This window comes from Bufo bufo, chromosome 4 (assembly GCF_905171765.1).
Source record: "Bufo bufo chromosome 4, aBufBuf1.1, whole genome shotgun sequence".
NCBI classification, from domain to species: domain Eukaryota; kingdom Metazoa; phylum Chordata; class Amphibia; order Anura; family Bufonidae; genus Bufo; species Bufo bufo.
This window is the reverse complement of record NC_053392.1, coordinates 361870854-362015032: the sequence shown is the minus strand read 5'-3', so window position 1 is coordinate 362015032 and position 144179 is coordinate 361870854. Positions and strand designations below refer to the sequence as shown.

General features: G+C 44.1%; 1 protein-coding gene across 4 annotated transcripts; it reads right to left on the bottom strand.

Annotated features, from left to right (window-relative positions):
* Positions 1-26775: 26775 nt before the first annotated feature.
* RNF217 (ring finger protein 217) lies at positions 26776-114471 on the bottom strand. Of its 4 annotated transcripts, XR_005778402.1 has the most exons (8): positions 113636-114471; positions 50669-50902; positions 45125-45289; positions 38484-38685; positions 37590-37661; positions 32654-32723; positions 32191-32331; positions 26776-29165 (listed from the first exon to the last, which is right to left on the bottom strand). XR_005778402.1 is itself a non-coding variant. In XM_040429093.1 (7 exons), coding segments are annotated over exons 1-7 (1272 nt in total). In that variant the 5' UTR covers positions 114164-114471; the 3' UTR covers positions 26776-32330. The 4 variants fall into 4 exon arrangements, 3 of the variants coding, with proteins under 3 accessions (XP_040285027.1, XP_040285028.1, XP_040285026.1); XM_040429093.1 differs by having other exon boundaries at positions 26776-32331; XM_040429094.1 differs by lacking the exon at positions 32191-32331.
* Between the last annotated feature and the right edge of the window lie 29708 nt (positions 114472-144179).

Genomic DNA, 144179 nt, shown 5'->3' with positions numbered 1-144179 from the left:
CACTGGCCACCAATGATATTCAAACTGGGGAGGGAGGGGGGTCTGCCCCCTGCTGCCTGGCAGCCCCTGATCTCTTACAGGGGGCTATGATATGCACAATTAACCCCTTAGGTGCAGCACCTGAGGGGTTAATTGTGCGGATCACAGCCCCCTGTAAGAGATCGGGTGCTGCCAGGCAGCAGGGGGCAGTCATGTACACAGTTCATAGTATATTCTAACTAGAAGCGTCCCCATCACCATGGGAACGCCTCTGTGTTAGAATATACTGTCGGATATGAGTTTCACGATCTAACTCATATCAGACAGTATACTCTAACATAGAGGCGTTCCCATGGTGATGGGGACGCTTCAAGTTAAAATATACCATCGGATTGGAGAAAACTCTGATCCTATGGTATATTAACTCCTGACTTTACATTGAAAGTCAATGGAGGACGGATCCGTTTGAAATTGCACCATATTGTGTCAACGTCAAACGGATCCGTCCCCATTGACTTGCATTGTAATTCAGGACGGATCAGTTTGGCTCCGCACGGCCAGGCGGACACCAAAACGACATTTTTTTCATGTCCGTGGATCCTCCAAAAATCAAAGAAGACCCACGGACGAAAAAACGGTCACGGACCAACGGAACCCCGTTTTGCGGACCGTGAAAAAATACGGTCGTGTGCATGAGGCCTAAAAGTGATGGGATGATGGATGGAGCTAAATACAGGGTAAGGGCTTGTTCACACGACCGTGCTGTGTTTTGCGGTCTGCAAATTGCGGATCCGCAAAACACAGATGCTGCCCGTGTGCCTTCCGCAATTTGCGGAACGGACAGCCCTTTATAGAAATGTCTATTATTGTCTGCAAAACGGACAAGAATAGGACATGACTTATAACTTTTGCGGAGCCACAGAATGGAGCAACGGATGCGGACAGCACACGGAGTGCTATCCGCATCTTTTGTGGCCCCATTGAAGTGAATGGGTCTGCATCCGAGCCGCAGCTACGGAACAAAACCACAGTCGTGTGAATGAGTCCTAAGGGCCCTTGCACACGACTGTATGCCCTCTGAGACATACTGTCCGTTAGCGGGCTATATGTCCCTGAGCGGCATTGATCATGTGCAGAGGAGCACACAGCATCATAGATTACAATTAGGGATGAGCGAATCGACTTCGGATGAAAGATCCGAAAGTCCATTCGCATAAAAGCAGGAGCTCCGTACAGTATTAGAATGTATTGGCTCCGATGAGCCCACGTTATTGCTTCGCGAAGTCTCACAAGACTGCAGGTAATTTTATAAAAACATTTTCCAAAGGTTCCAAGTGGTACCTTGAAACCGAACCCGAGTTCGGGAAATGTTTTTTACAGAAGAAATTAATTTATGAAGTTATAATGCTTTGTAATAACTTCGGATTATCGGAGCCAATACATTCTAATACTGTACAGGGCTCCTGCTTTGTACAGTACGGGAATTAAATTTTATGCGAATCGACTTCGGATGTTTCATCCGAAGTCGATTCGCTCATCCCTAATTACAATGATTCTGTGCACGTCGGGTCGCCTGTTGTGATATTGTCCTGCCCTTATAAGATCATATGAGTGCGGGACAATAGTCCCGAGGGTGACCCGACGTGCACAGAATCACAGTAATCTATGACGCTCCCCTGTACATGATCAATACCGCTCACGGACTGTATGTCTCAGAGGGCATACGGTCGTGTGCAAGGGCCCTAATACTGGAGGAAAACCTCGTAGAAGCTGCAAAAGACTTGAGCCTGGGATGGAAGTTCACCTTCCTGCAGGACAACGACCCTAAACATACAGCCAGAGCTACAGTGGAATAGTTTAGAGCAAAGCATATTCATGTATTAGAATGGCCCAGTCAAAGTCCAGACCTAAATCCCATTGAGAATCTGTGGCAAAACTTGAAAATTGCTGTTCACAGACGCTCTCCATCCAATCTCACTGAGCTTGAGTTATTTTGGAAAGAGGAATGGACAAAAATGTCAGCCTCTAGATGTACAAAGCTGGTAGAGACATACCCCAAAAGACTTAACGCTGTAATTGCAGCGAAAGGTGGTCCTGCAAAGTATTGTCAGGGGGGCTGAATACAAATACACACCACACTTTCCAGTTTTCTTTTATTAACCACTTCCCATCTGGGCCCTTTGCCCCCTTCCTGACCAGGCCAAATTTTGCAAAACGGACATATCTCACTTTATGTGGTAATAACTTTGGAACGCCTTTATTTATCCAAGTCATTCAGAGATTGTTTTCTCGTGACACATTGTACTTCATGATAGTCATAAATTTGAGTCAAAATATTTCACCTTTATTTATGAAAAAATACCAAATTTACCCAAAAATGTAAAAAAAATCGCAATTTTCTAAATTTCAATTTCTCTGCTTTTAAAACAGAAAGTGATACCTCATAAAATATTTATTATTTAACATTCCCCATATGTCTACTTTATGTTGGCATCATTTTGGAAATGTCATTTTATTTTTTTAGGACGTTAGAAGGCTTAGAAGTTTAGAAGCAATTCTTCAAATTTTTAAGAAAATTGCCAAAACCCACTTTATAAGGACCAGTTCAGGTCTGAAGTCACTTTGTGGGGCCTACATAGTGGATACCCCCATAAATGACCCCATTGTAGAAACTACACCCCTCAAGGTATTCAAAACCGATTTTACAAACTTTGTTAACCCTTTAGGCGTTCCACAAGAATTAAAGGAAAATGGAGATCAAATTTTTAAATTTCACTTTTTTGGCAGATTTTCCATTTTAATCAATTTTTTTCTCTAACACATCGATGGTTAACAGCCAAACAAAACTCAATATTTATTACCCAGATTCTGCGGTTTACAGAAACACCCCACATGTGGTCGTAAACTGCTGTATGGGCACACGGCAGGGCGCAGAAGGAAAGGAACTCCACATGGTTTTTAGATGCCATGTCCCATTTGAAGCCCCCTGATGCACCCTTACAGTAGAAACTCCCAAGAAGTGACCCCATTTTGGAAACTAGGGGATAAGGTGCCAGTTTTATTAGTACTATTTTTGGGTACATATGATTTTTTGATCATTCAATATAACACTTTATGGGGCAAGGTGACCAAAAAATTGGTTGTTTTAGCACAGTTTCTATTTATTTATTTTTACAGCGTTCACCTTAGGGGTTCAGTCAAGTGACATTTTTATAGAGCAGATTGTTACGGACGTAGCGATACCTAATATGTATACTTTTTCTCATTTATTAAAGTTTTACACAATAATAGCATTTTTGAAACCAAAAAATTATGTTTTAATGTGTCCATGTTCTGAGAGCTATAGTTTTTTTATTTTTTGAGAGATTTTCTTATGTAGGGGCTCATTTTTTGCGGGATGAGGTGACGGTTTTATTGGTACCATTTTGTGGGACATACGCGTTTTTGATCACTTGGTGTTGCACCTTTTGTGATGCAAGGTGACAAAAATTGCTTGTTTTGACACAGTTTTTTTTTTTTTTTTTTTTACGGTGTTCACCCGAGGGGTTAGGTCATGTGATATTTTTATAGAGCTGGTTTTTACGGACGCGGCAATACCTAATATGTATACTTTTTTTTATTTGTTTCACTTTAACACAATAATAGCATTTTTGAAACCAAAAAAATTATGTTTTAGTGTCTCCATGTTCTAAGAGCTATAGTTTTTTTATTTTTTGAGAGATTTTCTTATGTAGGGGCTCATTTTTTGCGGGATGAGGTGACGGTTTTATTGGTACCATTTTGTGGGACATACGCGTTTTTGATCACTTGGTGTTGCACCTTTTGTGATGCAAGGTGACAAAAATTGCTTGTTTTGACACAGTTTTTTTTATTTATTTTTTACGGTGTTCATCCGAGGGGTTAGGTCATGTGATATTTTTATAGAGCTGGTTTTTACGGACGCGGCAATACTAAATATGTCTATTTTACTTTATTTTTTCTATTTTAATTTTTTTTTTTTTATTCCTAACTTGGGAACTTTTTTTTTTTTTACATGTGAAACTTTATTTTATTTTATTTTTTCAACCCTTTATTTTTTTTATTTTTTTTTACACTTTTCGTCCCCCATAAGGTCATACAAGACCTCTGGGGGACATTTACTTCACTTTTTCTTTTTTTTTTCACAGTTGATTTCTCCTGTAACTGGGGCTGACATAGTAGCCCCAGTTACAGGACAAATGCACCCCTATAGAGGCTGTACAGCAGCAATCCAGCGCTGTACAGCCTCACAGCAGGGCTGATCGAGGTCTCTGAGAGACCTCACACAGCCCCTGCACTCTCCGGTCACGGCGGTCACATGACCGCCGGGCCGGAACAGGAAGCGCACAGCGCTTCCTGCTCTGCAGACACAGCGCTCGGTGAGCGCTGTGTCTGCAGCGATCGTGAAGGCAGGGACACCTGGGCACTGTCCCTGCCTTGTCTTAGGGTTGCCCTGCTGTCACTGACAGCGGGCAACCCGATCAGCAGCTGCACGATTAGCGTGCAGCTGCTATTTCTGACAGGACGTTTTAAAACGTGCTGTCAGAAATAGACGTCCACCCATAGGACGTTTATATCCTATGGGCGGACGTGAGGCGGTTAAAAATTTTGAAAACCATGTAAAATTTTCTTTTCACTTGACATACTTGCTAGTTTGTGTGGTCTATCACATACCCCCCGCCTGAAAAATACATTTAAATTTGTGGGTGTAACGTAAAAAAAATTTGGAAAAATTCAAGGGGTGTGAATACCTTTGCAAAGCACTGTATACAGATGAGACTGGCAATGCCACTTTTTGCTCTGCTCCTAGTGATCAAATGGTTGCTGGCGGCTGGGTGTCTGCACAAGCTGCTGGGTCTTAGGCCTCATGCACACGACCGTTGTTGGGTTCCGTGTCCGTTTTTCAGTTTTCCGTGATTTTCTGCGTACCCATTGACTTTCAATGGGTCCGTTGAAAACTCGGAAAATGCAACGTTTGTCATCCGCGTCCGTGATCCGTGTTTCCAGTCCGTCAAAAAAATATGACCTGTCCTATTTTTTTTCACGGACAATGGTTCGCAGACCCATTCAAGTCAAAGGGTCCGTGAAAAAACACGGAGGCACACAAGATTGTCATCCGCGTCTGTGATCCGTGTCCGTTTTGTTTCCTATCATTTTCAAGGCAAACTTGACTTAGATTTATTTTTCACTTTTCATGTCTGGTGATCCTTCAAAAATCAAGGAAGACACACGGAAACAAAAACGGAAACGGATCACGGAACAACGGAACCCCGTTTTGCGCACCGTGAAAAAATACTGTTGTGTGCATGAGGCCTTAGGCAGAGTTCACACTTCAGTTATTTGGTCAGTTATTTCCATCAGTAAGGCCTCTTGTACATGACCGTTTGCCCTCTGTGACATACGGTCCGTGAGCGGGCCATATGTCCCGGAGCGGCATTGATCGTGCGCACGGGAGCGCACAGCATCATAGATTACAATGAGGCTATGCACGTTGGGCTGCCGGCGGTGCTATTGTCCTGCACTCATATGATCTTATAGATAGGTATAATTGCACCTGTTTTTGACTCGCGTCTGGTTTTGGCTCACAATGACAGATGGAAATAAAGTGTGAACCCGGCCTTAGCAGATACACATCCACTCTGTAGTGAGGCTCAACAACCTTGTTAGGCTACTTTCACACTGGCGTTTCTGGGTCCACCTGTGAGATCCGTTCAAGGCTCTCACAAGCGGCCCAAAACGGATCAGTTTAGCCCCAATGCATTCTGAATGGATGAGGATCCGCTCAGAATGCATCAGTTTGCCTCCGTTCAGCCTCCATTCCGCTCTGGAGGCGGACACTAAAACGCAGCTTGCAGCATTTTGATGTCCGCCTGACGATGCGGAGCCAAACGGATCCGTCCTGACTTACAATGTAAGTCAATGGGGACGGATCCGTTTTTACTGACACAATATGGTGCAATTGAAAACGGATCCGCCTCCCATTGACTTTCAGTGTAAGTAAAAACGGATCCGTTTGCATTATCATGAACAAAAAAAAAATCAAAAATAAAAATACATTTTTTTTATTTTTTTTGTTCATGGTAATGCAAACGGATCCGTTCTGAACGGATACAAGAGTTTGCATTATAGGTGCGGATCCGTCTGTGCAGATACCAGACGGATCCGCACCTAACGCAGGTGTGAAAGTAGCCTAAAATGCAGAGGCTATTCCCCTTGTAGTGAATATGTCAGCTCCAGTTACAAGAGAAATCAGGAATAAAAAAAATGTAATGTTAATGGCCTCCCAAAAGTCTTGTATGACTTTATGAGGAACACAAAAACAAACAAACACCACCACTGGTGACCATAATTTATACATCCCTTATTACATCCCCCAAAATAAAAAAAAGTATAAAATTATTTTAGTTTACCCCTTTTTATTTTTATTTATTTTAACTACAGTTCTCAGCAAGGCTCGTCTACTTCTCCAAAGGATTTCATTCAAGGTCCTGTTCATACAGGATGCTGTTTTATTTCTGTGCATTTTTTATATACTATGGGGAGCGACTTTGCGTTTTTGTTTTTTACCCCCTCCCTTCCCGGAGCCATAGGTTCTTTTATTTTTCTATTCACATAGCCATGTGAGGGCTTGTTGTACTTTCTACTGGCACCTACTTATATTGCATATGATGTAGTGGGACGCTGGAAAAAAATTCTAAATGGGGTGGCATTGGAAAAAACCCCTCAAACTCTGCCATAGTTTTATGGTTTTATTTTTACGACGTTTCCTTATGCAGTAAAACTGGCCCGTTACCTCCATTCTGTGGGTCAGTACGATTATAACCATACCTCATTTACTGTATATAGTTTTTCTTGTGTTTTAATACTTAAAGGGACACTGACAGGCCCAATAAGCATATTTAGCTATATATATATGACTGCACAGGTCTTCTAATGTGCATTAAAAACATATAAGTATACCCCCTGTCCACCTTATAAATACAGTAAACTCATGTTTTCTAACCTGATAGAATCGCCTTCTTTCTGCCCAAGGGGCGGCGTTTCAGCTTCACTTGCGCCCAGCCAGCCGCCCCCAACCGCCGTTTTGAAGCGCCGCCCAGCTCATCAATATTCACTTCGCTGGGCGGCTTCTGCTGTCCCCGACGTTTCGAGATCCGGCGCATGCCCAATAGAAAGCTATGGGTGCTGGGCGCATGCGCAGAAGCTGAAAGTGAGTCTGATGCCTATAGCTTTCTATTGGGCATGCGCCGGTTCTCTACTGGGCATGCGCGGGATCTCGGAACGTCGGGGACAACAGAAGCCGCCCAGCGAAGTGAATATTGATGAGCTGGGCGGCGCTTCAAAACGGCGGTTGGGGCGCGGCTGGCTGGGCGCAAGTGAAGCTGAAACGCCGCCCCTTGGGCAGAAAGAAGACGATTCTACCAGGTTATAAAACATGAGTTTACTGTATTTATAAGGTGGACAGGGGATATACTTATATGTTTTTAATACACATTAGAAGACCTGTGCAGTCATATATATAGCTAAATATGCTTATTGGGCCTGTCAGTGTCCCTTTAAAGAAAATAAGTAAAAACTTATATATATATATTTTTTTTAAAATCTTTTCAAAAATTTTACACATTTTAAGTCCCCTTAAACAGGCGATTTAGACTACATTCACACTGGCGTTTTGGCTTTCCGTTTGTGAGATCCGTTCAGGGCTCTCACAATTGGTCCAAAATGGATCAGTTTTGCCCTAATGCATTCTGAATGGAAATGGATCCGCTCAGAATGCATCAGTTTGCCTCCATTTCGCCTCCATTCCGCTTTGGAGGCGGAAACCAAAACGCTGTCCGTCTGACAAAACGGAGCCAATTTTCACATATTTCACTGACACAATATGGCACAATAGAAAACGGATCCGTCCTGTATTGACTTTCAATCGTGTTCAAGACGGATCCGTCTTGGCTATGTTACAGATAATACACTGCTCAAAAAAATAAAGGGAACACAAAAATAACACATCCTAGATCTGAATTAATTAAATATTCTTCTGAAATACTTTGTTCTTTACATAGTTGAATGTGCTGACAACAAAATCACACAAAAATTAAAAATGGAAATCAAATTTTTCAACCCATGGAGGTCTGGATTTGGAGTCACACTCAAAATTAAAGTGGAAAAACACACTACAGGCTGATCCAACTTTGATGTAATGTCCTTAAAACAAGTCAAAATGAGGCTCAGTAGTGTGTGTGGCCTCCACTTGGCTGTATGACCTCCCTACAACGCCTGTGCATGCTCCTGATGAGGTGGCGGACGGTCTCCTGAGGGATCTCCTCCCAGACCTGGACTAAAGCATCTGCCAACTCCTGGACAGTCTGTGGTGCAACGTGACGTTGGTGGATAGAGCGAGACATGATGTCCCAGATGTGCTCAATTGGATTCAGGTCTGGGGAACGGGCGGGCCAGTCCATAGCATCAATGCCTTCGTCTTGCAGGAACTGCTGACACACTTCAGCCACATGAGGTCTAGCATTGTTTTGCATTAGGAGGAACCCAGGGCCAACCGCACCAGCATATGGTCTCACAAGGGGTCTGAGGATCTCATCTCGGTACCTAATGGCAGTCAGGCTACCTCTGGCGAGCACATGGAGGGCTGTGCGGCCCTCCAAAGAAATGCCACCCCACACCATTACTGACCCAATGCCAAACCGGTCATGCTGGAGGATGTTGCAGGCAGCAGAACGTTCTCCACGGCGTCTCCAGACTCTGTCACGTCTGTCACATGTGCTCAGTGTGAACCTGCTTTCATCTGTGAAGAGCACAGGGCGCCAGTAGCGAATTTGCCAATCTTGTTGTTCTCTGTCAAATGCCAAACGTCCTGCACGGTGTTGGGCCCTCATATCACCCTCATGGAGTCTGTTTCTGACCGTTTGAGCAGACACATGCACATTTGTGGCCTGCTGGAGGTCATTTTGCAGGGCTCTGGCAGTGCTCCTCCTGTTCCTCCTTGCACAAAGGCGGAGGTAGCGGTCCTGCTGCTGGGTTGTTGCCCTCCTACGGCCTCCTCCACGTCTCCTGATGTACTGGCCTATCTCCTGGTAGCGCCTCCATGCTCTGGACACTATGCTGACAGACACAGCAAACCTTCTTGCCACAGCTCGCATTGATGTGCCATCCTGGATAAGCTGCACTACCTGAGCCACTTGTGTGGGTTGAAGACTCCGTCTCATGCTACCACTAGAGTGAAAGCACCGCCAGCATTCAAAAGTGACCAAAACATCAGCCAGGAAGCATAGGAACTGAGAAGTGGTCTGTGATCACCACCTGCAGAACCACTCCTTTATTGGGGGTGTCTTGCTAATTGCCTATAATTTCCACCTGTTGTCTATCCCATTTGCACAACAGCATGTGAAATTAATTGTCACTCAGTGTTGCTTCCTAAGTGGACAGTTTGATTTCACAGAAGTGTGATTGACTTGGAGTTACATTGTGTTGTTTAGGTGTTCCCTTTATTTTTTTGAGCAGTGTACAAACGGATCCGTTCTGAACGGATGCATGCGGTTGTATTATCTGAACGGACCTGCACCAAACGCCAGTGTGAAAATAACCTTAGATAGATTGCTTGTTCCATATACTGCAGTGAATTACCATTGCAGCCTTAGGCCTATTTCACACAAACACTATGGATTGGCTCCAGATGCGTTCAGGGTGCGTTCAGTGAAACTCACACCATTTTGCAAGCAAGTTCATTCAGTTTGCGTTCAGTTGTTTCCGTGCGGGTGCAATGCGTTTTGATTCGTTTTTCACACGTGTGCCATAAACGGAAGGTTTACAAACAACATCTCTTAGCAACCATCAGTTTTTCACACAGCCCCATTCACTTCTATGGGGCCAGGGCTCGACAATCACAGACATTAGCCCCGTGTGTCTGCTTTATAAGGGTACTTTCACACTAGCGTTATTCTTTTCCGGCATTGAGTTCTGTCCTAGGGGCTCAATACCAGAAAATAACGGATCAGTTTTATCCTAATGCATTCTGAATGGAGAGCAATCCGCTCAGGATGCTTCAGGATGTCTTCAGTTCAGTCTTTTTGACTGATCAGGATGGAGATAAAACCGTAGCATGCTGCGGTATTATCTCCATCCAAAATTCCGGAACACTTTTCCCATTGACATGCATTAATGCCGGATCTGGCCCCGAATGTGTTCTGGCAAAACAGATCCGGCATTGCGGTTTGCGCATGCTCAGACCGCAAAAAATGTGAAAAAAGATAAATGCCGGATCCGTTTTTCCGGATGACACCGAAGAGACGGCATTTCCATGCATTTGTCATACGGATCACGATCCTGATCCGTCTGACAAATACCATTAGTTTGCATACGTTTTAACGGATCCGGCAGGCAGGATCCTCTGCCGCAAGTGTGAAATTCCCCTAAACAAGAGACACCCAGCGGCTTTGGTGCCCTGCGCTCTGGAGTCCATTTTAAAGAATAGATTTCCAATGTACAAAAAGTATGACGGATGTCCTCAAGGGCTTAAGCACTTTGAGGCCACTGCAAACTATTATGGTTTAGGTGGAAAAGCCCTTTAGGCTAGGGCTACACGGCAGCATTTTTTGCAATGATAGTCAATTGTGTGGCCATGGGAAATGCTGCGAATGCAACGCGACAGTCACATAAAATCCATCCAAGTCAGATTTCTTTTTTGCAGCATGTCACATTGCGAAACCATTGACTATCATTGCAAAAAATGTTGCGTGACTTTACAGCGACAAGAAGTTGACGTGTAGCCCAAGTCTTAAAGGGTTTGGTTGTCTGGCAAGATAAAAAGCCTTTTAGCTGTTGCCAGAATGCAAAATAATAAAACTGTATAATATACTTTAATTCTGCAGACTGCTCTGCCAGCCTGATATTGACCCCCTTCTCCCTTGCAGTCCACGGCAGTTTTATTCCCCATTATAGCCAATGGGGGTCTTTTACATCGTACTCGCCACGTGGGAGTGGGGGTGTCAGCCGGGACTTCCGCACCGACATATTAACAATCTTTTATACCTGGAAACATGCATACAAGAGGTGTGAAAACGATTCCAGTCTGGGGCTGGTGTAGTTTTCACTTCCAGATCGCAAGTTGCCTCTGGATAGGTCATCAGTGTCTAGTTGGTGAGGGTCCGACGCCCGGGACCCCTGCCGATCAGCTGTTTGAGAAGGCACGGGCGCTCCTGTGAGCGCCGTGGCCTTTTCACAGTTTACCAAGCACAGTAGATAGTACATAGTAGAGCGGCTGTGCTTGGTATCAGCCCTCAGCCATGTCTTCACTGGCCTAGCAAAAGCTGAGAGAAGACTGCAGCACTCAGAGGAGCGCCGGTGCTTTCTGAAACAGCTGATCGGTGGGGGTACCAGGTGTCGGACCCCCACCGATCAGATGCTGATGACCTATCCTGATAATAGGTCATTAGTAGGAATGAGCGAACTTCAAGTTTTGAAGTTCGGGTATATGGTGAAATGCACTATGGATTCAATTACCACGGACCATAACGCAATTCTATGAGGCATTCCGTTATTTATTCCATCATAATAGAAGTCTATGGCCAGCATAACGGATCCGTCTGGTTTCCGTTATGCCGGAGGACTCTCCTGCATAACGGAAACAGGACGGATCCGTTATGCTGGTCATAGACTTCTATTATGATGGAAAGCATAACGGATTGCCTCTAAAGGGATTGGGTTATGCTATCTGCATTGAATTACATTATGGTCAGTGTTAACGGAATCTATAACGCTATTCACCATATACCCGAACTTCAAAACTTCAAGTTCGCTCATCCATAGTCATCAGTATAAAAATTTCACAAAACAAAAAAACTAATTGTGTCTGACAGATGACCTCACACCCTTCTGGTCTATGACTGATATTCTGTAATTTTCTAACCTCATCTTCTCTTTGTGGCAACCTTCAATTTCCCTTCTCCCTAGCTAGTCACCCATAATTAAAACGTAGGGTCACCTTCCAGCTATTTTCATAAACATGTCATAAGTAGAAGTTCTCGAATATATTGTTCCTGGAATGACATCCTGTCACTGTGAGAACATTCTGATAAGATGATGCAAGGTTTTTTGCCAAATCAAGTTCTCTGCCGTTGCCCTCAGAGTAATCAGTATCAGACACATGCAGCCACTTATTGAATGCTGACAAATCTGAAGTTCTCAAAGCCCACATGTTATCAGAATACTCCAGTGATTCTGTTGACCTTGAATGAGATAATTCCACCTTATATTGCATCATCAGAGAGGTCCCTAAAGGCTATGATCTAAAACATTCTGCTTCACCAATTACATATATAACAAAGCAACTTTGCAAACAGTATGCATAAAAAAAAAATTGTACACTTTTTGAACAAGGTTGATATGTTTGTTGCTCCATGGTTCGCCTACACAATCTGTGCAAGGGGCCGATTTTTAAAGGGGCCACTTTATGGTTACTGTTGACCAATGTCTTGTAAAATGACTATATGATACTAATATAGCCTTTGGTGATATTTTGCGCTATTTACTATATTTCATAATGTAAGCCCCCTTGTTCACAAAGTCTTTAGAGCTGTCCACATAGAGGTCCTGTCCTTAAGATGGCTGTTGATGGAGGGTCCAGACAAATCACCTCCATGTGAGGTCTCCTCCATTCAAACACACTGATTCTGTACTTGTAATGTTGGGAGTTTAGAGCAGGTGTAGTGTGAGAATGAGTGATGTGTTTGGGGGAAGAAGGGGGGGGGGGGGTTGTGCTTTTAAACTGATAACCTTAACCAAACCCCCCACCTTCCTCTCCAACCTCAACAGAAAACAGCCACTACAGTGAAACCTGTTAGTGCTAGGCTCCACTTCCCTTTAGGCCTCATGCACACAAAGTATCTATTTTGCAGTCTGCAATAAACGGATCCGCAAAAATACGGATGACGTCTGTGTGCATTCCGTATTTTGTGGAACGGAACAGCTGGCCCCTAATAGAACAGTACTATCCTTGTCCGTAATGCGGACAATAATAGGACATACGAAAACGGAATGCACACGGAGTAACTTCCGTTTTTTTTTGTGTGGACCCATTGAAATTAATGGTTCCGTATACGGTCCTAAAAAAAAAAAAGGAACGGAAAGAAAATACGTTTGTGTGCATAAGGCCTTAGTCTTGGCTGTGTAATGCTACCTGCAGATGGGTGCAGGTTTACAGATTTTCCTGCTGATTTCTCTGCATTTCATTACCAAATCCAGTTACTTGCAGATTCTGATTTACAGAATTACCCCATTATCACCCTTTGCATTGCAATGGGTGAAATCCCCACCAAAAAAATAAAAAAATCCACACGGCAGATCAGTTTCCGCACCGAAAAAAATATGCAAACTGTATATATGATTCAGCAAATTTCATTCAGTCTCCTGGTACTGTTAACCCTATTCTTGCCTTCAAAATTACAGAAACTGTGACAGAATTTGACAAAACCTATTATAAATTAATGAGGTCCATTGGGCACTGGTGGTATCAGACATTTGATGGATCCAGCAGGGCATTGTGGTTTTTGTTATAAGCAGAGGCCACAAAGCCTTATCTGAATGTTGCCAATTTTAGTAATCTGATTCATGAGCATTGTACTTAGTGAAGTTTACTTATTTCCGATGAAGAATAATATAGCATCGATAATCCACAGGGATCCTTTGGTTTCAAGATAATCCTTCTGTGGAAGCGAAATGGCAAAGATAATGAAGAACCACCAACAGAATAGAATAAATAAAATGTATTATACTCACAAAGGTAGCAAAATATTAGGCATATCATAAAACCGTATCAGTCCTCGTAAATCTGCCCGACCTAGGTTTTGCTTTCGCTTCTTCAGGGGCGCATGCGGTGTTTGGCTTTACTTTATGAGGGACACCTTCTGGATATTTGGAGCAGCGCGGACCTAGATTAAGACAAATTGATTGACTGTGTGAAATGAACCCACCTCACTTTGGGACCTGCAGCGCCACTAGTAGGCAAAGTAATCGAGTAACTTTTCTTTTTTGAAGAATAATATAGCACCTTATGTATCACCGGCAAGTTTTTAGATGTGTCTTTCTGTTTACCCATATTATTAGATATATTTTTCTGTTTCCAGACCCGATTCCTCGGACATCCCTGGCGCAGTTGACACTGTTGCAGTGCTGATCTCACCTAAGCTGAATTGTTAGCTGGCTGTTGTTGAGAACACGTCTCTATTATGTTAAATGGTATCTGTCAGCAGATTTTTACCTATGAAACTGGATGACCTGCTGTATGTGCGCTTGGCAGCTGAAGGCATCTGTGTTGGTTCCATGTTTATATGTGCCTCTGAGAAAAAATATGATGGCCCTGCCAACCAGAGTGGAGAGGGTGCGGCAGCTTCAGAAAGAGAAGGTCCCCTAGGTGTAAAGTCAATGCCTCAGTTACCCCTAGAGACTCATCAGTATATATAAAAATATTTTTCTCAGCAATGCGGGCACATAGACACAAACAAAATTGTTGGTACCCTTCCATTAAAGAAAGAAAAACCCACAATGATCACCAAAATAACTTGAAACTGACGAAAGTAATATTAAATAAAGTTTACTGAAAATCAGCTAATGAAAATCAGACATTGCTTTTGAATTGGGGTTCAACAGAATAATAATAAAAAAACACTAATGAAACTGGCCTGGACAAAATTAATGGTAACCCTAGAAAAGATTGAAAATAATTTGACCATAAGGACATGTTAAACTAAGGTGTGTCCTGTAATTACCATCACACGTGTGTTCAAACTTAAAATCCATCAATTTGCCTATTTGAAGGGTGAAAAGTAATCAATGTGCTGTTTAGTATCATGGTGTGTACCACACAGAACATGGACCAAAGAAAGCTAAGGAGAGAGTTGTTTTAGGAGATTAGAAAGAAAATTATAGACAAACATGCTAAAAGGTAAAGGCTATAAGACCATCTCCAAACTTGATGTTCCTGCTACTACAGTTGCACATATTAGTAAGAAGTTTATAAGGTCTACCGGACTGTAGCCAACCTCCCTGGACATGCCGCAAGAGGAAAATTGATGACAAACTGAAAAGACAGATAATATGAATGGCAACCAGAGAGCCCAGAACAACTAACAAAAGAGATTAGAGGTGAACTCCAAAGTCAAGATACATCAGTGTCAGATTGCATCATCCGTTGCTTTCTTAGCCAAAGTGGACTGAATGAAAGATGACCAAGGAAGAAACCACTGTTGAAAGCAAGTCATAAAAAAACATGACTGGAATTTGCCAAAACGCATATCGACAAGCCACAAAGCTTCTGGGAGAATGTAATTTGGACAGATAAGACAAAACTGGAGCTTTTTAGCAAGTCACATCAGCTCTATGTTCACAGACACAAAAATAAAGCATACAAAGAAAAGAACATTTGGGGACATATATCAAATTGGTGTAAACTAGCCCATAGCAACCAATCAGATTCCACTTTTCATTTTTGACAGCTCCTTTGGAAAATGAAAGGTGGAATCTGATTGGTTGCTATGGGCAACTAAACTGGTTCTACTTTACACCAGTTTGATTAATGACCCCAATTGTGCCTACTGTGCAAAATGGAGGCTGCTCGGTTATGTTTTGGGGTTGCTTTGTGGCATCTGACACAGGATGTCTTGAATCTGTGCAGGGTACAATAAAATCTCAACTATCAAGGCATTCTGGAACAAAATGTGCTGCCCAGTGTCAGAAAGTTTGGTTTCTGTCGCTGGTCAAGGGTCCTCCAACAGGATAATGACCCAAAACACACAGCTTAAAACATCCAAGAATGGCTAAGAGTAGAGATGAGCAAATTTCCACTTGCACTCAGTTTTGCAGCCCATAGACTTCTATTATTACGGAATGAATAACAGAATACATCTAAAGCAGGCATGTTTAACTTGCGGCCCTTCATCTGTTGCAAAACTACAACTCCCATCATTCCCGGACAGCCTACAGCTATCAGCCTACAGAAGGGCATGGTGGGAGTTGTAGTTTTACAACAGCTGGAGGGCTGCAGGTTGAGCATCCCTGCTCTAAAGGCATTCCGTCATAGAATTGCATTATGGTGCGCGATAACAAATCCATAACGCAATTCACCTTTTTCCACCAAACAAAGTGTGAACGAATTTCAAAATATGAAATTCACTCATCTCTAGCTAAGAGCAAAAGTGCTGGACTATTCTGAAGTGTCCTTCTATGATCCTTGATCTAAATCCTATTAAACATTTGTGGAAAGAGCTTAAAAAGCTTCTGTCACCCCACTAAACTGTTTTTTTTTTTTTTTGGTTACTTATAATGCCTATAATGCGATTTATGCATACATACTGTAATTAATCATTTTGGTTCAGCAGATTCTGTTAAAAACGTACTTTTTAAAATATGCAAATTACCTTGCTACCAGCAAGTAGGGCGGCTACTTGCTGGTAGCAGCCGCATCCTCCTATCCTAAAGACGCCCCCTCCGCATGTTGATTGACAGGGCCAGCGGACGGGATCTTTCTCTGCTGGCCCTGTTTGCATTCAAAATCTGGCGCCTGCGCCGTACCTGTCTTCAGTCGGCGCAGGCGCAATGAGAGGAGGACTTTCGCTCGTCCGCTCCTTCCTCAATGCGCCTGCGCCGGGTGTAGATGTGACGTCATCGGCGCAGGCGCATTGAGGATGGGGCGCAGAGCGAGCGTCCGCCTCTCAGTGCGCCTGCGCCGACTGAATACCGTTACGGCGCAGGCGCGAGATCTTAATAGCAAACAGGGCCAGCAGAGAAAAATCCCGTCCGCTGGCCCTGTCAATCAACATGCGGAGGGGGCGTCTTTAGGATAGGAGGATGCGGCTGCTACCAGCAAGTAGCCGCCCTACTTGCTGGTAGCAAGGTAATTTGCATATTTTAAAAGTAAGTTTTTAACCGAATCTGCTGAACCAAAATGATTAATTACAGTATGTATGCATAAATCGCAGTATAGGGATTATAAGTAACCCAAAAAAAAAAAAATGTTTAGTGGGGTGACAGAAGCCCTTTAACTACCTCAGCCCCTAAAGCTTAAACACCCTGAAAGACCAGGCCACTTTTTACACTTCTGACCTACCCTACTTTCACAGTTTATTGCTCGGTCATGCAACTTACCACCCAAATGAATTTTACCTCCTTTTCTTCTCACTAATAGAGCTTTCATTTGGTGGTATTTCATTGCTGCTGGCATTTTTACTTTTTTTGTTATTAATCAAAATTTAACAATTTTTTTACAAAAAAATGACATTTTTCACTTTCAGTTGTAAAATTTTGCAAAAAAAAACGACATCCATATATAAATTTTGCTCTAAATTTATTGTTCTACATGTCTTTGATAAAAAAAAAATGTTTGGGTAAAAAAAAAAAATGGTTTGGGTAAAAGTTATAGCGTTTACAAACTATGGTACAAAAATGTGAATTTCCGCTTTTTGAAGCAGCTCTGACTTTCTGAGCACCTGTCATGTTTCCTGAGGTCCTACAATGCCCAAGCAGTACAAACACCCCACAAATGACCCGATTTCGGAAAGTAGACACCCTAAGGTATTCGCTGATGGGCATAGTGAGTTCATAGAACTTTTTATTTTTGTCACAAGTTTCATATTCCACTAACTTGTGACAAAAAATAAAAACTTCTATGAACTCACTATGCCCATCAGCGAATACCTTGGGGTGTCTTCTTTCCAAAATGGGGTCATTTGTGGGGTAGTTATACTGCCCTGGCATTCTAGGGGCCCAAATGTGTGGTAAGTAGTTTGAAATCAAAATGTGTAAAAAATGACCGGTGAAATCCGAAAGGTGCTCTTTGGAATGTGGGCCCCTTTGCCCACCTAGGCTGCAAAAAAGTGCCACACATGTGGTATCGCCGTACTCAGGAGAAGTTGAGGAATGTGTTTTGGGGTGTCATTTTACATATACCCATGCTGGGTGAGATAAATATCTTGGTCAAATGCCAACTTTGTATAAAAAAAATGGGAAAAGTTGTCTTTTGCCAAGATATTTCTCTCACCCAGCATGAGTATATGTAAAATGACACCCCAAAACATATTCCCCAACTTCTCCTGAGTACGGAAATACCACGTGTGACACTTTTTTGCAGCCTAGGTGGGCAAAGGGGCCCATATTCCAAAGAGCACCTTTCGGATTTCACCGGCCATTTTTTACAGATTTTGATTTCAAACCACTTCTCACGCATTCGGCCCCTAAAATGCCAGGGCAGTATAACTACCCCACAAGTGACCCCATTTTGGAAAGAAGACACCCCAAGGTATTTCGTGATGGGCATAGTGAGTTCATGGAAGTTTTTATTTTTTGTCACAAGTTAGTGGAATATGAGACTTTGTAAGGAAAAAAATAAATAAATAATAAATCATCATTTTCCGCTAACTTGTGACAAAAAATATAAAATTCTGGGAACTCGCCATGCCCCTCACGGAATACCTTGGGGTGTCTTCTTTCCAAAATGGGGTCACTTGTGGGGTAGTTATACCGCCCTGGCATTTTCCAGGGGCCCTAATGTGTGGTAAGTAGGTAAATGACCTGTGAAATCCTAAAGGTGCTCTTTGGAATGTGGGCCCCTTTGCCCACCTAGGCTGCAAAAAAGTGTCACACATGTGGTATCGCCGTATTCAGGAGAAGTTGGGCAATGTGTTTTGGGGTGTCTTTTTACATATACTCATGCTGGGTGAGAGAAATATCTCGGCAAAAGACAACTTTTCCCATTTTTTTTATACAAAGTTGGCATTTGACCAAGATATTTATCTCACCCAGCATGGGTATATGTAAAATGACACCCCAAAACACATTGCCCAACTTCTCCTGAGTACGGCGATACCAGATGTGTGACACTTTTTTGCAGCCTAGATGCGCAAAGGGGCCCACATTCCTTTTATGAGGGCATTTTTAGACATTTGGATCCCAGACTTCTCACGCTTTAGGGCCCCTAAAATGCCAGGGCAGTATAAATACCCCACATGTGACCCCATTTTGGAAAGAAGACACTCCAAGGTATTCAATGAGGGGCATGGCGAGTTCATAGAAAAAAAAAATTTTGGCACAAGTTAGCGGAAATTGATTTTATTTATTTTTTTCTCACAAAGTCTCCCTTTCCGCTAACTTGGGACAAAAATTTCAATCTTTCATGGACTCCATATGCCCCTCTTCTTTCCGAAATGGGGTCACATGTGGGGTATTTATACTGCCCTGGCATTCTAGGGGCCCTAAAGCGTGAGAAGAAGTCTGGAATATAAATGTCTAAAATTTTTTACGCATTTGGATTCCGTGAGGGGTATGGTGAGTTCATGTGAGATTTCATTTTTTGACACAAGTTAGTGGAATATGAGACTTTGTAAGAAAAAATAAATAATTTCCGCTAATTTGGGCCAAAAAAATGTCTGAATGGAGCCTTACAGAGGGGTGATCAATGACAGGGGGGTGATCAGGGAGTCTATATGGGGTGATCACCCCCCTGTCATTGATCACCCCCCTGTAAGGCTCCATTCAGACATTTTTTTGGCCCAAATTAGCGGAAATTATTTATTTTTTCTTACAAAGTCTCATATTCCACTAACTTGTGTCAAAAAATGAAATCTCACATGAACTCACCAGACGTCCGTATGCGTTTTGCGGATCCGATCCATCTATCAGTGGATCCGTAAAAATCATGCGGACGTCTGAATGGAGCTTTACAGGGGGGTGATCAATGACAGGGGGGTGATCAGGGAGTCTATATGGGGTGATCACCACAGTCATTGATCACGCCCCTGTAAGGCTCCATTCAGACGTCCGTATGCGTTTTGCGGATCCTATCCATCTATCAGTGGATCCGTAAAAATTATGCGGACGTCTGAATGGAGCTTTACAGGGGGGTGATCAATGACAGGGGGGTAATCAATGACAGGGGGGTGATCAGGGAGTCTATATGGGGTGATCAGGGGCTAATAAGGGGTTAATAAGTGACAGGGGGGGGGTGTAGTGTAGTGTAGTGTGGTGCTTGGTGCTACATATTGCTGAGCTATCTGTGTCCTCTGGTGGTCGATCCAAACAAAAGGGACCACCAGAGGACCAGGTAGCAGGTATATTAGACGCTGTTATCAAAACAGCGTCTAATATACCTGTTAGGGGTTAAAAAAAAATCACATCTCCAGCCTGCCAGCGAACGATCACCGCTGGCAGGCTGGAGATCCACTCGCTTACCTTCCGATCCTGTGAACGCGCGTTCACAGGAAATCTCGCGTCTCGCGAGAGGACGCACCGGCGCGTCCACCCAGAAGAGCAGGGCCGCCGCAAAGACGCAATCCTGCGTACGGCGGTCCTGAGGAGGTTAAACATGCAGTTTGGAGAAGGCACCCTTCAAACCTGAGACAGCTGGAGTAGTTTGCTCATGAGGAGTGGGGCCAATATACCTGTGGACGTACAGAAATCACTTGATTGCAGCGATCGCCTCAAAAGGTTGTGCAACAAAATATTAAGTTAAAGGGGTTGTCTCACTTTAGCAAGTGGCATTTATGTAGAGAAAGTTAATACAAGCCACTTACTAATGTATTATTATTATCCATATTGGCTCCTTTGCTGGCTGGATTCATTTTTCCATCACATTATACACTGCTCGTTTCCATGGTAAAAGAACACCTTGCAATCCATCAGTGGTGGTCCTGCTTGCACAATATAGGAAATAGAGTCAGCCTGTCTAGTAGCCTGGACCATGGGAGCTCACATAGGCTGGTGCTTTTTACTATAGTGTGCAAGCACGGCCACTGCTGATGGATTGCAGGGTGGTCTGTAACCATGGAAACGAGCAGTGTATAATGTGATGGAAAAATGAATCCAGCCAGTAAAGAAAGCAAAATGGATAATAATAATACATTAGTAAGTGCCTTGTATTAACTTTCTCCATAATAAATACCACTTGCTGAAATGAGACAACCTCTTTAACAGTACCATTATTTTTGTCTAGGCCAGTTTCATTAGTGTGTTTTATAATTTATTCTGTTGAACCACAATTCAAAAGTAATGTCTGATTTTCAGTAAATTTGTATTTATTACTACTTTGGTCAGTTTCAAGTTATTTCAGTGACCATTGTGGGTTTTTCTTTTAACGGAAGAGTGTATGAACATGGGACCAACACAGATGCCTTCAGCTGTCAAGTGCACATGAACCTAGCTGACCTGTTGCATGCCTGGAATAAATACAGTCAGGTCCATAAATATTGGGACATCGACACAATTCTAACATTTTTGGCTCTATACACCACCACAATGGATTTGAAATGAAACAAACAAGATGTGCTTTAACTGCAGACTGTCAGCTTTAATTTTAGGGTATTTACATCCAAATCAGGTGAACGGTGTGGGAATTACAACAGTTTGCATATGTGCCTCCCACTTGTTCAGGGACTAAAAGTAATGGGACAAAATAATAATCATAAATCAAACTTTCGCTTTTTAATACTTGGATGCAAATCCTTTGCAGTCAATTACAGCCTGAAGTCTGGAACGCATAGACATCACCAGACGCTGGGTATCATCCCTGGTGATGCTCTGTTAGGCCTCTACTGCAACTGTCTTCAGTTCCTGCTTGTTCTTGGGGCATTATCCCTTCAGTTTTGTCTTCAGCAAGTGAAATGCATGCTCAATCGGATTCAGTTCAGGTGATTGACTTGGCCATTGCATAACATTCCACTTCTTTCCCTTAAAAAACTCTTTGGTTGCTTTTGCAGTATGCTTTGGGTCATTGTCCATCTGCACTGTGAAGCGCCGTCCAATGAGTTCTGAAGCATTTGGCTGAATATGAGCAGATAATATTGCCCGAAACACTTCAGAATTCATCCTGTTGCTTTTGTCAGCAGTCACATCATCAATAAATACAAGAGAACCGGTTCCATTGGCAGCCATACATGCCCACGCCATGACACTACCACCACCATGCTTCACTGATGAGGTGGTATGCTTAGGATCATGAGCAGTTCCTTTCCTTCTCCATACTATTCTCTTCCCATCACTCTGGTACAAGTTGATCTTGGTCTCATCTGTCCATAGGATGTTGTTCCAGAACTGTGAAGGCTTTTTTAGATGTCGTTTGGCAAACTCTAATCTGGCCTTCCTGTTTTTGAGGCTCACCAATGGTTTACATCTTGTGGTGAACCCTCTGTATTCACTCTGGTGAAGCCTTCTCTTGATTGTTGACTTTGACACACATACACCTACCTCCTGTAGAGTGTTCTTGATCTGGCCAACTGTTGTGAAGGGTGTTTTCTTCGCCAGGGAAAAAAACAGTTGTTTTCCGTGGTCTTCTGGGTCTTTTGGTGTTGCTGAGATGACAGATGAGTTCCTTCTTTTTAAGAATGTTCCAAACAGTTGTTTTGGCCACGCCTAATGTTTTGCTATCTCTCTGATGGGTTTGTTTTGTTTTTTCAGCCTAATGATGGCTTGCTTCACTGATAGTGACAGCTCTTTGGATCTCATCTTGAGAGTTGACAGCAACAGATTCCAAATGCAAATGGCACACTTGAAATGAACTCTGGACCTTTTATCTGCTCATTGTAATTGGGATAATGAGGGAACAACACACACCTGGCCATGGAACAGCTGAGAAGCCAATTGTCCCATTACTTTTGGTCCCTTAACAAGTGGGAGGCACATATGCAAACTGTTGTAATTCCTACACCGTTCTCCTGATTTGGATGTAAATACCCTCAAATTAAAGCTGACAGTCTGCAATTAAAGCATATTTTGTTCGTTTGATTTCAAATCCATTGTGGTGGTGTATAGAGCCAAAAATTTTAGAATTGTGTCGATGTCCTAATATTTATGGACCTGACTGTACGTCTATTCGAAGATTAAAAAAAAAAGAAATAATATAAGGGCAGACTAGATGGACCAGGTGGTCTTTTTCTGTGGTCAATTTTCTATATTTCTAATAGGCCCAACATCATGGTATGAGAAACATGCTCATATCATGACTTTTTGCATCACCATGCTTTACTGTCTTCACAGTGTACTTTGGCTTGAATTCAGTGCTTGGGGTCATCTGACAAACTGTCTGCAGCCCAAAAAGAACAATTTTGCTTTCATCAGTGAAAATGTTGTGTAATTTTCTTTTTAGGCCAGTCAATGTATTCCTTTGCAAATTTTGACCTATTCAGGACATGTATTATTTTATTTCCCCAACAACGGGACTCTGATGAGAGTTCTTGCTGGTAACCTGGCAAGAAGCATCTTCTGATTATAGCAGTACTTCAGATCTTCTTTGATATTTCTGGAGGTAATCATTGGCTGAGCCTTTGCCATTTTGGCTATTCTTTGATCCATTCGAACAGTAGTTCCCCACTTCCTTCTGCGTCTTTCAGGTTTTGGTTGCCACTTCAAGGTGTCTGAGGTCATTTTAGCTGAGCAGCCTATTTACTGCATTTTTGTAACTTTCTCCCTCTCCAACTTTTTAATCAACGTACAGTATATTCTTCATTAGAACAATGTCTGGAACAACCTATTTTCCCCAGTATTTCAAAAGGAAATGCACTATAACCAACATGTGCAACATTTATCACCCTCCTACCTTAAAAGGGGTATTCCAGTTAGATTAAGTTTAGTTATCCCCTATCCACAGGATACAGGTTAACTATTAGATCGTTGGGTCCCTACTGCTGGGAACCCCCACAATCATGAGAACGGGTGCCCCGTATCCCCCCTGAAGTAAATGGAGCAGCAGGTCGCATACGTGTGTGGCTGCTCGATTCATTTCTATGGGAGTTCCGGAAATAGTCAAAAGAGATCCTTTATCCAGTATATTGGGCAGACTAGATGGGCCAAATGGTTCTTATCTGCCGACACATTCTATGTTTCTATGGGTTGCTTCTAGCTCATGTGGCTGCAATAGGGACACTAAAGGTGGTTGCGTTACAACTATTTGACTGTGACCTTAGTGTGTGTCTTCACCCTCTTAGGTTACCTGCACACGGGTGCAGGTATATGAACAGAAAATCCTCACGGAATTCCATGCTATTTTCTGTGCATTCATGCACCAAAATCTGCATGTGTTACTTGCAGTTTTTGGCACTGATTTTATGCATATTTTCCCCAGATCTCATTCTTGCATTAAAAGGGGAGAGATGTGCACCAAAAAAAAAAAAAAAAGAATTGACATGCTGCGTATTTCAAAATCCACAAAGCAGGTCAATTTCAGCACAGAGAAAAAAAAGTGTTCATAAGATTTGTCTAATTTAATATATTTTGCTGGTACTGTATACGCTGTGGTTTTGCTGCACGAGAATCTGCAACATGCGCAGGTAGCTTTACAAGCACATAGCTTTGAAATGCGATGCAAAAGTCTTGTGATATAATTCATGCTATTTGTGAATTCTGACCTGCAAGGACTTAAAGAGCCCCTTTCAGCATGATCAACCCTATTAAACCAGGCATACTGCCTGGTAGGCTTGACCATGTTGATTAAAATTATACATTTTTTTGTCTGTGTGCTAAACAGCTGCAGGGATATCTGCATTTTTATTTATATGCAAATGAGCAAGATGGAGCACCAGGGCCGAGGCGGAATCCTTGGAGTACTGCTTTTGTAACACTGCTATGCTCTGAACACTCCTCCCTCCACTTGATTGACAGGGCTAGACAGCTGTATCCCTAGCATGTACATATCATATACACCATTATAGCCTTACCATGTTGAGAATAGAGGTTTTATATGCTTAGAAAGCGAATACATATTACCGGTTTATTCACAGGCACGTCCACTATTCTCAAAATGATAAGGCTATAGCATGGAGGTAAGTGGTCACCTTTGCAAGTAGATGTCCCAGGTTCAAGTCCCGGGAGAACGGCTATATTTTTTTTCTCCCTCACTTAACCTATATAACATATTGCTGGTTTCTTTATAATCATATATTGTGCCTTTGAAGAAACCAGTAATATGTATTAGCTTTCTAAGCATAGAAAACCATTATTCTAATGGTAAGGCTATAGTAAGTAGCGTATATGATATGTATATGCTAGGACACAGCCCTATATGCTCCCTCCCCCTATATGCTCTGTGGGGAGTGTGTAGAGCACAAGGGTGTTATAAAAGCAGTGCTCCTAGGATTCAGCCCTGCCCCCTGGTACTCCAACTCGATCATTTACATATGAATAGAAAAACACAGCTGCAATTTTTTAACATACAGACAAAAGAAAGGTATAGTTTTAATCGGAATGATCAACCCTACCAGGCAGTATTCCTGGGTTAATAGGGTTGAGAGGTCTCTACAGTGCTTAGGAGTGGATTACCAAAAAGCAAATTAGAAATACATATTTTTATAAAAAATCTTAACTTTACATAAAAAATGAAAGTTTTATTTTAAATGTAAGTATATATGGTACAATGATTTCAGTTCTGACATAATAACAAACAGGACAGCATAGGAGTATAAAAAAATGTTTATTTCTAAAACATTACCAAGCCCATCTGTTTATTCCAATGACAAGTCACTTATCTGTACGTTTAGCATTTTATCTTGTAACAAGATGGCATGTTAATTTTCACCTACTGGAAACTTGTATCATGTCTGATCAACCTGCTATACCAGTCAGAACAACTGGGAACATTCTGGGCATAACTAACAGGAAAACAACTGATTCAGAAAATAAGGCACTAAAGTATATTTAAACTAGTATGCAACCACTGTGTATATGCATATACTTGCAGTATATACTGTGCACACATCCATATGACACAGCACCAAATGGAAGCCTATGGAACGATGTTTATCTTCACCTAGAAGCCATGTTTAAGTCATGTGCAATTAAAACGTGTTTCTTAAAGTGCAGCTTGTACATTATCATTAAATAAGTTACATTAAAATGATGGTGTGTGTAATGCCAAACATAAATATAAAATTACAGTACAAGAGACACAGTCACCCGATTACCCCGTAATGCTAAAGTACAGAAACAAGAAAAAAAAAAACCTCTAGGTTTGAGAGAAACCAAGAGAACCAAATTATATTCTTTGCAGACATCTTACTTTTCGGCCTCACAGCTAACATAACAAAGTTCTATAAAATAAAAATAATTAATGACTACAACAGTATCAGAGTATTTTACAAAAACTGTCTGTGAGAGTGAAATTACTAAGATTGTACTGAGCACAAAACAAAAGAAGAACCCAAAAGAGTAAAAAAAAAAAAAAAGATAAAATAAAAAACACACTATAATCACTTATTATTATCAACCAAATAAGACGCACATCAAAACAATTGAGGTGATCTGTACTCAACTGTATCAGACTTATAAATGGAATAAATAAAAATGCAGTGTACTTTAGAGGGGTATTAAACTAAAGGAACAATTGGCCATAAAAACTAAGCCATACTGGTTGTCAGGCTTAAAGGGCATCTGTCCGCAGATTTGTACGTATGAAACTGGCTGACCTGTTGCGTTTGGCAACTGAAGGATTCTGTGTTGGTCTCATGTTCATATGTGCCTGCATTGCTGAGAAAAATATTTTTTTTATATATGCAAATGAGCCTCTAAGAGCAACGGGGGCATTGTTGTGACTCCTAGAGGCTCAGCTCTCTCTGAAACTACCTCTCCACTTTGTTGACAGGGCCAGGCAGTAAAAATGTCATCACACCTGGCCTGGTCAGAGTGTAGAGGGTGCGGCAGTTGCAGAGAGAGCAGAGCCTCTAGGTGTAACGGCAACGCCCCCGTTGCTCCTAGAGGCTAGTTTGCATATATTAAAACATTTTTCTCAGCAATGTGAGCACATATGAAGCTGGGACCAACACAGATGCCTTCAGCTGCCAAGTGCACATGCAAGCCATAGGTACAAATCCACTGACAGATGCCCTTTAAGAATTAGCTTCTCAGAAACTGGCTAGGTTCACATCCCTGTTAGGCCTCTTTCACACGTTAGTGAATCACGGATGCGTGCTGTTCGTCTTCTCTGTGGACAGCACATGTACCTACCAATTTTAATGCATTTATTGACACGTAAATGGAAAAACAACAGAGACATACTCTGAAGTCTATGGGTGGGTGAAAACCATCCATGTTGTCTGTGTTTTTCACGAACCATTGGCTGAAGATGCTCAGGTAACTCGTTTTCAGCCTAGCAGTGTACGTGGAATACAGATGAAACACGAAAGGCAAAAAACAGACACATGGACATCTTCACAGACCATCTTGTCACTGATGTCATCGCAGACGTGTGAAAGAGGCCTTAGGGTGCCTTTACATGTGGCAGATTTTGATGCAGAAATCTCCGAAAACCAGTTCCATTCATCTAAATGGGGTTGGTTTGGCGTAAAGCGCTTGGATTTCAGATGAATGGAACCGATTCTCAGTTGCAACAAAATCTGCGGCAGGTGAAGGCACCCTTAGTGGCGTACACAAAACAAACAAAAAGCAGTGCATGCTGTGCTGTTTTGTCTGGTAAACCCAATGAGTCCTTCAGACACCCTTCATTTCTGTCATATGGCACTTTTTTCTTTAATTTTTATGTCCCTAGGATGGAACAGAAAAACTGAAAAAGTATGTGTCCTATACTTGGCCCCAAAAAGCAGTTCACTAATTCATTGAAGTCAATGGGTGCACAAAAAAAAAAATAAGAAAAAAAAAGCAACACGGTCGTCATCTGTATTTAGCAGATACTCGTTTTGAGGATTGCGAAATACATACAGTTGTGTGCATGTGGCTTTAGACACTGAAGGAAGATCTTGCATGGGAAGGAAATAGTCTAATAAAGTTAGGAGTTCTGAAAAAACAAGAAGAGGTGATGCCAGGATTTATGGCACTTGATTGCGGAGGCCAGTGATTGGCTGCAGTACGGCACATCATTGCTGGCAGCCTGTAAACAAAGACCATAGGGCGCCACCAGAGCATGTGCAATGATAGGTGGGGTATTAATGAGGCAAGTATTGTTTTATCATTTAAGGACATGTGCTTTTTTATTTTATTTTTGTCTTGGACAACTCCTTTAGAGGGAACCTGCCGTCAACATTACGCTGACCTCACTGAGGGCAGCATAAAGTGGTGGCAGACACACTGATTACACTGGTGTGTCATTCATGAGCTCAAAGTAAGTTGTTAATCATCACAGCCCCGGCCTGGAAAAGAGTAACAGTTGCCTAAGAAGAGTCATGGTTGTTCATGAGCTCCTCCTCTCCCCACCCACCCGCTGATGATTGGCAATTCTCTCCTAGGGAGAAAACTAAGACTGCCAATCATCAATAGGTGGGCGGGATCTCACAGATAAGTGTGACTCTTCTTCAGGCAGCCATGGCTCTTCACCAGGCCCGGGCTGCATTAATTACTATGCTGGTTCTCAGCAACCACTTGTAGCTCATGAGTGACACACCACTGAAATCAGAATGTCTGTCGCTACTTTATGCTGCCCTCAGAGAGGTCAGCATAAAGTTGATGACAGGTTCCCTTCAAATTATCCGCACTGCTCTAAATATATTTTTACTGTCACAATCAATACAGCTATAAGACTCAAGAGACAGCTGCAGTGAACTTACACTCCCTGCACCTACCCTAGAGGTTAGAAATTGGGGTCCCGCCTTTACAGTAGTCTAAAGTTTGACATTATGTACAAAAAAAAAAACGGCTGCTGAGAATTTGATTTTCCCACAACAGTACTGCTCCCTGTTCCAATATCTGTCTGCAGCTGTAGTAATTCATTGTGTGAATCGGGGGTACACACTGCCCAAATCAAATGTGAGCGTCATAAAAATGTATTCATCAAGTAAAATAGCAGAATGTTATTTATTTGGCGTATATCTAATGCTGGAAACAAACCGTTAATCATTGTCCCAATGGTCAAGAACATTACAATGACCTTGAGTGTGAAAAGTATCAGTGCAATACACTTCACTGTACTGAGTGAATTACTTGCTAGAACAAACATACACGTTCACCGAACACAATCTCACCGACAGCAGGGAAGGGATGTACAGAAACAATAAGGCAAGGTATTTCTAAGCGGTCTGAGACACGTATATACATTCTGGCCCCTGAATGCACAGATACTTAAGAAACGCTGAAAACATATTATCCAAGGCTCTCACTTCAGTACAATCCATACATGACGGCTTTTATGGCTTCTGACTAGGACTGAGACTCTGGACAAGGCATTATACCAGCCTGAACATCTGTAAAGGCAAAAATCAGTAAATCAAAATCACTATTTGGCAAAATGGCTTTCAAATGGCATCGTCAACATAGTAGTCTTCAAAAATGTGTGACATCTTGAGAGTCCCATGCATTCTTTTCCCATTTAGAATAATGTAAGGAGGAATAGAACACATTTTTTGATTACCGATCTGGAAGTTGGGATAAGGTTACAGAAAATGAGGACATGTAGGATTCTTGTGTGACAAGACCTCGTACAGCAACAAATAGTGTCCAGTTACATTACTAGACAGTTTAGCCACCTTAAATTTATGCGATGAATGTATCAAGTACTTAGGCTGATGGTCCAGAGAAACCCAAATATCTAATGCATTATTTTTATTTATTTTTTAAAGGGGTTAGAGTGGCATAGGAAAAAAATAATCAAACGATTATGTAACCCAGTGATTGCCGAGTGGTCATGAGACCGGAAGTAGAGACTGTCGGGGTAGCCAGAAAGCATGAAAACAGGAGTGGCTGGAGTTGGGCTTTTTTTTATATATTTTTTTAATGTTTAAGGAGCTGGTCAACCCCTTAACTGTGGAATGATTGCTAGTGCCAGATGGATTGGTTACTATATCTCAGAATTCACTGATCTATCCAGAGATTTTATTTAACAGTGGTCTCTAACAAATTATGCCCAGAACAAAAAAGCAACCCGTTCTGTTGGTGAACTGGTTAAGATTGCCAGACTGGATAAAGCTGGCAGGGAGGAGACATTACTTCAAATAACCATGTTTTAACAGTTGCTTGTGGAAGAGTTAGCCGTGTTCACATCTCCGGCAGGAAGTTCCAGCAGAGAGCAACCTGCCGAATTTCTCTGGATCCGGCATTGCCAGATATTATAGTTTACAGCCAGATTCCAATTGACTGTAATGAGGTGTGGCAGTGATCCGGGTTTCGGCCAGACAAAAACCATTGCATGCAACAGTTTTTGGTCCAGCCGGCATTTGTGCCGAATCAGCTCGCCGGAGATGTGAACGCAGCTTTACTTGAAGCACAGGACCTGCACGAGAAGAAGGTAGGTTCAACTCCTGTCAGTTAAGAAAGGGAAACTAGGAATACAGCAGACATGTGCTCACCAAAACTGGACAGATGAAGACTGAAGTAGTCACAAACAAGGTGACTCACAAGGCATCGTTCATCCCCAAACTAGTTTCATGAACATGACTGAGTTCAGAGTGGACTAGCCAGTCACCACATCTCAATCCGGTAGAGCACTTTTTACATATGGGCGGAATGGGAGATTTGTGTAGCTAATAAATCTGCAGCAACTGTGTGGTCCCACTATGACAACATTGACCAGAATTTCTAAAAAAAAAAAAAAAAAATAGTTTTGGAGGACAAATCCTATTCAATATAAAGCTTACCTAATAAAGTCACTGAGTGTACATTAGCGTGATTTTATGACAAATCCTCCTTTAAAGGGGTATTCTGGTTATAACAAATTATCCCCCCCATCTCTGGCGCTCCCATATTCAACCATGATATTTATACAGTCAATAGAAGTTCTGCGTTCTTGTATCATTATGACATCTTGTCCTGAAAATGCCCACTGGTGGAGGATCACGTGATCTGTCCATATGCAACCTTCATTGAAATGCACTCTCGATGCAAAAAGTTTCCTGGGTGTACAAAGGACCTGCACAAGTGCAGATAATAGCTTTGTGGCAAGGCAAGGGGTGTGGCGTAAATGACAAGAAATCAGAACGTCTAATGAATGGATATTAGTAGGTCAGTCATATTGCCATTTTTAAATACATAAAGCAGCCAAGCCAACCCTTTTTCAAGAAAAGATAAAGAGTAATAGTCATTCATCTTCTGTCCACCTCACATAGACAACACTTCACTGGGATTGTAGGCACTACAGCAGACCTAGTCTATAAATTTAGGGGTTTACAAATATAGGTGTACACCATGTGCAAAAGGTGTTCATTGGCAAAATGAAAACCATGCAGTTCATTTTGGCATTTCTCTTCTTGGCAAACTAGGAAGGTCTTCTATAAAATATAAAATTTGATAATCCCACAAGCAGAAACAGAACCCAGTTCCCTTCCAACTTACAAAATCTTAATCACTCCTTAGGCAGCTGTAAATAGATATTAGATATACGGTACTATAGCTATAAAACAATGCACATTACTTCTTTATAATCCTGGTTACTAAAGACAGTTTATATTTAGTTTAGTGTATGAGCAGGTTTCTGATCATTTGGAGAAAGGCTACAGAAAGGGAATCCATTGGAAGGTTTGGGAGATGCCACCTTCCCCTCAAAAGATATATTACAAACTTTAATATAGTCACAAGTACTACTCATTTATGCAAGTAAAAATATATAACAACAAGTAGCTTGGAAGGGTATAGGGAATAAGTGTCTCATTTGTGGGAGTCATCTCCAGCAGTCCCATTAGGAATGACAGCCACTCCTTTCATTTGGGGAACTCAGGACCACTGTTCTCAAAACCTCTAATAAACCAATCAAAGCTGTGTAATGGAGAGAACTCAATGTACATTTTTAGTTTTTACACTCTAGACCGTGGCTGAACAGAAGATCTTACTTGTTGCTGAAGAGGAATTGTACTTGACATCGCTTCTATAAGTGGTCTTTATACTACTCAAGAGATTGCAACCAAGGTCTAAAAGAAGCTAGAATACATGCCATTTTGTGGCAGAACATTGCTGTATAGATGAATACAAGCAGCTGACAATCCTTTATATTAGTGTTATATCAAATAGTTACTGCATCACACTGTATTCCCTTAGAAGATGTTAAAGGAAAGAAATGTTGCTTTAACAGGAGCTACGCAGCTTAACTTTGAGAAGATACACAGAGAAGAAAAAAAAAAAAGCTGATAGTTGAACCCTGGAAAAAACAAAAAACAAAAAATAAATAAAATAAAACTTAAATCTCTATGCAAGCTCATAATGCCAGAATATGAGAAATCTCAAAAACCACATCTTTTTTGTACACACTCTGTGCGTAATGTAAGAGTTCTCGTTACCCACTTTGCTCTGTACTGCACTTGGTAAAACTTTCCAACATTTATAAATCAGGGTTTCTTTAAGTAGGCCAGCTCTGTAACAAAGGCTTAGGAACAAACACAGGCTGCTCAAGCCTTCAAGTTCTGATCAGAATAATTTGATTGTCTAAAAAAAAAAAAAATATATGGAATCTGGTCTACACTTCTATGAAGGGAATGGCAATTCAAATAAGTGTTCCAAAATAAAAATAAAAATACAAATATCACAAATAAAAAAAGCAGCAATTCTGGGCATATCCAGCTGGGAGTGCACCGTTATCAGGTGGCATCATGGTCTGCCTTTGGGGGCTGTTTAGAATATTGAAGTAACGGTAGTCTACTGTCCATGTTCAAAGTTTAATTGACAAAGGTGGTAATATTCTCCGGTACACAGCAATTTTTGGCCCCCAGAGGACTTTTTCAAGCTTCAGGAAGTTCTCCACTCTTACCACGGCATACCAGTCCAAGTTCTTTTCCGTTTCTTTTTACAAAGGCAATAGATAGGCAGTCCAAATAACCCTAGGAGAAACAATAAAATAGACAGCACCGCATTATAATGTATTTCCTAAATGGAAGAGTGGCTGTCAAGTAACTTGATACTGATAGCCTGTCCTCAGGACCCTACAGAAGTTCTGCACCAGACAGCTCTGTCCATTGTGTAGTAGATGGAGGTGGTTACTGTAGAGCTGCTCCTATTCACTTCTATGTGAGCAGTTCTGCATTAACCATCTGTGTCCACTACACAATGGATGGAGCAGAGTGGTTCCAGCACTGGAGCTACTGCAGAACAGCAGAATGTTGGACCCCCACCGATCAGCATAAAAGTAATGGACAACCCCTTTGATACCATAATAAAAATAAGCCAATGCTGGCCATTACACAGTGAACCACTTTCTAAACTCCTCAATATCAGATCGGCGGGGGTCTGACTCTCGACCCCCCGCCAATCAGCTGTTTGACGAGACTGCAGCACTCCTATGAGCTCTGCATTCTCTTCACTGTTTACCTGCTCACAGCCGACACTGCAGCGGCGAGCAGCGTAATTACAGTTCCTCTGTCCCATTCACTTGAATACCACGGCAGTGGCTCCTTCTTATTCAAGTGAATGGGATGGAGGAGCTATAATTACACTGCTCGCCACTGCAATGTCCATGGCGGGCAGGTAACCAGAGAAAAGAATACAGAGCTCATACCTGCGCTGCGGTGTCTTCGAACAGCTGATCGTGCTGAGAGTCCGATCACTGCCAATTTGATATTGGCAGGATTGGTTATCAATATCGGAAACTGGAAAACGCCTTTAAGGGCTGCCTGTAAGAGACAGCGTGTTACTTGTTACTCAGTACATCCCAGAGAGATGTAGACTAATCCCAATCAGCCAATTAAAATACATTGCATACTCCCTTCACCAACCTACTATATCAGTAATGCTACCCTTCAGTGTTAAAATAAAACATATCCTTGTCTTTACATGAACTTATTTCACTAGGAGAATCACTGTCCAAAGATGCTTTTCACATACTTTCATAACACAGTGGGGCAGTTTTACTTAGGGTACTTTCACACTTGCGGCAGAGGATTCCGGCAGGCAGTTCCGTCGCCGGAACTGCCTGCCGGATCCGGCAACTCGGACGCAAATGGATGGCATTTGTCAGACGGATCCGGATCCGTCTGACAAATGCATTGAAATATCGGATCCGTCTCTCCGGATCCAGTATTAATTTTTTTCACAGATTTAAAAGGTCTGTGCATGCGCGGACCGGAAGAACGGATCCGTCACTAATACATTTCAATGGAAATTAATGCCGGATCCAGCATTCCCGTAAGTGTTCAGGATTTTTGGCCAGAGAGAAAACTGCAGCATGCTGCAGTATTTTCTCCGGCCAAAAAACATAAGAGGTACTGAACTGATGCATTCTGAGCGGAATGCTCTCCGTACATAATGCATTAGGATAAAACTGATCAGTTCTTTTCCGGCATTGAGCCCCTGTGACGGAACTCAATACCGGAAAAGAAAAACGCTAGTGTGAAAGTACCCTAATCCTACAAAAGGCATAAATTTACGACAGGTTCTCGAGACATGCATCAGATTTAGCACAGTGCCATATACTGGAAGATAAAAATCAGGTGCATGGCTAACATTTGTTAAAAAACTAATATTATGTGATACAGTATTAATTGGTACTTAATGTAAAGTGATATGCCGCCGCCCCCCCCCCCCCAAAAAAAAAAAGTCTATATAGGATTACATGAAAAGACAGAAGGATCTGAGCAAGCTTTCATCCACAGAAGATCTGTAGGTAGTTCTCCAAGTTGTCTGGAACAACCTCCTTACCACGTTCCTTCAAAAACTATGTCCAAGTGTACAGTCGTGGCCAAAAGTTTTGAGAATTACATAAATATTGGAAAAGTTGCTGCTTAAGTTTTTATAATAGCAATTTGCATATACTCCAGAATGTTATGAAGAGTGATCAGATGAATTGCATAGTCCTTCTTTGCCATGAAAATTTACTTAATCCCAAAAAAACCTTTCCACTGCATTTCATTGCTATCATTAAAGGACCTGCTGAGATCATTTCAGTAATCGTCTTGTTAACTCGGGTGAGAATGTTGACGAGCACAAGGCTGGAGATCATTATGTCAGGCTGATTGGGTTAAAATGGCAGACTTGACATGTTAAAAGGAGGGTGATGCTTGAAATCATTGTTCTTCCATTGTTAACCATGGTGACCTGCACAGAAATGAGTGCAGCCATCATTGCGTTGCATAAAAATGGCTTCACAGGCAAGGATATTGTGGCTACTAAGATTGCACCTCAATCAACAATTTATAGGATCATCAAGAACTTCCAGGAAAGAGGTTCAATTCTTGTTAAGAAGGCTTCAGGGCGTCCAAGAAAGTCCAGCAAGCGCCAGGATAGTCTCCTAAAGAGGATTCAGCTGCGGGATCGGAGTGCCACCAGTGCAGAGCTTGCTCAGGAATGGCAGCAGGCAGGTGTCAGCGCATCTGCACGCACAGAGAGGCGAAGACTTTTGGAAGATGGCCTGGTGTCAAGAAGGGCAGCAAAGAAGCCACTTCTCTCCAAAAAAAACATCAGGGACAGATTGATCTTCTGCAGAAAGTATGGTGAATGGACTGCTGAGGACTGGGGCAAAGTCATATTCTCCGATGAAGCCTCTTTCCGATTGTTTGGGGCATCTGGAAAAAGGCTTGTCCGGAGAAGAAAAAGTGAGCGCTACCATCAGTCCTGTGTCATGCCAACAGTAAAGCATCCTGAGACCATTCATGTGTGGGGTTGCTTCTCATCCAAGGGAGTGGGCTCACTCACAATTTTGCCCAAAAACACAGCCATGAATAAAGAATGGTACCAAAACACCCTCCAACAGCAACTTCTTCCAACAATCCAACAACAGTTTGGTGAAAAACAATGCATTTTCCAGCACGATGGAGCACCGTGCCATAAGGCAAAAGTGATAACTAAGTGGCTCGGGGACCAAAACGTTGACATTTTGGGTCCATGGCCTGGAAACTCCCTAGATCTTAATCCCATTGAGAACTTGTGCTCAATCCTCAAGAGGCGGGTGGACAAACAAAAACCCGCTAATTCTGACAAACTCCAAGAAGTGATTATGAAAGAATGGGTTGCTATCAGTCAGGAATTGGCCCAGAAGTTGATTGAGAGCATGCGCAGTCGAATTGCAGAGGTCCTGAAAAAGAAGGGCCAACACTGCAAATACTGACTCTTTGCATAAATGTCATGTAATTGTCTATAAAAGCCTTTGAAACTTATGAAGTGCGTGTAATTATATTTTACTACATCACAGAAACAACTGAAACAAAGATCTAAAAGCAGTTTAGCAGCAAACTTTGTGAAAACTAATATTTGTGTCATTCTCAAAACTTTTGGTCACGACTGTACCTGGAAGAACTGATGTGTTTTGAAGGCAAAGGGTGGTTACACCGAATACTGATTTGATTGATTTAGATTTCTCTTTTTCTTTATTCACTTTGCATTTTGTTAATTGATGAAAATAAACTATACCACACCTGCTTAAAATGTTTGCACTTTACTGTACATCGTGTGGATATGTTCACTTAACTTCTTTTACTAACAAAGGATTTACTGGATGTCACATAGGGTACATCCTGGATTTTCGACATTAAATACATAAAAGGCATTGGAAAGGATTTGTGTGTTAGATGTGGATTTCTGTCTATCCCCCATCTGTATGAGCTTGTATACGGTCTGCAGGAGGATGCACAGCAGGTGTCCCAGATTACGTCCGAAGAGAGCAGACGGCTACATGTGTTCAGCTGCCAGCGGGCAAAGCTGAAAATAACTGCATGCCAGTTGTAGAGAGAAAATGTTTTAATTATTCTAAGGAATAAGCCACCCATTTAAAATGAAAATGTAATGAGCAAGATTCAGCTTGGTTTATGGTCTGATATTGTCATATATTTTATTACATGTCTCATGTTTAATATTTCATGAGCATAACTGTCTTGATAGGATGGGATTGGCTGGTACTTACCGTAGAGGACTTTCTGCAGTCTGCTATGGAAGCATTGAATTGCTGCTGGCATATACTGCTATATGGTATATATGTCCCTGAACTTTTTACTGTTTTACCAGATAAGACTGTGTTTAGTGGTTGTAGGCTGGGAGAGTGTAAAGACAGTACCTACAGGAGAGGCGGCAGGGCACAGATATAAAGAGCGTCATTCGTACCACTAAGTGGTATGTCGGGGAAAACTGCTGTATGGTGTAAGCTGCACAACAACGTGGCACACGAAAAACTCCCTGTTGTAACTGGCGCTGCTGATTGCGTGTTCACAAATTGTGGTACGTACTAAAAGCCAAATGTTCTTCTACTGACACCAACGGTAAGGATATCTGGAGCCCTCCGACATATGGCATTAGAACGACAGGATTTTTCCTTTCATATCTACCATACTATATTCACGCAACCATGATGTTTAGGTCAGTGTTTGCACAAACCACATTAGAACCGACCACTGGATTACTCAGTAGTACTTGCCTTCTACAGCATGGATGCCCAAACTGTGGCCCTCCAGCCGTTGCAAAATTACAACTCCCAGCATGCCTGGACAGCCTACAGGTACTAGGGCATGCTGGGAGTTGTAGTTTTGCAACACCTGGAGGGCCGCAGGTTGAGCATCCCTGTTCTAGAGAATAGTCCCCTATTGCACAAATGGACTGATAAGTGAACGAAATACATTGCACATACTATTTAGTCCAAGGTAGAAAATCTCAGGGACCAGGTGGTACCATGCCTATGGATTTAATTTCAGCACCTAACTTGCTTTATTTCTATGTTGGCTTCTAGTGAAGTCGCTGTAAGTTCTTATTGTAGGAACGGTTCTTACCTATTACAACTGCAAGAGCCCCCAATGCCAGGCCAATGACTAGGAGGAAGGGTGCAATAAGTAGCTTCCCAGCTAAAAAAAGAAAAAAAGAAAAGAGGTCATCATTTTATAGAATAACAGCAGCCATAGAGATTTGTAAGGGGACTCTCAGTGTAACAAATGCACTGCAGATGGCAGTCCAGGATTGGTTCCACATTCACATATATGGCTGTATAAAGTCATGTTTCACACAACGATGATGCAAATCTCAGGCATTAATCAAACCCTTACATCAGGAGGCTGCAGCATATGGAATCGTGGGAGCCATACTTACGAAGGGGAAAATCTATAGCTCCATTACATAGCTATCTTCAGAGTGTGGTCTGCCTTTTTAGACGAAAATATCTGCCTTACGCCTAATTTAGGCGACAGTAATTAATGTATATGCTATCCGGACTGCACCCACATCAGTGGGTCACACAGACCCATTAAAGTAAATGATGCAATCCACATTTTATTTTTTTGGCACAGACCAACTTGAACCATATTGTTCTTTTTCTGTCCAAAACTCATTCAACTGAACGGTTCTGGGAAGAAAACCAGATGCACCCTGATGCAATACGAAAGTCCAGATACATCCGTGCTTTGTTTGCAGAAGTCAGAATGGCCGTCTAAATTTGGCCCCAACGTTGGGTCACAACACTTTAATCATAGCGTAGACACTGTAGTTGAATAATTTTAATTGCACATTATGTAGTTACTATGCTATCCTTCATGTGATCTTGTGTAACTGGTTTTGCCGCTATAGACCAGGGTGTCTTTGTCCCATCTCAAGATTTGATCTTTCAGAGGTCTTCTGATGTCTTGAAACTGTGTTGCCATGCAAATAAAATGCCTAGTGATTCATGCACTCACCACAAACAGAGCCTCGCACTAATCTCCTTACATGCGGTCTCTCGGGGAGGTAGCGGTATTTGCATCCAAATATACTGAGGTTTGATGTGTGATCACCAAAGAAGCGCAGCTGGCGGTACCTCTCCCCACAACGGTAGCAGAAATTAGTGTTACACTGGGAACAGGACATATGATCGCATCCTTCTGTTCTCTGAATGTGGACCTGTAAGGTGAAAGGGAAAAATATACTCAAAGTAAGAGGCCAGGGTCTATATCAAATTTAGAAGAATATTGTATGTGTCAAATCTCATTTTTCCAAGTGATATTGTCTTGTGGAAATACAGACGGTAGTTAAGACTACAGGTGGAGCTTAATGAGGGCGTGCGAGCTGACAAACTCTTCTGTATAAGGATTTGTATGAAGACTAAAAAAAATAAATAAGAGGGACTAATTTGGGCAACTTGCAACTGAAAGTTACAGTTCTGTCTGGGATTTTACAGCAGAGGTATGGTGATTCTATGGACCCATTTTTCTTCATTGGCGCCAATGTAAAAACACAAAAAACAAAAAGTTGCACAGTATTTGGAAAAAAAAAAAGATGCTGAACTACCCAAGGTGGCCAGCAGAGGGGGCGTCTGCCCCATTAATATTTGTGCAATATTTTGTATGCTTGTACATTACACACAGACACATAGTACAACATAAAATAGATACGATAATGTTGGTTTAAACAGAACCATGGTTAAAATAATCATGATACCTCATTTTATAGGTCCAGTATAGAAAATATTTGTCACTTTGACTGTGATTAATGATGAGGCCACAGCAGAAAAAGATTTCACAATACATTACTTTATGAAAGGGTGAGCGTCCTTCATTCTATCCATATGGACATCCCTTTAAGCTGCCCTGATTTAAAGAGCAACCAAATCCTTTCAAATAGCATCAAGATGCCTATTAACAAATGGCAAACAGAGGTCTGAACTAATATGAATGATTATGCATGGAGAAAACATTCCCCACACATGAATGAATATAAGACGAATAGCTGTAATAGAAGACTGGGGTGGCCATACCCATGACCGGTGATATCCACCTATGCTTCATGTGCAATGTGGCTAAGAGCTCACTGGTGGCAGATCTGTTTTGGGAAAAGTGAAGTAGTATTTTTATCCATGTTGGAAATCCCTGAGATATCTCAGACACTGATGGAATGATGGAAGTGTTCGTTAAAATTATAAGGGGTTGTCCCATGAAAAATATTCTACACTTTTCAAACCAGCACCAGTACTTTTATTAAAGAGAACCTGTCATCAACTTTATGCCGACCTCACTGAGGGCAACATCAAATAGTGACAGAAATGCTGATGTCAGCGATGTGTCAGTCATGAGCTAATAGTAAGTGGTTCCTGAGAACCAGCATCATTATCATTGCAGCCCAGGCCTGGAGAAGAGTCAGATCTACCTGAGAAGAGTCATGGTTATCCATAATCTCCTGCTCTCCTGCCCATCTGCTGATGATTGGCAGTTCTCTCCTAGAGAACTAGGTAGAAGGTGGTCAGTCATCAGCAGGTGGGCTGGAGAGCAGGACTTCATGAATAACCAGGACTCTTCTCAGGTGGCCGGGACTCTTTTCCTGGCCCAGTCTGCAATGATTGGGATGTTGGTTCTCGGCAACCACTTACGTTTTACTGTTAAGTGACAGATCGCAGAAATCAACTCGCCTGTCTCTACTTTATACTGATGTTAGTATGGACAGCATAAAGGTGATGACAGATTCCCTTTAATTGCATGTTATTAAAAATAACCAATGAGTTATTCAATAAAATGCGTCTGAATAGTGCCACCTGCTGTTTCTTCTTTTTTTCTCCATCCACCTCAGAAACATCACTGAGGTGGTCACACATGCTCAGTTTCAATCCTTCAACTGTCACCACTCAGATCCATTGTTAAAAGCTGTGACAGTTACATGGAGAAAGCTGCAGGAGAAAAAGACATGCGTGCCCCCTGAGTAAAAGACATGCGTGCCCCCTGAGTAAAAGGCACTCCCACGAGCTGCCAGCCTGATGAGAATCTAGCAGAGCGATTGAATCGGGTCAGGATCTATGTAAGGTACAGGGCTAATTTTAGCTGTGTTAGAGATGTCATGTACTATATGAGGTCTGATTTCCATTTTTGTATTAATCATGGCATAGCCCATTTAACTAGTAACCCATTCCAGAGTTATATAGATCAAACAAGCCTTGTGTGTAGCTCCAGTGCTATTATATCATGCCATGGGAATTTGATGTATATTATCATTTGCCACATTTAACACAAAATAAATGGACAATCATAGCGGATAAACTAAGGAGCAACTAACAAAATGGCAAACACCCGCCATTCTGAAAAAACAGAATATATACACAGACCTTCAGCCTCAGAGCAGTCATCTGAAGAGCTGTGTAATATAGACAGGATGTTTAATCACCCGTCACAGAACTTAATCTGATCGCAATCTCCAACTGTTCCACAATACAGGGTATCCCATTATCCCACTGCTTATCCCACCCACAGCTGTAATCCCTCCACTAATCCGGATTATACTGAAGGTGACAGGGAAAATTTACTGGCTTGGTTTCAAGAGTTTCTACTACACTGAATATAATAGTGGCTTGGCCCCAGGGTACAGCAAGGGAGCCCGCAGTTCCCCTTCATTAAGAAAAGGACATGATATATATAAACTAGGATGTGCAGACTATAAAATTTTGTGACGGTGCTGAAGATATAGGGCAGCTGGACTGGACTGGGCATTAGCGTCGGGGACAGCAGAAGCCGCCCAGCGAAGTGAATATTGATGAGCTGGGCGGCGCTTCAAAACGGCGGTTGGGGGCGGCTGGCTGGGTAGAAGTCAAGCTGAAACGCCGTCCCTTGGGCAGAAAGAGGAGCGATTACATCAGGTTATAAAACATGAGTTTACTGTATTTATAAAGGTGGACAGGGGTTATATTTATATGTTTTTAATACAGAAGACCTGTGCAGTCATATATATAGCTAATTATGCTTATTGGGCCTGTCAGTGTCCCTTTAAAGAGGTGAGTGCAATTGACTCTCTATATCCATATGTATGATAACTTCAGTTTTTTTTATTTTGTTTTTTTTTAACTACATGTGTGGATCCAAATATTTCAGCCCACTTGGATTCTGGATAAAAAAAATGTTTCTGGGCCAATTATGCCAGCATGGTGGTGCCAGGTTACTTATCTATACTCCTTACAGGTGTTTTTTATTTTTTTTTTATAACTATATACCTTTGTTTTTACCTTTTGTATTTGTTCGCTGCTTAATGTAAAGAGATTTGAAAAAAATAAATAAAAATTAAGTGACGGTTGTCTTCTGTTGATTCTAAAAACAAAATTCTCCTTCCCAACCCTCTCTAAACACCATGGAGAAGTGATAACAGCGTGTTTATACCTGCGTGTGTTCAGACGGCACAGGAACAGTGACTAGGGGTGCCCGGCACACGCCAATCAGATGGCCGTTGAGCATTCTTGCCTCAGGGAATGTGAAACAGTAAACTTACTTGACTTTTGTCAACTCAGAGGTGTTGCTGAAACAAAAGCTTCAACCTCACATGGCCTGGCTACTGTCAGTCTTGTCCTTCAAAGTCGAGCAGACCACATATGGAGGGCACAGAGGACACAATAGACTGGTACATCTCACAGTGGAGCCCAGTGTTCTCCAGCGACGGCCGATTATTGTAATGTGAGAGGAGATCATTGTTTGTGAAAGATTGTCCCAGTTAAATAAACTCTGGCTACAAAGCTTGCCTTTGCTGCAGTGGAGCGTCAATTATTAATGCCCGAATTACATTTGTGAGAACACAAGCTCCAAAACCACGTTGCTGACAAAGGGGAACAGAGTGAACTCTTCTACCATCACCTTGTGAGATCAGTTAGATGTGTAAGGATGTGGCGTTTCTGCATCACAGCATCTCAGCTGAAAGCAAAGGTAAATGCATCCATTATTTCTGAGCGTTCCCGTTTCACCTCACTGACCCAAAGAGGAAACCACAATTTCATTTTTCCAGAGCTTACTTAGGCCTCTGGATGGATGCAGAGCGTGATGCGTCTTGAAGAGGTCGTCTTGCAAGACCATTACTTTTGTGAAGAAACCTGCAGTTTTATTGGAAAGTGCAGTCAACTATGCTTACCAACAGGAAACTCCTACCATATGTACAGTCTATAGAGGTCTATGGACACAACAGACATATACCCTAAACGCGCAAAGTGGAAAAACAAGACAGTAAGGGCGAGTTTACATCACAGTTTAGCTTTCCGTTCTTCTGATCTGAGGAAAACTGATTTGTTATTTTGAGCGTCAGTGATAATTCCATGTCACTTCCATCAGAGATCAAGCAAAAAAGTAACAGAAACGCCGCATACTGAGGCTGCACATCCAATTATAAAAAGAAATACCATAGTTTATTAGTATACACAAAACCCCAAAAAATGGACCCCTGAGGAAGCCAGCCAGTTTGACCTGGCGATACACGTGGGGCGTATTATCCGCACACCATGATCACCTGTGCCCTTATTCGATGAGTATTTTGCACTGTCTTTGATGCTATATTTATGAATTGTATGTTTTCTTGGCAGTCTCATTTATGTTCCTATATTGAACTTGGCGTTTGTGGATATGTTACTGATCCAAACACAATGTTGTAATTGTATACAATGGTTTTTGTTTTTTGGGTTTTGTGTATACTAATAAACTATTTATTTTTAGAATTGGATGTGGAGCCTCAGTGTGCAGTGTTTGGTACTTTTTTGCTTGGTCACGTGTTGATGCCGTGGTTTGCACTCCATTGAATGTGGTGTGCCCCCTTACTTCAGTTTTTTTTTTGCTTCCATCAGAGATCAGCTATTTCTAAAGCAAACTGATCATAACTGATGCTCAAACTAACAAATCCGTTTCTTTCTTTTTCTCAGATCAGAAGAACGGAAAGCTTAAGGGTCCATTCACACGTCCGTAAGTGTTTTGCGGATCCACAAAACATGGACACCGGCTATAATAGAAAATGCCTAATCTGGTCTGCAATTGCGGACAAGAATAGGACATGTTCTATTTTTTTCGGGAACGGAATTGCGGACCCGGAATTCCGGATTCGGGCAGCACATAGTTCGGCTCCATAGAAATGAATGGGTCCACAATTCCGTTCCGGAAAATGCGGAACAGAATTGCGGACGTGTGAATGGAGCCTAACGGTGATGTGAACTCAGCCTAAAGCAGATTTATGAATACTAAAACAATGTACACAGATGTAACACAGTGGCTGACGCTGGAGGATAGGTGGTGTAAACTTAGACAAGACACTAAGGGTCCATTCACACATCAGTGTGCGTTTTGCAGATCCACAAAACACAGACAGCAGCAATGTGCGTTCCGCATTTTGTGGACCGCACATTGCCTGCACTAAGAGAATATGCCTATTCTTATCCGCTATTGCGGACAAGAATAGGACATGTTCCATTTTTTTCAGGATTGGAATTGCGGACCCGGAAGCGCGGGTCCGCAATTCCGGATCGGGGCCCATAGAAATGGACGGGTCCGCAATTCCGTTCCGCAAAATGCAGAATGGAATTTCGGATGTGTGAATGGAGCCTAAAAGGTGCACCAAAATTTCTTTAAGGTTGCCTTCACATGATGCAGATTTTGTTGTAGAATTTTCCGCAACTGAAAATTTGTTCCATTCACCTGGATGGGGCTTGCAGAAATCCATGTGCTTGCCGCCCCATTCAAATGAACAGCACTGATTTTCAGTCGCAGAAAATTCTGCAACAAAATCTGCAGCATGTGAAGGCACCCCAAGCCAGAATCGTGGGCCAAAATTCTGGACCATTTTTCTGATGCAGATTATTTCATCTTCAGCACATCTCCTTTGCCGGTAGGCCATGCCCATTTTTCTGATAAGCCAAGCCCTTTGTTGGATGAGTCATTAAAAAGTGCCTAAATGTGTCTAAACATTTCATACGGTGCACTGCAAAGCATGGATGCCCGTTTTTGGAAGCAATTTGATTAGTAAATCATCCCCAATGTTTTCCAATCCAGTCCTCAAGGAACCTCAACAGGTCACATCTCCAGGATTTCTCATACAATAACCATGTTACTACCTTAGTGAATCTAATTAAGTCATTGGTGAAGTATTAAAGAAACCCTCAGTAGATGACCTGCTGAGGTTCCTGTAGGGCTGGATTTACTGCTCTGCAGAACTAGCAGTGTCATATAAAAGGTGAAACTTGAATATCGTGCAAAAGTCCATTTATTTCAGTAATGCAACTTAAAAGGAATTGCATTAATGCATCTTAAAATTAGGTTCAATATTCTAGGCTCAAAGTGTCTCACTCTAAATTAATCCATACCCCCTAAGCAAAGGGTACCTCAAAATTGTGACTTTGGGGTTTCATAAGCTGTAAGCCATAATCATCCAAATTATAACAAATAAAGGCTTGAAATATCTCGCTTTGCATGTAATAAGCCTATCACATATGTTAGTTTCACCTTTTAAGTTGCATTACTGAAATAAATGAACTTTGCACGATATTCTAATTTTTCGAGTGTCACCCGTAGTAGTCTGACCAAGTGCTTGGCATTTGATATCCTTAAAACAGCCAGAAACTCACCTTGCACCTGGGACACTTCTGAGCATTCCTCTGCCCATACTCAATCTCATTGGCCCAGTGACGCAAAAGCTTGTCTCCTTTCTTGTACTCCCTGCAGTTAACGCCTTCATGCCAGGGAGAATGGCACTTAAAACACCATACAAATTGGCAAGATGGACACTGAATCTATAAGCAGAAAAAACAACAAAAAACTATTACTTAGGAGTAGACGTGTAGTCGTTTGTTACGGTCTCAAATCAAGTCATCCAATAAGGGGGGCCAGATAATACTTGACTATATATTCATAATTAAATACAAATTAGACTACTTTCACACTGGCGTTTTGGCTTTCCATTTCTGAGATCCGTTCAGGGCTCTCACAAGCGGTCCAAAACGGATCAGTTTTGCCCTAATGCATTCTGAATGGATGAGGATCCGCTCAGAATGCATCAGTTTGCCTCCATTCCGCTCTGGAGGCTGCTTGCAGTGTTTTGGTGTCAGTCTGACGAAACTGAGCCAAACGTTTTCCATGACACAATATGGCACAATAGAAAACGGATCCGTCCTCCATTGACTTTCAATGGTGTTCAAGACTGATCCGTCTTTGCTATGTTAAAGATAATACAAACAGATCCGTTCTGAACAGATGCACACGGTTGTATTATCCAAATGCGAGTGTGAAAGTAGCCTTACGGTACTTTCACACATGCGGCAGAGGATTCCGGCAGGCAGTTCCGGACGCGAACGGATGCATTTGTCAGATGGATCCAGATGCAGATCCGTCTGACAAATGCATTGCAATACCGGATCCGTCTCTCCAGTTGTCATCCGGAAAAACGGATCCGGTATTTATCTTTTTCACATTTTTAAAAGGCCTGCGCATGCCCAGACCGCAAAACCGGATCCGTTTTTCCAGAACACTTGGGGCCAGATCCGGCATTAATGTATTTCAATGGAAAATAATGCCGGATCCGGCATTCCGGCAAGTGTTCAGGATTTTTGGCCGGAGAGAAAACTTCAACATGCTGCGGTATTTTCTTCGGCCAAAAAACGTAAGAGGGACTGAACTTAAGCATCCTGAACGGATTGCTCTCCATTCAGAATGCATTAGGATAAAACTGATCAGTTTTTTTCCGGTATTGAGCTCCGAGGACGGAACTCAATACCAGAAAATAAAAACTCTAGTGTGAAAGTACCCTTATGAATTAAGTATATCTAATGCCACTAGATGTAAGGTAGCTATGCTACAAGTCAATACTCAACATTTTAAAGGGAACCTGTCATCACCTTTATGCTGCCCTCAGTGAGGTCGGCATAAAGTTGATGACAGGTGAGTTGATTTCTGCGATCTGTCACTTAACAGTAAAAAGTAAGTGGTTGCCGAGAACCAACATCCCAATCGTTGCAGGCTGGGCCTAGAAAAGAGTCCCGGCCACCTGAGAAGAGTCCTGGTTATTCATGAAGTCCTGCTCTCCTGCCCACCTGCTGATGACTGACCACCTTCTACCTAGTCTTCTCCCTTTCTCTCTAGGAGAGAACTGCCAATCAGATGGGCAGGAGAGCAGGAGATTATGGATAACCAGGACTCTTCTCAGGTAGATCTGACTCTTCTCCAGGCCTGGGCTGTAATGATTATGATGCCGGTTCTCAGCAACCACTTACTATTAGCTCATGACTGACACATCGCTGACATCAGCATTTCTGTCACTATTTTATGCTGCCCTCAGTGAAGTCAGCATAAGGCCTCATGCACACGACCGTTGTTTGCTTCTGCGTCCGTTCCGCCGATTTTAGCATTTCAGATGCGGACCCATTCATTTCTATGGAGCGGTTGAAAATGCGGATAGTGCACCGTTTGCCATCCACGTCCGTGATCCGTGGTTCCAGTCCGTCAAAAAAATATAACCTGTCCTATTCTTGTCCGCGGAAAACGGTTCGCGGACCCATTCAAGTCAATGGGACCACTAAAAAACACGGAGGCACACAAGATTGTCATCCATGTCCGCGCGTCCGTTTTATTTTTATCATTTGCATGGCAAACCTATCTTAGACTTTTTTTTTTTATCTTCCTTTATGTCTGGTGGTTCTCCAAAAATAAAGGAAGACACACGGAAACAAAAACGGAAACGGATCACGGAACAACGGAACCCCATTTTGCGGAATGGAACACAACAACGGTCGAGTGCATGAAGCCTAAAGATGATGACAGGGTCCCTTTACACAGGCCCAGAGAGAGATAACTTATGATTATAACTAACCCAGTATCTCATCTGCAGACAGCTGTTTTGGGATGATTGCCCCTGATCAGTGGAGAGAGATAGAGATAGAGATATAACTAGCATAAATGGGTGAAAAGCCTTTGTCCGTATTTGGAGGGTACTATTTTTTCTTATGGAAAATGCCCAATAGGCCTCTAGCCATGCTAAGCCAGTTCTCACTGCTCTGATGAGGGACAATAATCCCAAAACCGCTGTCTGCAGATGAGGTACTGGCTTAACTAGAATAGTACGTTATGTTTCAAGGCCTGTTTAAAAGGTCAAAAAAGGATAGCTACCTTATGTCTGGCGGCATTAGAGGCTTTTTTTTTTTTTTTTGAAAAGAGACCTTATTTGCATACTAACAATGAATCATGAGACAAGACATAACTAATTGATGTTTGTTATGAATGTATAAATATCGATGTCACGCGATAATACAATTATTTGATTTTAGTTTTATATGTATTGCTATCAAATGTCAATTTATTGATGTTGGCCATCTATGCATCACCATCTCTGAGGGGGATCGATATAAAAGTACCAGGAAACCCCTTTAAATATTCTCAAGACTGTAGAGGTGATGGCTAACCTGAGGCACTCCAGTTGTGGTGAAACTACGACTCCCAGCATGCTCCATTCATTTCTATGGAGTTCTGAGAACAGCCAAGCAAGTGCACATGTTGGGAGTCGTAGTTTTACCACAGCTGGAGTGCCGGAGGCTAGCCATCACAGGTACGAGGGGAGGACTGAGAACTTAAAGTGGCCCTGAAAAAAATAAACCAACAGTGGCCCCATGTTGTACGTGGGGCCAAACTGAGAGAAGGCTGGGACAACAGAAGTAGGCGGAGTCAACACATATAAGCAGGGAAAACTGAAGTAAGCAGGGACAGCAATACAACAGTGCAGAACAAAGTACCGCCCCAGAAGGACCAAATACCACAGTTCAGCACAATACACTGCCTCAGCAGAACCAAATACTACAGTGCAGCACAAATTACTACCTCAGCAGCAGAAAATACTACCTCAGCAGCACAAAATACTACCTCAGCAGCAGAAAATACTACCTCAGCAGCAGAAAATACTACCTCAGCAGCAGAAAATACTACCTCAGCAGCACAAAATACTGCCTCAGCAGAACAAAGTACTACAGTGCAGCACAAAGTACTACAGTGCAGCACAAAATACTACAGTGCAGCACAAAATACTACAGTGCAGCACAAAATACTACAGTGCAGCACAAAATACTACAGTGCAGCACAAAATACTACAGTGCAGCACAAAATACTACAGTGCAGCACAAAATACTGCCTCAGCAGAACAAAGTACTACAGTGCAGCACAAAATATTGCTACGAGTGCCACAGCATGAAAATGTAGCATCGTCCTGAGGACGCCAAAACAGCTGAATTGAGGAGAGCACCTGCGGCTGCTGGGCAAGTGGATAAGTGTCTGATGCTCCAACATTAATTAATGCTGAGAGCATCAGATCTTTATGTACCTGGCTGGCGGCCGTGAAGAGGCCTTGGGTGGTCCTCTGGGCATCGACCTACTGGGAAATTTCCCAAATCGTCCCTGACGTCTACCTTCCATCTGTTGTGTGCTTGAGTAATTTCAGCAGATCAGTGAACCTCCACATTCTGGTTATATACTGAAATCAAATTTGCATCCTAGTATACTGTGGCATCTGTAATATTGCCATGTAATACAAGTCATAGAGCTAAAAGTCTGCAATACTGTTACTAATGAATTGTGGCAATTTCTGGGTTATGTAACTGCTCTACATATTAAAACCTTTCAACAAGCTACAGTTTAGTCAACTGCAGATTGGTATGCTAATAATGATGGTGATCCGCTGGAAATCCCAAAGGGAATGTGGTAACTTAGGTTCAGCATAGATGCACATTCGAAATAAGCTTAACATGGTCAAGCGATAGAGCTCATCTATTTCTATTATACATTTTCACTGTGCGTTTCATTCATTTTTACACACGTTCCATCAACTGACGTGTGCTTGATGCTAGATCTACATAACGTGACCAAAGCTATAAGATTGCAAATTCTTATAGGCAGCGTCATCTCAGCAATACTGACAGTGTATTACCTGTAATCATTTATATGGTATCATGCAAAACCGCATGCTAACAACTGAGCTACAGTATATACTGTTCCAAATTATTATGCAAGTGAACTAATTTCAGTAAAAGGAGCATTTAGGTTTTGTTATTTTTTTTAAACAAAGTGTTTGTTTTATTTTTCATACATTTTTAGATGTCTGGTATCAATCTCAGACAGGTTAGTTAGGGTAGGTGCACACCGGACCCCATTGACTATAATGGAATCCAGCCACTTTCTGGAATATGTACCTAAAAGTTTTCACCCATACAAAAAACATTGCATGCAAGTTTGTTTTTTTTCTGGCCAAAAGCCGGCATTACTCCAGAAAGCGGTCACATCACATTGAAATCAATGGGATCTGACGGTGAACAGCAGTATCTGGCTAGCCTGCAGGATCCATTCAACAGGTGATCCTGGTTAAAGGGGAAGTTATTTTAAAGGAAATGTGTCACCAGTTTTCTGGTGTAAAAGAACAGTGAAAACTATGGCAGTTCGGAGCTGCTGCAGATTTCAGTTTACGCACGTGGGCTGCCGGAGGCTTGCGCATCGTCATAAGTCAGGTGCATATATCAGACCGGCATAAAACGCGGGTCTTTGATAAATAAGGCCACTGCCACTATCAGTCCTTCCACTTGTAATAACATCCACATCGTAAAAAAAAATTATGGCATGTGCATAATAATTTGGAAAATTGTGTATAATAAGATTTAAAAAAAGAAGGACCGGGGACTGGCAGAGCAGTGTGAGAACCAGGTTGGTATATTATGCCACGGTCACAATGACTGACAAATTATTACTGCCTTCGGGAATTAATGGAGTACAGCCCCAATACCAGAAAGTGGGCGCTGCATACAGAGCCTTGTGTGTACATAGTTCTGCCAGCTTGCCTTATCTAGGCCTCCCTCAGTGCAACAGAGATGTCACCACAATCAACCCTATTAAACCAGGCATAACGCCTGGTGTGGTGAATTTAATGAGCCCTCTACCGCTGCAATTATATGTACTGTTGCAGCATAATTATTACTTTTATTCCTATGCAAATTAGGTGATTGGAGCACTGAGGGGCTGGCCTAGCCCCTCTGAGCACCGCTTCACCCCCTCTTTTCTCTGACTGCTAATCCCCCTCATGGCCTGCCCAACCTGTTGGCCAGTCCCACCCAAATCACTTCATTTTGCGATCACCACTGGCTTACTTTGAACTTGTTCTCGGATTTGCTTGGGGTTGGAATGTGGATCTTCCTCTTGAATGTTGTGAAGTGCCTGCACTGCGGACAGGGCTTCGTGCTGGAGTCTATACGGCTAAGTTCCAGGAAGTACTTGTACTTGATGATGTCATCATGTGGCAGGTTGAACAAAATGGTGGATTCCTCCAAGTGTTTATTGCACTCTGTTATTGGGCATTTAATCTCTACTTGTCCAAGCTGCACCTGTTAAGTAAAGGTAAGAGATAAGCAAAGGTGTATCAATGTTGTTTCTTCTGTGCTTTGCATAGTAAAGTCAATTTTGTAAAAAAATATATTACACAGCAATTTATAAACACAAAGGAATATTTGACACATTGGGACATCTTCAGTTTGTATGTACTATAGCCACTAGGAATATGGTTTTCAAATGTTGGTCAGAACCCTCTGTGTGGGGAACCAATGCTTTCAGTGCAGCACTTTACCCCTCTCCCGTAAGCAGACCACAAAGAGCAATACTCCGTCTACAGAAATGAGACCCTGTGTACAAGGGCTATTCACAGGAGCAACTACTCAAATCACCTAGAACTATCCCCAAACACATGGTGCTATATAGTAACGATATTATAATCAAAAATAGTTTCATTGCTGACTGTTTTGTGCTTCTGTACTGAGAAATAAATGCAGCATGCTAATACATACAATTATTGCTGTATGTACATGTACCGTATCTTTCACACTATAAGACACGCCGGACCCTGGTTTTAGTAGGAAAAAAAGATTTATTTTTTATTTTGAACCAAATGATGCCCTAAATAATTATTCTTGCCGACAGTTAAAGAAGCACTCCCACAAACATTTTTATTCTGAGCTGTCAGAAAGGTACAGGGTGTAAACTGTAGTGAAGGTAATCTTCTTACCAGTGACTGTATTTGTGAGTTATAACCTCCCTTCTAACAACACTCTGATCTCCAAATAACACAGCATCTTATCTGTGGACAGGAAGTCAGTTTATTCTCTGTATTCCCAAGGGAGCCTCAATGTCCGTCTCATAGAAATGAATAGAGAAACTGACTTCCTGTCCTGTGTCAGTTGGAGAGGCAAAGGGTTGGTCACATGACACAGCTAAGGATCAGAAGGGAGGTTATAACTACAAATACAGTCACTGGTAAGATGATTACTTTCAATACACCTAATGGGCCAGAGAATAAAGATTTTTGTGGGAGTGTTAATGTTACTAAGTGACTTATTTTTCTCCATCATGATCTACTGCTACCCTTGACATACACTTGTTATTATGACCTCATACTACATGTGGTTTAATGTGTAGATTTAGTTTTTGAGGGTTTTTTGGCCTCTATTGATCCTCTTGTTTTAATGTTCTCTTATGTTTTCTTTTTTCTCCTAGATTCTACATTCATTTTATTGACCATGGTAACTTTCCTACTGCTTCCCAACTACTCTGCAATTTAGACACCAAGAGATGCTCTTGGGCACCTGATGTGCCATGCTTCTTTACTCTGCTGCTCCATGTGCACTATGGCGAGTTTCCATCTTAGGCTAGTTGCACACTAGCAGTAGCGATCCGTCAGGCTGTTACGGCTGGGAACAGCCTGCTGAATTTCTTCGCACTCCGGCATAGCTGGAGGTTTGTAAGGCTGCATCCTGCCCAATTCACTATGATTCGGAACGGCGGAGATCCGCCCACATTCCCACAAACATGCAGAGAATGCCAGAGATCCGGCAGGCTGTTCTGGCAAATAGCCTTAATACTCTCCTTGACCGTACCAGCGATATGTAGCGCATGCTTTATTCTATGCCGAGACCCTGCTGCATCACACTGTCAGACATACTGACATTTTAGCCCCATGTTTTGGGAGAAAAAAAAAAGTACGTCTTCTTGTTTATTTACTCCCCCTCTCTTCACAATGACCTCTGCACAGGTCACAGAGCATGTTAGAAAACAGTCCCACAGAAATCAACGAGGTCCCCTCCAGATTATTGTGTCTATGGTCCAAGTGGCTGCTGCAAGGCATCTCTAACTGCTGTTGAAAACAGCTCAGGCGAGATGACTGCCTCCATTATCTTTCACGGAAAATAGGATTAAAAATATTTTTTTTATAAAATCAGAAAATAGATTAGAAAAGAAAGTGTTTGTTACTATCTGATTTTAATTGCCGAAAAAGAGAGATAGGCGACCCATTCCCTTTCAGCATCTCAGCAGTGTATAAGCTTCCTCCAGAAAGGAGACCATGGCATGTCTCAAAGTCAAAGAGGTTATTTATTTTTTTACAGCTCCAGGGTTCACCAAGGTTTGGTTTGTTATGTGAGACATCTTAGAGAGAATGATTTATGGTATAGTGAGCAGGGTGATCACTAAAGCTAGCATGTATGGCCTTCTGATACAAAAATCTAGAACTCTCCAGATAGAGATATTACTGACTGACGTATGCAATGCAAACACACAGTAATGATTAACAGACCAGCCTTTTGAGTCCCTGCTGTTCTCATCCTATAGAGCCTTACCGTGTCCTGGTAAGCACTGGTGTCATCTAGACGGGTAACTTGTGACCCACTGATCTCCACGCTCAATCGGTTTAGCTGTTCTGTTGACACAAATGAAATCCCGTCCTCTGCACAACCTGACACGGAGCAGCAGGTTCAGATGCTTAGTCATTCCTAATTACATCAGACGCAAACGTAGCACGAGGGATCAGCTCTAGCCTCGACTTCTACGATGCCAGGAATGTGCTGCTTAGTCTACAGCAAAAATCGGACATATGGATATGGGCAATATTTAGTCGCAGGGACGGTTTAATGTCGTGTTTAGCAGGCGAGTGGGAGGGTCGTGTCAGGGCCAAATTTACTAACATTTATGCAGGCAAACCGATGCATGGACTGCCTTAGACTCGCCTAATATATGATGAGGCGCAGCAGCGTAAGGGGGAATCTAAGACCATCTATTGTTTTGCCGGTCTTTGATAGTCCCTGTGCTGCTGAAGGAAGCACCTAATTTATGACAAAGTGCAGTCCTTGTCATAAATTTGGCGTCCCTCCGGCAGTCCAGAGTAAAAACCATTCCAACCTCTGACGGATATAGTTTTCGCTCCTCTTTTACGCCTGTTTCCAGGTGTAAATGTTTGTAAATTTGCCGGGGCTGATGTCCTGGCCCCCACCATTCCCAAGTGGTGATGATGGCTCAAAACCCCCGTGAGGCAGAATATTGCTGCATGGGCGTTTCAAAAGTTGCAAAAGGGGATTTTGCATCTTTTTACTCCAAAAACTGGCGTAGCGATGTTAGTAAATGACCCCCCTAAGGGTGAAATCATACTTTGGCCGCTTTCATACTATATTTTGCAGTATCCATTTTCCACATACGCAAGTCTATGGATGACAGGTGACTACACAGTGGTGACCATCAGAAACACCCATCAGAGGTATATGTCAAGAGGTCCTCCCATTCTATACCTCCAGCAGACACCAGAGAACACAGTGTGAAAGTAGCCTACTACAGCCATGTGCATATGAGCCACATATATACATACCCACTAAAAGAGTTAGGTGGAGATTTATCAAAACTGGTGTAAACTAGAACTGGCTTAGTTGCCCGTAGCAACCAATCAGATTCCACCTTTCATTTTTCACAGCTCCGCTGGAGTTAATTTCACACCTGCGGCTGTGCTCTCTGGCAGGCCGTTCCAGCATACAATGCTGGGAACCGGCCAGACAAAAAAAAGTTTCGTGCAGTGGACCCCATTATAGTCAATGGGGTCCGGCGGGCACATGGCAGTAGCCGGCAATGCTGGATCCGGACCTTCAGCAGGTCCTTCACAATCGTCTGCAAGTGGATGAGGTGAGTTTTTTTTTTTAACCCCCTAAAAGGCCATATTGAACTAGTGTACCCGTTTTTTACAGCCATTAGACATACCAAAGTGTCCTTTAAAAATGGTCTCAATTATTTCAATGGGGTCCGTCTGGCCGTAAAAACAGCCAAAAATAGGACATATCCTATTTTTTGACGGCCGCTATTCACTTAAATAAAAAATTTAAAAAACGGCCATGTAAATAGCCCCATAAAATGCAACGGTTCTGAAAATGGCCGTGTGACGGCTGTTAAAAAACACAGCCGTTTTTCCCTGTCATGTGACTGTAGCCTAAGGTCAACAAATACTGCACTGACAAACTGCTAAAATACATACAATATATAGCCATAGTATAAAAATATTTTCAAGATGGCAGTATTCCACGTCATCTATGCCTACTCAACGTGTCGCACCGACTTCAAAGTAGTCTCATGAAAAAATAATTCAGGGAGCTTTTATTACTAGTTGGCCATTTTAGATGTACGCTCGGAAACCAGAGCCGTGGTTGAAAACAATCTATTACAAGCGTTTACTCTGTCTGAACATGGTGGTAACAGCCAAAACCCGTGCTGACAGGTGGGTTCACTGATAGCCAGCATTAATTACTGGTATCAACTCAAGTGATATCTTCCAAGTACATCGCTACAACTGGAGTAAAAACCAGCTTTTAGAGTTCCCCTTCTTCATCTACGTAGTTTCTTTCAACTTTAATCGAAAATTCAGCAGATTACCGTTGAACACAGAGGCTTTGTGATCCTGTAGCACGCATACATGCGAAATAAAAAGTTGCAGATTTTTGCACAGTGTGGACATGATTGCTTAAAATCTCATGCACGTTGCTGGAAATGTAAAACGATACGGATTTGCTGCATGCGACTCCACAGCGTATGCTTCCCGCACCCTAAAGCCCCCTGGCTGTCCGTTCCGTAGCCCCACAAAAATAATAGTGCATGCCCTATTTTTTTTATCGTTTGCGGACAAGTATAGGCATTATTTCAATGGATCCGCAAAAAATAAAATAAAACATCCGCAAATAAAACTAAAACGGACGTCATCCGTTTTTTTGGGCGGACCGCAAAACACATACGGTCGTGTGCATGTAGCCTTAACATCAGACAGTACAAAAAAAAATGTACAAGATAAAAAAATTCAAGGAATTCTAATTTTACTTAACTTTTTATACAGGGTTCTGCTGTGAATTACTGCAAAGGGTCTTTCAAAAGTCGCATTTTCCTGTAATAGACTACATTTGTCACATAGTCATTGATCCAGAGTAGAAGGAGGCATTATATTTTATATTACCACACCTCTCCACGAGTTGAATTTTAAAGGAAAAAACTGCTTCAACAGCTTAGGCCTCGATTACTTCTCTGTCAAGATCTGGCTGCCTGATTCTGCACAAATGTCACCTGTTGGCCGGACAAAAAAACAACAAAAAAAAAAACTGTTGCGTGCACCGTCGGACCTCATTACAGTCAATGGGGATCCAGCAGTGTGCCGGAACAGGCTGCTGGAACTCCTTGACGGAGATGTGAATGAGGCCTTAGGGTACATTGACACGACACTGGAAAAACGGCCGCCATTTTTTTTTTATGCCCATCACACGCCTATTTTCAGAACCATTGCAGTATATGGGGCTATTCACATGGCAGTTCAACAGCCAGTAAATGTGAATAGCAGTTATCAGAAAATAGGACATATCCTATTTGTGGTGGGTTTTGATGGCCAGAGGGACCGCATTGAAATCAATGGGTCCGTTTGTATCAGCTGTTTAACCAGAAGAGCACCCGTCTAAAGCTCAATAAAAATGGGTACACTATGTAAAAGAAACACTCACCGTACCACAGGCCCAAGAAGCGACACTTGCTTGTACTGGAGGCAGCAGGACTTGACTTGAGCTTGATCATGTGACGTTATGACACCAGGAGTGTTAGGTCCTGCTGCCTTCTTTGTGGAGAGGTATTTTTTTTTATTGTTGGCACTATTGTGGAGGGAGGGCATTATATATATGGAGGCCATTAAGAATACAATGGGCACTATGGTACCATTCTTTATACAGGGGACACTAAGGGGTCCATAATAAATACTCAAGGGCACTAAGGGTAAGGGGGCTATAATGTATACTAAGGCATCAATATATATTGAGAGCGCTGTAAGGGGCATAATTCATACAGAGGGCACTGCGGGGGTTGGGGTTTAAAATAAAAAGCCAATGAAATTCATCAGTTTTTAATGGCAGATGCAAAACGCATGACAAATGGGCATCGGTTTAATTCCATCAGTTAGGCCTCATGCACATGACTGTAGCAGTCCATGCCCATATTGCGGCCAGCAAACAGTGGGTCTACAATATACGGGCACCGGCCACGTGTACACCGTATCACGGATGCAGACCTTATGACTTGAATGGGTCCGCAATCCGGAGGACACGGTGCGAACTCTGTAGTGCTTCTGTAGGTTTTCTGTCCCTGCCTCCGCACCACAAAAAAAGTAGTGCATGCATAAAATAACTGATAGCTGAAGTGTGAACTCAGCCTAAGGGCTCATGCACACGACCGCTGCTTGTTTTGTGGTCTCCAAATTGCGGATCCTTGTCTGTAATACGGGCAATAATAGGACATGTTCAATTTTTTTGCGGTATGGCCATGTGGGTCAGCGCTACAGCAGTCACATGTCTGTATCAGGAGGGAGCAGGAAATAGAGACTAATGGTGCCCCTGGGCAGTACCGGACCTGGAGTGGCGGGGGATATGGCAAGGTGAATATGCAAGGCGTTTTCAAAATACTTTTTCCCGCCTAGTCAACCCCTTTATTTGCCTTCCATTTACCTTACTCAAGGAGTAGTTCAAACAATAAAAATAACTGATGCCGAAACAGATCCCTAAAAACAATCCCATATATTCAGACACAAATTACCTAAAAGTATTAACGTATATACAAATGGAAAAGTTCTAAAAGAAAAATAAAACAACTTAGCGTGCCCCCACTCTCTTCCAATACGGCTGGACTTCATGAAAGGCAGTCCAGCTGTTTATATTGGAGGGCGAGAGGGTACCACTGACCGCTATGTTTTTTGAATAGTGAATGCGCCTAATCTCATAAGCCTTCCAGTGATGTGACAAGCCCACATGTCCAGGAAACCAAAAATGTTTTCCCATGCTGGAGTGTGTGAGCACATATCTGGATGTAAAGTGAAAAGCACGTCTGAAGCTTGGCCAGGGGAAGCCGTGAAGAGCCTATTAATAAGCCAGCAGGTCACTTTCCCTGGCTGCCAATTAGAAGTGTTCTCTTGCAGGGGGGCTCTGGGGAGCTGCCAGTCAGGATACATTTTTATGCAGGAGGTCTTAACAACTACCCGGCTCACGTTAATTGCCAATAGTGATGTTCACATGTTTAAAGCTGAGCCATTAAACAGTTCTCCTCCTTGTGTCATGCCCACAGGAAGGGCCAGCACACAGACATTTCCGTATATTTATTCAGTGTAGAAAAGTCAGTGAAAGAAACCAGTTATCCCAGATCAGAAGGCGCGCAACAAACAATTCACAGCTAAAGCCTGGCCAAAAACAGACGGATATTTTGATCGGTACAGCCGTTCATGTCACAGTCCGTCTGGATGGTATCAAGGGAACATCGGAGAGCTGCTCTGTTCTGGTAGAGTCAAGTCATCCTTATATTTCATGGACAATGTCTTGTGACTCTACGTTTCATTGCCTGCCTGGAAAAATCGGTAGTTTGCCATGGGATCCATGATGGATCAGTTGATTGTCCGGCAGCCACACTTTGAGAAGACTTGTCTCTGAAGACCGTAATAGCCTTCACTTTACTATTTACATGAGCTCTTTAAAAAGTCATGAAACACCGTCTCGCTGTATTGAGTGAATATAATGGAGAGGAGCAATAAAACCTCCTATAAAAAAGCTGTATACGTTCCCACACAGTTGTAATGGTACTATACAGTACAGTGCACCTTTGTGTTTGTCTCTCCAGCTTCATTTACTTCTAGAAAACCGGTTTCATTACTGTAAAGCCAGCAGACTGTGTTTGTGTGCTCAAATCAGTGCCCACTAAGCCTTGAGCTGATGACCCGGCTGGATGCCAACGTTGCACTGACTAATGCTGGCCATACACAGAGGGATTATCCAGGATAGGAAAATACGGCTGCTTTTTCCCCCCGGGAGACAGCGCCACTCCTGTCCACAGGTCGAGTGAGGTATTACTGCTCAGAGCCCCATTCAGTCCAATGTAGCTGAGCTGCAATACCAGACGACACATGGACAGATGTAGTGCTGTTTTTTGATGAAAGCAGCCACGTTTTTCTAACTCTGGACAATCCCTTTAACAAAGCAGTCCTGTAAGAAAAATTTAAATATATGTTTTGGTCCCTTAGCCTTTATATTTTTGTAATGTAGCACTGTCGTGAATTTTCTAACAATTTGGCCTCATGCACATGACCGTTGTTTTGGTCCGCATCCGAGCAGCAGTATTTGCGGCTCGGATGCGGACCAATTCACTTCAACGCGGCCGCAAAAGATGCGTACAGCACTCCGTGTGCTTTCCGCACCAGTTGCTCCGTAAAAAATAAATAAATAGAGATAGAGAGATATTATATATATATATATATATATATATATATATATATATATATATATATATATATATATCTATCTATCTCTATGTATCTATCTCTATGTATCTAGTCCTATTCTTGTCCGTTTTGCGAACAAGAATAGGCAGTTATATTCATGGCTGTCCGCGCCGTTCCGCAATTTGCAGAACGCACACGGACGCCATCCGTGTCTTGCGGATCCGCAATTTGCGGACCGCAAAAACACACAAGGGTCGTGTGCATGAGGCCTTTCTTTATTCTGGATTCATCAGCATACCGTTCCTCCCCTGTACCAAGTGAGCCACACTCCTTGAATCTTCGGTGTGGAACGGAAGTCAGTCTCTTTAGATCCTAAGATCACCATAAGGCCCCTTTCACACAGGCGAGTATTCCGCGCCGGTGCAATGCGTGAGGTGAACGCATTGCATCCACACTGAATCCTGACCCATTTTTTTCACACATCAGTTCTGCGTTTTTCACGCAGCCCTGGCCCCACAGAAGTGAATGGGGCTTCAGTGAAAAACGCATTGCATACGGAAGCAAGTGTGGGTGCGATGCGTTTTTCACTGATGGTTACTAGGAGATTTTGTTTGTAAACCTTCAGTTTTTTTATCATGCGCGTGAAAAACGCATCAAAATGCATTGCACTCGCGCGGAAAAAACTGAACGCAATCTCAGACAAAACTGACTGAACTTGCTTGATCTAATTCGTCAACTTCGTGTGAAAGAGGCCTAAGGCTCATGCAAATACATTTCTGTGTGTTCAGAAGGTCAGCCCACCAGTCACATGGTACAACTGATGTACAGAGCGGAGGCTGATAAAATCAGGAATAGCCTTGCTGTAAGAAAATTAGCGTCATTACCATTTGCCTAACGGCAAGAGTGCTTCTTTAAACACAACTGAATCAAGCAGTGCTGATGAGAGTACAGTAGACTCAAAGTCAGGCAAGAGCTCACACCACCGTTTGGTAAGTCACTATGATGATGCGAGTTAGGACTCATGCACACGGCCGTTGTGTTCACTGGGGACTGCAATTTGCAGTCCCCAATGTACGGGCAACACCCGCGCGGATTCCGCGGACGGATCCAGGCCCATTCAACTTCAATGGGTCTGTGATCCGATCACACTACAAAAAAAGTATTGCATGCACTAATTTTTTGAAGTGTGAAGGCACAGAGAGAAACCCCCTGAAAGCACTCTGTAGTGCTTCGTGCCTGGGTCTGCATCCGTAATGCGGTGCAAAAATGGCCGTGGCCCGTATATTGTGGACCTGCTGTCTGAAAATGGACTTATGTTATATGTTCATATTTGCATTGGAGGCTCCCTTTCGAAAACATAGGGAGGTGTTGGTGGCATCCTATGCCAGGAAAGAAGTGCGGCAATTACCGTATATATGCCATGAACTAGTGGCAGACCTCAAACCCCATTTCTGTCAAATAAAATGTGCGTAGGAATCCCACTAGGCTCAGTTCACATCTGCATAAGATTTCCCCATACAGTGCCTTGCAAAAGTATTCACCCCCTTGACTTTTTTCGTGTTTTGTTACATTACAGCCTTAAGTTCAATGTTTTGTTAATCTGAATTTTATGTGATGGATCAGAACACAATAGTCTAAGTTGGTGAAGTGAAATGAGAAAAATATATAAATAAAAGTATTGTTTAGAAATAGAAAACAGAAAATTGGCATGTGCGTATGTATTCACCCCCTTTGTAAGGAAGCCCATACAAAGCTCTGGTGCAACCAATTACCTTCAGAAGTCACATAATTAGTGAAATGATGTCTACCTGTGTGCAATCTAAGTGTCACATGATCTGTCATTACATATACACACCTTTTTTTGAAAGGCCCCAGAGGATGCAACACCAAAGCAAGAGGCATCACTAACCAAACACCTCCATGAAGACCAAGGAACTCTCCAAACAAGTAAGCGACAATGTTGTTGAGAAGTACAAGTCAGGGTTAGGTTATAAAAAATATATCCAAATCTTTGATGATCCCCAGGTGCACCATCAAATCTATCAAACCCAAATGGAAAGAACATGGCACACCTGCCAAGAGATGGAAGCCCCCCAAAACTCACGGATCGGGCAAGGAGGGCATTAATCAAAGAGGCAGCACAGAGACCTAAGGTTACCCTGGAGGAGCTGCAGAGTTCTACAGCAGAGACTGGAGAATCTGTACATAGGACGACAATAAGCTGTACGCTCCATAGAGTTGGGCTTTATGGCAAAGTGGGCAGAAGAAAGTCATTACTTTCAGCTAAAAACAAAAAGGCACATTGTGAGTTTGCGAAAAGGCATGTGGGAGACTCCCAAAATGTATGGAGGAAGGTGCTCTGGTCTGATGAGACTAAAATTGAACTTTTCAGCCATCAAAGAAAACGCTATGTCTGGCGCAAACCCAACACATCACATCACTTAAACAACTAGAGATATAACCTCCTGGCACTCTGGAAGTAATCACTTGGAGTCGGGTTCCCACCCCGTATATAGTAATAAAATAGAAAAACTCCAGTTGTCTTTTGTGTCAAATGATATTCTGTTTATTTTGACGTGCGTCTTCAAAGTGACGTTTCGGCCTAGATGGCCTTTATCAAACTGTGACAATACCAATAGAAAAGTGACAATTACAATCTTGTGGACATAGAACAGATTTTACCCCACAGGAGAGGATACGATCGCATTACAAAACTAAAAAAACGGGAAGCTTTCTGGATCCACAAAATGGACTGTTTGGAACCTAAGGGACTCAACAGAGACTATGAAATACAATGTTTTACATGAAATCCCGATTTGTCCTATGGAGAGTTATACTTCTGATATAACAAGGGTTACTATGTATTTCTAATCATATATCTTCTCCTTTTTCGTAGGTTGTATAATGAATGTCGAGCTGCGACATATGGCTTGATATCCTTTTTCTGGCATAGAACTAGAAGCCCCACCCTAATGTGTAAATAGACCCTGGGATTGGTTTTCTAATATACACTTCCATCCATCCAGAGACATTAGACATATGACTCATATCACTCCACTAACTCTACCAGTAAAGCTAGATCAAATCGCGATGTGTTTATATATCAAAAATACTGCTAGATAACAGCACCCATGCCTAGCTTCCGACCGATGCATCAGGACGCAAGTAGTGGAACGCACCACTTCCGCATTCCCCTGGAACGCAGGGCACTTCCGGTCACACGTCACATCCGCCCCACCATGTGACCATTGGACCGCACGCTCCCTGCACACAGCGACACGCCTCCCCACGCTACTTAGAGGCGCGCTGAGTAGCAAGCAGAGCGCATCCCCAGAGAGGCGTGTGGACACACGCCATCACCAGCCTAGCGCAGTACATTCTGACACAGCTCCCTACAGCGGCAGTGGGTAAGTCTCTCCATAATTACATAACTATTAGGACTGCCTATGGGTACATCAGGTTTACTCTACCCATCCCCCTGGGCACGTCACAACTACTTTGCATTAGGTTGAAACACAACCCGATCCCTCCTCCAAGTGTCACCTATAGATAGGACCCACATTCTCAACCACCTTTAGATCATGGTCAATAACATCGATTGCTTCTCCTTAACATAGATGTTTTCATATATACTGCTACAACTGGCGATGCTGATTTAAGTATAATGCTAATTTTCCTTTTTTTTTTCTTTATGCCCTTCTTTAATTTCTCCCTTTTTTTTTTCTTTCTTGTATGTTATGCTAAGCTTCTGCTTAATCCAAATACTGGGTTGCAATGAATACGTATATACGATGTAAATTACGTATGAGTAATTGTCTTATGAATACCAAGTGTAAATATGTACACCAGATGTTGGTATATATGTCTACAAGATTGTAATTGTCACTTTTCTATTGGTATTGTCACAGTTTGATAAAGGCCATCTAGGCCGAAACGTCACTTTGAAGCCGCACGTCAAAATAAACAGAATATCATTTGACACAAAAGACAACTGGAGTTTTTCTATTTTATCACCCAAAGAACACCATCCCCACAGTGAGACATGGTGGTGGCAGCATCATGCTGTGGGGATGCGACTGGGAAACTAGTCAGAAATGAGGGAAAGATGGATGGTGCTAAATACAGGGATATTCTTGAGCAAGACCTGTCCCACTCTGTGCGTGATTTGAGGCTAGGACGGAGGTTCACCTTCCAGCAGGACAATGACCCCAAACACACTGCTAAAGCAACACTTGACTGGTTTAAGGGGAAACATGTAAATGTGTTGGAATGGCCTAGTCAAAGCCTAGATCTCAATCCAATAGAAAATCTGTGGTCAGACTTAAAGATTGCTGTTCACAAGCACAAATCATCCAACTTGAAGGAGCTGGAACAGTTTTGCAAGGAGGAATGGGCAAAAATCCCAGTGGTAAGATGTGGCAAGCTCATAGAGACGTATCCAAAGCGACTTGGAGCTGTGATTGCCGCAAAAGGTGGTTTTACAAAGTATTGACTTTAGGGGGGTGAATAGTTATGCAAATTGACTTTTTCTGGTATTTTGTCCTATTTGTTGTTTGCTTCACAATTAAAAAAATTAAATAAAACATCTTCAAAGTTGTGGGCATGTTCTTTAAATTACATTATGCAAATCCTCAAACAATCCATGTTCATTCCAGGTTGTGAGGCACCAAAACCCGAAAAAAGTCATGAAAACGTGTGTTGCATGCAGTGTCATTTTTCACATCAAACCAATGGACACCACGGCAGAAACTGACAAACCCCATTAAACGCCAACCGATCTATAGTATGACAGACCCAGCAGAAGACATACGAACCATAGGAAGTCTTAGGCTACCTGCACACGTTGCAGATTACACGTGGATTCCTGTGCGGAAAAACCGCCGCATAATACAGTACCAGCAAAGTGTATGAGATTAGACACCGCTTTTCTGCCGTGCGGAAATTGACTGGATAGGAGAACTGAGCACATTTAGAGTGGCCAGTCCAAATTTTTCTATGGCTAACATATATTATCTCTTTTTGGGAACGTTGGCTAGTGTTCAAAACAATGGCACTGTTCTCGCGTCACCAGCTGTCACCAAACAAGGAGGCTCGTGTTACAAAGCTGTATTATCCATTTGTAGTTCATTCAGGAGACACAAGTATACAGAAGGTATACAAACGTGCAAATAGAAAGAAGCTTATAGAATGTGACTTTACTACTTTTGCTAGAGGCAAAAAAAACTCAATCAAATGTAAAATTATCTTCGGAGTCCTTCAGGATTGTCCACATGGCCATATGTTTGGTGTTTCTTTCAGACTTGATGTGAATGGATCCCAGCAAAGCAGGAATACCTTTCTACATGAAGCACAGCTTACATATGCTGCTTCCAGTCGAATATACTACAAAATACATTAAAGAGAACCTGTCATCAACGTTATGGTGACCTCACTGAGAGCAGCATAACATAGTGACAGAAATGCTGATGTCAGCGATGTGTCACTCATGAGCTAAAAGGAAGTGGTTGCTGAGAACCAGCATCATAATCATTGCAGCCCAGGCCTGGAAAAGAGTCAGATCTACCTGAGAAGAGTCCTGGTTATCCATAATCTCCTGCTCTCCTGCCCATCTGCTGATGATTGGCAGTTCTCTCCTAGAGAGAAAGGGAGAAGACTAGGTAGAAGGTGGTCAGTCATCAGCAGGTGGGCTGGAGAGCAGGAATCCATGAATAACCAGGACTCTTCTCAGGTGGCCGGGACTCTTTTCCAGGCCCAGTCTGCAATGATTGTGATGTTGGTTCTCGGCAACCACTTACTTTTAACTGTTAAGTGACAGACGGCTGAAATCAACTCACCTGTCTCTACTTTATACTGCTGTTAGTATGGGCAGCATCAACTAGCGTGGGCGGGGCTAAGCTCCATTCAAGTGAACAGAGCTTAGCCGCGCCCACGCTAGTTGATACTAGTCGTGACGTCAGTGGGCCGGTGGTAAACAGTGAGAAGGCCGCGGCGCTGCTGGAGCGCCACTGCCTTCTCAAACAGCTGATCGGCGGGGGTCCCGGGTGTCGGACGTCCGCCGATCAGAAGCTGATGATCTATCCAGAGGATAGATCAGGTAAATGAAAGTGCAGAACCACTTTAACATTAAAATCAGACATCAGCTCTTGTATGCAGTATATGGAGATGAAACCGTGGCACTCACTAGGATATGGCTCATGGCACTTCATTCAAACAAGATGGCATAAGATAAGTGGGCTGGATGACCACGCTTTCTCAGGCTTCACGCTCCCTGAAATATTTTAGTAATACGCAGTGAAAAGTATCCTGCGAGTACCCCTGGTTCATTCCCATGTACTGCATTGCATTTACTACAATATACATTAGGCACCAATGAGTTTCATGTTGGTCCCTTCGCCTAGTACGGCTGTACAAGCAGAGCAGTGCCCACTGCACTCCATTGCTCCGTTCCGTAGTCCCGCAAAAATAAATAAAGTCATATTTTTGTCCGTTTTGCAGACAAGGATAGCCATTGTTATAATGGATCTGCAAAAAAAACGGACGCCATATGGACCTCATCCGTTTTCTTGCAGACCGCAAAACACATGCGGTCGTGTGCATCCAGCCTTACATGGTCTGATCAGTTCTTCCACAAAATAGGGTATAACTGATAGCTGGCAGTCCAACCACTGGGACCCCCACGATCCGGAGAATGGGGGTTCTGTTCTCCTGATCTGTTGAAGAAGCAGGTCCGGCATTTGCCCTTCCACTTCATTCTCTATGGAACCAACGGAAATAGCCAAAACACTCTACTTGGCTATCTCCAGCGGTCCAACAAAGAATCAATTGAGTAGCAGGGTTCATGCTTGACTTACCGGGGAAACGGGACCCCGATCTTGGAATTGTGGGGGTCCCAGTGGTCAGACCCCCACTGATCAGCTAGTTATCCCCTAACATACCCCTTTTAAATATTTTTGAAAAGGAAAAATATTGGAATTGTGGAATTTCGCACATCATTTTGAGCTTGGGGTAGCCAATAAGGGTCTGAACGTACTGCATTGAAGTCTTTCATTGAAGGTATACAGTACTTTAGGAAGATTTTTCAATCTATATAAATGTATAGCCATACGTCATCCATTGGCCAAAAGGTTAAAGGTGTATGTCACGTTTTGATGTAATACTGATGACCTTATCTCAGGATAGGTCATCAATATCAGATAGGCGGGGGGGCTGACTGCAGGAACCCCCGTCGATCAGGTGTTTGAAGAGAACGCAGCACTCATAAGCGCTGTGTTCTCTTCTCGGTTTACCTGCTTACCGTTGACTTTGCAGTGGGGAGCAGGTGTAATTACAACTCCGCCGTCCCACTCACTTCTATGGGATGGCTCCTGTCTATTCAAGTGTATAGGAGGATGCTGAGAAGAGAACACAACACTCGTATGATCGGCAGGGGTGCTGGGAGTCAAGCCTAGGGTTCAGCGGTAAACCGGTGTCAACCATATACAGCGGTATTAAGAAACAGCGATATGGCGATATCGCTGTTTCCAAATAACCGCAGTATTTGGTGACCTCCTAGGAGCGTTCATATGCGTGCTGACCGTTCCTAAATCTATGTCAGCCCGCCCCTGCATATGAGCACCGTACATATTATCCCCCGCAGCAGCCGCCCCCGTCTCCTCCTCGCTCCCATATTCAAGTCTCCGACCACTGGCCGAGCACAGAAGAGAGGTGCGCAAAGTCAGTCAGCAGTCCATGTCCAAGCCAAGGTGGGGGGAAGAGGAGCGAGAGATCCTAACGGCACAGGTGTCAGAAATAAAGGCTGTACGGTCTATGTCTTCTGCGGCCCTGGCTCTGCCTGCAAGCTGCACTGCACATGGTGATGGCACTTGATAAACTATGATGTCTCCCTGTTGCCCCCACACAGGAGCAACAAGACGACATTACTGTATGGGGGCCACAAGACAATATTATACTGATGGCGGAGGGGTTACAAATTGTAGTCCCATACAGTATAATGTCACCTTGTTGCCCCCTTACAGTATAGTTCCCAAGTCCAGACAGTATAATGTGTCCTGGTGGCCCCATGCAGTATAGGGACTCTTGTGGCCCACTGCCTGCTGAGCGGCCAGCCCATATAGTATATAACGTCTCCTTGTGGCTGCCCCCATACAGTATATAACATCTCCTTGTGGGCTTGTGGCTGCCCCCATACAGTATATAACGTCTCCTTGTGGCTGCCCCCATACAGTATATAACGTCTCCTTGTGGGCTTGTGGCTGCCCCCATACAGTATATAACATCTCCTTGTGGGCTTGTGGCTGCCCCCATACAGTATATAACGTCTCCTTGTGGCTGCCCCCATACAGTATATAACGTCTCCTTGTGGGCTTGTGGCTGCCCCCATACAGTATATAACATCTCCTTGTGGGCTTGTGGCTGCCCCCATACAGTATATAACGTCTCCTTGTGGGCTTGTGGCTGCCCCCATACAGTATATAACGTCGGCTTGTGGCTGCCCCCATACAGTATATAACGTCGGCTTGTGGCTGCCCCCATACAGTATATAACGTCGGCTTGTGGCTGCCCCCATACAGTATATAACGTCGGCTTGTGGCTGCCCCCATACAGTATATAACGTCGGCTTGTGGCTGCCCCCATACAGTATATAACGTCGGCTTGTGGCTGCCCCCATACAGTATATAACGTCGGCTTGTGGCTGCCCCCATACAGTATATAACGTCTCCTTGTGGGCTTGTGGCTGCCCCCATACAGTATATAACGTCTCCTTGTGGGCTTGTGGCTGCCCCCATACAGTATATAACGTCTCCTTGTGGGCTTGTGGCTGCCCCCATACAGTATATAACGTCGGCTTGTGGCTGCCCCCATACAGTATATAACGTCGGCTTGTGGCTGCCCCCATACAGTATATAACGTCGGCTTGTGGCTGCCCCCATACAGTATATAACGTCGGCTTGTGGCTGCCCCCATACAGTATATAACGTCGGCTTGTGGCTGCCCCCATACAGTATATAACGTCGGCTTGTGGCTGCCCCCATACAGTATATAACGTCGGCTTGTGGCTGCCCCCATACAGTATATAACGTTGGCTTGTGGCTGTCCCAATATCGCTTTCTTGGGAATATTTTTGATATCGCCCAACCCTAGCCGAGCCCCCACAATCTGATATTGATGACCTATCCTGAGGACAGCACCGGCTGCGTCCTATATGTGGTCACGTTATTGCCTGATGAAGGGCTTATGTTAGCCCGAAACGTTGCTGCTTGTGTACCACTGTGCCCGGCTGAAATGAAATAAAATTCACTGATCATCATAATTACTGTTGGAGAGCTGTCTAAATTTATATGACATATACAGTTCTTGAGGTGGAGCCAAGAACAAAACCCAGACGTGCACCCAGTTTTGCCAGGTTAAGGGTCCATTCACACATCCATGCGTGTTTTGCGGATCCACGGATTTTGCAGACCGCACATTGCCGGCACTAAGAGAATATGCCTATTCTTGTCCGCTATTAAGAAAGAGTGCTGTGGTCAAACATATTTGAAACTATCCTGAGGACAGGTCATCAATATTACAAAGCAGACAACCCCTTTAAAGAAACATATAATGAGTGGTGTATATATATATATTTTTTTAGGTAGCCTACGATGCAGGAAAGTGTATGACTATGTATACAACCCATCCTTGTGGCCTCTGTTGAGTAAATTGGAACTTTTCCTAACCTATACCCCGAAGGTATGACTCAAATGCAGTGTGCACAGAGCTTCAATGTGAGGCTAGTCTGCACAATGCATACAGAGACTAATACACCCAGGTTATACTGTGTAAAGGTGAATGACAACAGTAGTTCTGCTGCATTTTTATTTCCAGTTGACGTCATCCTATTGTTGAAAAATACAATATGGGAAACTTTGGACAAACTCCTCTATGCACGCATTACTTCAGGCATAAAACAGTAACGCAAACAAGACGTTAAGTAGTCCATAGAAACCAGATCACAGATTTCATTGGAGCGGTAGAAGGTTTTTAACAGTAGAAATAAATTTCTGAAGTTACCCAAAGTCTTGCAAGACTTTGCGAAGTAATACATTCGGCTCATAGGAGCCAATACATTCTAATACTGTACAGAGCGCTCGCTCCGTGCAGTATTCTAACTGAATTTTATGTGAATTGACTTCGGGTGTTTCATCCGAAGCCGATTCGCTCATACCTATTGATAAGCTAGTCTTAGGATAGGGCATCAATATTAGACTGGCGGGGGTCCGACACCCGACACCCCTGCCGATCAGCAAGCAATCACCTGCTCGCTAGCGGAGGAGACCACTGCTATTACATGCACAGATCTCCTCCACAGCGTTCGCTTTGCCATCGTTCGTCCCCTTGCTGTACAGCGGTTTGCCGGCGGCAGATCCTGATCTTTAAAACATGCTGAAAGACCGGGATTGCCCGATGAACGAGCTTGTTCATCGTGCAATCGTCGGCACTATTACACTGCAAGATGATCGCTAACGAGCGTTCATGTGAATGCTCGTTAGTGATCAACGGGCAGAAACTCTGCCCGTCTAATACACCCTTTAGTAAATGTGTTTATTCTTTCAGCGCTCCTTGTAGCAAAACAGCAACATTTTTGGGCCATTTTGGCTTCAGGGAGTAGAAAAGCCATGACATAAAATTCATGATGGGTAAGGGGGAGTTCACATCTACGTTTGAATTTCCATTCCATCTTCGGGATAGAAAAACGGAAAAAAAAAAAAACATTTCCAATATTATGCCTATTCAAAAGAATAGGAAAAAATGTATGTCAGGATGCCTCCATTTGCATCCTTTCCTTTTTGTCTCCGGCAGTTCAGTTTTGTTTTACATTAAAGTCAATGGCATGACGGATACCTCCAATGGTAGCCATCATTTATTACATTTAACGGATCCGTTTTTCTTTTCACGCATGTTATTACGGATCTACCAACGCAGATGTGAACCCTGCCTAATCCTGTATAGCTGTGTGCAAAGATGTGCTGTAGATGTTTACTGTGGAAAAACAGTGCCTGGGAAATGGCTTTGAAATCCTTAGGCCTCTTTCAGACGGGCGTTGCGGGAAAATGTGCAGGTGTGTTACGGGAACACCCGCAATTTTTCCGCGCGAGTGCAAAACATTGTAATGCGTTTTGCACTCTCGGGAGAAAAATCACGCATGTTTGGTACCCAAACCCTAACTTCTTCACAGAAGTTCGGGCTTGGGATCGGTGTTCTGTGGATTGTATTATTTTCCCTTATAACATGGTTATAAGGGGAAATAATAGCATTCTGAATACAGAATGCTTAGTAAACTAGCGCTGGAGGGGTTAAAAAAAAAAAAAAAAAAAAAAAAATTATTTAACTCACCTTAGTCCACTTGCTCGCGCAGCCCGGCATCTCCTTCTGTCTCCTTTGCTGTGTGGAGGAAAAGGACCTGTGGTGACGTCACTCCGGTCATCACATGATCCATCACATGATCTTTTACCATGGTGATGGATCATGTGATGACCGGAGTGACGTCACCACAGGTCCTGTTCCTGTAATGAATGCTCACCACAGGTCCTGTTCCTGTAATGAATGCTCACCACAGGTCCTGTTCAGCAAAGGAGACAGAAGGAGATGCCGGCCTCCGCGATCAAGTGGATTAAGGATTGAGTTAAATTATTATTATTTTTTTTTTTAACCCCTCCAGCCCTATTCTGTATTCAGAATGCTATTATTTTCCCTTATAACCATGTTATAAGGGAAAATAATAATGATCGGGTCTCCATCCCGTGGAGTGAAAATCGCGGGATGATCGGGTCTCCATAATAATGATCGGGTCTCCATCCTCGTCTCCTAGCAACCGTGCGTGAAAATCGCACCGCATCCGCACTTGCTTGCGATTTTCACGCAACCCCATTCACTTCTATGGGGCCTGCGTTACGTCAAAAACGCAGAATATAGAGCATGCTGCGATTTTCACGCAACGCACAAGTGATGCGTGAAAATCACCGCTCATGTGAACAGCCCCATAGAAATGAATGGGTCGGTATTCAGTGCGGGTGCAATGCGTTCAACTCACGCATCACATCCGCGCAGAATACTCGCCCGTGTAAAAGGGGCCTTAAAGGGACGCTGTCACCTGGATTTCACTTACTGAGCTAATAACATCACCACATCAGTCTCCACGATTTATATTAAAATATACTAGTATTACTGCCCTGTGTCTTTTAATCTGTCTAGAAAATTGCTTTTAATCATATGTTCGTTACCTTGATAAGGAGCCCAATGGGCTGTCCTTCCGGCTGTTGGAGCCAAGCCTCGCCCGTTGGAACCCAGCACCGCTGCTAATTTATTCACTGCTCATCGCCGGCGTAATGTGTTTGTTGCGCTCGAAATCTCGCGCAAGCGCCGTGGATACACATGTCAGCGCCTGTGCGGTGTCCTGGCATCGGCCTCACAGAATGAAGCGCGCATGCACCAGCTTCGCTCAACCCGGAGAGGCGCGAGATTTCGGGTGCAACAAACACATTACGTTGGCGATAAGCAGTGAATAAATTAGCAGTGGGGCGGTGCTGGGCTCGGAAGTAACGGGCGCGGCTGGGCTCCAACGGCCGGAGGGACAGCCCATTGGGCTCCTTATTGAGGTAATTAACATATTAATAAAAGCTATTTTCTAGACAGATTACAAGACACAGGGCTGTAATACTAGTATATTTTAATATAAATCGTGGAGACTGATGTGGTGATGTTAATAGCTCAGTGAGTGAAATCCAGGTGACAGCGTCCCTTTAATGTCACATGTCTATGTCCTTGTGGAATCATGAGCTGGGCACCTGCACAACGCTTTGTCATCTAAGAAACAGAAGCCTGGAAATATGAGACAGGGCGAGACAGATACATAACGCAGGAACCACACCCTATCCACTAATGGTTTGATGGTGGACTATCAGATACAATTAATAATGGATTTACATAATTAACAGTCTATGAACTGCGTCAGGCCACTTTCTTTTAGAATCCTGTATAAAACGTGGCACTTCCTGCTCTCGGGGGATCTCATATTTACCTTTGACAGATCTGGACTATGACGCTTCACAGCAGAGGCCTTATACAATGCTTTCCTAAGACAGACGACAACCGTCCTGGTATACTAGAAGAATAATCTACCACACGGCTTCCAGATTATGGGTGTTTCTAGATTAACAGCCAGATAACAAGTAGCCATAAGAAAAAAAAAAGAATTATCATGTTGCGGAACAAGTTTAATCTCATTCCATGTCTTCTAGCTCAGAGCTTTATTTTTCCACCATAATTACATTTTACATGTCATTTAAAAGGGAATACGTCACTTGCTCTGGGGCCTGTAATCCACTATCTTGCATTCACACGACCGAATGTATTTCACAGTCCACAAAAAATACAGATGACATCTGGGTGACGTCCGTGTTGCAGCCATCTTTTTTTGCGGACCCATTGTAACCATGCTTATTCTTGTCCACAAAACGGACATGTTCTTTTTTTTTTTTGCCGGACTGCGGAACGAATATGCGGATAGCACACGGCGTGTTGTCCACATCTTGTGCGGCCCCATTGAAATTAAATCGGTCCTCCTCATCTGATCTGCATTTTTTTTTTTTTTTTTTTTTTTAAATATGGTTGTGTGAATGTACAGACCCCCCAGAGCAATTTGCTTGGGGGACACATGGGGGCAATGACACCCCCCTTTTTTCCATTATACATTAGATTAGTTCTTGTTCTCGCTCCCCCCCCCCCCCCCCCCACTATTTTTCCCTGTCCTGCTTTCCCGCCTTATTTTGCAGGTAAAATTACCTCAGTCAAGGTGAAGATGTAGTTTAATCAGGTTGGAACTGGTTCCTGTTTCTTTAGATGAAGATATACGGCGAGTCAAGCTATGCTCCTGATTGGTTGCTGCCCGTTGCTGGGGGAGATTTCCAGCGCTGTGATTTGTTCTCACTCACACGGCGGGAAATTTCTCCCCTTTATATTCCCAGGTTCGGTGCTACTTCAGGGCAGTCGACGAAGATTTGGACAGCGCCTGCCCTCCCCCCCTTAATTTTAAGTTATATCGCTTTGCTTTATTACAGGGGCTGTATCGCTCAGCTGATGCAGAGGGGATCTTGGTCTATATATGGATGGTTTAATATTGGTCTATATTGATATGGTTTCATGGTTTTAATTAATTGATTTAAATTATGGTATTTATTTATGGTTACCCTTAATAAAGCACTGCGGCCATTTCTATTCTATTAAGTGGTCAGTGTTTTTTTATTTAGTTACATAAGGTTTTTGAGGCTGAGTGTTGTCATTTGCCTCCATGGGGCCTAACTCTGTCCCAGGGAAATCTGTCTGTTATGGGACTTTGTAGAAAAAGAAGAAGTTTTGGGACTCATCTCCAGCGGCATTGGACACGTGTAGTAAAGAGAGGTGTCCTTGACTTGTCCATGTACACCACATTTCTTTTCAACAGTTGTCATGAACAGTTGTGTCACTTCAGAAAGTGGCATTTATCATGTAGAGAAAGTTAATACAAGGCTCTTACTAATGTATTGTGATTGTCCATATTGCTTCCTTCGCTGGCTGGATTCATTTTTCTATCACAATATACACTTCTCATTTCCATAGCTATAACCACCCTACAATCCAGCAGCAGTGGCCATGCTTGCACACTATAGGAAAAAGTGCCGGCCTCTTTGGTGGACAGGACCGTGGCCGAGCTTGCACACTATCGAAAAAAAAGACTAGCCTACAGTGTACTTTTTCTTATAGTGTGCAAGCATGGCCACCGTTGCTGGATTCCAGGGTGGTGGTAGTAACCATGGAAACCAGAAGTACCTAATGCAATGAAAAATTAATAAAGCCAGCAAAGGAGACAATATTGGACAATCACAATACATTAGTAAGCGGCAAGCGCCTTGTATTAACTTTCTCTACATAATAAATGCTATTTGGTGAAGTGACACAAAAGGAGCAGGTTTAAAATGGCGACTTCACGTCAAGAAAAAGCTGCAAGAACGGGGTCCATTGAGACTACAGTGAAATCTTCAGAATAAATTTGGTAAATGTGCTCCGCATAGAAACTGCATTTCTCTTTGGGTGAAGTTATTGGAAACCACCGGCTGTTTGTGTCATGGGAAAAGTCTGGGCCACCCAAAGACTTCAGAAGAGACAGAGAACAGAATTCGAGCCATGTACAAGCATATGGGGTCATTTATCAAACTGGCGTAAAGAAAAACTGACTTAGTTGCCCATAGCAACCAATCAGATTCCAACTTTCATTTTTCAAAGGAGCTGTGAAAAATGAAAGGAGGAATCTGATTGGTTGCTATGGGAAACTAAGCCAGTTCTACTTTACACCAGTTTGATAAATCTCCCCCATAGTCCTTTAACCCCTTAAGGACCGGGCTCATTTTCACCTTAAGGACCAGGCTCATTTTCACCTTAAGGACCAGGCCATTTTTTGCAAATCTGACCAGTGTCACTTTAAGTGCTCATAACTTTAAAACGCTTTGACTTACCCAGGCCGTTCTGAGATTGTTTTTTCGTCACATATTGTACTTCATGACACTGCTAAAATTGGGTCAAAAAAGTTAATTTTTTTGCATAAAAAAATACAATTTTTACCGTAAATTTTGAAAAATTAGCAAATTTCAAATTTTCAGTTTCTCTACCTCTGTAATACATAGTAATACCCCCAAAAATTGTGATGACTTTACATTCCCCATATGTCTACTTCATGCTTGAATTGTTTTGGGAATGATATTTTATTTTTTGGGGATGTTATAAGGCTTAGAAGTTTAGAAGCAAATCTTGAAATTTTTCAGAAATTTACAAAAACTCAATTTTTAGCGACCAGTTCAGGTCTGAAGTCACTTTGCGAGGCTTACATAATAGAAACCACCCAAAAATGACCCCATCTAAGAAACTACACCCCTCAAGGTATTCAAAACTGATTTTGCATACATTGTTAACCCTTTAGGTGTTGCACAAGAGTTATTGGCAAATGGGGAGGAAATTTGAGAATTTCATATTTTTGTCAAATTTTTCATTTTAACCCATTTTTTCCACTAACAAACCAAGGGTTAACAGCCAAACAAGACTGTATCTTTATTGCCCTGACTCTGCCGTTTACAGAAACACCCCATATGTGGCCGTAAACTACTGTACGGCCACACAGCGGGGCGTAGAGTGAAAGGTGCACCATATGGTTTTTGGAAGGCTGATTTTTATGGACTGGTTTTTTGACACCATGTCCCATTTGAAGCCCCCTGATGCACCCCAAGAGGAGAAACTCCCTAAAAGTGACCCCATCTAAGAAACTACACCCCTCAAGGTATTCAAAACTGATTTTACATACGTCGTTAACCCTTTAGGTGTTGCACAAGAGTTATTGGCAAATGGGGATGAAATTTGAGAATTTCATTTTTTTGCCTAATTTTCAATTTTAACCCATTTTTTCCACTAACAAAGCAAGGGTTAACAGCCAAACAAGATTGTATCTTTATTGCCCTGACTCTGCCGTTTACAGAAACACCCCATATGTGGCCGTAAACTACTGTACGGGCACACAGTAGGGCGTAGAGTGAAAGGTGCGCGGTTTGGTTTTTGGAAGCCAGATTTTGCTGGACTGGTTTTTTGACACCATGTCCCATTTGAAGCCCCCCTGATGCACCCCTAGAGTAGAAACTCCATAAAAGTGACCCCATCTAAGAAACTACACCCCTCAAGCTATTCAAAACTGATTTTACAAACTTTGTTAACCCTTTAGGTGTTGCACAAGATTTAATGGAAAATAGAGACACAATTTCAAAATTTCACATTTTTGGCAGATTTTCCATTTTAATATTTTTTTTCCAGTTACAAAGCAAGGGTTAACAGCCAAACAAAACTCAATATTTATGGCCCTAATTCTGTAGTTTACAGAAACACCCCATATGTGGTCGTAAACCGCTGTACGGGCACACGGCAGGGCGCAGAAGGAAAGGAATTCCATACGGTTTTTGGAAGGCAGGTTTTGCTGGACTGTTTTTTTTGACACCATGTCCCATTTGAAGCCCCCCTGATGCACCCCTAGAGTAGAAACTCCAAAAAAGTGACCCCATTTTAGAAACTACGGGATAGGGTGGCAGTTTTGTTGGTACTAGTTTAGGGTACATATGATTTTTGGTTGCTCTATATTACACTTTTTGTGCAGCAAGGTAACAAGAAATAGCTTTTTTGGCACGTTTTTTTTTTTTGTTATTTACAACATTCATCTGACAGGTTAGATTATGTGGTATTTTTATAGAGCAGGTTGTCGCGGACGCGGCGATACCTAATATGTATACATTTTTTTTTATTTATGTAAGTTTTATACAATAACTTCATTTTTAAAACCAAAAAAATGTTTTAGTGTCTCCATATTCTAAGAGCCATAGTTTTTTTCAGTTTTTGGGCGATTATCTTGAGTAGGGTCTCATTTTTTGCGGGATGAGATGACGGTTTGATTGGCACTATTTTGGGGTGCATATGATTTTTTGATCGCTTGCTATTACACTTTTTGTGACGTAAGATGGCAAAAAATGGCTTTTTTTACACTGTTTTTATTTTTATTTTTTTACGGTGGTCATCTGAGGGGTTAGGTCATGTGATATTTTTATAGAGCCGGTCGATACGGACGCGGCGATACCTAATATGTATACTTTTTTTTTATTTATGTAAGTTTTACAGAATGAGTTCATTTTTGAAAAAAAAAAAATCATGTTTTAGTGTCTCCATAGTCTAAGAGCCATAGTTTTTTCAGCTTTTGGGCGATTATCTTGAGTAGGGTCTCATTTTTTGCGGGATGAGATGACGGTTTGATTGGTACTATTTTGGCGTACATGCGACTTTTTTGATCACTTTTATTACTTTTTTTGGGAAGTAAGGTGGGCAAAATTTCAATTTTCTCATAGTTTTTATTTTTTTATTTTTATGGCGTTCACCGTGCGGGGAAAGTAACATGACCATTTTATAGATCAGGTCGTTACGGACGCGGCGATACCTAATATGTGTAGTTTATTTTATTTTTTTAATTTTTATTCAGTGATAAATGTTTTTTTTTTTATCTTAACTTTTTTCACTTTTTTTCACTTGGTTCTTGAAGATCCAGTGGGTCTGGTGTCTGTATAATACAGTACAGAACAATATATATTGTTCTGTACTGTATTTTACTTACACTGAACAGATCTGTGCTTTTAGCACAGATCTGTTCAGCACCATGGACAGCAGGACGCCTGAGCAGGCGTCCTGTTGCCATGGGAACCCTCCCCGTCTGCTCAGAACTTCGCAGACGGGGAAGGGTAAGGACGGGGCTGAGGGGGGCTCTCTGGGGGCTCTCTCCCTCTCCATCGGGGGGCTGCAAAGCCACAGCAGCCCCCCGATGGAGAGGGAGGGAGCTCCCTGACCGATGACAGTTAACTTTTTCCATACAGCGGTCCGTACGGACCGCGGTATGGAAAGGGTTAAACGGCTGACATCTTCACAGATGTCAGCCGTTTATACCAGGGTGCCAGCAATGTGCTGGCACCCTGGTATACCCACTAGAAGCCAACGATCGTTCATGGGGAGGCGGGCGGGGGATCGCGATCCCGCCTGCCGCACCGCCCGCCTCCCGCAACGCCCCCACCGCCTGCGACACCCCCCCCCCGCACCACCCTCCGGCATAAAATCGTGCAGGGGTGGGTGAAAAATAATGATTTTAGCCACTCTAAAGTTTCTGATCCCCGCGGTCAGGGACCGCGGCGATCAGAAACTGCAAAAAGCGCAGCAAACCGCAGGTCTGAATTGACCTGCGGTTTTCTGCGATCGCCGATACGGGGGGGGTCAAATGACCCCCCCCTGCATTGTTACGGGATGCCGGCTGAATGATTTCAGCCGAAATCCCGTTCCGATTAACCCCTGCGGCGCCGGAGTTCCGATTTTAAGTCAGGACGTACCGGTACGTCCTCGGTCCTTAAGGACTCGGGAAATAGGGCGTACCGGTACGTCCTAGGTCCTTAAGGACTCGGGAAATAGGGCGTACCGGTACGTCCTAGGTCCTTAAGGGGTTAAAGTTGACGATGCCGACAAGTATGAAACTACGAGCGCTACAAGCCACGGTGTGGCGTATCTTTCACAACGTCTCCAATGTAAGCCACACAGATTACAAATTCTTTAGGCGCTGCAACTGGAGGACAAACTGAAATGGCGTGCCTTTTGCACTGACTAGCATGGCCAATTGGAAGAGGATCAATTCACCGACAGGCTGGTGCTCAGCGATGAGGTTACCTTTCACTTGGGGCAGGTCAATCACCACAAAATTAGAGGCAGTTCACATGGAGGCTTTTGCCGTAGAATTTTGGCGCTAACCCCCGCACTGAATTTTCACTGGCAGCCACGTGGTTTCTGCCTTCCACTCTTCCCAATGGGAGACAGCGCTGAGGATTGCGGAGTGGCGGCTTAAAGCTGCGCCGAAAAGGGACTTTACAGCAACACCGGGATTTCGGCACAGCTGTCTACCCCAAAATTCTGCCATTATCAAGCACATGAGGGACTCAAAGGAAATAGGTTCTCTGCAATGAGCAAGCGCAATGTCCACGGACCCTTCGTTTTTGCAGAGAATACCGTCAGTGGCCACTCCTACCTTTTAAAGGGGTATTCCAGTTTTGCAATTTTTAGCGTCTACTCGATAGCAATCCAGTAACATTTTCCTGATTACATCCTGTCTATATCTGAGATATAATAAAACTTGTAAGGCTCTGCCCTGTCGACACAACATCAATGAGCTTGCAGGTGGCAGCAGTACACTGGAATACACTGAATTTTCTATTCAGTAATGAATTAAATCCCATTACTGAATAAAAATGGCAACCTGATGATTTCATGTTTGTGTCCCCTTGGGTGCCAGAAAAAAAAAAAAAAAAAAAATTATATATATAATATATATATCTATATCTATCTATCTATATATATATCTATATTTTTTTTAAAAAATTCTAATGACCCTCCCTTTCCCCAGAATAGAAAAAATAACAATAAAAAATAAAGATCATAGGCATTCCAAAATGCCTGAACTATTAAAATATAAAACATATTTATCCTATAAAAGGTGAACCCCATTTTTTTGCTTCTCACAAAAAAAATGTGATCAAAACATCATACATACCAAAATAGTATCACTGAAAACTACAGATCACCACATTAAAAAAAGTCTTCACACAGCTCCATAGACGTAAAGGGAACCTGTCATCAACGTTATGCCGACCTCACTGAGGGCAGCATACATTAGTGACAGAAATGCTGAGGTCAGCGATGTGTCACTACTGAGCTAATAGGAAGTGGTTCCTGAGAACCAGCATCATAATCATTCCAGCCCAGGCCTGGAGAAGAGTCAGATCTACCTGAGAAGAGTCCTGGTTATCCATAATCTCCTGATGATTGGCAGTTCTCTCCTAGACAAAGGGAGAAGACTAGGTAGAAGGTGGTCAGTCATCAGCAGGTGGGCAGGAGAGCAGGACTTCATGAATAACCAGGACTCTTCTCAGGTGGTCAGGACTCATTTCCAGGCCCAGTCTGCAATGATTGGGATGTTGGTTCTCGGCAACCACTTACTTTTACCTTATAAATGACAGACCGCTGAAATCAACTCGCCTGTCTCTACTTTATTCAGCTGTTAGTATGGGCAGCATAAAGTTGATGACAGGTTCCCTTTAAGTGTCAAAAAGTAATGTGGGTCATAATATTGCAATATTTCTTTCTTTAAGTATTAAAACGCAAGCAAAACAAAAATGTGGTATCGCTGTAACCACACTGACCTGGAGAATGAAGGATACAAGTCCGTTTTACTGCACAGGGAACGCCGCAAAAACCAAAACCTATAAAACTGTGGCAGAATTTTTTTTCCCCAATTCCACCCTATTTGGATTTTTTTTTCCAGCTGCCCACTAAATCGTATGCAATTTTAAGTGGTGTCATTAGGAAGTACAACTTTGTCCCTCATATGGCTATGTGAACGAAGGAAAAAAAAAAAAAAAAAAAAAAAAAAAAAAAGTTATGGCTCCGGGAAGGCGGGGAATAAAAAAGCAAAAACAGAAAAATCGCCACAACAGGAAAGGGTTAACACAAAGGGCCCTCTGCAGCATGGTTATGTTTGTAAACGTAGCAATGGGTAGATTTCCTCACAGTGGCAAAATCATCACGTTGTATTACTCATGCCAGGCTTTTATTACAGAGAATTAAAGGGCGGCGATGTGACTGCACACATTTGGTATTTAGGTGGCGCCTTTATCTACAATTGCAGCGGCGAGAACAGGAGTAAAGAGCTAGGTGTGCAGGCCATTATGTGGCGGAAGAGACTGTAACTGGAGCAGAAATTCTATCCACTTTCTTACTTACGCCATTTTTGCAAACATACTTTATTTACAGAAACGCGGCAGAAAACATAATCGTACCTCTTCATTATGGATCATCTCCTGGAGAGCTTGTTCATCAACACATAAGTGACAACCACTAATCAACACCATTACAGTGCTCTTAAGAGTGGTCACAGAACTTTTCATAGTCAGCGAATGGGATATAAACGGTATTGCTACGGCTGATTCAAACATACGTGATCTCTGGACAACATAATTGAAGCAGAGTTGGATTTCAGCAAGAAAGTGGTTTCCTCTTTAGGCCTCATGCACACGGCCGTTGTGCAGCCGTTCCGTGCATTGAGGACCGCAACTGCGGTCCCCAATGCACGGGCAACATCCGTACAGCGGGCCGGACCCATTCAAGTTGTGGTCTGTCCGCACTGCAAAAAAACCTGACGTCATATTTATTTGCGGTGCGGAACAACGTGTTCCGGAGATGCGGAACGGAGTCAAAGAACGGAATTGCGGACCCATTCAAGTGATTGCCGTGGATTGTAGACCCACCTTTTGCAGGCCGCAATATGTGTGCATGAGGCCTTATACTGGGAAAAATGAGAACATTTGCTGATGAGTAAGCAGAGTTACAACCCCCCTTCCCCAAACAATCTCGACTCCCTTTCTCTTACTATGTGTGACAGTAGAGTTCGCCATTGTATTCGTGGATCTGTTTACGGAATTAAGGTCTATTCACAAATGTAAAACTAATCCATGGTATGTTTATGGGTTTCCGAAAAGTTGACTTCCCTGTAGCTACTCCATGTTATACATATACTGTACGGCATTGTTAAAGGGGTTGTGCAGTGCTACAATATTGATAAACTATCCCCAGCATAGGTCATCAATATCAGATCGATGGGGGTCTGACTCCCTGAAAGGGTTGTGGCACTCATCCGAACACTACTTCCTCTTCACTATTTCACTGCACGCTGTGTAGGGGCGGTGCACGCTGTGTAGGGGCGGTGCAGTCTAATTGCTTGCCCCCCCTTCAAGTGAAAGGGATGAACAGTTGTAATTACACTGAACTGCTGCTATTGGCAAGGATTTAGACAGTAAAGAGCACTGGCGCTCCTGTGAGACCCGCAGCCTTTTCTGTGCTCGCCAAGCACAGTGCCGTACATTGTATAGCGGTTGTGCTTGGTATCGCAGCTCAGCCTTCACTTGAATGGAGCCGAGCTGCGCCTAGGTCATGTGACCGATGAACGTGAAGTCACTAGTGTGAGCGTCTCTGCCTTCTCAAACAACTGATCAGCGGGGTCTCGGGTGTCGGACCCCCATCAGATACTGATGACCTATCCTGAGGATAGGTCATCAGTTATGAAGTCTCGGGAAAACCCCTTTAATGACCCATCCCGAGGACAGGTCATCAATATTGTAGGAGAAAGTAACCTGGAGATTATAAAATCCACAGCCCTTATTCAAAATCCATAAGAGGCAAAAAGCGATCTAATATGGACTTTTAGTCTTGCACCCTTTTTGCCTTTTATGGATTTGGAATAAACGTGGGTTTTAGAAGCTCCCGATTCCTTTCTCTTAGGCTTTGAACTGCTAATGTACAGTCAACATAAATGGTGCTCTCCCTCACGCCTCTATTACTATGATTTGATCCTCCACTGCCTTCATCACACTGGCGCCAGAGTCTCAGACTACATGGTATGCAGTGATAATCTCAGACATGCCCACAGATGGACTAGTCAATGACTGGTTCTGTGTATGGGTACTGGTCCATCTGGAGTAAGGGAAGTGTCTTTGAACACAGTGCATATTGGTGGCCATTTTGTGATTGGCAATGAAGGAGCTGAGGTAGAATGGACCACAAGGTCGGTAATGGATAGTCAGATTGTCGGTTTCCTGTTTTTTTTTATAGTCTTCTAGAATACTTATGGTAACGCTACGCAGCGAACTGGCTTCTTGAAACTGAACAAACCCCTATGTGCCAAAAAATAAAATGCTAATTAACGACTCATCCACACGGGATGGGTAAAGAGGAGTATACCCAACAGACTGCCAATTAGACAGCTATTTAAAACTATTTCCTTGTTTTGCTCAGTTTATATGCTAGTAAACACTGGAGTATGAATTAGGCAATCTGTTTCCATTCTAGATACGTAGTACTTCGGAATCCTGCCTCGATTTTTGCCAAGCAAATCTCACTATGTAAGCTGGCGAGACTTTTCATTTACACCAATTAAAATGGAAACGCGCAAGCCATTCCCGGTATAAATAAGGCTTCAGATCCTACATCTTATTCTTTTCATAGAAACCTAGTCAGATCCAAGTGGAATGTACTTCATTTTAGATTATTTATAGTCACATCTATAAAAAAAAAAAAAATAATAATAATAATATGATTTAAAAAAAAAAATATATATATATATATATATATATATATATATATATATATATATATATATATAACGTAGCTAGTTATTTTTTAGTTTGAAAACTTTGGAAGAGGCTGCCATGTTGGAGCCCCACCTGTAGTGTCTACTGCAGCAGAAACAGTAGGTACTGTGTGCTTTGTGGCAGCTACAAGGAATAGGACTACATCCAGGAAGGGGTGGCATACTGCCCCTCCGTTAGAGACCACTAAGAGCGTTATCTGTGTGTGTAGAGTGAACATCCTGCCTTATCTAGGCTTCCAGCAGGATGGCAGAACCATCATTAAATCCCCCTCTGATGATATAAGGACATTGTGTTCCTTATCTCAGTCATACATCAAAGCTGACAAGTGAGCTACAGAAAACAGGAAGCGTCAGCATAATGGGGCAGATGTGATAATCCTGTCTAAAAGACAATGTAAAGGGGTTGTCTAAGAGAATTACAAATCTTGGACAACCCCTACAATGTCTTAAAATGAAAAACATGATATACTCACCTGCTTCTCCAGCACTGGTCCTATACACTGTTGTGGATTTAGCACGTCACCACTGCAGCCAATCACTGTCCTCAGCTGTCGACCACTAAGGACAGTGATTGGCTGTGGCAGTCACATGCCGCATCCAGGAACGTCACTGCTGCTGTTTGTGAACAAGCAGCGGCAGGAGGGGTGGATCCGTGCCACAGAGAGTGGCGCTGGAGAATGTGCGAGTACAACTTTTTTTTTATTTTTTATCTTAAAGGGAACCTGTCATCACCTTGATGCTGCCCATACTAACGGCAGTATAAAGTAGAGACAGGTGAGTTGATTTCAGTGATCTGTCATTTATAAGGTAAAAGTAAGTGGTTGCCGAGAACCGACATCACAATCATTGCAGACTGGGCCTGGAAAAGAGTCCTGGCCACCTGAGAAGAGTCCTGGTTATTCATGATTTCCTGCTCTCCTGCCGATGACTGACCACCTTCTACCTAGTCTTCTCCCTTTCTCTCTAGGAGAGAACTGCCAATCATCAGCAGATGGGCAGGAGAGCAGGAGATTATGGATAACCAGGACTCTTCTCAGGTAGATCTGACTCTTCTCCAGGCCTGGGCTGTAATGATTATGATGCCGGTTCTCAGCAACCACTTACTATTAGCTCAGTAGTGACACATCGCTGACATCAGCATTTCTGTCACTATTTTATGCTGCCCTCAGTGAGGTCGGCATAAAGTTGATGACAGGTTCCCTTTAAGACCTGGAAGGGTTGCCCGAGATTTTAATTTAATTTATCTCAGATAACCCATTACACAGGTCAATTATCAGGAAGAAACCTATTTGTTGGCTCACTTTGCAGCAGAATTGTATGCCAAAATTATGCTGCATGGTGGCACAACGTAAACCACCCAATTTCCAGTCAAACCACATTCCTTACCATTAAGTGTTGTCCCCTCAACGGATGCAGTGCATTATTCTTTTTGGCTTACCTTCTTCATAAATATGCATAAAAGAGATGCGCAGATCATTGTGTCTTCCCTGACTGTCATGACGTGCTCTCCTGCCATCCTTACAACGCCAAACCAGAGGGCATCAAGACCAAAAGCATTAATCATATCTGGTGGTGCCCTCCTTCTTACACTTTTTGCTGTACAGTACAAACAAAGGTGGGGGTTGTTGCCCTACTCATTGCCAGGTGTTCGATCAGGACTGGAATTACATGCCTGTAGCTAACCTTTCTTTACCAATCCTATGAAGAGGTAACCTTCAGGAGCAGACATCTTTCTATGGATGTGCAGAGGCCTCCCCCGAGGTTCCTTGACTTGCAGTTTTCTCAGAGTATCTCTCTCTCAGATAATCATTACAGTCCATACTTATGCAGCATCTGAAAATACTCCGGGTCCTGAAAACTTTTAATGCCCTTACAAAACAATGTACCATTTATATAACAAATGTGAAGGCGCATTCACAAACCACAGGCTACTTGACCATGCAGTGACTAGAGCACTAGCACCATATCCATCATACACACCATCTTGAAAAGGGATGGTGGTTAAACCACCTACAGAGAGGTCTACAAAAAAAAAAAAAGTATCATCTAATAACTACAGAAGTAAAAGTAAATGACCATCACCTTAGACCCAGTCATGTATTTTGCCTTCATCTTTTTCAAAAGGGCACCGAGTAGAAAGGAATATTGAGCCTTGTTAAAGGGTTTTTTCAGGCATTATGCACGTGACAGTAGTTTTGGTCCGCATCTGATAAACACTTTTCAGATATCAGATATGGACTCATTCATTTCAAAGGGGCTGCAAAACATACAGACAGCACACCGTGGGCTGTCCGCATGCTTATGACCGTTCCACGGCCCTGGAGGAAAAAAAACACACTACAAAAAGTGAACAGAGCTTTGTAGTTCTGATGAAGGAGCTACTGCCAAACAGTAGATCTCAGGGATGCCAGAAGATGGACCGATGGTGATTTTATATTGATGGCTATCAATATCAGAGTCCCAGAAAACATCTTTAATCAAGCTTAAAGGGGTTGTCCAGGCTTTCAATATGAATGACCTACCCTCAAGATAGGTCATCAATATCACCCAGCACCCCTGCCAAACTTCCTGCTCACTGCTGCAGTCTATGTCAAAGCAGCAGTGAACAGGAAGAGAGACAGCACGTGCGCACAGCGCTCGCAGTCTTCTCATACAGGAGTTTGTATGTTCCCCCCATGTTTGTGTGGGTTTCCTCCGGGTACTCCGGTTTCCTCCCACACTACAAAGACATACTGATAGGGAGCCCCATTGGGGACAGTTGGATGCTAATGTCTGTAAAGCGCTGTAGAATATAGCAGTGCTATATAAGTGCATAAAATAAATAGTAAAGAAATACAGCTGATTGGCGGGGGTGCAAGGTATCAGACCCCCACCGATCCGATATTCCTGAGGATAGGTCATAAATATTAAAAGCCCGGACAACCCCTTTAAGGTTACACAATGGAAAATAAATTAAAAGCCATGTACACCTTCAGTGTCAATTTTTTGTTATTTCTGTAGTGTTTCTTAATGGATAAAGAAGCAACAGTCTTGGTTAAAAGTTTATTACCATTTTTTATGTACTGCTGCTATGCAGATTTGTCTCCATAGTAACAGGCAACTAACAAACTCTGTATAACCTGACCCTGCAGTCATACTCCCATTTGTCCCCTACTTTTTCCTAACACATATCTGGTACATTAGCAGGAAGCATGGACAGACAGAAAGCAGTAATACTGCAGGATCAGACTACACAGTGTTTGTTTGTTGTCTGTTACCATGGAGACTCACAGGGTTGAATAACAGCTGTAGGAAATTTTTAATGAAGACCAATTGTAAAGTTGCAGTCACACCTGTTGGGTCCGCAATCCGGAAGGAGCATGTTCTATTTTATTGTGGTGCGGATGGATCAGGGACCCATTCAAGTTGAATGTGTGTTCATCTCTCTGCGACAACTGCACGGATGTTGCCCGTAAGGCTACTTTCACACTTGCGGCAGAGAGATCCGGCAAGCAGTTCCGTCGCCGGAACTGCCTGCCGGATCAGGCAAAATGTATGCCAACTGATGGCATTAGTAAGATTGATCAGGATCCTTATCAGTCTTAAGAATGCCTGATCAGTCGAAAAAATGCATTGAAATGCCGGATCCGTCTTTCCGGTGTCATCCGGCAAAAACGGATCCGGCATTTATTTTTTCACCATTTTTTCAGTCTGCGCATGCGCATACCGGAAGGACGGATCCGGCATTCCGGTATTCTGAATGCCGGATCCGGCACTAATACATTCCTATGGGAAAAAATGCCTGATCCGGCATTCAGGCAAGTCTTCAGTTTTTTTAGCCGGAGATAAAACCGTAGCATGCTACGGTTTTCTCTTTTGCCTGATCAGTCAAAACGACTGAACTGGAGACATCCTGATGCAAACTGAACGGATTACTCTCCATTCAGAATGCATGGGGACATACCTGATCAGTTCTTTTCCGGTATAGAGCCCCTGTGACGGAACTCTATGCTGGAAAAGAACAACGCAAGTGTGAAAGTAGCCTAAAATGGCGACCGCTAACTGCGGTCCCCAATGCATGGAACGGCCGGTACACTTTCATGTGAATGAGGCCTTAAAAGAGTTTTAACTTTTTCAATGCAAATCATGCTGGTGTCCAGATTAATTTTCATCTCATTATCTGGTGGACTTCTCTTCCCTTTCTGTGGGTGAGCAGCAGCAGTTCAGCCTATGTGACAATCAAGTACCTGCACTGCCATTTTCTCATTAACCCTCTCCGGCATAGAAAACAGTCACACAGCCCCAGTGATTCCACTAATTAATAACACCCGCCTCCCCGCGAGAGATGAATTTAGATCACTATGAGATCACAACACCGGCACTGAGAGGAAGAGGACCGCATGGATTCTACTGTTGGACCACCACTGAATGCAGGAGAGGGTGGACCAGAACTTCTGCCACAGGAGAAACAGGTTGCGTCACCCGAGGAAAAATGTCATGTACATAAAAATAAAAAAAATTTATAATATTTTTATTGCAAGATTATTGCGTTAATACGTATACCGTAAATGAACTGAGATTCAACGGGTATATCATCAAAAAGTAAATTCTTTATTGAATACAAATTACATATATAAAATGAGAACATGATACATCAGAGAAAAAAGGACTACACCTGAGGAGGTATATCAGCACATATATATCAAGAAGAAAAGGGGACGGAGGAGGAATGGAGAAAAAACAAGTAAATCCTCTAGCCGAGTGCTGCACATGAATGAATGACCACAGCTGATAGCTATATAAATAAACATATAACACCCAAAGGGTATAAAGTGCAAATGCATAAATCTTCACATCAACAAACGGTCCCATTGGGTCAACTGTGGTCATTCATTCATGTGCAGCACTCGGCTAGAGGATTTACTTGTTTTTTCTCCATTCCTCCTCCGTCCCCTTTTCTTCTTGATATATATGTGCTGATATACCTCCTCAGGTGTAGTCCTTTTTTATCTGATGTATCATGTTCTCATTTTATATATGTAATTTGTATTCAATAAAGAATTTACTTTTTGATGATATACCCGTTGAATCTCCGTTCATTTACGGTATAAAGTGTATTTATGTACACCGAGTTGGTTTGTACTTAACTTTTAGGTTTTTTCTACATAGTACATTTATAGTTTACCTGTATGTCTATGTTTTTTGTAACCTGCTCATAATAATCATTGCGTTAATACGTAATCTGAATTGCCTTATTCACTGCGCAGTTCTACTTTCTGCGGGATAAGCCCTTTAGAAAGTACAATAAAAGACCAGAGCCCTGGAATTTGATTCCCATGTAACAATGTGCTCAATATGCTTTAACCAGATTACATCCCAGTCACTAGCGCAGAATAGCAAACAGAGTACAGCACGCTACAGATCACCTTTTGTTCTAGTGAAAGCAGATTCTGGGGCTGCGCTGCTGCAGAGAACGTTTTTGTCAAAGCGCACGACCAAAACAATCAAAGCCCGAAAAAATTCTCCCATGTCCAGCACCGAACTGTGACATGTCAGGACGATCAATTGGGACCAATTTATCCAGGTGCTAAGGAATGTAACATCGAAATCCCACTGATGGAACAGAGGAAACCTGATACTACGGAAGAAAAGTTCAACTCATGTCTGCCTAAAAAAAAAAAAAAAGCCATGACTTTCCTTTAAAATTAAAACAAAAGAAAATGCTATTTGTTCAGAGGCTGTATGCATCATTATGGCTAGTATTGTATTCTATTATTCTACTGGCTGACCTATAGTTCCCATCATTTTGGAGTGCAATGGGCTCTGTTCACAGCGGAGTTAAGAGCGTATTCCAGCTTATTTGGTCATTTATTTCTTTAGAGAAAAAGAAATCATACACTTCCTATATACATGTAATAACAGTAGGCACACACACACCTATATTAGTGCAGTTGACCCCTATCTGCACAGTAGGATGGTATAGCCCATGGACCAGTTGGTCCTGTGTATAGGGCAGGCTAACTGAATAGGACTAAACATGGCATCAGTCACGTGACCCCGAACTATTACTGCCTGCAGCAGTTTGCGGACCCATTCACTTCAATGGGGCCACAAAAGATGCGGAAAGCACTCTGTGTGCTGTCCGCATCCGTTGCTCCGTTCCGTGGTCCGAAAAAAAAAAATATAACCTGTCCTATTCTTGTCCGTTTTGCAGACAAGAATAGGCAGCTATATCAATGGCTGTCCGTGCCGTTCCGCAAATTGCAGAACGCACGCGGACGCCATCCGCGTTTCGCGGATCCGCAATATGCGGACCGTAAAACACACAAACACTGTGTGCTGTCCGCATCCATTCCGTCCCCATAGAAAATGAATGGGTCCGCACCCGTTCCGCAAAATTGCGGAACGGAGGCGGACCCATTTGCGGACGTGTGAATGGAGCCTTACACTGATCTCCATGTGTCTGTGCTGACTGTTTGGTAGCTTTCTTTTACAGTGACCTTTATTAACATGACAACCTCTTAAAGAATAACTAAACCTTTGTGTAAAATTTTAATAAGATGTCCCTAATAAAACTTTTTCTAAATACTCTTTTTTTATTATACTTTTTCCTCCCCAAAGTGCACCATTCACTGTGCCCTTAAAACGCAGCCAGCTCAGCGGTGTACGGAGTACGGACTGTGAAATTTATGAACGGGGCTGCAGCAGACTATAGAAAAAAGCACCAGACTATGTGCGCTCCCACGGTACTGGCCACTAGAGAGCCGGCACTTTTTCCTATATTGTGCAAGCACGGGCACCGCTTGATGGATTGCACGGTGGTCTGTAACCATGGAAAACGAGCAGTGTATAATGTGATGGAAAAATGAATCCAGCCAGCGAAGGAAGCAATATGGACAATCACATAATATTAGTAAGTGGTTTGTATTAACTTTCTCTACATGATAAATGCCATTTGCTGAATTGACACAACCCCTTTAATTATCCCATAGATGTGTCCTGCATGATGACCTAGCACATGTATGTTATAACTCAGTCGGTTACTGGCCGACACCATGTTTAGTCCTATTCAGTTAGTCCATGGATGCATTACACAGGTCTGACTGACCTATGGGGAATATCATTCTACTGTGCAGGTAGGACTCAACTGCACTGATAAAGAACAGTATATGAGGACAATTTAAACTCATGTATGTTAGAAAATTGTATGATTTCTTATTCTATAAACTATAAAGAAATAAAATAAATAAAAAAATAAAACTGGAATACCCCTTTAAGTCTACAAAAACCCTACTGAATTAAAAGGGGTTATCCAACAGTAGAAATACCTATAGATGATACTTACCCGATCCCCGGCACACGGGCCCCTCCGTATCGCAGGTGACGCTAAGGAGGCTGGTCACCGTCACGGCCTGCTATTGGCTAATCCCCCCGTCGCACAACGAGGAGATTCAGGGGTGGCCGTGCAGCGTTCTGGAGGGCTGTGTGCGCCAGGGACCAGGTAAGTATAGTCTATAGGAGGGGCTTGGGCATTGTAACTTGGGGGGTATTTGTACTATTGGATAACCCTTTTAAACATATGTTAACTGGCCATAATGTGTGTGTATATGGGGAATTTAAGACAAGGTGTGAACAGCATTGTATAACTAATAAATTATAAATGGCCTACTACACCTAAAGAAAAACCCATCCCCCTACTCCTGGGATAAGCCTTCTCCAAATAAGCTGGTAAATACATTATTATAGGTGGTCTGTATTGTCTCCTATAACAACTATAATCCCTGACTAGACACCCTAAAACCTCAGCGGTCCTACATGTGACATACTAGTTTGTATGGAAAATTAGATTGTGAGCCTTTGGGACAATTTCCGTTCAGCACATATGAATAGGTTGATGTTGTAAAAGCAGTAGGAATAGGCACACTGTACAATATCCTTCTAACCACATATACATTATACGGTATCTTGGGTTCAGTTTTTAAAGGAACTGCAGGATCCACATTGACTAATGGGACTCGGCAGGGATCTGGACGCTTTCCGGCATAAATGCCGAGTTTTGGCTGGGCTCATACCGCGCATGCAGCAGTATTTGCCCGGCATAGGACGGATATCGTAACTCTAGTGTGAATCTAGCGTAAGATCTATTTAGATTTAGTAAGAGATCCGGACAGGCATGTTAGAAGTCAGTGATCCAATATTTTATTTCTGGTATAGAACAGCACGACATTCTAGGCTATTATATCCATCAATGGGCAAGAGACCTGATTGAAGACGAGAACGTATCAACGAAGCCTGATGTGTACGAAAATATACTGCTGTGGTAGATCCGTTCTTCTATTCACATTTCCCACGTGCTACCAACATTCACTAGAAGTTGAAATGGGAGGTGGGGGACAGGAATAAAGGACCAGTTGGCTTTTGACCCCATGACCTCATTTTCCTGTCCCGACTCCTGTTACCTCATTATTTATTTTACATCAGGCCAGTGTCCTGTCTACAGAAAGGGACCTGACCATTAGAAATTGTATTAAATAAACCCATTTTTCAAGTGGATTATTCACGGTGTGACAGATTCATTTATTTATCACCTCTCTACACAACATCACTAGAACCAGGTCAGTCCTCCAATGGATACCCATAAGAGGAGACACGAAGGCCTCCGCATGTGTGCACCCCTGTTCCATGTAAGTTTATGGGAGAAATGTTCACAGAGGATAGGAGTTATCCTATCTTGATGTAGCAGTAGTCACCCCGCACTGAACATTTATCACCTATCCTGTCTTTCTGAAAAGCTTTAAAGCCCCAGTTTAAGGGGAAAATGACTCTGACAAGTGGCGACGGTTACAATTGGACCAGTGGTGTATCCAGCAAGCTCTGGGGGACTGTCTCTACACGAATAGTGAAGACGTGTCCGGCTGTGCCTAACAGTTGTACGATGACAAGCTCAGGACCTACATCTACCTAGTGTGGTCTCCAAGGCATAAAATAAGCTTACATAGCACTTACTATTTTCCAGATGGGTATTGATCAAGGTATAGAGATTGGCACAAATCCGCACACCGATCAGCTCCATTCTCTGTAACACGAATACCCATGGGCCCGGAGATTTGATGAGGATTTCGGTGCGGAATAATATAACGTTTTCCATGTGCTGTAAACTAAGAGAATGGCATCTCTCTCATGACAAAATGAGACACAAACCTCAGTCTACACTCATGCAAAAATAAGTTTCTGGCCCGTACAACGCAGAACAGGACCCCTAGGCCACCAGCATTACTTCTATATTCCCGTAATACAGCATACCATGGGGCATATCAGGATTTTTTTTCTCATGAATCCCAAAGGTAATCAGTGACAAAAAAAACTTCACGTACCCATGGATGAAATTACACATGTAAAAGCAGAGAGCCTATGAGCACTTTAATAGATGGCCTAACCTCTCCTGTAAGAAATGGTCACATGCCCTACAGCAGGGGTAGGCAACCTCTGGCACTCCAGGTGTTGTGAAACTACAACTCCCAGCATGCATACTTGCTCTGCTCTTCTCAGAACTCTCATAGAAATGAATGGAGCATGCTGGGAGTTGCAGTTTCAGAACAGCTGGAGTGCCGAAGGTTGCTGACCCCTGCCCTACAGCATTACCCCCGATTCACACAACCGTATCTTTGGTCTGTATCTGCATTTTTTATGGATCACACACTGCCCATTCATTTTTATGGGTTCACAAAAAAAAAAAAAATGTGCTGTCCACATCTATATGTCCATTCCGCAGTCCCGGAAAAAAGATAGAACATGTCCTACTCTTGTCCATTTTTCAGACAAAAATAGGCACAGTTACAATGGGCAGCAAAAAAAAAAACAAACGGTGCAACACGGACATCTGTATTTTTGGCGGATCCGCGTTTTGCAGACCTCAAAATACATATCAACGTGTGAAAGCACCCCTATAAAGAGTCATAAATCAGTGCGTGAATCATCTGATGATGTAATCGTAGGACATAGATGGTGGATAGATCACTGTAGTCCTTATTTCCTAACCTTTCAGATCTCCTGTATAAATGTTGGCGTATGTCGAATAAAACAGAATTAAAAAGGGCAGATATAAATAATTAACTTTCGTTACGTCTCGAGACGGCAGCTGTAAAGGAGCGATAACCTTGAAGTCTCTGAACGGCTATTTGATGCTGCCTCGCCATGATGTATGGATTCTAGCTACAGAAATAGATGTAGGGCCTTATGTACACAGATCCTTAATATAGCAGCTGTACATTTCAATGGTGGAATGCAGGTGTGTCCCAACTTCATTACATCGTGTAGCCTTAACTCAACCCTGGGTGCTGCTATTTAAGGCTCCTTACGTTTCAAAATGGGAAATTCTGAGGCAGAATTGGAGCAAAAACAGTAGCTGAAAATCCACAACTAAAAATCCCCCCCTGGATGTCGCCTCCTTAGATAGCAGATAATGAACACAATGATGGCAGAAATATTGTGCCACTAGCATAGTATGTGGCTCCAAACCATCAGAGATGATCAAACCTGACCACACCATTAGCAGATGTTGCATTATTATATTGTTGTATTTTATACAGTGGTCACTTAACTATACAATTAGATCAGGGACAAACATTCGGGGGGGGGGGGGGGGGGCACTCTCTAAAGACTGCCGTTTAATGAAAAAAGTCTACATTAAACGGATGGCTCAGACTGATGTCATAGGATAGAGAAGCGTAGCGTGCTACTCTTTTGTATCGTTCCCCCCAACGTATATTGTAAACCGATGGCAATAATGTAATGTGAACCCAACCTTGGTAAAAAGCCTGCCATTGAAAGAGACAACCATTTTTTTAGGATGTGCAGGCCTCTAAGATTGTCGCACCTGTGAAGAACAAGTGAAAAAGGCTGTCATTTATGCCGTTGTAATAGGGCTATTTTCTTAAGTCCCAAAAGCGTAAATGGAGAGTGCACTGTGCATGCACGGCCACCTCTCCATTCACAGATATGGCACTGCCAGAAATAGCCAAGTAGGTGCTCCGCTATTTTCGGGACTCTCATAGTGGTGAGTGGAGAGGTGGCCATTCATGCACGGCTGCTTTCCATTCACATCAGGGGTACCATTCTGGAGATAGCAGGAGGTTGCAGAGGTAGGACCCACACCTATTTGAGATTGATAGCATATCCAATGTCCGAGATGGGAATACTCCTTTAAAGCTATTGTAAATGATCCCCCTTTAGGGCTCATGCACAAAATACGGACGACGTCCGTGTGCATTCCATATTTTGCGGAACGGAACAGCTGTCCCCTAATAGAACAGTACTATCCTTTTTGCGCGGAACGGACATACAGACACGGAATGCACACGGAGTAACTTCTGTTTTGTTGCAGACCCATTGAAATGGTTCCGTATACGGTCCGCAAAAAAAAAACCCAGAAAAGACACGGAAAGAAAATACGTTTGTGTGCATGAGCCCTTACTATGAGGGCAGTACAAAGAAGTGGAAGATACTTTCAGCAGTTTGTTACTTAAAGGGGTTGTGCAGTGGATCCTCCTGACTCTCTTCATCCACTGACAGACTTCTCCCTATTACTCTCCAAAAGGAGAAATCCGTCAATCAGCGGCTGGAGGGCAGGGGAACCAGCATTTTCATGAATACATTGGACTCCCAAAACGGCAATGTAATTTCTCAGAAACAACTGCAGTTTAAAAGGGGTTGTGCAGTGGGTAAATGTTGATGACCTAACCTCAGGATTGTCATCAATATCAGATCGGGGGGCACCAGACTCCCAGCACTCCTTCCAATCAATTGTTTGAAGTGGTAACGGGACGCATACAAGCTGGGAGTCTGATGCTCCCCCCCAATCTGATATTGATGACCAATCCCAAGGATAAGTCATCAACATTTACCCACTGCACAACCCCTTTAAACTGCAGTTGTTTCTGAGAAATTACATTGCAGTTTCAAGAGTCCAATGTATTCATGAAAATGCTGGTTCCCCTGCCCTCCAGCCGCTGATTGACAGATTTCTCCTTTTGGAGAGTAATAGGGAGAAGTCTGTCAATCAGCAGATGGAGAGTCAGGAGGATGGGGAGAACATGCATATGGATGCATTGGACTCCTGCCTCACACTTTCGGCAATGCATTACAACAAATCATACGTCACACTACCTTATGCTGCCCTCGGAGGGAAACATAATGGAGCTCACAGGTTCCCTTTATATTTTGGGCCTCGACCAATACAACAGAAGCTTCACGTTGTCTTTACTTCTCAAGTGGCGTCTATAGATCTTTGCAAGCAATTAGTTCTATCAAGTGTGATCAAAAGAGGTGAGAGTCTTTCACATCAAGACCTTCTAAATATATTTCCACTGGGCCTTTATTAGCAATTTTGGAAATAAACCTGTCTATTTATAACTGGAACGTGTGGAAGTGGCACAAATCACACAATGAAGCAGAGGCTGAGATCTCTGTGCTATCCAGATTTCGCTATTTAGAGGAACTTCATGAAACAATCTGTTCCCCAAATAGGAGTTTAATCATATTCATGTGTTCACCATGCTCTTCAGATCTTCACCTATCACTGCCATTTAGCAAAGCACTAAATGATCTTTAATTATTATTAATAGGAAATGTGCAATAGCCAGAGGACATCATTGTATAAGGCCTCATGCACACGACCGTGGTGTGTTTGGCGGTCCGCAAATCGCGGATGACGCCCGTGCGCGTTGCGCAATTTGCGGAAAGGCACGGACAGCCTTTAATATAAATGCCTATTCTTGTCTGCAAAGCGCGGACAAGAATAGGACATGTTATATTTTATAAGCAGGGCCACGGAACAGAGCAACGGATGCGGACAGCACACGGAGTGCTGTCCGCATCTTCTGCGGCCCCATTTAAGTGAATGGGTCTGCATCCGAGTCGCCAAAACGGCGGCTCGGATGCGGACCAAAACAACGGCCGTGTGCATGAGGCCTAACACAGTGCTCCAGACTTAAAAAATATCAAGGAGCCATTGGCTCCTAACCTGAAAAATTTAGGAGCCAAATTAAATTTGTCGCCAAATTTAAAATACATATAATTACGGTATAATAAAAAATAAGACATGTCTTGCCTTGTGTAGTTACCCATTTGTCTCTCCTTTTGATTCCTTCTACTGACCCCATAAATCTTGAGGCTCACCGTCCTTCATTACACCCCCTCACTGTTCCTTCATTAGAACCCCCCCTACTCTCACCCACATGGCTACTGTAGTGTTCCAATAAAAAAATGGGATGCTTAGGAGCATGAGGTTTCCTAGGCTACAGCCCACACAGTTAAAGGGGTTGTGCACTAATTTCTTTGAATTCTCAGACTAGCCAGATTCACGTTGCTGATCATGCTTCCTTGATCCCTAGGTGCTGGGCCTTGGCTCATTCGCTTCCAGGCCTCCGCTGCTTGTCTTGGGTTTCTCCATGAAAACTTTTATCTTAATACCGCTGCAGCCAATCACTGGCCACAGTGGAGATCTGCTCCCCTTACATCACAAGACCATTTAACATAATGCAAGGGAAACAGTGATCAGTTATTGGCTGTAACGGCGTCAAACAGGACGTTTTCATGAAGGGACTCAAGACAAGAAACAGGGGCTTGGGAGCAAAGGAGCCAGCACTGGGGATCAGTATGATCACCAACAAAGGTCCTGCCAGTCTCTTAATGTATACAAAAACTTTAAGGAGTTCATTTTTTAAGGGGGTTTCAAACTAGTATTCTTCTATACCCACAGAATGGGTTAAAATAAACTATCCCCACTGCAATCCTTAAAAGGCCAATGACTTAAAGGGGTTGTCTCATTACAGACAATGGGGGCATATCGCTAGGATATGCCTCCATTGTCTTATAGGTGCGGTTACCACCGCTGGGACCTGCACCTATATTGAGAACAGAGCCCGGCAGGTGAAGCCGCCCTCCATTCATTTTCTATGGGGCCAGAGAAAATAGTTCTGCAGCCAGGTGCCCCCTATATACACTATTTCTGCAGCCATGTGTCATCTCAAAGGAAGTTAAAAATATATATATATACATATATATATACATACATACTAGGGATCGACCGATATTGATTTTTTTTAGGGCCGATACCGATAATTTGTCAACTTTCAGGCCGATAGCCGATAATTTATACCGATATTCTGGGTATTTTTATTTTTGAGGAAAAAAAAAAATTTCCTACACAAATCTGCTGAAAATTAATGTTTATTGTTAACGTGTATTATTATTTTATTTTTTTTGTAAATATTTTTCATTTATACTTAATATTTTTGTGTTTTTTTTTTTTACTAACTTTTAGCCCCCTTAGGGACTAGAACCCTTGTCCCATTCACCCTGATAGATCTCTATCAGAGTGAATAGGATCTCGCACTCTCCCTGCTGCCCTGTGCTCTGTGCACACAGCAGCATGGAGCTGACTATGGCAGCCAGGGCTTCAATAGCGTCCTGGCTGCCATGGTAACCGATCGGAGCCCCAGGCTTACACTGCTGGGGCTCCGATCGGAGGAGCAGGGGAGAGGGGATCCTGTGGCCACTGCCACCAATGATTAGAACTGGGGGGGGGGGGGGGGGCGCACTGCGCCACCAATGTTTTTACTATTGGGATGGGGGTGGGGGGCACACTGCGCCACCAATGACTAATACTAGGGGGCTTGAGGGGGGGGGGGCGCACTGCGCCACCAATGTTTTTACTATTGGGGTGGGGGGCGCACTGCTTGAGGGGGGGGCGCACTGCGCCACCAATGAAGATACCTCTCTTTCACATACAGGAGGCGGGAGCTGGCTGCAGAATCACATAGCCGGCTCCCGACCTCTATGAGCGGTAGCTGCGATCCGCGGCACCTAAGAGGTTAACTACGGCGGATCGCAGCTGCCGCTCATAGAGGTCGGGAGCCGGCTATGTGATTCTGCAGCCAGCTCCCGCCTCCTGTATTTGAATTAATGAAAGACTCATCTTCATTGGTGGCGCAGCGGCCACAGCCCCTCCCCTCCTCTTGTCTTCCGTCCTGTCATTGGAGGCAGCGGTAGCAGCATCACAGGGGGAGGAGACACTGCTTCCTTCTCCCCTGTGCTGCGGAGGGAACACAGAACGCGCTGAGAGCAGCGCGTTCTGTGTTCCCAATACGTTATCGGAATATCGGCAAAATAGGTGCCGATAACGTTCAAAATCCTCAATATCGGCCAAACCGATAATCGGTCGATCCCTAATACATACATACACACACACACACACACACACACTCACCTAGTTCCTCACGATCCCAGCTCCAGCACAGTCTTGCTTCCCTGCTTCACCATTACTATCAGCTGTCTCTGCGTCCATAGGACTCCGAGACAGCTGAGATAAGGATAGAAAACATGGGGGATTAGCAGTCAAGCGCTGGAGGTGACAGCCATAAAGTTAGCTGATGGGGTCAAAGGGAGGGTATACTAAAAAGACAGTTTTTCTTAGTGCAATACCCATGTAAAATAAACTGGCAGGCAGGAAACAGAATCCTTGCAGGCAGGAGCCCAAGACGCTGGAACCCAAGCCACGCCAACCCTCTATGCCGGGTAGTGTAAAGGGGCATATCTTCACCCAGCAGACGTCTGCAGCGTGTCTGCTGGATGAAAGCCTTTTCTTAAAGATCCAGAACAGCGGAGGGTCTAGGCGCAACTTTGCAATTCTAAGTCGCATTGGCGACATAACATAATGCCGCTACAGGATCAGGAAGTGGGGAGGAGCATGGACCGAAGCAGCGTCAGAACAGCAGAGGCGGGAAATTGGGGAGGAGAGAAATACATCCTTTAAGAGGCAAGTAGTCTTAGTTTATCTTATATATATTGTGTATGATCAGATGATGTTGTAGACAGATTCTTAAGTGATACGTTAAAGCCTTTGAGGGGCTGCATATAATTTGAAATACAAAACATAAAAGATGCTTATGTAATTCACTGAGAACACACGTTTTTTGCTGTGATACACCCATAGCTGAGGACAGGTATTTAAGCACCTCAATGACAGGTTCAAGCAGTTTAACTTGCTTATCCCTCCCTTAATAGACACAAGAAGCCAGTTCTGTCCTTGACAGTTCATGTTTATGCTGAACATAAGCCTCAAACCTCCGGTATAGGCCGAACTTGTGACACAGGCAAAATGTTACCACAGTAATCCGGGACAATAGAAATGACACCAGAAATCCACAGATTTAGGGCTCGTTCTATCCGTTTTTGTGGTCCAGCATGAAGCGGATACTGGCCATGTGCGTTCTGCATTTTGCGGAACGGGCAGCCCTATGATAGAAATGCCTAATCAAAATTGCGGAACAGATGCGGACTCAAATATACGGTCTTGTGAATGGGCCCTTAAAGGGGCCTCACTCCACCTCCTAGCCTCATGATGCCGCTGCAAATCCCGTCTGTTACCTTCTGTGGACAGCGGCTTCATCCACTGAACTGCACGTGCGCCAGAAGGATGTATAGTTCAGGGGGATGAACTCACAGCTGCGCAGGCGCACACATAAAGGAGATGGGCTTGTTCAACCTAATTAGCATAAACACTTGTTTTTAGGGGGCAAAATAAGAGTGATCATGACCTAGAGGTACACTTGACAATGGAACGGAGTTGCGGTTAAAAACAGTCCAGGGTGGTGCTAGACTCCCTTTGACATCTGTTGATACAGGACAAGTCTATAAAGAATTGCTAGAAACCTTACAATCTGGCTTATTTCCACCTGTATCGCCTTAGTAATTTACTGATCCCATATTTTTTTTGTCATAGTTCATTAAAAGGGTTTCCTGAGACTTTTATATTGATGACCTATCCTCTGAATAGGTCATGGTTGAGGCCTTCTCCATGCTCACCAAGCACAGTGCAGTACATTGTATAGTGGCAGTGCTTGATATTCACTTCTGTGGGGCAGAGCAGCGCCTAGTCCACGTGACCGATAAAAGTGTCCGTCAGTGGCCTAGGCTAAGCTGCAAGAAGGCCACGGTGCTCACAGGAGACAGCTAATCGATGGGGGTCCCAGGAGTCAGACCCTATCCTGAGGAGGTCAGGCCATACAAAGAACATGTGTCTGGGAAACAAGAACACACACTATTTATTCTGGCAGCTCGTGGTATCTAGCTTTGGTCCATTTATCCATCTGGTAAAAGCTGAAGCTCTTCTGTAGTAAACGTGTCTAACAACGAGTCAGCGTATTGATTCTAAGACAATGCTGCGTAGTGATCCACTGGTTAATAAGTACACGGAGAGCAACACCGTCCTGCTTATACACTATGCCAAAACGCGTGGGGTTTTGTTGCAGGTCATATTAAGTCTTTGAAATACACTGCTCAAAAAAATAAAGGGAACACTTAAACAACACAATGTAACTCCAAGTCAATCACACTTCTGTGAAATCAAACTGTCCACTTAGGAAGCAACACTGAGTGACAATCAATTTCACATGCTGTTGTGCAAATGGGATAGACAACAGGTGGAAATTATAGGCAATTAGCAAGACACCCCCAATAAAGGAGTGGTTCTGCAGGTGGTGACCTGACCACTTCTCAGTTCCTATGCTTCCTGGCTGATGTTTTGGTCACTTTTGAATGCTGGCGGTGCTTTCACTCTAGTGGTAGCATGAGTCGGAGTCTACAACCCACACAAGTGGCTCAGGTAGTGCAGCTTATCCAGGATGGCACATCAATGCAAGCTGTGGCAAGAAGGTTTGCTGTGTCTGTCAGCGTAGTGTCAAGAGCATGTAGGTGCTACCAGGAGACAGGCCAGTACATCAGGAGACGTGGAGGAAGCCGTAGGAGGGCAACAACCCAGCAGCAGGACCGCTACCTCTGCCTTTGTGCAAGGAGGAACAGGAGGAGCACTGCCAGAGCCCTGCAAAATGACCTCCAGCAGGCCACAAATGTGCATGTGTCTGCTCAAACGGTCAGAAACAGACTCTATGAGGGTGATGAGGGCCCGACGTCCACAGGTGGGGGTTGTGCTTACAGCCCAACACCGTGCAGGACGTTTGGCATTTGCCAGAAAACACCAAGATTGGCAAATTCGCCACTGGTGCCCTGTGCTCTTCACAGATGAAAGCAGGTTCACACTGAGCACATGTGACAGAGTCTGGAGACGCCGTGGAGAACGTTCTGCTGCCTGCAACATCCTCCAGCATGACCGGTTTGGCATTGGGTCAGTAATGGTGTGGGGTGGCATTTCTTTGGAGGGCCGCACAGCCCTCCATGTGCTCGCCAGAGGTAGCCTGACTGCCATTAGGTACCGAGATGAGATCCTCAGACCCATTGTGAGACCATATGCTGGTGCGGTTGGCCCTGGGTTCCTCCTAATGCAAGACAATGCTAGACCTCATGTGGCTGGAGTGTGTCAGCAGTTCCTGCAAGACGAAGGCATTGATGCTATGGACTGGCCCGCCCGTTCCCCAGACCTGAATCCAATTGAGCACATCTGGGACATCACGTCTCGCTCTATCCACCAATGTCACGTTGCACCACAGACTGTCCAGGAGTTGGCAGATGCTTTAGTCCAGGTCTGGAAGGAGATCCCTCAGGAGACCGTCCGCCACCTCATCAGGAGCATGCACAGGCGTTGTAGGGAGGTCATACAGGCACGTGGAGGCCACACACACTACTGAGCCTCATTTTGACTTGTTTTAAAGGACATTACATCAAAGTTGGATCAGCCTGTAGTGTGTTTTTCCACTTTAATTTTGAGAGTGACTCCAAATCCAGACCTCCATGGGTTAAAAAATTTGATTTCCATTTTTTTTTTTTGTGTGATTTTGTTGTCAGCACATTCAAATATGTAAAGAACAAAGTATTTCAGAAGAATATTTAATTAATTCAGATCTAGGATGTGTTATTTTTGTGTTCCCTTTATTTTTTTGAGCAGTGTATAAACAAGGTTACAGAGCATTGATCCATAAAATGAACATCATAATTGGTGGGGGTTCGCTTTTTGATGCCTTAATTCATAAGACGTAGTAGGAGAACTTACACGACGCCTCTGCTCACATCTGAGTGGGACGCTCAGTTTGGAGCCTCCATTGCCAATTCTGTCACATAGCAGCGCTATTACTTCCAGCAAAATGATGGACAGTCTGGCAGAACAGAGTTTTTACAAAAAATACTTTGGGGCCAGATTTATCAAAACTGTCTAACAGGAAAACGGTCTTTGTTGCCCATAGCAACCAATCAACGCTAACCTTCCATTTCTTAAAGAGTTCCGAAAAAATGAAATGTGAGCTCTGGTTGCTATAGGCAACTCAGACAGTTTTGATAAATGCATCCCTTGGTTTTAATACACAGCTCAAGAAAGGCCCAGAGCGGCAAAACCTCGATAACCGAAATAAGCATCCAGATCATATGAGGTTCCAGTTTCTGGCCACCTACCGCTATGACCATATTGTGGTAATAGGTAAGATACAATAATGCAGCTACTGCAATGTTACGCCCCATGCACGATACTATCAGTTTCGCGGTCCACAATCTGCAGATGTGGTCTGTGTGCTGTCTGCATTTGATTTGTGGACCTATTGTTTTCAATGGGATTGTGGTCTGAATTTTGCAGACATATTCTATCTTTTTGCAGAACGGACATACAGATGCGGAGAGATCCGCATTAGGGATCGACCAATTATCAGAAGTACCAATAATATCGGCCGATGTTCAGGATCTTGTACATTATCGGTAACGGCATCTAACCTTGCAGATATACCGATAATGCGCATAAAAGCGTATACTAGTGAGCGCTTATGTTATGGAAGCGCGCACTAGTATGCATCGGGTGCCGGGAGCGGGGAAGAAGCGCAGCAAGCGCTTCCGATACTCACCCTCCCTGGTCTTCTTTGATGGGGCCCACGCTGCACTGTCCTGACCCCGTACAGCGTCAGGACGTAGTGCATACACTGTAAGGTGACAGTGCAGAGCAGGCCGGAGAAGACAGGGGAGCGAGACGCCGGACCCGGAGATTAAGAGGAGTCGTGGCGCAGGAGAAGTGAGGAGTTTTTTATTTTATTCATCTGAGGTCTTATAGGGGTTAATAAAAGGTCTGATCTAAGGTCTGATAGGGGTTAATAAAGTCAGTGAGGAGGGGGGGGGATGGTGTGGAATCTGGCATTCGTATATTATAAATTGACTATCAACTAACGACTTTATTAAATTTATAATTTACATTTATAATAAACTAGTGCCAAATGCAAATTTTCACCACCTCAGTGACTACTAATATAATATATATTATGAGATATGAAATATCGGTATAAATTATCGGCTATCGGCCTGAAAGTTCACAGATTATCGGTATCGGCTCTTAAAAAATAAAATAAAAATCAATATCAGTCGATCCCTAATCCGTATGCTTTCCGCATCCATATGTCTATTCCACAAAAAGATAGAATATGTCCTATACGGACCAGGGATCCATTGAAGTCAATGGACCCCTGCCAAAAAACTGAGAATGAAACATGGATCGCATCTGTATTTTGCGGATCCACGATTTGCGGACCACAAAACTGATACAGTAGTGTGCATTGGGCCCATAGGCTCCCATTATACTGATAGAGGAGAGAGTGTATTTTTAACTACATGGAATAGCGCCATAAACTGCAATATTCCATACAAAGCCATCCAGTAAAAAAAAAATATAAATACAAAATTAGCATGGCCGCCTATAGGAGACATTAAATGCACATACTGCGACAAAGTGTGAAAAGTGCCTTGGTTGGATGATTAGCGGTATGTTACATTCCTAGCTATCGCTTCAGACCTCCCCCCTATACACATGCACACTTGGCTCAGTCAAGCAGGATGTCACTGCCATACATCGCTGAGAGCAAAAAGGATGGGGCATGTTGGTATCCAGCTGCTTAATCCTTTCTCGTCCCAACACCTGGCGGTCCTGGAGCTGAAATGAATTACCGTAATCTAGTCGCAAAATCAGCTAATTTCATTTTTTTTCATTACTCCAAGATAAAACATAGGTCTGCTGTCCTCTTTGTACTGGAAGGGACCTTTGTGTCATAACCCGGCGCAATAAAGATAAAATGACAAAGATAAAGATGATACAAGGAAGCAAAATATAATAAAGCATTGTAGCCAGGAAAACTTGCAGGAGGCCAGATACACGTAAGCTAAAGTGAACTTAAAAAAGAAATCTAAATAAATTCGGTATATTGAGTACTGTTTTTTCTCCGTTCACGTTGCTGATTTTAAAGGGGTTGTCTCACTTCAGTAAGTGCCATTTATCATGTAGAGAAAGTTAATACAAGGCTCTTACTAATATATTGTGATTATCCATATTGCTCCTTTGCTGGCTGGATTCATTTTTCCATCACATTATACACTTCTTGTTTCCATGGTTACAGACCACCCTGCAATCCATCAGTGGTGATCGTGCTTGCACACTATAGGAAATAGCTTTAGCCTCTCTGATGGCCGGGACCATGGGAGCTCACATAGGCTGGTGCTTTTTCCTATGGTGTGCAAGCACGGCCACCACTGATGGATTGCATTGTGGTCTGTAACCATGGAAACGAGCAGTGTATAATGTGATGGAAAAATGAATTCAGCCAGCAAAGAAAGCAATATGGATAATTATAAGACATTAGGGTACTTTCACACTAGCGTTGTTTGAATCCTGAGGGCAATTCCGTCGCCGGAACTGCCTGCGGGGTCCGGAATAACGTGTGAAAACAGATTACATTTGAATTCTGATCACAATGAAAAAATGCATTGGAAAAAAGGGATCCGCCATTTATGGGTTAACATGCAAAAGCCGGATCTGGTTTGACGGAACACACAGCGCCGGATCCGGCATTAAGGCAAGTCAATGGGAAAAATGCCGGATCCGGCGTTCAGTCAAAGTGTTCCGGATTTTTGGCTGGAGGTAAAAATACAGCATGCTACGGTTTTCTGAAAAGCCTGAACTGAAGACATCCTGATGCATCCTGAACGGATTGCTCTCCATTCAGAATGCATGGGGATAAAACTGATCAGTTCTTTTCCGGATTTGAGCCCCTAGGACGGAACTCAGCACCGGAAAAGAAAAACGCTAGTGTGAAAGTACCCTTTGTAAGGGGCTTGCCTTGTACTAACTTTCTCTACATGATAAATGCAAATTACTGAAGCAAGACAACCCCTTTAAGTTCTGCCCCTCTAAGGCCCCTTTCAGACGAGGAGGGACTTCCAGGTATTGGACTTGTTGCACGAGTATTTGGCTGCTCCCATCTTGACCTCCCTTCGGCACCAGCACTGAAAGCACTCCGCGCATGCGCAGATAAACGCAACAGAGTCTACTGTACCTGCGCATGTGCTGAATGCTTAGAGCCAACACAGATGAAGACGCAGCCAGGTAAACAGTCACATGGGTAAAACACGTGCCTGCAGCCATCTTGATTGCTATGGACATGTCAGTCACTGGAGTCCACTGTGGTGCGGGGGGGATTGATTATAACAGTAAGAGACATGGGCAGGAACTTCCTTAGGTAGTACCCACAAGTTTGGCAGAGATTTTTCAGAAAGGGGCTACCTCTTTAAATGTAACTTGTAGAATTTTTTTTTTTTTTATTAAAAACATGTCATTTACAGCCTTCCATCAGAAGTACCCACCGGAAGTACTGACCAAGGTAAAACTCTAAAAGCAGGCCTTCATGTATACCAGCGTAGGGGTACGCAGTGGCATACGTTGCCCATGGAATCCTATGTTTCAAAATTTAAGTCAGGTGAATGGCGCACCATGGATGTACATTTGGCCTATATAGACCGGGGGAGTCTTCACATTGCATACGCCAAATGTAGGGCTGGAACACGACGCGAATGTAGCCTAATCATGAGAAAGCCTCAGGACGATGAGTGTAAGGAAAGGAAAATTACTTGCATTACCGCGTCATCTCCAATGAGATTAAATAATGTACACATACCAGTTTTTCAACCGCCGTGTACATAGCAGAAGGACATAGTCATCCGTACAATCACTGCCATTTTTACATGCAAACTCAATATAATAGTGGCATATATATTAGGACATTTACAGTACTTTATGGGGTCATTTACAACTACCCCTACGCCAGAAAACTGGCATAAAAAATAAAAATCACAAACCCCCATTTTTGTGCAAATGCCATTTTTAAGCTGTCCTCACCACTTTCCAAAAAGGGGGCAGGGTGTGAGTCCCCACTATGTTTTTGTCCTGGCTTTAACTTTATAAAAAATAAAAATAAAACATCCAACAACAACTGACTAATGTGTTTCTGCCCAAATGTGTTGGGTGAGCAACTAGCCTGTTTTTTGCATGCCCACGTACAGAGCCATACATTGCTAATGGCTGTGCTTGGTATTTCAGCTTAGGCCCATTCACTTAAATGGAACTGAGCTGCGTCTGGACCCTGTGACCAATGAACAGGAGCGCTGTGGCCTCTTTGAACTGGTGATCGGTGATTTTGATGACCTATCCTGAAGAAAGATCCTCAATATCAAACTCCAGGAAAACCTTTAACAAAATATACATGTTCAACCAGGCAGGCATGCTTAGTGAATGAGGGAGAAAACTGGGGCCGGTCAGGACGCACAACCTGTGAAAATCTAATGTGTATGTGCAGGTTAAAGGGGTTTTCCGGGATTTTTATATTGATGTCCATCAGCTGTTGCGAATAACTCTGGTGCTGGAGCTGCTTACTGCAGTACTGTTCCCACTCACCTTAATGGGGGCAGTGCTGCAGTAACCAGCGCTGTCCTCTACACAATGGAGGAAGCGGTGTAATTCAAGTGCCAGAGCACTTCCTGAACAGCTGATCAGTGAGGGCGTTGGATCTCCACTGATCTGATATTGATGGCCTACCCCATCAGTAGGTAATCAATCTAAAAATCCTGGAATACCCACTGTACCCTGTATCTTTGTCAGTCCCATACAGATTGAATAGAGTAGTAGGGCACATACACGACCTCGGCTCAATTCAAACTCCTAGCTGGCGGGGGTCTCATCAGTTAGACACCCAGCACACACTTAGGCCCTGGATAGGTGATGTGTTGTTAGAGGAAAAATCTTTTAATAGCTATGCCAAGTCTTGCGGTTGCACCCCCGGCAGTCAGACATGTACCCTGTGGATGGGTGATGCCCTGTGTAAATGTGCTTTTCCTTCCACCATCACAGTAATCACGTTCTCTCTGAATGACAACTCACACTATATAGTTGAATACTGGTGAAGCAATCATACAAGTAGAACTTTAGAAATAACATACCGCCATATGGAAAGTACTGACTATAAAAAGAACAGTTTTTTTTTCTTACTGTTAAAAATAGTTGTAATTTTCATGTGGAATTACTCTGGGATTTTCAGTCCAATACAGAACTAGCAGCACAAGAAAAGTGAGGAAGGAGATTATGACTGAATGGTGAAAGACTAACCAGTCTCATCGTCAGACCGTGCCGGACGCAAACTGCAGATGTGCGAAATACTGATGCAGTCTGTGTGCCATCAGCACTTCTTTGGGAGGCCGATTGATTTCAATCGGTCCGTGGTCCTCATTTTGCGGGCATGTTCTATTTTTTTGCGAAACAGACATACGAATGTGGAGAGCACAAGGATGATCAGTGTGCTTTTTCGCATCTGTATGTCCATTCCTCAAAAAGATAGAACATGTCTTCTACTTGTCCTCAAACTGCAGACCATGAAGTCAATGGGCCTGTAAAAAAACGCGGATGCAACATGGACGGTATCTTTCTTTTGAGGATCTACAATATGCGGAACACAAAGCGGATACGGCTGTGTACATGGGGCCTTACTGAATGTCCACGGCCATCTACTGCGTCACTGTTCTGTTACTAGCATGTTGAAGGACATTGCTTCCACTTCACCACAGAAATGAGAGGCAAGGCTCTTCCTGTGTCAGCCTGTTTAAAGCTGGTCAGTAACCTGCGGCACTCCAGATGTGGTGAAACCACAACTCCCAGCATGCTCTAGATCTCATTTCTATGGGAGTTCTGAAAACAGCTAAGCAAGTGTGCATGCTGCGAGTCGTAGTTTCACCACAGCTGGAGTGCCGGAGGTTGCCGATCCCTGGTGTAAAGCCTTCAAGAAGGCCTCTAGTAGTGGAGGTCCCTCTGCTATTCCAAATGCTGCTGCGAGTGGGATTTTAACTAAATAGAAACTAGAAATTTACAGAAAGTATTGCAGTTTTTATAAAAGCACTAGGTCAAGGAGAAAGTCTCTCTTTATGGAGCCACAGGGAGCGTGTACCTCTGTGCAAGAGGCCTTAGGACGTAACTGCATCCATGGGGCAGAAGACTTAGGGATCAGTCATCAGTGGAGATGTTTGGCATCAAGCGCTGGAGTGTGGAACTGCTTATGAAAAATAAGGTAATGAAATGGCTCATCTTTTATAGGAGGTAAGTTACACCTTAATATCCATAATTCCCCTATTTAACTACAGCAGCAGGTTAAGTATACAACGTCTAGACAGACACACAAAGGCATCACACAGTCAATATATGCTGATCGCCTCCAGCCTTGGCCTAACCTCATGTTCACAGTGCTGTTTAGTTCTGGCACCGACTTCACACGTCAGCACCCCTCCACCCCCCGATCAGCTACTGGTGGTCTATCCTGAGGATAGGACAACACTTTGAAAACCCTCTCAACATAAGCAGTAGATAACTGTAAACTGAGGACACGAGATTTTTTTAGGGCATATTTTTCCAGGAGCAGCAGGAATGTAATGTTGTGCCTTGGAGTTGGATCAGCACATGGTTTTAGCCCCAATGGGGACAATATCATCTGCATGTGGTCACCGACCACCGCTACTGTGCGGAAAACTGGGCAAGAATGGACAAATCTATTTTCTTTCAGTGACACGAATTTCAAATCCGTACACCTGCGTCATAGTGTATGAACCACAGAGCAGATTAATCAATAAGATGCTTATCTTAATCATTCTTTTTTTTTATGCAGATCTTGGCTTGGAAAATATGCCAAAATCCTTGTCAAAAAGCTGCTGCGTCAACATGCCCCTAGCAGTGTGAGAAGTAGTAGTAAAGGGGCAGAGTTCATTACTGAATACACAGAGGACCACTGCTGTACCAGAATACACTTTATGGGATTTTCTTTCAAATAAAACTATATATCATGTTTTTCGCTCTATAAGAAGCACTACCCCCTCAAAGTGGGAGGGGGGGGGGGGGGGGACTGCCAGTGCGTCTTATGGTGTGAATACTACACAGAGTGAGGACGTCAGTGAGCTGTGACCTTACGCTGTGCAGGTCGGGTCACAGTACAGTGCGCGGCAGGAAGAAGAAAAGCGATGGATGTGAGGAGCGGTGGCGACATCCAGGACAGGAGAGGCAAGTGGTTTTTGTTTTGTTTTTTTATCTGATCTGAGGTCTGATTGGGGGGCTTATGAAGGTCTGATCTGAGGTCTGATTGGGGGGCTTATGAAGGTCTGATCTGAGGTCTGATTGGGGGGCTTATGAAGGTCTGATCTGAGGTCTGATTGGGGGGCTTATGAAGGTCTGATCTGAGGTCTGATTGGGGGGCTTATGAAGGTCTGATCTGAGGTCTGATTGGGGGGCTTATGAAGGTCTGATCTGAGGTCTGATTGGGGGGCTTATGAAGGTCTGATCTGAGGTCTGATTGGGGGGCTTATGCAGGTCTGATCTGAGGTCTGATTGGGGGACTTATTAACATTGGAGGTCTGAGCTGAGGTGCGATTAATTTTTTATATTTTTTTGTATTTCTAGTTGCCTCTGATGGGCAGGTGTGTCTTATAGGGTGAAAAACATATTATATAAATATATACACACACACACATTATATATATATTTATATGTACTTCTTTTACTCCTGTAAAAAGGACCCGATTTTTGCTTCCAAAACTGCATCAGGATACCTGACTACGTGGCTGAACCCTTACAAGCTAGAAAAAAGGCACATCAATTTGGACCTTGCTAGAGATGCTTTTCTCTTCCCTGCATCGTCTCTTGGTTTATATACATTAACATTTTGTATTAAAAAAAAATTAAACAAAAATGTATGGCCCTCTAATAAATAGGATATCATTAACAAATGTAGCCGCACTCTCTCGATACTTTTCAAAGCATTGAAGTAGGCCTAAAAGCTGTCTAATGCTTGATTTACCTGCCCCAATAGTCAGGCCAATTATCAAGGAACAAACATTACTACAAACACTCGTTCCCGATAATTGACCCATGTAAATGTGCTGCCGACCACCTGATGGATGAGCAAAACACTCACTCGTTCATCCGGCGAAATGATCTTTCAAACAGAATATTAAAGGGGTATTCCAGTTGGTACAAGTTATCCCCTATCCATGGGGGATAACTTTAAGGATCCCCACCGATCACAAGAACGGGGGCCCCATACCCCATGCAGCTGCCTGAAATGACAGGAGCAGCCAGTCACACAGTAGAGCGTTCCAATATCTCCGGAACTCCCATAGAAATTAATAGAGCGGCCGAGCGCATGTGCAACCAGCCGCTCCAGTCATGTTAGGGGAGCTGCAAGGGGTCTGCAGGGGTTACGGGGCCCCCATTCTCGTGATACCTACCAATGGGACCCCCACCGATCTTAAAGTTATTCCAAAAGGAATACCCCTTTAAATCATCGTTTCTGGGCAGCAGTTTAGGCTTCCCAGAAACAATGCAGCTGTATGAGAACAAGCTATAGCAGTGGATAGGGGTACTGCATGTAAATGAAGCTCTTACCTACACTGACGAGCAGGCAGTTATCAGGAAGGAACAATTCCCTCCCGATAATTGCCGGCTCAGTTGGGCAGTGTAAATCCAGCATAAGGCCATATTTACTACGGTCTTGTCATGTACACCACTTTTTTGGTGCAATCTGCAGCAGGTTTTTTTGCACATTTTTCTTAGTAAATTTTTTTGTTAGTTTTATAAATGTACTGCGGCTTGGGGTTAGTAGCTGCCTCCATAGAAATGAGTGGAAAAGGAAGTGTTTACACTACTCGCTCATTATCTACACAGCAATGGCTTGAGATTGGCACCACTTACATAAATACGTACAATAATTTATGTATAAGGGCATAAGAAACCTCTACATCACTTCAGAGCCCAGCCTGCGTGGAGAAGCCCCCCATGCCAGCTGCATCCTCTACTCTGCACTAAACACTTTCAGCGCTTGCGCAGTTGAGGGCGCAGTTGCCATCTTGGGAAGCTTTAACCACTGTGTGCCTCTGGGAGGCTTCTCCATGCATGCTAGAAATAAGCAGGAACTTGGAGTCTGGCAACTCGGTGGTGGGTTCAGGGCATCCCTGGTGGTGGAAGATCCACAGTATCTGCAGTGAACCCACCACTGAGAAGACCATTATGTAGATACACTCTGCAGACCTCACCAATGAGGGCCGAGGGCCGAGGCCCCCCCCCCCCCCCCCCCAAGTGTGGGTAAGTCAGACTGAAGAGGGGTTTTCACATGAATGATGACGTCACACAGGCCGTCCTCTCAGCATTTCAGCTAAAGCTTCACGCGCACAGCTGTGGCCACATTTCAGACCGCAGAATAGCGCTACCTTCTGTGTGCATTGCCCTTTTTTCTCACTCCCATCAATATTCTGGTCCACAATACGGACAATAGGACATGTTCTCTAATTCACGGAACGGCCATACAGATATGCCGAAAATATACGGATGTGCTCGCGGCTCTATAGAAATAATGGGTCTGTGATAGAGATGAGTGAATCCCATCAGCAGGACATGTTCACCTGTGGGGGGGGGGCTGCCCCCAGAGGTGAAGAAGTGCCCACATACTGCTAAGAGTTACAGGCCCCGGTCCTGACAATTTCCTGCCCGCTCAGCACCGACATTATAAGCTGTATGAAGTAAACAGCGGACAGGTAGCCCTACCCTCTTTATAACACAGCGTTCAGTTTTATAGGGAAGAGCCGTCAACAGTAGTGAGCGGACTTGTGGTTTCAAGTTCGCGTACAAGGTTCAGGTTATCCAAAAATTCCGTAATGGATGCCGCTACCAGGGACCATAACGGAATTCTTTGTTAACCCAAACCTTGTACGCCAAACTTGAAAACACAAGTTCACTCAACACTAGTCAGCAGACATAACTTTCTTAAAGGGCTTCTGTCACCCCACTAAAGTGATTTTTTTTTTTTTGGGCTAGTTAAATTAGTTATATTGCGATCTATGAAAATATAATGGTGTTACTTACTTTGATTCAGCAGTTTCTTCTAAAAACGAAGTTTTATAATATGTAAATTAGGTCTCTACCAGCAAGTAGGGCGGCTACTTGCTGGTAGCAGCTGCAGAAAACCGCCCCCTCGCCGTGTTGATTGACAGGGCCAGCCATGATCTCCTCCTCCAGCCGGCCCTGTCGGCATTTCAAAAATCGTGCGCCTGTGTTCATTCGGCGCAGGCGCTCTGAGATGAGGAGGCGAGCCTCCTCAGCACTCCCTCAGTGCGCCTGCGCCGATGACATCACCGAAATAGAAGACGTCATCGGCGCAGGCGCACTGAGGGAGTTCTGAGGAGACGAGCCTCCTCATCTCAGAGCGCCTGCGCCGAATGAACACAGGCGCGCAATTTTTGAAATGCCGACAGGGCTGGCCGGAGGAGGAGATCCCGGCTGGCCCTGTCAATCAACGCGACGAGGGGGCGGATTTCTGCAGCTGCTACCAGCAAGTAGACGCCCTACTTGCTGGTAGAGACCTAATTTACATATTATAAAAGTTCGTTTTTAGAAGAAACTGCTGGATCAAAGTAAGTAACACCATTATATTTTCATAGATCGCAATATAACTAATTTAACTAGCCCAAAAAAAAAAAAAAAAAAATCACTTTAGTAGGGTGACAGAAGCCCTTTAAAGGGGTTCTTCAGGATTGACATACTGATGACCTATCCTCAGGATAGGTCATCGATATGAGATTGTGGGGTCCAACTCCCGGTGTTTTGCTCAGAAAACCTTACCTCGTCAGATTCCCTTACCCCATGTGACTTCCGGGGTTGTGCGCCTCCGCAAAAGTGCAATACCACAGCACGGCGCCTCCGCGCAAGCGCAGTACCAGGGCATGGATGAGGTAAAATTACAGTGAGCGTTGACTCATGGACGTGCGCACGGACACCGCGCGTGTGCTCTCAGGGGTAAGGAGATCTGACGGTCTTGTTAAATCTCCTTACCCTCACACTGCGCACGCGCGGATTGTAAAATCTCCTTACTCTGACTACACAGCGCGCTTTTTGAGGGTAAGGAGATTTTACAATCCGCGCGTGCGAGGGTAAGGAGATTTAACAAGACAAAAGACCGCCAGATCGCCCTACCCCTGAGAGCGCACGCGCGGTGTCCATAAGTCAACGCTCACTAATTTTACCTTACGCATGCCCTGGTACTGCGCTTGCATGGAGGCGCACACCCCGGGAAGTCACGTGGGGTAAGGGAATCTGACAGAACACTGGCACCTCTGCCGATCAGCTGTATGAGGCCTCCTTGCAGCTTACTGAGGACAGCGCTGTCTGTTGGATAGCATCCATGCTTGGTATTGCAGCTCAGTCCCATGTACGGTGACATCACTGTACGGTGACAGAGCGGCGCCGCGATGGGTGGAGGTGCCAGGAAACAGACCCCTGTCGATCTCATACTAATGACCTGCTAATATTTGAATCCTGGAGACCCCCTTTAAAAGGTAGTTGTGTGAAAGTTCCTGGCACATGATGCGACTGCCAGCGCCTGGGCCTACCCTGGTTACCTGGGAGCTCAGGTAGCGCTTCAGGCACTCCTCGCACACTCCTTTCTTGCAGCAGGGAAGAGGCTTGATGGTCTTATCCTCCAAGCACACCCGGCAGCTCATCATCACCCTGGGGCCGCCATCGGCCAGGCTGCTGATCAGGAAGGGGGACAGTTCTAGCTCCAGGCTGGCCGGGCTCAGGGGGAGCTCGCTCGTCCCCCGCACGGAGCTCCGAGGGGTGCTGTCCGCCAGAGGGCGCTGCAGCTCCTGCTCCGCAGGGGGCACCGTTGGCAGCTCCCCAGATAAGTCACTCTCCACGCAGTAGACGGTGCACAACACGCTGCACCTCTTCCTGGGCTTGTGCCCCACGGAGCGGACCAACCTGGCGGGCTCCTCTGTGTCTCTACTGGGTTCCCCAGCCTGCAGACCCCCATCCTCCTCCTCATCATCGTCGTCCTCCTCCTGGTCGCTGCCCGCTGTGTGCTGCACGTCCTGGGTATGCGGGGCTTCCTCATGCTGATCCCCCATTCCCGGTGCCAGGCTGCCCATACAGCACTAGGAGCAGACACTCCGTGGACTTCACTTGTGCTTCCGGGTCCGTGCAGGGGCCTTTCACCCTCCCACTTGTGTAAGGGACGATCCACCGGTCTGGCCGGGCCGACACTGCCCCTTGGTGACTGTTTCCAGCGGGCAGTAGCCCCATGCACGGTGCCCAAGTTGTCAGTGCAGGACAGCGCTGCTCTTCCCTGTATAGTCCACCGAGCAACCCCGGCAGTGCATAGCAGCGCGCAGCAGCCAGCGCCGGGGGCGGGGCCAAGCTGCATCTTTCCTGCTCTGCCACGCTCAGCTGTTACCGTATTCCTTATAGTAGCCCGCCCCCGGCCGGCTGAGCGCCGCATTTCTCCCAGTACAGTCTAGCCAAGCAGTTGACTATCTCAGGACTGTAGCACTACCGTAATTATCTGAATCATTACTAATATGTATTTTACACAGTTATATTGCGCTTTACCGACATTAGCGCAATTATTTTTGCTATCGAACTTTTACTTTTTTGTTACCTGATATTTATTGGAGGGTAAACTCAAAAAAAGGAAAAAACTGCTATCCTTACAATGCTAGAGCCTACAAGTCAGTGGTGCAGGTAGAAGAGGGGGGGGGGGGGGGCATATATCAAAGATGAAAAAGAGCCCCTCAGAAGAGTAGCTAGGGGTAGGGATGAGCGAACCGACGTTTTCAGGATGAATTCCGTTAGCATGGAATACTATGATGGAAGGCAAAACGGAAGCCGTTGCAGTATCATAGTTGCCAACTGTCCTGAATCTATTTTACCAACCAAAACATTGCTAAGTATGCAGTATTGTTCGCTGCACTGTGGTATTTATTTCTGCTGGGGTGGTATTTTGTGCTGTACTGTGGTATTTGGTTCTGCTGGGGTGGTATTTTACGCTGCACTGTGGTATTTGGTTCTGCTGGGGTGGTATTTTACGCTGCACTGTGGTATTTGGTTCTGCTGGGGTGGTATTTTACGCTGCACTGTGGTATTTGGTTCTGCTGGGGTGGTATTTTGTGCTGCACTGTGGTATTTGGTTCTGCTGGGGTGGTATTTTACGCTGCACTGTGGTATTTGGTTCTGCTGGGGTGGTATTTTACGCTGCACTGTGGTATTTGGTTCTGCTGGGGTGGTATTTTGCACTCCACTGTGGTATTTGGTTCTGCTGGGGCGGTATTATTCGCTGCACTGCATTGTGGTATTTGGTTCTGCTGGGCTGGTATTTTGTGCTGCATTGTGGTATTTGGTTCTGCTGGGGTGGTATTTTGTGCTGCATTGCGGTATTTGGTTTTGCTGGGGTAGTATTTTGCACTCCACTGTGGTATTTGGTTCTGCTGGGGCGGTATTATTCGCTGCACTGTGGTATTTGGTTCTGCTGGGGCGGTATTATTCGCTGCACTGTGGTATATGGTTCTGCTGGGGCGGTATTATTCGCTGCACTGTGGTATTTGGTTCTGCTGGGGGGGTATTTTGCGCTGCACTGTGGTATTTGGTTCTGCTGGGGCGGTATTATTCGCTGCACTGTGGTATATGGTTCTGCTGGGGTGGTATTATTCGCTGCACTGTGGTATTTGGTTCTGCTGGGGCGGTATTATTCGCTGCACTGTGGTATTTGGTTCTGCTGGGGCGGTATTATTCGCTGCACTGTGGTATTTGGTTCTGCTGGGGCGGTATTATTCGCTGCACTGTGGTATTTGGTTCTGCTGGGGCGGTATTATTCGCTGCACTGTGGTATATGGTTCTGCTGGGGTGGTATTATTCGCTGCACTGTGGTATTTGGTTCTGCTGGGGTGGTATTTTGCGCTGCACTGTGGTATTTGGTTCTGCTGGGGCGGTATTATTCGCTGCACTGTGGTATTTGGTTCTGCTGGGGCGGTATTATTCGCTGCACTGTGGTATTTGGTTCTGCTGGGGCGGTATTATTCGCTGCACTGTGGTATTTGGTTCTGCTGGGGCGGTATTATTCGCTGCACTGTGGTATTTGGTTCTGCTGGGGCGGTATTATTCGCTGCACTGTGGTATTTGGTTCTGCTGGGGCGGTATTATTCGCTGCACTGTGGTATTTGGTTCTGCTGGGGCGGTATTATTCGCTGCACTGTGGTATTTGGTTCTGCTGGGGCGGTATTATTCGCTGCACTGTGGTATATGGTTCTGCTGGGGTGGTATTATTCGCTGCACTGTGGTATATGGTTCTGCTGGGGTGGTATTTGGTTCTGCTGGGGCGGTATTATTCGCTGCACTGTGGTATTTGGTTCTGCTGGGGCGGTATTATTCGCTGCACTGTGGTATTTGGTTCTGCTGGGGCGGTATTATTAATCGCTGCACTGTGGTATTTGGTTCTGCTGGGGCGGTATTATTCGCTGCACTGTGGTATTTGGTTCTGCTGGGGCGGTATTATTCGCTGCACTGTGGTATATGGTTCTGCTGGGGTGGTATTATTCGCTGCACTGTGGTATATGGTTCTGCTGGGGTGGTATTTGGTTCTGCTGGGGCGGTATTATTCGCTGCACTGTGGTATTTGGTTCTGCTGGGGTGGTATTTTGTGTGATTAGGATCTCACACTGTCCCTGCTGCTCTGTGCTTTGTGCGCACAGCAGCAGGGAGCTGACTATGGCAGCCAGGGCTTCAGTAGCGTCCTGGCTGCCATGGTAACCGATCGGAGCCCCAGGCTTACACTGCTGGGACTCCGATCGGAGGAGGAGGGGAGAGGGGACCCTGTGGCTACTGCCACAAATGATTAATACTGGGGGGGCTTGGGTGGGGGGGGGCGCACTGCGCCACCAATGATTAATACTGGGGGGCTTGGGTGGGGGTGCGCACTGCGCCACCAATGATTAATACTGGGGGGCTTGGGTGGGGGGGCGCACTGCGCCACTAATGTCTTTAATACTGGAGTTGGGGGGGCGCACTGCGCCACCAATGTCTTTAATACTGGGGTTTGGGGGCGCACTGCGCCACCAATGTTTTAATACTGGGGTTTGGAGGGGCGCACTGCGGCTATGTGATTCTGCAGCCAGCTCCCGCCTCCTGTATATGAATAAATGAGAGACTTATCTTCATTGGTGGCGCAGTGGCCACAGCCCCTCCCCTCCTCTTGTCCTCCCTCCTCTCATTGGTGGCAGTGGCACATGGGGAGGGAGACACTGCTTCCTTCTCCCCTGTGATGCTGAGGGAACACGGAGAGCGCTGAGAGCAGCGCGATCCTTGTTCCCCATACGTTTTCGGAATATCGGCAAAATAGATGCCAATACCGATAACTGTCAAAATCCTGAATATCAGCCGATAATATCGGTAAAACTGATAATTGGTCGAACCCTAATCAGGACCTCTTAACATTCTCAGTCAGCCCCTGCTTGGGGTTCAGCACAAGGTGGCCAAAATAACATCCATCGCTTGAGTGGTCTGTAACAGTATCCTGAGGCCAGTGAGGGAGAACATCCTGAGGATGGTGATGCATACCACCCAACTTTTTGGATGGTCAAAGGAGGACACTTGCACCTCACTGGCTGAGGCGGGTCATGGCTGCAGCCGGTGACTGGTTCAGCAGCATTTCCCACCATGTGAGACAATAGCAGGAGGTGGGGTGCATCTAGGGTTGCCACCTTTCCCAACAAAAAATACCACCCAATTTACATGGGTGAAAGGAGGTGTGGTATTAGGGCACGGCTACAGGTTCGATCATATTTTGACTTTTGTGAAAAAAAAATTCCTGTCATTTTTAATATAAAGTGCAGCTGAAAATGATGCACCGGCCTTCTGTGTGACCAGTGTGTTGAATGAGCTCTTATGGAGAAGCAAATACATCCCCGGCTATTTCACTGCTGCCCCTGAACTGTGCGGCCCTATGCAGGAGCCCAGTTGGCCCTGGTTTGTCATACTGGTTAGTTTTGTCAAACTAATAGAAGACGATGGCTTCTGGTGACAGTCAGTGAGAGAGAATTTCTGTTCTGAAGGAAACCTTCTCCTTCTGTCCGTCTTCCTCTCTAGTAATAGTCTCCATTACTGTAACATGATTGTAGCAGATATTGCTAGAGAACCGCTCTGCAGGTTTTACACTAAAGATCCAGTATAGATAATGTAACATGGAGACTTCGCTGATGTGTTGGGTGCGACTAACTGGACTTTGTGGTAAACATCTGCATCATGGTGTAATTTGCCGAAGGGGTTTAGATGGCGAGCGATCATCTGACTACTGATCTGGGGGAAAAAAGGCCCCCATATGTAACAATTAGAGGGCAAGTATACTTTGTAGTGGCCTTGCAGGCATACTGCAGCATTTATGGAGTGCTGCTGCCCCTTTAAACTATTCTATCCATGCTTTGAGTGTAAGAGAGGAAGCCCACCAGGGGTGTATGATATCAGTCCTCTATGTTGTCTTATGTGTAAAGGGGGTTTGAACGGAGCCGAGCACCAATCAGGGAAGTGTTGGCAGGAGGATGACCAATCAGTGAGTGCCCTCAGGGTGATATTCATCACCATAGGTCTGTGTGCCTCAGTGAAAGACTGAAACCATCAGATAGTGAGACTGTTCTGTTGCCCATAGTAACCACCAAGCGTATAATAACGTAACCATCAAGCTTTGTAGCCAATAGTGACTATAACCGTTAAACACTGTGCCTCCTGCTGGAGTAAGGTGAAGATGCAAGCGTCCATCTCATTGCTGTGCTGTCCTCAAGTTGGGTCCTAGATCAGGGTCAAGGGTCACACATAAAACTGACCGGGACCATGCCGTTATCTGTTAATTTATATGGTGAGTTCTGGAAGGGGTTTGAATAAGAGCCACCGGGTGCTCGGTGTCACCGCCTGGTTGTACAGAACATACCTGCTCCCCTGAAGCAGGAAATCCTGCAATTGCAGGGGGAACGTAAATATATGGCTGTTATGCAAACTGCTATATAATGATGTGGTGCAGATAGGAAGGGGTTAATGGTCTCTGTGCTAAGGCACATTGATGGTCACTAAAAGGTTAACACTGCCGGTGAGGTGACATCACAAGCACCTGTGTCATAAGAGAAGACCCTATGTCAAAAGAGGGAGCGCAGCCATATTTGATGCCGTACTTTATGGCCTGAGGACCTTGAACTTGACCACCAACATACACCCACCGTACCTTGATGAAATTTGGAGGTTCTAGCCGAAAGCCCATCACCCAACGCGACAAAAGGGACATCCGCCTAGCTAACCAGATCAGCCCGGCTGCTGCACCCCCCTTCCTTACTATTTATGTGGCATTACCCTCTAAGCCCAAGGGAAGGGCAGCCCTCCAGCCATGGTTCCCTAGAGGTTTCCTCCACAGGGGGTTTTCCTCTCCTGAGTGCTGGGGGTGACTCTCCGTGAGTCGGGGGTTTGTAATTTTTAGTATTTTAAGTAAAGAATTTGGCAATTTATTTTCGGAAGTCCTAAAGCAGCGCAAATGTGCCCAGCCCTCACTTACAACTATGGGACTTCTAAAAAAAAAAAGCCAAGCCAGCGCTCAGCTATTTTCAGCGCTGACTGTAGGGTGGCCACACATGCGCAACTTGTTCTCTGTTCACTTTGGGGGGCTCCATCCTATTGATATCCTCTAATTGTCCCAGTTGGGAATACCCCTTTAAATAAAATTCATTAAGAAATAGCCAAGTTAGAGGACTCTTAACAGTGTAAGGAATCTTGGCACCGTTGCACCGAATGAGAACACTCGCTGGTGACGCTGAGGTTGAACAACAATTTATGTGAACACAGTGCTGTGAATGTATCAATCTTCTACAGCAGTGATGCCCAACCTACGGCCCGCGGGCCAAATGTGGCCCGCAAAGCCGTGTCATGTGGCCCGTGCAGTACCAAGACTTTATCAGCGCAGGGCACGCTGCGAACGGCACACGGCCTGTGCCTGCAATCTCCCCGCCCAGCGCCGCCTCCTAGCTAATTTATTGACTGCACTTGCCTCTGTGAAATTGAAGAGAAGCGCCGTAATCTCGCACAGGCGCACTGGCAGAGGCATCAAAGTGCGCATGCACCGCCTTCCTGGCCTCTGCCAGTGCGCCTGTGCGAGATTACGGCACTTCTCTTCAATTATACAGAGGCAAGTGCAGTGAATAAATTAGCTAGGAAGCGGCTCTGGGTGGGGAGGAGATCTGTGGATGACACTGAGGGGGGATATCTGTGGATGACACTGAGGGGGGATATCTGTGGATGACACTGAGGGGGGATATCTGTGGATGACACTGAGGGGGGATATCTGTGGATGACACAGGGGGGATATCTGTGGATGACACTGAGGGGGGGATATCTGTGGATGACACTGAGGGGTGATATCTGTGGATGACACTGAGGGGGGATATCTGTGGATGACAGTGAGGGGGGATATCTGTGGATGACAGTGAGGGGGGGATCTGTGGATGACAGTGAGGGGGGATCTGTGGATGACACTGAAGGGGGGATCTGTGGATGACACTGAAGGGGGGGATCTGTGGATGACACTGAAGGGGGGATCTGTGGATGACACTGAAGGGGGGATCTGTGGATGACACTGAAGGGGGGATCTGTGGATGACACTGAAGGGGGGATCTGTGGATGACACTGAAGGGGGATCTGTGGATGACACTGAGGGGGGGATCTGTGGATGACAAAGAGTGGGGGGATCTGTGGATGACACTGAGTGGGGGGATCTGTGGATGACACTGAGTGGGGGGATCTGTGGATGACACTGAGGGGGGGATCTGTGGATGACACTGAGGGGGGGATCTGTGGATGACACTGAGGGGGGATCTGTGGATGACACTGAGGGGGGGATCTGTGGATGACAGTGAGGGGGGATCTGTGGATGACACTTACGGGGGGATCTGTGAATGACACGGGGGGATCTGTGGATGACACTTACGGGGGGATCTGTGGATGACAGGAGGATCTAGGGAGGGGTGTGGGGATGTTGGGGTGAGAGGTCCTGGAGGGGTGTTTGGGTGGGAGCTCTGGAAGAAGTGGGAGGTCCGATAGGTATGTGGGGGTGGGAAATCCAGTCATTTCTAGCTACGCCCCTGATTGGTAAGATTGGGCGGGCACTGGAGCGATAGAGCGCCCTCTCCCTGCTGTAGGAGAAGCCGGCGGGAGATGAAAGGAGGAGGGGCCAGCTCCTGGTGGTGTCGGGCACACGGTGCAAGCATAGCGGTGGAGGATCTGACTGAAGCCTAAAGACCAGACATCAAGGTAGACCTGCAGAAGAAGGTGACAGCACAGTATGTGATGTATACATGTGCAATGAATGTTCATTTCTCTACCATAAGCCATCTCCAAAGGCGTTTCAGAGAATTTGGCAGTACATCCAACCGGCTTCACAACCGCAGACCAGTTGTAACCACACCAGCCCAGGACCTCCACATCCAACATGTTCACCTCCATGATCGTCTGAGACCAGCCACCCGGACAGCTGCAGCAATAATCGGTTTGCATAACCAAATAATTTCAGCAGAAACTGTCTCAGGGAAGCTCATCTGCATGCTCGTTGTCCTCATCGGGGTCTGGACCTGACTACAGATCGTCATTGTAACTTACTTGAGTGGGCAAGTGCTCACATTCAATGGCGTCTGGTACATTGGAGAGGCGTTCTGTTCACGGATGAGTCCTGGTTTTCACAGTTCAGTGCAGATGGCAGACAGCGTGTGTGGCGTTGTGAGGGTAAGCGGTTTGCTGACGTCAACGTTGTGGATCGAGTGGCCCATGGTGGCGGTGGGGTTATGGTATGGGCAGGCGTATGTTATGGAAAACAAACACAGGTGCATTCTATTGATGAAAATCACAGAAAGGACACAACCCTGTCCAGGGTGTTATAGTAGAATGTGGTAATTATTACTAGGGCTCACAGGAAGACCACTATTCTAAAACGTAACCTTTAATAATTTAATAATAAAAACCGGGACGGTGAAGGACATCTTTTAGGACACTTTTTCAATTTTTCTTGTGTATCACAATTTTTTTTTTATTATACGGTATTGGGTGGTTCTTGTCAACCCACCTGGGGCACTATATCTGGTTGTTATTTTTGGTACTTATATTAGTCCAGGTCCATATTTAGTGCCAACATTCCACATAGTTGGAATACTTCCCCGTGTCAGGGCTATCTTACAGTCAGGTCCATTAATATTGGGCCATCAACACAATTCTAACATTTTTGGCTCTATACACCACCACAATGGATTTGAAATTAAACGGACAAGATGTGCTTTAACTGCAGACTGTCAGCTTTAATTTAAGGGTATTTACATGCAAATCAGGTGAACGGTGTAGGAATTACAACAGTTTGCATATGTGCCTCCCACTTGTTAAGGGACCAAAAGTAATGGGACAATTGTCTTCTCAGCTGTTCCATGGCCAGGTGTGTGTTATTCCCTCATTATCCCAATTACAATGAGCAGATAAAAGGTCCAGAGTTCATTTCAAGTGTGCTATTTGCATTTGGAATCTGTTGCTGTCAACTCTCAAGATGAGATCCAAAGAGCTGTCAGAGAAGCAAGCCATCATTAGGCTGAAAAAACAAAAACAGAAAGATAGCAAAAACATTAGGCGTGGCCAAAACAACTGTTTGGAACATTTAAAAAAAGAAGGCAAGCACTGGTGAGCTCAGCAACACCGAAAGACCACGGAAAACAACTGTGGTGGATGACCGAAAAATTCTTTCCCTGGTTAAGAAAACACCATTCACAACAGTTGTCCAGATTAAGAACACTCTCCAGGAGGTAGGTGTATGTGTGTCAAAGTCAACAATCAAGAGAAGACTTCACCAGAGTGAATACAGAGGGTTCACCACAAGATGTAAACCATTGGTGAGTCTCAAAAACAGGAAGGCCAGATTAGAGTTTGCCAAACGACATCTAAAAAAGCCTTCACAGTTCTGAAACAACATCCTATGGACAGATGAGACCAAGATGAACTTGTACCAGAGTAATGAGAAGAGAAGAGTATGGAAAAGGAAAGGAACTGCTCATGATCCTAAGCATACCACCTCATCAGTAAAGCATGGTGGTGGTAGTGTCATGGCGTGGGCATGTATGGCTGCCAATGGAACTGGTTCTCTTGTATTTATTGATGATGTGACTGCTGACAAAAGCTGCAGGATGAATTCTGAAGTGTTTCGGGCAATATTATCTGCTCATATTCAGCCAAATGCTTCAGAACTCATTGGATGGCGCTTCACAGTGCAGATGGACAATGACCCAAAGCATACTGCAAAAGCAACCAAAGAGTTTTTTAAGGGAAAGAAGTGGAATGTTATGCAATGGCCAAGTCAATCACCTGAGCTGAATCCGATTGAGCATGCATTTCACTTGCGTGGGAGGCACATATGCAAACTGTTGTAATTCCTACACCGTTCACCTGATTTGGATTTAAATACCCTCAAATTAAAGCTGGCAGTCTGCAGTTAAAGCACATCTTATTAGTTTAATTTCAAATCCATTGTGGGGGTGTATAGAGCCCAAAAATTTTGAATTGTGTTGATGTCCCAATATTTATGGACCTGACTGTAGGGCCATTAGGAGACACGGGATCACCCCTATCGGGGCGGCTATTCCGTTTGCAGGCAGGGAGGCAGAGATAGGGCCAGTATCAGGGACGTCGCCCCTATCCAATGTTTATGAGACGTCTGCCTACCCTCCTACAATCATAAGCCATTGGAATAGTCATTTCGCATTAGCTTTTGATTTTCTTTTTGATTTCTTTTCTTTTCATTGTACTAAGGGTGCATTGGTTTTTAGCATTTTATTGATGGCTTTTTGAATCCTGAGGCCCATTGTTGTCACGTCTTGCCCTGTGAATGTGCGGAGATCTGTCAGACTGTCACCGCCAGTTCTGTGAGAAAGTCTGGCAGACGTTCTTCTCTACCTCTTGCATGACGTTCTTTGTTTTGGTTTCACTTTGTCATCTCCTTTCCTTCTCCCAGGTGTCACCTATTTAGACTAATTGTCTCCCTTTACATTCCCTCCCATACTGCCTCACTTTGCGGTTTATACTACTTCCTGGATAAGGTGTTCACTGCTGGAGGCTGCTGCTGCTGTTTCCTCAGATAAGTCTTTTTCCTTTATTTATGTTTCCTTGCTGGCTTGATTCTAGGTGACCCTGACTCCATCCGTATTAAGTGCAGGGAGCCGGTGGTCGTGTCCCCTCACTATTATAGAGTTTTCAGGTGTCACACAGTATTAGGTACGTGGGCATGCAATCGTCTACCATAGAGACCCTTGCATGAGCATAGCAGTCAGTGAGAGCTCTAGGGGTTTTATAGGGCTCACCCATATGCTCCTTAGTTTGGGATCAAGCCAGTCAGATGTTTATTTATAAGTTCCAGCTTTCTGCAACATCATCCGTGACACAGACTGGCTGCACATGTCTGACTTCTTTGTTTGTTTTGATTTGGGTTTGAGCTGGATCCACCTTCCCTCAGGTGTACTGGGTTTCATTGTTAGTGAGGCTATTTATCCCTCTTTCCCCCAGTGGCCTGTGCGGGTTATAGTTCTTTATTGGGAGCTGTTGATTTGTGGTGGATCGTCTGCTCCAGCTCTGCTCAAGATAAGTCCTCTCCTTCATTTCCCTTTGTGTGTTTTATCTAGGCCTCTAGGGAGACGCTTGCTTCCTCCTGATTTGAAGAAGCAGGTTGCCTCTTCCCTTTTCCCTGCTGCTTAGGGTTTGCCCAGGGTGTTTACATTTAGGCACGAGGGCATGTGCATATCCACCCTAAGGGTATGCACATGGGCACAGCAGTTTAGGGAAAGCTTTTAGGGATCGCTAGGAGGTGACCCTTTTCTCCCTAGCTTTGGGGCCTATTCGTTTGTTCTGTTTTCCCGTGTTTGGTTATTTCCCCGCTTACCTACCTATCGTGACATTATAACCCCCCTAAAAAACTGTCATATCCCTGCTGTTTGCGAAATGGAGGCTATGGATGCCTTGGTTGATCGCATGCAGGGATTATCGCTGGAGGTTGCTGATCTCCGCAGTTCTGTTGCATGGTGTCAGAATGCTCTGGCGTCTGGCGCCGTTGGAGGAAATCAGGTCTGCTTAGAGCCTAAAGTCGCTCTCCCTGATAGGTTCTCAGGGGGTGTTGATGACTTGATTCGGTTCAGGGAGTCCTGCAGGTTGATTTATGATGACCCAGACCGGGTCTCTATGGCTGAATCTAAGCTGTGCAGTTTGTTACAGGGAGAACGTACTGCGGAGTCGTATTGTGCAGAATTTAGAAGATGGGCAACTGACTCGGGGTGGAATGATCCTGCACTCTGTAATCAGTTTTGTCAGGGGCTATCTAAGAGGTTGAAAGATGCCCTTGCTTTTCATGAGTATCCCGATTCATTGGAGACAGCCATGTCTTTGGCAGTGCGGCTTGATAGACGTCTTAGAGAAAGGTATACGATTTCTCTTGAGAGGGGGCTCTCGTCTGTAAGTGGATCCGTCCCACCTAGTCCCCGGGGTAATATGACTTTTGAATCTGGGGCAGGAGAGGAGCCTATGCAGTTGGGCCAGGTTTCCTTTCGCTCAGGTGATAGGGATTTTAGGAAGCTGAATAAGCTATGCTACTTCTGTGGAAAAGAAGGTAATTTTGTTTGAGCATGTCCTTTTGTTAAACCTCAAAGCGGTAATGAAAAACTACAGAGGTATTCACATAAAGAGAAAAAAAAGACTTTCCTGACTCTTGGTAGTGTGAATGGTGAGTCTGAGCAAGCAAATATGCATTCTCCCTGCAATACCTGTTTCCTCCTGCCTGCCATGGTGGCGCTAGACTCAGGAAATTTTGATTTTGAGGTATTTGTTGACAGTGGTGCGGGGGTAAACCTTATTGATTTTCAGTTCCTCCAAAATCTTGGTTTTAGAACTAGCACTTTAAATAAAGAGATACCAGTGTTTGCTATTGATTCCTCCCCTCTCTCACTAAAGAGTCTTACTCATATCGTTCATGACATTCAGTTAAGGGTGGGTGATTCACATGTTGAGTCTATTTCTTGTTTTGTTATGAAGTGCTTGCCTGCTCCGATGGTTCTGGGTTTACTGTGGTTGATAAAGCATAACCCTACTATTGACTGGCAAACAAGACAAATCAGTAGCTGGAGTGAATTTTGTTCGGACAACTGTCTTTGTGCTTCTATCTCAGTGGTGTCAACTACAGTCCTACCTCAGTTTCTCTCTGATTTTCCGGATGTATTCTCGTAGGGCGGAGCTCAGGAGCTGCCTCCCCATCGAGAATATGATTGTCCGGTCAATCTCATCCCTGGAGCTAAACTGCCAAAATCTCGACTATACAACCTTTCCCAACCAGAGAAGCTATGCGGAAGTACAGTATATTGCAGAGAGTTTGGCAAAGGGACATATTAAGCCATCTAAGTCCCCTGTGGCCGCCGGCTTCTTTTTCGTAAAAAAGAAAGACGGATCACTTAGACCGTGTTTAGATTTCTGGAAATTGAATCTCATTACGGTCCGTGATCCGTATGATTTCCTTTGATTTCTGATCTATTTGATCAAATTGTCGGAGCCAAGGTGTTCTCCAAGTTGGATTTAAGAGGAGCTTATAATCTGATCAGAATTAAGGAAGTACAGTACAGACCAAAAGTTTGGACACACCTTCTCATTCAAAGAGTTTTCTTTATTTTCATGACTATGAAGGCATCAAAACTATGAATTAACATATGTGGAATTATATACATAACAAACAAGTGTGAAACAACTGAAAATACGTCATATTCTAGGTTCTTCAAAGTAGCCACCTTTTGCTTTGATTACTGCTTTGCACACTCTTGGCATTCTCTTGATGAGCTTCAAGAGGTAGTCACCTGAAATGGTCTTCCAACAGTCTTGAAGGAGTTCCCAGAGATGCTTAGCACTTGTTGGCCCTTTTGCCTTCACTCTGCGGTCCAGCTCACCCCAAACCATCTCGATTGGGTTCAGGTCCGGTGACTGTGGAGGCCAGGTCATCTGGTGCAGCACCCCATCACTCTCCTTCATGGTCAAATAGCCCTTACTTTCAAAGTTTTCCCAATTTTTCGGCTGACTGACTGACCTTAATTTCTTAAAGTAATGATGGCCACTCGTTTTTCTTTACTTAGCTGCTTTATTCTTGCCATAATACAAATTCTAACAGTCTATTCAGAAGGACTATCAGCTGTGTATCCACCTGACTTCTCCTCAACGAAACTGATGGTCCCAACCCCATTTATAAGGCAAGAAATCCAACTTATTAAACCTGACAGGGCACACCTGTGAAGTGAAAACCATTTCAGGGGACTACCTCTTGAAGCTCATCAAGAGAATGCCAAGAGTGTGCAAAGCAGTAATCATAGCAAAAGGTGGCTACTTTGAAGAACCTAGAATATTACATATTTTCAGTTGTTTCACACTTGTTTGTTATGTATATAATTCCACATGTGTTAATTCATAGTTTTGATGCCTTCATAGTCATGAAAATAAAGAAAACTCTTTGAATGTGAAGGTGTGTCCAAACTTTTGGTCTGTACTGTAGATGAGTGGAAAATGGCCTTCAATACACCCGAAGGTCATTTCGAGAATCTTGTCATGCCCTTTGGTTTAACTTATGCTCCAGCGGTCTTTTAGCGATTTGTCAATGATATTTTCCATCATTTAGTGGGAAGGTTCATTGTTATTTACCTTGATGATATACTAATTTACTCACCCGATTTGGAGACCCATCAGGATCACGTGAGACAGGTGTTGTCGATCCTTCGGGAGAATAAATTGTATGCAAAATTGGAAAAATGTGTATTTGCTGTCCAGGAGCTACCATTTTTAGGATACCTGCTTTCTGACTCTGGTTTTCGTATGGACCCCGAAAAGGTCCAGGCGGTACTGGAATGGGACCGGCCTAAGAATCAGAAAGCTCTGATGCAGTTTTTGGGTTTTACCAATTACTACAGAAAATTCATCTTGAATTATTCCACCATTGTAAAACCTTTGACAGATATGACTAAAAAAAGCGCAGACTTTTCTGCCTGGTCGGATGAGGCATTACAGGCCTTTTCTGCTATTAAGAAATGTTTTGTGTCTGCTCCCATTCTGATGCAACCTGATGTGTCTCAACCGTTTATCGTGGAGGTTGATGCATCAGAAGTGGGGGTCGGAGCAGTTATGTCGCAGGGTCCATCCCCTAGCAAATGGCATCCGTGTGCTTTTTTTCTCCAAGAAACTCTCGGCTGCTGAAAGAAATTATGATGTAGTTGCTGGCCATTAAATTGGCCTTTGAAGAATGGCGTCATTGGTTGGAGGAGGCTACTCATCCTATTACGGTATATACTGACCACAAGAATTTGGCTTACTTGCAGTCTGCTAAGCGCCTGAATCCTAGACAGGCTAGATGGTCACAGTTTTTTTTACTAGGTTCAATTTTGTGTTCACCTTTTGCCCCGGGGGTTAAAAATGTCAAGGCAGATGCATTGTTACATAGTTTTCCTGGGGGGAGTGATTCGGACCCCGCTCCGATTTTGGCTGATGGGGTGGTGGTTTCCGCTCTGTACCCCAAGTTGGAGATGGAGGTGTTGGGGGCCCAGGAGGAGGCTCCTGATTCTTGTCCTCCAGACAAGTTGTTTGTTCCTGCTGAACTGCGATACAAGGTGTTCAAGGAACATAATGATACGGTCCTTGCGGGACATCCTGGAAGCAAATCCACCATAGATCTTATTTCCCGGAGATACTGGTGGCCAGGGTGTGGACGGTTATGTGACAGCTTGTGAGACCTGTGCACGCGCGAAGGTGGCTCACACTCGGCCTTTAGGATCCCTTCTTCTTTTGTCCATCCTGGCTCGTCCTTGGACGCATTTGTCCATGGACTTTATTACCGATTTACCGAGTTCCTCTGGGAAAACTGTGATTTTGGTGGTAGTGGACCGCTTCAGTAAGATGGCCCACTTTGTACCGTTGCCTAGCTTGCCCAATGCCAAAACTGTCGCTCAGGTTTTTATCGATTACATTGTGAAACTACATGGCATTCCTTCTGATGTGGTGTCTGATAGGGGGATACAATTTGTTTCCAGGTTTTGGAGGGCGTTCTGCTCTTGTCTGGGAATTCAACTGTCTTTTTCTTCGGCTTTTCATCCCCAGTCGAATGGTCAGACAGAGCGCACTAACCAAAACCTGGAGACCTATTTGAGGTGTTTTGTTGCCGAGAACCAGGATGACTGGTCCTCGTTCTTGTCTCTAGCCGAATTTGCCTTGAATAACCGTAGACAGAAGTCCACTGATAAGTCGCCATTCACCCATAGTTTGGTACTTTTTCTGGGACTGGATCTTCTGGGATGCCAGAAGAGGAGAGATTCTCTTCTGCCTTGTCATCTATCTGGCGGAAGATCGAAGTTAATTTTGAAAAGATGGGTGAAAGATATAAACTGATGGCTGACAGGAGACGTATGACTGGTCCGGACCTGTGTGTGGGTGATTCGGTGTGGTTGTCCACTAGAAACATTAAGCTGAAGGTACCATCTTAGAAATTGAAGATTTATTGGCCCTTACAAAATCTCTGCGATTGTCAACCCAGTGGCGTTTGGTCTGGATCTTCCACAGACCTGGAAGATCCATAATATGTTTCACAGGTCTGTATTAAAGAAATATGTGGAACCTGTGGAACCATCTCCATTGCCACCTCCCCCTGTCCTGGTGGATGGCAATTTGGAGTTTGAAATCTCTAAGATTCTCGACTCACGTGTTCTTCGGGGTTCCCTCCAGTACCTGGTGCACTGGAAGGGATACGGTCCCGAGGAAAGAATGTGGGTTCCGGCTGCTGATGTCATTGCTAGGGCCTTTCACAGGGCACACCCGGATACAGTTGGTCCGGGGTGTCCGGAGGTCACCCGTAGAAGGGGGGTACTGTCACATATTGCCCTGTGAATGTGCGGAGATCTGTCAGACTGGCTGCATATGTCTGACTTCTTTGTTTGTTTTGATTTATCCCTCCTTCCCCCAGTGGCCGGTGTGGGTTATAGTTCTTTACTGGGAGCTCTTGATTTGTGGTGGATCGTCTGCTCCAGCTCTGCTCAAGATAAGTCCTCTCCTTCATTTCCCTTTGTGTGTTTTATCTAGGCCTCTAGGGAGACGCTTGCTTCCTCCTGGTTTGAGGAAGCAGGTTTCCTCTTCCCTTTTCCCTGCTGCTTAGGGTTTGCCCAGGGTGTTTAGATTAAGGCATGAGGGCATGTGCATATCCACCCTAAGGGTATGCACATGGGCACAGCAGTTTAGGGAAAGCTTTTAGGGATTGCTAGGAGGTGACCCTTTTCTCCCTAGCTTTGGGGCCTAGTCGTTTGTTCTGTTTGTTTTCCCGTGTTTGGTTATTTCCCCGCTTACCTACCTATCGTGACAATTGTTGTGCCATTCATCCACGACCATCACCTCATGTTGCAGCATGATAATGCACGGCCCCATATTGCAAGGATCTGTACACAATTCCTGGAAGCTGAAAACATCCCAGTTCTTGCATGGCCAGCATACTCATCGGACATGTCACCCATTTAGCATGTTTGGGATGCTCTGGATCGGCGTATACGACAGCGTGTTTCAGTTCCTGCCAATATTCTGCAACTTCGCACAGCTATTGAAGAGGAGTGGACCAACATTCCACAGGCCACAATCAACAACCTGATCAACTCTATACGACGGATATGTGTTGCACTGCGGGAGGCAAATGGTGGCCACACCAGATACTGACTGGTTTTCTGAACCCCCCCCCCCCATCCCAAGTAAGACAAAAATGTGCACATTTCAGAGTGGCCTTTTATTGTGGGCAGTCTAAGGCACACCTGTGCAATATTCATGCTGTCTAATCAGCACCTTGATATTCCACACCTGTGAGGTGGGATGGATTATCTTGGCAAAGGAGAACTGCCCACAAACACAGATTTAGATAGATTTGTGAACAATATTTGAGAGTAATGGGTCTTTTGTGTATGTAGAAAATGTTTCAGATCTTTGAGTTCAGCTCATGCAAAATGGGAGCAAAAACTAAAGTGTTGCGTTTATATTTTTGTTCAGTGTATATACACTCACCTAAAGAATTATTAGGAACACCATACTAATACGGTGTTGGACCCCCTTTTGCCTTCAGAACTGCCTAAATTCTACGTGGCATTGATTCAACAAGGTGCTGATAGCATTCTTTAGAAATGTTGGCCCATATTGATAGGATAGCATCTCGCAGTTGATGGAGATTTGAGGGATGCACATCCAGGGCACGAAGCTCCCGTTCCACCACATCCCAAAGATGCTCTATTGGGTTGAGATCTGGTGACTGTGGGGGCCATTTTAGTACCATGAACTCATTGTCATGTTCAAGAAACCAATTTGAAATGATTCGAGCTTTGTGACATGGTGCATTATCCTGCTGGAAGTAGCCATCAGAGGATGGATACATGTTCTCATTCTGTTTACGCCAAATTCGGACTCTACCATTTGAATGTCTCAACAGAAATCGAGACTCATCAGACCAGGCAACATTTTTCCAGTCTTCAACAGTCCAATTTTAGTAAGCTCGTGCAAATTATAGCCTCTTTTTCCTATTTGTAGTGGAGATGAGTGGTACCCGGTGGGGTCTTCTGCTGTTGTAGCCCATCCGCCTCAAGGTTCTGCGTGTTGTAGCTTCACAAATGCTTTGCTGCATACCTCGGTTGTAGCGAGTGGTTATTTCAGTCAACGTTGCTCTTCTATCAGCTTGAATCAGTCGGCCCATTCTCCTCTGACCTCTAGCATCCACAAGGCATTTTTGCCCACAGGACTGCCGCATACTGGATGTTTTTCCCTTTTCACGCCATTCTTTGTAAACCCTAGAAATGGTTGTGCGTGAAAATCCCAGTAACTGAGCAGATTGTGAAATACTCAGACCGCTCATCTGGCACCAACAACCATGCCACGCTCAAAATTGCTTAAATCACCTTTTTTTCCCATTCTGACATTCAGTTTGGAGTTCAGGAGATTGTCTTGACCAGGACCACACCCCTAAATGCATTGAAGCAACTGCCATGTGATTGGTTGACTAGATAATTGCATTAATGAGAAATAGAACAGGTGTTCCTAATAATTCTTTAGGTGAGTGTATATACACTGCCTGTCCAAAAAAAAGTTGGGAAAAAAAAAAAAAGGTCACACACTCTAGTATTTCGGTGGACCGCCTTTAGCTTTGATTATGGCACGCATTCGCTGTGGCATTGTTTCGATAAGCTTTTGCAATATTACAAGATTTATTTCCATCCAGTGTTGCATTAATTTTTCACCAAGATCTTGCATTGCCTTCTCCAGAACATCCCAAATATTCTCAATGGGGTTAAGGTCTGGACTCTGTGGTGGCCAATCCATGTGTGAAAATGATGTTTCATGCTCCTTGAACCACTCTTTCACAATTTGAGCCCGATAATACCTGGCATTGTCATCTTGGAATATGCCCGTGCCATCAGGGAAGAAAAAATCCATTGATGGAATAACCTGGTCATTCAGTATGTTCAGGTAGTCAGCTGACCTCATTCTTGGAGGACATACTGCCAAGAGTACAGATATTCTAAATTCCCTACTGGGATTATCTCTACAGCAAGTAGTGGAGGAGCCAACCCGGAAGGAGGCCATTTTAGATTTAGTATTCACAAATGGGAATTTGGTATCTGATATTACTGTAGGGGAAAGCTTGGGATCTAGTGATCACCAGTCAGTGTGGTTTACTATAAGTACAGTGACTGAGTCACACCACACAAAAACAAAAGTTTTAGATTTTAGAAAAACTGACTTTTCTAAAATTAGATTAGTGGTATACGAGTCCCTATCAGACTGGAACAGTTTCATTGGAGTCCAGGAGAAATGGGACTACTTAAAAGTGGCACTATTGAAGGCAACAGAAGATTGCATTAGGCTTGTCAGTAAAAGCAAAAAAAGGAAGAGACCACTGTGGTACTCAGTAGAAGTGGCCAAAATCATTAAAAACAAAAAGATAGCATTTAGGAATTATAAAAAAAATAACAAAACGAGGATGACAGACAAATTTATAAGATTAGGCAGAGAGAGGCCAAACAAGTTATAAGAGCTTCTAAAGCACAGGCAGAAGAGAAATTAGCTCAGTCAGGGAAAAAGGGCGATAAGGCATTCTTCAGATACATAAATGAAAAAAGGAAACTAAAACAAGGAATTACCAAATTAAAAACTAAAGAAGGAAGGTATATGGAAGAAGATAAAGAACTAGCTGACTGCCTCAATGAATACTTCTGTTCAGTTTTTACAAAGGAAAATGAAGGAGAAGGACCTCAGTTGGGAAAGAAGACTAATGAATCTTTTGACGCATGTGTCTTTACAGAGGAAGAGGTTCTAAGTCAACTGTCTAAAATTAATACAAATAAGTCACAGGGGCCTGATGGGATACACCCAAAGCTATTAAAAGAGCTCAGAGGTGAACTAGCAAAACCATTAACAGATTTATTTAACCAATCACTGGCAACAGGAGTCGTCCCAGAAGATTGGAAATTAGCAAATGTTGTGCCCATTCACAAGAAAGGTAGTAGGGAGGAATCGGACAACTATAGGCCAGTAAGCCTGACATCAATAGTGGTGAAATTAATGGAAACCATACTTAAGGAGAGGATTGTGGAACATCTAAAATCCCATGGATTGAAAGATGAAAAACAGCATGGGTTTACTTCAGGGAGATCATGTCAAACTAATCTTATTGATTTTTTTGATTGGGTGACTAAAATAATAGATGGAGGAGGTGCAGTAGACATCGCTTATCTAGACTTTAGTAAGGCTTTTGATACTGTCCCACATAGAAGGCTTATCAATAAAGTGCAGTCATTGAGCTTGGACTCCCATATTGTTGAATGGATTAGGCAGTGGCTGAGGGACAGGCAACAGAGGGTTGTAGTCAATGGAGTATATTCAGACCAAGGTCTTGTTACCAGTGGGGTGCCTCAGGGATCTGTTCTGGGACCCATATTGTTTAATATCTTTGTCAGCGAAATTGCAGAAGGCCTCAATGGTAAGGTGTGTCTTTTTGCTGATGACACAAAGATTTGTAACAGGGTTGATGTTCCTGGAGGAATACACCAAATGGAAAAGGACTTAGGAAAACTAGAGGAATGGTCAAAAATCTGGCAACTAAAATTTAATGTTGATAAGTGCAAGATAATGCACCTGGGACGTAAAAACCCAAGAGCAGAATATAAAATCAGTGATACAGTCCTAACCTCAGTATCTGAGGAAAGGGATTTAGGGATCATTATTTCAGAAGACTTAAAGGTAGGCAGACAATGTCACAGAGCAGCAGGAAATGCTAGCAGAATGCTTGGGTGTATAGCAAGAGGAATTACCAGTAGAAAGAGGGAGGTGCTCATGCCGCTCTACAGAGCACTAGTGAGACCTCATTTGGAGTATTGTGCTCAGTACTGGAGACCATATCTCCAGAAGGATATTGATACTTTGGAGAGAGTTCAGAGAAGAGCTACTAAACTGGTACATGGATTGCAGGATAAAACTTACCAGGAAAGATTAAAGGACCTTAACATGTATAGCTTGGAAGAAAGACGAGACAGAGGGGATATGATAGAAACTTTTAAATACATAAAGGGAATCAACAAGGTAAAAGAGGAAAGAATATTTAAAAGAAGAAAAACTGCTACAAGAGGACATAGTTTTAAATTAGAGGGGCAAAGGTTTAAAAGCAATATCAGGAAGTATTACTTTACTGAGAGAGTAGTGGATGCATGGAATAGCCTTCCTGCAGAAGTCGCAGCTGCAAATACAGTGGAGGAGTTTAAGCATGCATGGGATAGGCATAAGGCCATCCTTCATATAAGATAAAGCCAGGGGCTATCCATAGTATTTAGTATATTGGGCAGACTAGATGGGCCAAATGGTTCTTATCTGCCGACACATTCTATACTGATGCTGAACCTAGACCTGACCAACTGCAGCAACCTTAGATCATAGCACTGCCCCCACAGGCTTGTACAGTAGGCACTAGGCATGATAGGTGCATCACTTCATCTGCCTCTCTTCTTACCCTGATGCGCCCATCACTCTAGAACAGGGCAAATCTGGACTCCTCAGACCACATGACCTTCTTTAATTGCTCCAGAGTCCAATTTTTATCCTCCCTAGCAAACTGAAGCCTTTTTTTCTGGTTTGCCTCACTGATTAGTGGTTTTCTTACGGCTACACAGCTGTTCAGTCCCAATCCCTTGAGTTCCCTTCGCATCATGCGTGTGGAAATGCTCTTACTTTCACTATTAAACATAGCCCTGAGTTATACTGTTGTTTTTCTTCGATTTGATTTCACCAAACATTTAAGTGATCGCCGATCACGATAATTCAGGATTTTGTTTTCTCAGCTTGATGCATGCCAATGATTTGACCCTTCTCAAACAGACTAACATCTTTTCGACGACCACGAGATGTGTCTTTTCGACATGGTTGATTAAGAAATGAGAAGCAACTCATTGCACCAGTTGGGGTTAAATAACTTATTGCCAGCTGAAAGATAATCGCCCATACAGTAATTATCCAATAGGAGGCTCATAACTATTTGCTTAGTTAAATCCAGGTGGCGACTTTTTGGCTTTTTTTGGGGACAGGCAGTGTATATATATATATATATATATATATATATATATACTGTATCTAGATTCCAGTACATTGTACATCTGAATATATTGTCAGAAGGTACAAGGAATCATCGTGGATGATAGGTACGTGCCACAGAGGTTCCTGGCCTGGGGGGAGTAAGAGCCGTTTTTCATGTGTCAGCAGCAGTTGCTGTTTGACACCTTGATACTTAGTATGGCTGTAGTAGCTGATCCGGGACGGCTCTTACTGGGAGTACTCAAAGTGTTGGGTGGTTGTCTACTCCCCATGTTCCAGGCCAGGTTTTGCCAGGCATTAAAACCAGCCAGCACTACCAGGTGAGAAGGATTACCTCCGTCTGACAGTGGAGCTCAGCAGGTCTGTGTGCTGTGATCTGAGGGCTGTGTTGGGATCTGCGGCTTGAGCCGTGCTGTAGGTCTCAGACCCCTAACGCCTGCCTGCGGACTTGACAAGGCAGAACTTCCAACAGGTTGTAAAGTAACACGCTGAAGAAAAGATGACTGTTTTATATATGAACTTTTCATGTGTGTGAACGATCACCAAGCAACTTGCGATTTTGTTTTGCTTTCGTGTGTGAATAAACTCTGATGTTTTGAACCAAGAACTTGTATTTTTCCCCTGTGCTGCATCTGCTAATCCTAACTACCAGAGCGAATCACCACAATATAATACATGGGGAAAAAAATACTACTGAACTTTTTAGTAGTGATGATCGAGCACCTTAGTGCTTGTGTGCTCGGGTGCTCTGGCCGAACACATCGGGATGCTCGGGTGCTCTACCGAGCACCCGAGTATAATGGAAGTCAATGGAAGGACCCGAGCATTAAACCAGTCACCCTGCTCTGAAGAGGAGAGGGCGCCTGGTTCATATGAAAAGTTCAGAAATAGATGGAAACACCACCGAAACGGTTCGGGAACAGCATGGGGAGGATGTCTCCCATGTCGCTGCTGGGAGCGATGTTGTCCGAGTAGTACGCCACTTTTACAGACTGACAATAATACGCACAAAACCAAAGATAAAATCTATTGTAGAGTAAAAATTGTTAGGAAACATTCTTTACTGTATATTTACTTGTATATAAAGGGCAAGTTTAGCCACAAATTTAGTTGATTTTGGGAACTGGGACCATGATTAAGAGGGACGCCGGTGGCATCCGTATTGTACCGCTAGAGGTGAAATTCTTGGACCGGCGCAAGAGGAACCACAGGCAATGACAATGAAAGTCGGAGGTTCGAAGACGATCCCACAGGCAATCCGGGTTGCAAAGTTGAAACTTAAACTAATTGACGGAAGGGCACCACCAGGAGTGGAACCTGCGGCTTAATTTGACTACGCACGGGAAACCTCACCCGGCCCGGACACGGAAAGAATTCACAGATTGATACCTCTTTCTCGATTCTGTGGGTGGTGGTGCATGGCCGTCGTGAGTGAGACGATTTGTGTGGTTGATTCCAATAACCAACGATACTCCTCCGTGCTAAGTAGTTACATGACCCCCGGTGGTGAGGATTGTGTTGATCAGACTCTTGGATAGTGAGATTGGACTTATAGGTGAGGGTCTGCTGGTGAGCTGACCCTGTAAAAGATTGTAGCTGAGGGCCTGATGGTAAACTGACCCTCTCAAACATTATGTGCAAGAGCCTGCTGCTGCTTTGTTGACTCTAGATAACTTCTGGCTGATCGCACGTCTCCGTGATGTCGACGATCCATTTGGATGTCTGCCCTATCAACTTTCGATGTTCTTTTATGCGCCTACCATGGTGACCATGGGTAACGGGGAATCAGGGTTCGCTTCCGGAGAGGGAGCCTGAGTAACGGCTATGGCTACCACTTCCAAGATAGGCAGGCGAGGGCGCGCAAATTAACCACTCCCGACTCAGGGAGGTAGTGACGATAAATAACAATACAGGACTCTTAAAAGGCCCTGTCATTGGAATGAGTACTAAAAAATTACAGGGAATGTCATAGGTATTTAGGATGAGGAAACATTATACAGAATAGGTACCACAGGTAATGACACTGTTCGCAGCGTCTACGCCAAAGTTACACTGTATTTTACAGATATACGAGGGCCTGCTGGTGAGCTGACCCTCGAAAAGATTTCCGCTGAGGGCCTGCTGGTGAGCTGGCCCTCGAAAAGATTTCCTCTGAGTGCCTGATGGTGAGCTAAAAGATTTTTTTTTTTTTATCCGAACACTTTACTGTGGCGTGGATAATTTACCTGTCCGCAGCGGACACCGTCTACGGAAAAAGTATGATTTATGGCCTGCTGGTGACCCTCAAAAACATGAGGGGTGAGGGTCTGCTGCTGAGCTGACCATCCAAAACATTATGGGTGAGGGCATGCTGGTGAGCTGACCCTCTAAAAGATTTTCGCTAAGGGCCTGTGGGTGAGCTGACCCTGTAAAAAATTAAATGAGAGGGCCTACGGGTGAGCTGACCCTGTAAAAAATGAAATGAGATTGTCTGCGGGTGAGCTGACCCTGTAAAAAATTATATAAGCGGGCCTGCGGGTGAGCTGACCATGTAAAAAATTAAATGAGAGGGCCTGCGGGTGAGCTGACCCTGTAAAAAAATGATATGCGAGGGCATATATACAAGGGCATTATATGCGACGAATAAGCATGTTGATATGATGGAAGAGGAGGAGGAGAAAAGGAAGATTCAACCATATACCCTTTTTTTGTGGTGGAAGGGGTGCATGGGAATACAGAATATTCAGTACATTATAAACAACACATTTAAAGTGCCTTTATGTTCATCCGCTTCCCTCTGGTGGAGTCGAGAAGTCAGGGGCAATCCAGGCCTTGTTAATTTTTATAAGAGTCAACCTGTCAGCATTTTCAGTTGACAGGTGGATACGGTTATCTGTTATAATGCCACCACCAGTACTAAATACCTGCTCAGACAAAACGCTGGCGGCAGGGCAGGCTAGCACCTCCAAGACGTAGAGCGCCAGTTCGTGCCACGTGTCCAGCTTGGACACCCAGTAGTTGTAAGGCACTGAGGGATCACTGAGGACGCTGACACGGTCTGCTAAGTACTCCTTCACCATCTTTCAAAACTTTTCCCTCCTTGTGAAACTAGGCCGCACATCAGGGTGAGGGTGCTGGCGGGGTGTCATGAAACTGTCCCAGGCCTTGGAGAGTGTTGCCCTGCTACTGCTGGAAATTATGTGTGTTCCCCTTGTCTCCCCTCCTCGGTTGCCCAAGGACTCTGCCGCCAGCGTTGTCAGATGAGCAATTTTTCAACAAGGACCTTCTGGTATTACACCGTTTGGCTCATCCTCTCCACCTGAGGAATAAAAGATGACAAGGTCTCTTTGTAGCGGGGGTCGAGAAGGGTGAACACCCAGTAATCCGTGTTGTCTAAAATCGGTATAACGCACGGAAAGGCAGCCTAGCATGAAGTCAGCCATGTGTGCCAGAGTACCAACAGGCAAGACTTCGCTGTCATCCTCAGGAGGATGACTGTCCATCTCCTCATCCTCTTCCTCCTATTCTGCCCGCCCACGCTGAACAGATGGAATTAAACTTCCATGGGTACTACCCTCTGTAGCAGAGGCAACTGTCTCCTGTTCCTCCTCCTCCTCCTTCTCCTCTTCATTGTCCAATTCGGGCTGAGAAGACGGACGGAGGGTGGTCTGACTGTCACCTTGTGTAATGTCTTCTTCCCCCATTTCCACCTCTTCCAACATGGAAAGCGTCGGCCTTAATTGTGAGCAGTGAGCATTTGAGTAGATACAGAAGTGGGATGGTTGCGCTGATAATAGCGTTATTGCCGCTCACCATCTGTGTTGATTTCTCAAAGTTTCTTAAAACCTCACAGAGGTCAGACATCCATGCCCACTCCTCGCTTCTGATTAGCGGAAGCTTACTGGAAATGCGACGACCATGTAGCAGCTGGTATTCCACTACTGCTCTCTGCTGCTCACAAAGCCTGGCCAACATGTGGAACGTGGAGTTCCAGCGCGTTCTCACGTCGCACAACAGCCCGGCTGAAGCTGTCGATGACTTGCGTAAATGTGCACACACGCGGCGCACCTTCACCAGTAGCTCAGGCAAATTGGGGTGGGTTTTGAGAAACCGCGGAACCACTAAGTTTAAGATGTGGGCTAGGCATGGGATGTGTGTGAGCTTGCTGAGCGCCAAAGCCACCACCAAGTTACAGCCATTATCACACACAACCATGCCTGGTTGTAGGTTGAGTGGCGAGAGCCACAGCTCAGTCTGGTCTCTTATCCCCTGCAACAGCTGTGCGGCGGTGTGCCATTTGTCCCCTAAGCTTATCAGCTTCAGCACGGCCTGCTGACGCTTCCCCACTGCAGTGCTACACTGCTTCCAGCTGCCGGCTGATGGCTGACTGGTGCTGCACACGGATAATTCGGAGGTGGAAGTGGAGGAGAAGTAGGGGTTGGAGCCACTAACATAGGTGCTGGCGGAAACCCTGATCGATGTAGGGCCCACAATCCTAAGCGTCGGTATCACCTGTGCCATCCCAGGGTACAACTCGCTCCCGACCTCCACAACGTTCACCCAGTGTGCCGTCAGGGAAATGTAGCGTCCCTGCCCGAATGCACTTGTCCTTGTGTCCGTGGTTAAGTGGACCTTCCCAGTAATTGCGTTGGTCAGGGCACGTGTGACGTTTCGGGACACATGTTGGTGTAAGGCAGGCAAGGCACACCTTGAAAAATAGCGGCGGCTGGGGACAGAGTAGCGCGGGACGGCCGCCGACATCAGGCTGTGGAAGGCCTCAGTGTCCACAAGCCTAAATGGCAACATTTCCAGGGCCAGTAATTTTGAAGGGTGCGCATTTAGTGCTATGGCCTGTGGGTGGGTGACTTGTTATTTGCGCTTGCGTTCAAATGCCTGGGGTAAGGACATTTGCATGCTGCGCTGGGACAGGGAAGTGGATGTGGTCGCTGATGGTGCTTGCGAAGGTCCAGGTGCAGGGCGGGAGGCATCCTCGTCTGCGCTTTCAACAGGCGATTGGCCAGAACGTACCATAGGGGAAGAGGAGGCAGTGGTGTGACCCGTAGACACAGATTGTGGACCCAGGTGTTTGTTCCACTTATTACGGTGCTTGGATGCCATGTGGTGGATCATGCTGGTTGTGGTGAGGTTGCTAGTGTTCACGGCCCGACTCATTTTGGTGTGGCACAGGTTGCAAACTACTATTCTTTTGTCGTCCGCACTTTCCTCCAAAAAGCGCCTTCATGGGAAACACCTACCCCTTGGCAAGGGGGTGCTCCGTGGAACAGTTGCGGGCCTGTTTGGTGTGGCCCGCCTACTCCCTTTTGCCACACTTCTGCCTCTTCTAGCCTGTTGCGGTGCTGCAGATCGCTCCCCCTCTGTACTGCTGTCCTCGCTCGGATTTCAACCTTCCCAGGTTGGGTCAGTGACCTCATCGTCCACCAAGTCCTCTTCCACTTCCTCACTCTGATCATCCTCCTGATTTGTTGACCCAACCACAACCTCAATGATTGAGAACTCTGTATATATAGTGTTTGTCGGGCACTCGCAACAATGGTTCACTCAGAGAGCAGGAGATTTAAATATAAAATCTAATTTTATTGTTCTATAAGCATATATGTTAGGTTTGGCGATTACAAAAAATATATATAAATATACATAAAATGTACATAAAAACACTAAATAAAAGATAATAAGTAATATATATAACTTTATAAAACTTTTAAACTTCTACACTGTTGGTATACTCCTATAACATACAATTGATAAAGCTCCTATGATACACTGTTGGTGAGAGTTGGGAGTATATTTTTCTTTTGACCAACTATTAGCAAAAGTTGCTATTGTACTATGTTTTGGACACTAGATGGCGTTTGTGTTCTACTTTCAGTTTCAGCTACAATGAGTTTACCGGCTGCAATGTATTTCTTAGCCAGATGGCGCTAGTCCTTGCAGTAATAGGTAATTGCTTGCAAAATTCAGCTGTGTACAGATCCAACTTGTAGATGATTACTTGCAGAGTTTAGCTGGAAATTTTATATGCATATCAAGTGTTACTCAAGATTGTTCAAAAGTCAAAACGTTGATTTATCCTCTATGGAGAGGTGCACATATGCATTTTATATGTATCTGTCCATGGAGGTAAATAATTTAAGTGCACAGTCTTAATGTGCTTTATAGCCTTTTAACTGTTGTGGCATCCTGCGTGTTAAAAAAAATATTAAATACCTCTTGTTGCCCTTGATGGCTTTGTCTTGATACCAGGTTTATTACGGCTCATTCCCAATAGGTCGGCTTAGCTTCAGCTCTATATTGTTCAAGGCCTTCCTGTATGTAGGATTTCATCATGCCTCCATGTGGGTTTAATATGAAGTAAATCCGAGGGATTCCTAGGGGTGAGCCTCTTAAAACAAAATTAATTGAGAACTCTGTATCATCTTTTTCATCAACCTCTTGAGACAGTAATTGCAGTTGACTCAATGGCAACTGTGTCTCATCATCATCCACCTCATTACACACTAATTGCCGTTCCCCACCGTCATCTTCTTGTGACTGTGGATGCTGTAGAGGTTGTGAATCAGGGCACAAGATCTCATGTCCCTCTTTAAGGGTGCTTGGCGAGAGGGCCAAATCAAGTAATGGTGATTGAAAAGAGCTCCTCAGAATTTTCGAGTGTGGGATCACTTGTTTGGCCAGACTCTCCATGGTGGGAGGAAGGAGGATCAGGGTGAGGATTCTGTTAACCAGACGCTACTGAGACTGGACTTGGTGGAAGACAGGGTGGTGCTTAACCGACTGGAATCATTATCTGCTGCAATCCAACCGACCACGTGGACGCACTGGTCTGACTTCAAGAGTTTTGTCCTGCGACACCCTGCAAACTGGGACATAAAGCTAAGTATCGTGGATGATTGTTTTTTTTGTGCTCTGGCAGGAGGCACAGTTTAAAAGCGCCACTGGCCACGGCCTCTGCGTGAACCATCAGCATAACGGCCACTTCCCCTTCCCTTAATGCTCGCCTTCTTCATATTAAATGTTATATGCACGCTTGACACACAAGATGTGGCACGGATGTCACAGTTCACAGCAAGCACAGTATATGGAAAAAGTACGTAAACGTATGGAAAAAGGAAAATAGATTTCACTTATATTTTTTCTATCTCTGGCCCTGACACACACAAGGTATTGCACATATGTCAGAAGTCACTGCAGACACCCTTCTATAGGAAAAGTATGGAAAAAGGAAAATAGATTTCCCTTATATTTTTTCTATCTCTGGCCCTGACACACACAAGGTATTGCACGGATGTCAGAAGTCACTGCAGACACCCTTCTATAGGAAAAGTACGTAAAAGTATGGAAAAAAAAATACTAGTTTTCACTTATATATTTTTTCTATCTCTGGCCCTGACACACACAAGGTATTGCACAGATGTCACAAGTCACTGCAGACACACTCTATAGAAAAAGTAAGGAAGAGTATGGAAAAAAAAAATTGATGGCTATATTATACTGCTCAAAAAAATAAAGGGAACACTTAAACAACACAATGTAACTCCAAGTCAATCACACTTCTGTGAAATCAAACTGTCCACTTAGGAAGCAACACTGAGTGACAATCAATTTCACCGCTACCTCTGCCTTTGTGCAAGGAGGAACAGGAGGAGCACTGCCAGAGCCCTGCAAAATGACCTCCAGCAGGCCACAAATGTGCATGTGTCTGCTCAAACGGTCAGAAACAGACTCCATGAGGGTGATATGAGGGCCCGACGTCCACAGGTGGGGGTTGTGCTTACAGCCCAACACCGTGCAGGACGTTTGGCATTTGCCAGAGAACACCAAGATTGGCAAATTCGCCACTGGCACCCTGTGCTCTTCACAGATGAAAGCAGGTTCACACTGAGCACATGTGACAGAGTCTGGAGACGCCGTGGAGAACGTTCTGCTGCCTGCAACATCCTCCAGCATGACCGGTTTGGCATTGGGTCAGTAATGGTGTGGGGTGGCATTTCTTTGGAGGGCCGCACAGCCCTCCATGTGCTTGCCAGAGGTAGCCTGACTGCCATTAGGTACCGAGATGAGATCCTCAGACCCCTTGTGAGACCATATGCTGGTGCAGTTGGCCCTGGGTTCCTCCTAATGCAAGACAATGCTAGACCTCATGTGGCTGGAGTGTGTCAGCAGTTCCTGCAAGACGAAGGCATTGATGCTATGGACTGGCCCGCCCGTTCCCCAGACCTGAATCCAATTGAGCACATCTGGGACATCATGTCTCGCTCTATCCACCAACGTCACGTTGCACCACAGACTGTCCAGACCGTCAGGAGACCGTCCGCCACCTTCTCAGGAGCATGCACAGGCGTTGTAGGGAGGTCATACAGGCACTCCACGTCCACACACTACTGAGCCTCATTTTGACTTGTTTTTACATCAAAGTTGGATCAGCCTGTAGTGTGTTTTTCCACTTTAATTTTGAGTGTG

Excerpts from the sequence above, each read along its gene's own strand:
- RNF217 (XM_040429092.1), bottom strand. The coding sequence starts at position 114,163 with ATGGGCAGCCTGGCACCGGGAATGGGGGATCAGCATGAGGAAGCCCCG. Across the intron at positions 37,662-38,483 it reads AGTGCGAGGCTCTGTTTGTG|CTGGGAAGCTACTTATTGCA; the intron begins GTGAGTGCATGA and ends TTCTTTTTTTAG. Across the intron at positions 29,166-32,663 it reads ACGGAAAAGAACTTGGACTG|ATGTTCAGGCTGGTATAATG; the intron begins GTATGCCGTGGT and ends TTGCCTTTACAG.